Here is a 107378-nt window from a genome sequence, read left to right on the forward strand (position 1 = left end):
GATGTATAAGGCTTGGGTTTCGAGTATTGGACGATTGGGTGGAGTTTGGGAGCGAGATTTGACTCTCGGCTTCGAGCGGATCGTGGTTGCAGAGGGAGTGTCGATCGACACCAGTGAAGCAAGTATCGATCGACACTGTGGGGTAGTGTCGGTCAACACCAAGAGCCAGTGTCGATCGACACTTGGCTGGTGTCGGTCGACACCTCCCTTCCAGCGAGTTGATGTTCGTTTTCCTGGTTTGTGTGCTTTGTTTTGTTGATTTTTTGGAACTTGGAATCACTGTTGCTTGTGTGTATAGCCCAGCAGATGGGAAGATTGCCTCACTGAGTGTTTATCAAATACTCATGCATCTCAATATGTGTTTGTGGTGCAGGTAAAGGCAAAGTGTGATCGTGGAATCAAGGCAATGAAGAGGAGGATGTTTTAGGGACTCGGTTTGATGTTGTCTGGTATTGCTAGGTTGCTAGAGTTGGGTCATTAGAACATTACTAGGTTGCTGGTTCTATGTTTCCTGTTATTTGATTATTGGATATTGTTAATGTTATATTTATTGGTTATATTATTGGATATTTATTGGATATTGAGATTGGTTATTCCGCTGATGATTGTGATTGTGGTTAGGTGGCTAGTGGATATAGGACCACTAATTTTAGTTTATTTACTATATTATATTTATTATTTATTATTTAAAAAAAAAGTCGGTCCTTTCAGTTGATAACAAACTCTTAAAAATTAACCTATGATAGATATTCCTCTTTTTGACGTGTGTTTTCTAAAAAGAACTTTTAATACATCATTATCTATTTCATTTGATTGAAGTATGTTATTATATCTAAGAAACATATTTTTTATAGCAAAATATCTTAAGCTAGAAATAGATGTAAGATAGAAAGCATTCTAATATTTATTTTGTCTTATTATCACATATGCCATATATTCCCAAAATGTATTTCAGTATTTTAATAAACATAATTCACATGAAATTATTATTATATATTATCTTATGATATTACTCTAATTAAAGTAGATTCTTCTATTATCTTGTGCTTTGAATTAGTGTTTCCTTTGAATATTTATTTAACCAGATTTATTTCTCTTTTTTTTTTCTTTCTTTTCTTTTAAATACAAAATTAACATCAAATATGATATGCATATAAAAATCTAGATTATAAATTATGAGCTAGAGCTTGCTTTCAATCCCTGAATCGAGGCCACATAATGGTACAAATCTTCCATAATGTACATCCCAACTGTATCATTTCAATTCTCATTTACTTATTTGTCTTTTTCCAGCCAACTAGTCCGCCAAAAAATTTCGACCAATGTGGAGCTCAGTAATTAAGAGAGACATCCAACTTCTGTTGAAAATATGGTTCCAAGAGACTTGGATATAGTGGAGATAGACATATTTTTTCTTGATTTCTCGGGTTGGAATCTCTTTTGAGGCACAAATTTACGTCAGTTTGGTGAAGCCTTAGCCAATTCACTTGGCATGGAAGTGGTTAGCCTAATTATGTTTCTAATTTTGATTAATGCAGATGTGTTACATTTATCTATGCTTTTAGCTATGTAATACGTTGATGACCAAAAAATGAAGTATATATTATGCGTAACCAGTACATGATTATTTGAATATGATGTGTCATTGAATTCGATTTTGACGAATTGCAAAAGATGTTGTAAAATGATGTATCGCCAAAATTTCTATATGTTTATCATGGAAGGTAAATCAATCCTCAGTTTTTACTTTGTAATAATTTAAACACGACAAGTTAGTCTAAGAAAGCATCTATATAAGCTTTTATTTTGAAGATAACATTGCTTTAAATTAAAGAAAAGGTTTATTTTAATGTTTAAATGACTTTTTAATTAATTTATAGTAGTTTTATCATATTTTTAGTTATTTTCAAGAACAAATTACTCTGAACGTAGAAGATAAAGAAAACAAATTTAACAAAGAATGTTTGTTATTCAAGATATATATATATATATATATATTCTCCAACAATGACATAGCAATTATTAAAGTGGAAGTCCAAAATACAACTGCTTTTTGATAATATTATGATGATCTTTAACAGGGTTTGGAGCATAAACAACGACGGAAGGCTCCGTCGAATTCGCAGTGACCGTCTTCAAATTCCTCAAATAGTTGGCAGATGATGGCACAATTGTAATTGCTCAAGCACACATCTGAGAAATGGTCGCTCTGTGTCTTGCATATTTTATCCGCCAAACTCATCTCTATAATTATAAAAACACATTTTAGCATATGTTTGTTGGTACTATAAATAAAAACACATTTTAAAATTCTTTTCATTTAAATACAAAATTAACATTAAATATGATGTACATATAAAAATTTAGATTATAAATTCTGAGCTAGGGCATGATTGCAACCCCTTACTGGAGGTCATGTAATGGTATAAATCTTCCATAATATATATTCCAACTATAATATTTTGATCTCCATTGAGGTCGTCATTTAATTATCTGTCTTTTTGCAGCCAACTAGCCTGGCAAAAAATTTCGACCAATGTGGAGCTCAATATTTAAGAGAGACATCTAACTTCTGTTCAGAGTATGGTTCCTAGAGACTCGGGATATATTAGAGATAGACACATTTTGCTTGATTTCTTGGGTTGTAATCTCTTCTGAGGCACTAATTTGCGTCAGGTAGGTGAAGTCTGATCCAGTTTTGCGAGAGAGGACAAAACATTGGGAAAGTTCATGTGGTGATTTGTAGGGACGGAAAACAAGTCTTTAAAGCTTTCCCAACGTAGCAAACCGACCATCAGATATGGATGGACTCACGGGCCTAGTAAGAAGACGTGGGACCAACTAAGCGAGGTGGGCCCATGGGTTGGTGGAGATGGTCAGGGTGTTACAAGCACCAGGGAAAGTAATTCAACCAATTAAATTCCCTAAACCGCTTTAAACTATCCATTAACCCGTTCTAAAACCATAAGAGCTCTACTACCAACCTGAAACAATCCGACCTGTTTTTTAATAATAACTAAATATCTTATAATATTTAATTACAACCTAAACACTAAACCAACATCCAATTAACATAAACCAACCATTAATATGCACAGCGGAAACATATAAACCTAACATAACCATCAACCTAGCATGCTACTAACCAGGTTCCAACAATAATAACATAACCACAATACAACAACCAAGACCCTGTATTATCCTCCTCCTCATCGCCATGATTCGACGCTACACATTACCTGCACCACAAACATAATTGGATTCGTGAGTATTACCCGAAATATCCAGTGAGGTGATCCTTCTATCTATTAGTTATACACACACAAACAAATCAAGAGTACAACCAATGATAGAAAATAACAAACCAGACATTAAATATAACACCCAATAACACATTCACAACAACTACACATCATCACACAAAACAAGTCATACAACCTTAACAAGGTCATGGTCACACACACACCTTAACAAGGTCATTCAAACATTAAAACAAAACCATGAGAGACTCAATTCGTGTCTGAAACATCCCAGAAACACCCTACAACACGCCACATGACCAAAACGAGTTCAAAGCAAAACTGACAGAAACCTTCATTCTCAAAGACAAAACCTTAAAACTAAACCCAACCGTTAACTTCCAAATCCCTCTAGTGGAAATCTACCCCTTGACGTCATAGAGCATTCCCCAAGATCTCGTCCCGATCAGATAAGAGACAAGACCGGAATTACAATCTTCGCTGGTCTAAGTTCGCGTCTGAGACGAATCACCTCACAAAACTGCAGATATCTCCTCGATTATTAACTCAAATCCAAATCCGGAAAATGAAGAATTTAGATAAAAGGCTTATGTACAACTCTACTAAAAATAATTACCTTTGGCTACAATTTGAGCAGTGGAATCATTCAAAAACCTTAAAACCTGCTTCTTTTGCCTTCACTCTAAGGCCAATCTAACTCTCCTTCTTCCTCTCTTCCACCCTCAACGACCAAGAGCTCTCCCTTTCTCACATACCAAAAATGAAAATAACAAAGGTGAAGGAGGCGTCATCCTCATAAAGAAAAATAGGGTTATTGGTTTAATTTTATTAAACCAGGTATCTAAACCTAAACTAATTAAACCATCTTTTGGTTTAATTAACAACTCGACTAGCTTAGTAAACCAATCAGAAATTAGACCGACTTCACTCTATTTCCTGATATAAACTCCAATATTTCATATTTTTCGGGACATGGGGATTACAATTTTCTCCTTCTAACAATAGATTCATCCTAGAATCTAAAACCACCACAGCCTATCGGCTAAACGCCTCCACCACCGTCCCAATGGAACACACCACAAATTGACCCCACTTGTCAGCCCATCTTTGGCCCCCAACCATCACAATCCAAACCCTCCCGGTCAAGACCAAAGGGGAAATCAAAGATTGAACCCCCATCAATCTCCAAACCTGCATCTGATTATTATGATTATCCAAACGTCCTTGACACTTTTGTTCCCAACTCATCTACTCTTAGGTCGCAAACTTTGAGCCATAACAATCTCACTCTCAGAACTCTTGTCTTCGAGCCATACTGATCTCACTCTTACACCCCCGTCTTCGAGCCATACCGTCTTATCCTCGGGTCATCACCATCGAGATCTTGGTACAAAGAGAACCCCCATCTCTGTAACATCCGCAAACCGAAATCCCGGTTTAGGGTTTGCATTGGTCGATGCAAGTTTGGGTTGATGCAAGGTTGGTTTTCTGCGGACGAGTTTAAGTTAAATGCTGCGTTTTGGGTTAGGAAAACCCTTGACTCAAGTTTTTGTCTCATTAGGCGAGTTTAGCCGTTTTTGAGAGAAAGGAAGAGAGAAAAAAAGAGTTCTAAGTGTTCTTGGTGAGATTTTGGGAGTTTGAGGCTGTTTCTGTGGAGATCTGTAGCTGGGATCATTGTAAGAGCTTCCTGGAAGTGTTTTCTTGCTTATTTGAGGTTCAGAATCGTCTTGGCAAAGGTAAGTGCATGAACATGACTTATCTAAGCTGGAGATCTCTCTGATTTGCTTGTTATGTGTTGTTAGGCTTGTTAGATTTTTATTTGGGACGTTAGGAAACTTTCTTGTGGCTTGGGATCGAGTTTTGTGGTTGTAGGAACGAAGATCCAGCAAGAAGTTTCTAGGGAAAACGATGCTTGGCATGTGCATCGGTCGATGCAAGTGCGAGGACGGCGCGTAAAACCTAGGGTTTTCGTGCTATGTCGAGCATGTGTCGGTCGATGCAATGGGAGTATCGGTCGATGCAAGTGAACCTTGCATCGGTCGATGCAAATCATGTGTCGGTCGACGCAAACCCAACTGGTGTCGGTCGATGCATGCTTGGTGTCGGTCGATGCAGAGTCCTGGTTTGTTATTGTTGATTGTTGATTGTTGGTTGATGGTTAGAGATGTCTCTATTGCTTGTGTGTATAGCCCAGTACATGGGAGTATTGCCTTACTGAGTGTTTATAAAATACTCATGCATTGCAATTTGTGTTTGTGGTGCAGGTAAAGGCAAAGTGTGATCGTGGAATCAAGGCAATGAAGAGGAGGAAGTTCTAGGGACTCGATTGGTTGTTGTCTGGCATTGATAGGTTGCTAGAGTTGGGTCATTAGAAACATTGCTAGGTTGTTGGTTCTATGATTCATGTTGGTTGAATTTTGGATATTGTTTATGTTATAATTATTGGATTATTATTGGATATTTATTGGATATTGGTATTGGTTATTTCCGCTGTTGATTGTGATTGTGGTTAGGTGGCTAGTGGGTATGGAACCACTAGTTGTAGTTTACTTATTATTATTATTATTATTATTATTATTATTATTATTATTATTATTATTATTTATTATTTTATTATTAAAAAACGGTTCGGGTCATTTCAATCTCTTCTGCCACTCTCGGGACCGCAACCCCTCAAGCTATTGGTATCTATGGAACCTCCCGTCCCCTCAGGAGAACCTCCATCTCCTCATGAGTTGTTCAGGAGTCCCCACCTTTACAGCAAACGGTCTGTAACAACCCGTCCCGTGGACCCCACTAGCCTCACTGCTAGCCCACTAGCCTCACTGCTAGCCGCCCAAACGGACCCCAAGCTGGCCCTGCAGGGCATCAATCCTAACCCATCACTGTGGATATCCAAATCCACCAGTAGGTTATTGGTGCGCCAGGCATTCCTCGAACCCTGGTCCTCACCCTTTAACAACCTTCCCACAGGACAAGTTGCCACCAATTGACCTGCAGATCAATTGGTGGCAACTTGTCCTGTGGGAAGGTTGTTGAAGGGTGAGGACCAGGGTTCGAGGAATGCCTGGCGCACCAATAACCTACTGGTGGATTTGGATATCCACAGTGATGGGTTAGGATTGATGCCCTGCAGCGCCAGCTTGGGGTCCGTTTGGGCGGCTTATTGGTGCACCAGGCATTCCTCGAACCCTGGTCCCCACCCTTTAACAACTTTCCCACAGGACAAGTTGTCACCAATTGACCTGCAGATCAAAATGAAAGGATCGACCCTTTTTTAAAAAAATAATAAATAATAAATATATATTAATATAATAATTAAACTACAACTAGTGGTCACATATCCACTACCCGTCTAACCACAATCAAAATCAACAGCGGAATAACAATACCAATATCCAATAAATATAAATAACCAATATTCAAGACATAGCCAATATCCAAATAACCAATCATCAGAAAAACATGGAACCAGCAACCTAGCAATGTTTCTAATGACTCAACTCTAGCAACCTAGCAAAGCTAGACAACATCCAATCGAGTCCCTAGAACATCCTCCTCTTCATTGCCTTGATTCCACGATCACACTTTGTCTTTACCTGCACCACAAACACATATTGCAATGCATGAATATTTTATAAACACTCAGTAAGGCAATCCGCTCATCTACTGGGCTATACACACAAGCAATAGAGTCATCTCTAACCATCAAACAATCGTCAACAAACAACAAATGACAAACCATGACTCTGCATCGACCGATGCCAACATGCATCAACCGACACCACATGGGGATGCATCGACCGACATAGAAGCTGAATCGACTGATGCAAGTTACACTTGCATCGACCGACACCCAATCTGCATCGACCGACGCATGCTCGACATAACATGAAAACCCTAGAGTTTTACGCGCCGTCCTCGCACTTGCATCGACCGACGCAAAATATGCATCGACCGATGCGATGCCAAGCATCATGTTTTCCCCGAAGCTTCTCACTGGATCTTCGTTCCTACAACCACAAAACTCGATCCCAAGCCACAAGAAAGCTTCCTAATGTCCATAGCAACGATCTAACAAGTCTAACATCACACAACAAGCAGATTAAAGAGTTCTCTAGCTTAGATAAGCTATGGTCCCACACTTACCTTTGCCAAGACGAATCTGAACCCAAACACAAGAAGAAAACGCTTCTAGGAAGCTCCTACAATGATCCCAGCTACAGATCTCTACAGGAACAGTCTCAAATCTTCATAAATCTCCAAGAACACCAAGAACACTTCTCTTTCTCTTTCGTTTCTCTCAAAAGCGGCTAAACACGCCTACTGAGACAAAACCGAGTTTAAGGGTTTCCCTTAACCCAAAACGCAGCGTTTGACTTAAGCCAAAACGCACGAAATTGAGTCAGCATCGACCGATGCTCCTGCTGCATCGATCGATGCACATCCCAAACCAGGATTTTGGTTCACGGATGTTACAATTCTCCCCCACCAATCTAGATTCGTCCTCGAATCTCGAACGACCATCAGCCAAGGACTCCCGTGCAGCCGTCTCCACGGTCCGCACTCCTCCGACCGATCTACAGAAGGTCACCTCTAGGCGATAGACTCACGCTCCAGGCGTTATTTGCAATCGAATTTTTGGACTTTCCTTTAATCATAGGCCTAAACCTTGAGTTTTCATTGGCTCCTCATCAGACCTAAGACTGCATGCCAATGTTGGCTCCTCATCGGGCCTAAACCCGCATGCCATAATATATATAAGGAAAAATCCAAAACTCGTCTCTCGGGTTGCCACCCTAAAGCGTGCCTCCGGATCTTCATCCGAAGTCGATATACCATCCATATTCCCAAGCCACAAAGTCTCTGAATATGGCAGTATTAGGAGAACCTAAGTCCTCCAAGAGCCGCGAGCAAACAATTCTGAACACGTCTGAGTCCTATCCCTATCCAAGTTTCCTTCCCGTGGCTCGCGTAAAACATCTCAATGTCCTACCAACCACATATCCCCTCACTGGAATACCTCATGACCACACAAGGATCATATACATGCCACAAGGGTCGCCACAAAGGCCAAACAAAATGTCCTAAAGAGGACCGCCACCAAGGCCAAACAAAATGTCCTAAAGAGGACCGCCACCAAGGCCAAACAAATGTCCTAAACAGGACCGCCACCAAGGCCAAACAAATCTAAACAGGACCGCCACCAAAGCCAAACAAATGTCCTAAACAGGACCGCCACCAAGGCCACTCATCCCGAAGGACCATCACAAAGACCATCTGTCCCGAAGGACCGCCTAAACAGGCACTCTGGCTAAACAGCCCACCACAAAGGCCACGCAATTGGCCAAACAGCCTGCCACAAAGGCCACACAATGGCTAAACAGCCCGCCACAAAGGCCACACACGGCTAAACAGCCCGCCACAAAGGCCACACAATGTCTAAAAGACTGCCACACACGGGCACACTGACTCGAAAGTCCGCCACTAAGGCCACACAAACCCCTCCAAGGCTCTCTACCCCTAAAACAAACAAATTCTAACTCCCGTAAAACTTTCTATAATTAGCACTTTCCATTTTTGGAAACTTTCCACTTTTGGACACTTCTATTTCAGGAAACTTTCCTCCAAAACCCCGCCTCACAGAAACTTTGTACCCCGAGCACCACCTCATCTTGTTACTGAGTCGCACAACCAACAACCCCAAGCGACCGAGTAAACAAGAGAAATGGGCTGGAATACTCCATTCCCGCTCCAGCCACGGATTATAAATAGGACCAGGCTAAACAAGCTCAAGTCACGGCTTTCCTCTCATACCACTTCTTGAACCTTGCCTTCATCTTTGCCTCAGGCTCCCAAGTCTGATCCTCAACACCATCACAGTCCCAAAGGACTCTCATCAAAGGAATCTTCTTCTTCCGAAGTTCCTTGATTCTCCTCCCGAGAACCCTCACTGGTCTCACCTCCAAAGTCATGTTAGGCTGAAGATCCTCCGGAATCTTAGCCAACACCTGGTCACCCTCACGAAGACACTTCCGCAACATAGACACATGGAAAACCTTATGGAATGCACGCATAACCTCAAGTAACTCCAGTCTATATGCCACTGGTCCAACCCGCTCTATCACACTGAACGGACCCATATACCTCGGACTCAACTTAGTCTCTGACAATGACCTGTTCGGACCCCGCAACATGGCCATCTTGAGGTACACTCTGTCTCCTACCTGAAACTCAAGATTTCTCCTCCTCCTATCAGCATAACTCCTCTGCCTATCCTGAGCATCCTTCATGTTCATCTTGAGAACCCGAATCTTCTCCGAGGTCTCCTGAACAAAACTAGCACCAAACATGCTCCTCTCCCCCACCTGAATCCAGAATAACAGTGTACGACATGGTCTCCCATACAAAGCCTCATAAGCCATTTTAATACTCGCCTCATAACTATTGTTGTAAGCAAACTCTACCAGGTTCAGGTGATCTGCCCAATGGCCACACCAATCCAACACACACATCCTCAGCAAATCTTCCAGCGTCTGGATCGTCCTCTCAGACTGTCCATCTGTCTGGGGATGACAAGCTGTACTCATATGCACGTTAGTGCCCATCCCTACCTGAAATGCCTTCCAGAACACCGAAGTGAACTTAGAATCCCTGTCATACACAATGCTCCCTGGCACTCCATGCAATCTGACTATCTCTCTCACATACTTCTTAGCCAAGACCGCTGCTCCATCGGTCTTCCTAATGGCCAGAAAATGTGCTGACTTAGTCAACCGGTCCACAATGACCCAAATAGCATCAAACATCCTGGACACTGGCAAACCCACCACGAAATCCATAGTAATCATATCCCACTTCCACTCAGAAATGGGTAAACTCTTCAGCAAACCGCCAGGTGAACCTGATGCTCAGCCTTCACTAGCTGACACACTTCACACCTCGAGACCCAACTAGCTACATCCTTCTTCATCCCGACCCAGTGATAGTACCTCTTGAGATTACGGTACATCTTAGTCGCTCCTGGATGAATAGAAAACCTGCTCGCATGAGCCTCTCTCAGGATCTCCTGTCTCAACTCCTCATCCTTGGGACACAAACCCGACCGTGCACCAAGATAGTACCATTATCTGCGACCTGATACTCTGAATCCACATCATTTGAGGCATTCACCAGCCCCAAATCCTTCTCCTGAGCTAACCGCACCCTACTCAGAAGATCTGCTCTATCTACTGCTTCCAAACCCAACAGTTCCTATGAAAAAGCACACAAGCTCAAAGCACTGATCTCTCCTACCAGAGACTCCATCTCCTGCTCCTGAGCCGAAGCTACCCTCTCCCGACTCAGAGCATCTACAACCGTGTTAGCCTTACCAGGGTGATAGGCTATCTCCAAATCATAATCCGCCACAAGCTCCATCCACCGCCTCTGTCTCAAGTTCAGCTTAGGCTGAGTGAATATATACTTCAGGTTGTTATGATCTGTAAACACCTGTACCTTTGCACCACAAAGATATGATCTCCAAATCTTTAGGGCAAAAACTACAGCAGCCATCTCCAAATCATGAGTAGGATAGTTGCCCTCATGCTTCCGCAACTGCCGCGAAGCATAGGCAATCACCTTCCCATGCTGCATCACCACATACCCCAAACCAACTCTAGATGCATCAGCATAAACCACTGCTCGGGCAAAGCCAACACTGGCGTAGTAGTCAACATCTTCTTAAGGCATTCAAAGCCCTCCTCACACTCCTGTGACCAAATAAAAGGAACATCCTTCCCTGTCAACTTAGTCATAGGGCGTGCTCTACTTGCAAAACCCTGCACAAACCTCCTGTAGTAATCTGCCAACCCAAGGAAACTCCTGATCTCTGTGGTATTCTGCGGTCTAGGCCAATCCCTGATAGCCTGAATCTTCTCCGGATCCACAGAAACCCCCTCTGCAGAAACAATATGACCCAGAAAACCCATCTCACGCTGCCAAAAACTACACTTGCTCAACTTGGCAAACAACGTCTGCTCCCACAGCTTCTCCAGAACTGCCCTCAAATGAACTGTATGCTCCTCAGGACTCTTAGAATAAACCAGGATATTGTCGATGAAAATGATGACAGACACGTCCAGAAACTCCTGAAACACGCTGTTTATCAATCTCATAAACGCTGCTGGCGCGTTAGTCAACCTGAAAGGCATCACCACAAACTCATAATGCCTATACCTCGTCCTGAAAGCAGTCTTCCTCACAACTGCCTCATCTATTGGTATCTGATGATAACCCGACGCCAGATCTACCTTAGAGAACCAAGTAGCACCCCTCAACTGATCTAACAACTCATCAATCATGGGAAGAGGGTACTTGTTCTTCATAATAACCCGTTTCAAACCACGATAATCAATGCACAACCTGAAACTCCCATCCTTCTTCTTGACAAACAACACTGGCGCTCCCCACGGTTATACACTAGGACGGATAAATCCCTTACTCAACAAATCCTCTACATGCTTCTTCAGCTCTGCCATCTCTGCTGGAGCCATTCTGTAAGGAGCCTTGGATAACGGTGTTGTCCCCGGTTCCAGTTCAATGGTAAAAGGATCTGACCGAGATGGTGGTAATCCCTGCAAAGACTGAAACACATCCTTAAACTCTTCCACTACTGGAATACCGCTAACCGTAGACTTCCCCACTGACTCTAGCATAGATATAGTAACCAAATAAGCCTCACGGCCATTCTCGATCATCTTCCCAGCCTGAATGGCTGAGATCACGAGACTCCCGAAGTCGGTCTAATACCCTGAAAAACCAACTTCCCTCCTTGACGCTCAAACTCCACTCTACCTCGTTGGCAATCCAAATGCACCATATGCCGATGCAACCAATCCATCCCAAGAATAACATCATACAATTCCACTGGATTGATAAGCAAATCCGCTGGCCACGACTCCCCCGCGATCTGAATATCAACTCCTCTAGCTCGTCCAATAACTCTCAAGAACTTTCCTCCCGCAACTCTGACAACTCTAGTATGCTCCCCGGGGTCCCCTCTGATTCCCGCGCTCTCTGCACACTCCAGAGTAATGAAGCTATGAGAAGCTCCAGAATCAAACATAACATGGGACTTAAACCCGCCCACCAACAAGGTCCCTACACAAACCTTATGTGTTGAGAACCTAACAGTTTATCACATGAAAAACATAAAATCTAAACCTACCAAAATTCACGAAGCTTAAATACCAGAAATTATACATGTGATCACCCCAGCACTGGTTCCACCAGTCTCTACAGTCGTGTAAACCCGTGGCGCCTGCTCAATCCGTGCCACCTGCTGACCTCCAGGCTGCACCTGCTGCAATGCTGCCACTGCTGCCAGCTGCAACTTAGGACAAAAGGGCCTGATGTGCCCTGTCTCCCTACAATGATAATATACCCGAGGTCCTGCCATCGGAGCACTCCTCTTGGGACAACTAGCAACCTTGTAATCCTTGCTCCCATAACTGAAGCAACTCACACCACTTGGCTTCTGCGTAGCCTCCCACCTCCTCTTGGTTCCCTGCGCAGGCCTGCCGCCCCTGCTCGAACCACCCTGCTGCTGAGCCTTACTAGGCTGAACTGCTGGACCTACCGCCACTGACTGTGCCCAGATATCCTCCTCTATCTCTACTACAGTCTCAACCAGCTCTGTACGCGTAGCATAACTCCGCCCTCTACAGTGAACTCTCAAATCATCACGTAGAGCCCTCAAAAACCTCCTAATCTGAGCCTCCTCAGACTCCATAGCCCGACCCCCAAAACACAGAAGTCGACTGAACTCCAAGTCCAGCTCCCGCACTAACCGCGTCCCCTGAGATAACTGAAGGAACTGCACCTCCAACCGGTCCAATGCCTCTCTAGGAAAATACTTGCGGTTGAACTCCAAGACGAAGTCAGCCCAAGTCATCTCCTGCTGCACTCTCCTAGCAGCCACTGATCTCCACCACAACTCAGCATCACCACTCAAATGGTAGACCCCTATGTCCACCCAAAACTCCTCAGGACATCTCATAGTATGGAAGTTACGTTCCACACTCTTCCTCCATGCATCCGCAACAGTAGGATCTGTACCACCCGAAAATTTCTCTGTGAAAAGACCCCTCATCTCCTTGAGCATAGACAAATAACGTCCATGAACTCCCACATCTGCAGCCACTGGCTGCCGCTTCTCCGCCACCACTGGTGGCACTACCTGAGCCTGAGCCGGTACCAGTGGTGGTAACCGCTCCAAAACCTGTGCTAGCATAGCCGCAACGTCAACACCAAGGACTCCACCCGCTGGGACTCCCACACCCGAGACCCTAGCATCACCGGCAACTAGAGCATCAACACCGCCCCTCCGGCCACACTCACTGAATCCCCCGGAACACCCTGCGACTTGCCAACACCCTCAGCTGTCACACTCTGGTCCTTGGTCTCACTAACCTCTGGGACTATGCCCCTACCACGACCACGTCCGCGTCCATGATCACGTCCGCGTCCACGACCACAACCAGCAACCAGCAACAGCACCATCTCTAGCCATCTGCACTACCATGAACAGAAGACTAAGCAAACAATTTCTATTATAACACAGAAACATAAACTCACCGTGGAATCACACAGTCGGCTCGAAGAGGATGTTCTAGGACTCCATGCCACACACAATTGACTAACTCACATAATCAATCAAGACATGCAATCCCAAACATCACAACAGAAACCTAGTGAACCCAAACCTAGAACCGTAAGGGCTCTGATACCAAAATGAAAGGACCGACCCCTTTTTTTTTAATAAATATAATATACTAAATAAACTACAACTAGTGGTCCCATATCCACTAGCCACCTAATCACAATCACAACCAACAGCGGAATAACAATACCAATAAATATCCAATAATAACCAATATCATAACATAAACCATATCCAATAACCAATCATCAGAAAACATGAAACCAGCAACCTAGTCCTGCCCGAGGGTCTGCTCGATTAGGTGCACGAGGATGAGGTCAGGTTACTCCTCGGGTAGGTCTTCGGGTTATTCTTCCTTCTCTTGGATCCTCCTCGATCAGGTTGGGGTTCGGACTGTTCTTCCTGCTCAATAGCTCCTTCGGGTACATGCTCGGATTTGATCTTGTTTCTCCCCATTTTAGGCTCTAAAGCACCTATTTTCATCCAAAATATGCAAATGCAAAAATGCAACACCCTAAATAGCCTAAATGTGAATTCCTACAGTTAATGACCTAAAAATGCTAAGGTTAGGGTATAAACAATGCAAAATATGGACAAAAAATGATGCTTAAAACATGTAAATTAGATAGTTATCAGTTTGAAAGTGGGGACTCATAACCTCACAGTATCAAGCAAGAAATTCAAGTTATAGTCCTTAAAGATAGTTTAACGGTGCTAAGATCGATTAACATACTAACAAATATTTCTCTATGCTTATCACAATGAATCGATATAGTTCATCCTCCAACTAACATTAAAGACTTGCAATTCCAAACAACATCTCTTTCACATTCATTTAAGTGTTTAGCGAATTCTTGCTAATGGAAAGTGAATCAAGCTCAATCGGTTTTAAGGATAAGGCTTTTGGAGATAGGTTTCAAAAATTATTTTCAGGTGGCTTACTCTCAAACAAGAAGGAATTCTAGACAATTGTGAAAACTATCTAAGAGTGAGAAAAATTGGGGCATACAAAGCTTAGCTCTTGATGATCTACCTTCCTAGAAGCTTTTCAATCTGATTCTACTCTTTTCCCATTCCTTTTTTTATTGAACACATAAAAACATAAACCGTTTACACACTTGATCTTAACCTTTTTTTTTGCAATCCGTAAGATATTAACTTTGAACAGCTAGCTCTCTTTACAACTTTTTTCTTCTTTGCTATACTCCTATTCTTTTTGTTTTCTCTTTTCTTTATATCTTTTTTTCTTTCTAAGAGACTAAAGCGAAAGTTTTCTCATTTTTAGTATTTTGTCGTTTTTGGAAGTTGAGAGAATCTTTGTAAAATCATTTTATGAGTCTTTTGTGCCTGTTTCTGGAGGGATCTGTCCGTGGGAAGGGAAATCTGAACGTGGAGTGACGTTTGGAGGCTTCTAGAAGGCTTGGATCTTGGTGTTCTTCGTTCTTTTCTTTCTAAATCAAGATGAGTGTGATGGCTTATCTAAGCGATTAGATGTGTGTTTTGGGGTGTTGATTGCTTATGTGGTTGTTTGTGAGGGTTTGCCTTGAGTTTTGTGGCCTTTGGAGCATGTATTCGGTATCACGGAGCTAAGAGAAGCCAGTGGAGATTGTGTTCGACTGCATCGATCGATGTAAGGTGTGCATTGGTCGATGCCGCTAGGGATTTGATGGAGACGATGGATGTTGCATCGGTCGATGCAAGGAGTGCATCGCTCGATGCAGCTAGGGATTTAGAGGTTGCATCGATCAACGCAAGGAGTGCATTGGTCGATAAAAGCACTTGCGTTGGCCGACGCAAGGTCGCAAAAGCACGGATGTGTTCAGAATTGTTTAATTTGCTTGTTCTGTGTATTGATTGTGTTTGTCTTTTCGTTTGTGTGTTTAGCCCAGTAGATGAGAGGATCGACTCACTGAGTATTTGTAATAATACTTTAACATCTCAATTGTTGTTTGTGGTGTGCAGGTATGTGACGTAGAATTATGGTGATGATGAGAAGGATGATCTAGGGTCTCGGTTATTGTGTTTTGGTTATGTTTATATGTTGTTGGAATTTTGTATAGAAGTATGCTAGGTTGTTGGATAGAATGGTTAGGAATGGTATCGTGTTGATGTTGTATTGGAGTTGGTTATGAGTTATGTTTTCGTTGTGCATGTTATTAGATGTTGGTTTATTAATGGTATTGTGGTTTGTTTAATTAAATAGTATGGGATGCTTAGTTAATTATATTTATGTAAAAAAAAAAAATTGGTCGGGTTGTTTCACATGCTAACCACCTATCTTTCAAAACCGAATATATTAGCTAGTTCAAATGGTTCTAAACTTAGCTATAACAAGAGCCAGTTCTCTATTGTTCTCAGTACTCTCAAGGTTTCACAACCTATAGCATTGAAAAGGCCCCACTCAACAAATCACAACAAGGCTTGAAAGAAAAGGTCGGGGTTCAAGGGTAGGGAAAACAATTTGGGTTAAATGAAAAGATTGGCAAAAATTGAGTGTTAACCCGAGTTTAGAGTTACCATGAGCAAGCATTCAAGTTCTATAAGAAAGATAATTGAAGTTCAGGTTAAGTTCAATAATATAGAGATGCTACAATGTTCAAGCAAATTTCACACAAGTGGAAGAAGCTTTCAAAAGAAAAAAAAAGTTTAAACAGATATTCTTCATTTTTTCTAGAGATTGATCAAACAATAGTAAACTATGATTAATGGCTATAACTTCAATCCTATAATTAAACTTGAACAAGATAGTTTCAATCATTGCCCCATAAAATGCATATACAACAACCCTATATGAAACAATCTAGACTCAATCCTATAATGCAAATGCAACTACATAAACATTCTAGGATCAATGCTAGAAGAGTTAAAGCCATTAAGCTTGATTGTGCACACTTCTCATGGTTTGGAAGGGTCATAGAAAGGTGATGAAGTCCTCTCTATTCCCAAAGATTTCATGTTTCCTCTTTTCCGGGATCAATGCTAGAAGAGTTGTTCCTTCTCTTTATACTCAGCCCTTGCTTTGCTTTCTTTGAATAAGAACCAATGATTTTCCCTTGGAGTTTCTAGAGTTGTCCACTCATCTTCTTCACTGTAGCTGTCAACTGCCTAACAGAATACTTGAGAATGTTAATAGTTTGAAGTGATGACAACCCATCAGATGCTGGATTTCTTGACTCTAGCTGTTGGGGAAGTTTGTAGATTGAATCTGGGCATTCTGGAGAGTTGGAGTATGAGCCGACCAAGGACCCGAACATGAACCCGACCATGGGTTCGTGTTATGGGGACGTGCTCCCATTGGAGCTTCGTCACATGCTGTGAAAATCTCTGCTTTTGGCCCATTTACACCGACAAAGACTGCTGGCTCAGTTAGCTGATTTTTTCTTTGAATCACAAAGGTCTGCCCATCAATAGTTGGCTTCTCATAGTGTCTTTGATGTCAAACTTCATTTGAAGCTTGTACCCAGATTGAGCTCAATAATCCCCTTCCTGACATCAATGATTGCTCCAACAGTTGCTAAGAAAGGTCTTCCTATGATTAATGGATCTTTAGGCTCTTCATCCATCTCCAAGACCATAAAATCAGTAGGAACCTCTACTTTTTCAATCTTTATTGGGAGATCCTCCAACAAGCCATGTGGAAATATGACAGTTCTATCTACCAAGATGAGATATAGGTTTCATGATTTGTAACTTGTGAAGCCCAACCTCTTAGCCACAGAGAGAGGCATGAGGCTAACTGATGCTCCTAAGTCAAAAATACACTTGTTGAAAGCCAATGGACCTAGAGAACAAGGCAAAGTGAAAGATCCAGAGTCCTCTAGCTTTTTTGGGAAAATCTTCTTCTGTATAACAACATTGTATTCATGACTTAGAACTATTGCTCTCTCATCTTCGTTAGCCTTATCTTGAGCTGCATTAGATGCATTTTATTGTTTTTCAACAGTTTTTGGTGTAACACTGGTAGGCACATGAATGAGGGATCATATAGGGGATCGGGTGGGTAGTCGGTGAATGTTTCCTGCGTAATTTCTACAGCTGAAACTCATTTTCACATAAATCCTCTCCATCTTGAACTGCACTATCCCTAGTGATTGTAATGTGTTCTTTATAGGCAGGTAAGTCGCTTAAGGTGATTGCATGGGCAGTAGAAAACTCCCTTAGATTGAGGATTGATCTCCTTGGGAGTTTTCCTGAACAAGTAGAAGCAGCCATGCTTTCAAGGTGATGAATTCTGGAGGCCTAAGCTTCAATATTGAGATTCATGGCATTGTTAATGTAGTCCATTTTCTTGTTCATCTCTGTAAACTGTCTAGCTGTTTCCATAGCTTCATTAGCTTGACCTTGTAGAATATGTTGAAGCATGTTCTTTCAGTTCTTGATCTTGAGCAGGAAGCTGTTGAGAAGCAAAGCAATGTGGTGGACCCATTGCTTATTGTTGATACCCTCCTTGTGGCGTATAGCTGTAGAATTCATTGTTGTAGTCTCCCTGAATCTGGATGTAGCCTCCAATGTGTCTGGCCAACCTTTGAGGTCCATTCTGACCTTGTGGGTTTTCTTTTCTCACTTCTTCTTCTTCTACTCTGATATTGTCCTTTGGATGTCTCAGTTTTCTTGACAAACGGTTGGTGTATACAAGTACCCGATCAAATATCTGAATGGTCACACGAGCATTAGCTAATTTAGGCATTTCATCGAGCACCTCTTGGTGTGGAAATGTCTAAAATCTAATCTCGACCTCTCGGTTCAAAACTAGCATTAAGATCACTAATCCATAAGGTAAATTTCATAAAACACTCAATCTAAAACATCATAATCGATTAAGAACACCTACTAGACTATCCCATCCTTAGAAAATTTAGTTCACTACTCAAATCTCATTGCAATCAACTTAAACACATAAACGAATAGGAACTGTATAACAAAGATGTTGAAAAATGAAAGTAACCGATGTATCGAAAAGAGGCAAAATGTAATACAGAATCAAAAAGTAAAAGAAATGCAAAACAGAAATTAAGAAATGCTAACAAAGCTTTTTGAAATGTAAAATCAGCTTTCTAATCGTGTATGGTGTCTCTCGCTCACTCTCCAGATGCTCTCTCGAAAATGGGTTAAGGGAGGGTTTATATATGGAAACCACTTGACTTAGCCGCACCAGCTGTTATCTGAGGCATCTACACGAGGCTAGGGTCAAGATCCTCTTTGGGTTGGGCTTTGGGTGATTCTTCTTGTGCTCAGCTTCACTAGTAAGGGCTCAAGCCTCAGGCTGTTCTTCTGCACGATCACACCTTAGGTTAAGGCTCGAGTTACTCCTCTTCTGCTCCTTTCCTCTTTCTTGGCAATAGCTGAAACTTGTCCATCCTCATTCTTGCTCTTTTTAAGCTCCAAAGCACCTGTTTTGATCCAAAATGCAATAATTCAGTAATGCAATACCTTAGACAACCTAAATGCAAATATCTAAGGTTAAGGACCTAAAAATGCTAATGACAGACCCTAAATAATGTAAAACATGACTAAAAAGATGCCTAAGAAAGTGTAAAATAGAGAGACATCAGTTAGTCTAAGAAAGCATCTATATAAGCTTTTATTTTGAATATAAAATTGATTAAAATAAAAGGAAAAGTTTATTTTAAGGTTTAAATGACTATTTTTTAAAAAAAAATTTAGGTTTGGGTTCTCTATATTATATTTAGGGTATAGTTTTTAGGAGGTAGTGTTTAGTATTTAGGGTTTAGAATTTAGTCATTTTATATATTTAAAAGGTGTATTTTTGAAAATGTACAACATGAAAAGGTATTTTTGAAAAGTAATATAGAAAAAGAGATATTTTTGAAAATCCCCTCTATTTAAATTAATATATTGTAATTTTATATTATTTTAGTTATTTTCAAGAACAGAGAAATCCGAAAATAAAAGATAAGGAACACAAATTTAACAAAGAGTGTTTGTGATTCAAGATATATACGTATATGCTCCAACAACCACATAACAAATTTTTTTTTCAAGATACCACATAGCAATTATTAGATTGATAGATTAATTGGTTACAAAATTAATAGACGGTTCAACCGAAATTTATTTTTGGAAGCACATTGTTTCCAAAAATCTTATAGAGAATCAAGCAAATTTATTTTTTCGAAATCACATTGTTTCCAAAATCTTAATGAGAATATTTCAAATTTATTTTCGACATATTTTTTGCTAGACCATATTTTTAACCAACTTATTAGAGATAATAAAAATATGTTATGAAGAATAAAAAATGAATAAAATCTTCAATTAAAAATTATCTTTCAAACTTTCAATATAAATCATCCAATTTTCCTTTCACCATTATCGACATTGCTCATATCCATACTGAAAACACTCCAAAATAGAAATGACAATCGTTTCTTAGTTTACCATGCTAAACCGTCTGAAACATAATATTTTATCCAAAAAAATATTAAAAACAATCATATAAATTATATTAAAAATAAATATATAAAAAGAATTTTAATCCGTGCTCTAGCACGGGTCCTAATCTAGTTATTATTATATTATCGTAAGATATTCTTCTAATTAAAGTAGATTCTATTACCTTGTGCTTTTAAAATGGGAAAATGTCATTAAAATCCCCAAGTCTACATTTTTGTTGATTTAAAGCTCGAACTCTGCTTTTGGAGGGAAAAAACACCAATTATTTGTTGACTTCCAAATAAATCGCAAACTCTCGTTGACCTAGCCTTTTGAGGCATAACATTAAGTGGTCAAACGGAGAAATTAAACGGGATTAATTATCCGTTAACGAGATCCATTAATAGCAAAACGATGTTGTTTATAACACCTTAAAACCCCTAAATTAAGAAATCGATTCTCTATTTCCCCAATTTACAAACCCTAATCGATCTCAATTTATCTTTTCTTCTTCAGTTTCTCTTTTCTTCTTTGATTTCTCTCTTCTTCTTTGAGTTGACGAGATGAGTTCTAGCTCAAAGACATCGGTGGTAGTTTCGTTCGACCATGTAGTGCCATTGAAGTGTGTTTGTGGAGCCGGTGTAACGATCTTTACATCGAGAACTGAAGAGAATCCTGGTCGACCGTTCTTTCGGTGTTTAACAAAAAGAGATCTGGAATCTTCTGGTCATCGAAGATATCATGTTCGATTAGGGTTAGATTGATTAGGGTTTGTGAATTGGGGAAATTGAGAATCGATTTCTCAATTTGGGGGTTTTAGGGTGTTATAAATAGCGTCGTTTTGCTATTAACGAATCTCGTTAACGGGTAATTAACTCCGTTTAATTTCTCCGTTTGACCACTTAACGTTGTGTCTCAAAAGGCCAAGTCAACGAGAGTTTGCGATTTGTTTGGAAGTCAATAAATAATTGGTGTTTTTTTCCTCTAAAAGCAGAGTTCGAGCTTTAAATCAACGAAAATGTAGACTTGGGGATTTTAATGACATTTTTCCCCTTTTAAAATAGTGTTCCTTTACATATTTAACTAGATTTTTTTCTCTCTTTTTTTTTTTTTTTTCAATATTTCTCCATTATGGGCCACAACTGGCCGGCCCATTAGCCAAATTCCTACATGCGTAAGAGCCGAGACTCGATCCCGGGTGTGATGGTGCCGGGTGTGATCCCGGCCCATTAAGGATTTTTTTCTCTCTTTTTTTTTGGCTTGGTTTTCATTTATATAGAAAAGTAAGATCAAATAAATTTATGATAAACCTTATATTATATTTAATTTAAAGAACTATCTTAAATCCAAATACACAATTAATATTTTCATCGAATTATATTAATATATAAAAATATATCCGAGAAATATGTTTTTCTTTGTTTTTATTTATTAATTAAAACACAACATATCAAACTACTTTATGTTAAATAATTTCAAGATATAAAACATTCTAACAAGATATATATATATATATATATATATATATATATATATATATGTACTATATTTTAGGTCCTTACGTACACTTTTAAAATAGTATTCATTTACATATTAAACTTGTTTCTTTTTATTAAATGATATATAAGCGATCGATCTATGATAGTTTTTGTTTTCTATTTATTTTTCAATAATTATTTTTTTTTTTGTAGAGAATTATTTTATTTAGTAGGATACGTTTTTAGAATGATGTTTTGTAGGATAAGTTAATTATTTGTAGTATACGTAATTAAGTAGGAGTATTATATATGTAATTAATGAAACGTGTATTTACATGGCGGATGATCTATAATATATATAAGCAAATTTAAAGACAATACATAAACACTTAAATTCTTAACACACAAAAAAAAACAACATTATTATATATATACAAAAAAAACACATAACTGATAAATAGTGCCTTTCAAGATTATTATATTTCTGTCGAAACTAGAAAACGATGAAAGAGAGTATAAATTTAAATGTTCATTTTTCGATAAATGATTAATTGATGAATTAGCAAGCTTTGGAGCAGTAGCAACGGAGACTATTGCATCGACCGCCTGTAAAACCTTCGCTGGGGCAAGCTTTGGCACAGGTCTGTGAGTTGAGACAAACTCCTTGGAATTTGCTACTCTGTGACTCGCACGTTCTTGCTTCCACAGGACCCATTCCTAAATCACATGACCCACCATAATTAAGAACCATGCACATCTTTTATTTTACTATAATCGAAACTTAAAATTAGAGAAACATGCATGGGTTGATATATATGTGGATCATTTTTCATGCTCATATTGGCATATGCATAAAACTATTAGTCCCAGAGACGGCCATAAGATATGTTAGGCCAGGCCACATAGTTACATAGAATTGATATTTTTTTTGTTGCATGCATATTTCCCACAAGTATATATCAAATGACATAATGTTTATAATTATGAACCTGTGGCAAAGAGGAGCATGAACGAGAGGAGAAGGGCTGAGACCAAACGCAGAGAGAGCTTCATTTTAAAAGAGATAAAGATACAAATGTTTAGAGAAAGCTAATAAGATTTGATAGGATCAAGAAGAAGAAGACGATGGCACTATATAAAGGGAATGAATTCTTTTGTTGGTAAAAGGTTTCGTAGTTTATGGTCATACCAAAAATAGAAACAAAACGTGAACCAGTTAAACTTTTACCCAAAGGTGCAATCGTAATTAAGGGTTGACCAGTCAATTTAATAATCAAATTATTTATAAGTATAAAGTTTATAACACTAGAGAAATATGATTATAAACGTAGAAGAATGCATAATTGCTATCAAAGCCCAATATCGGTAATGATCATAAAACGTTCCTATTAACTAAAAGCTACATAATGAGATATTGATTTATGAATAAACCAACCCTCCAAACTTTTTTATATAGAAAATGCAGGATGTATTACTTAATTTATATTACGAAAACATTTTAACTATTACTTTGCTGCTAGCTTGGTTATTAAATTGTTTTCGATTTATGACGTCACTTGGTTGTTAATTTGTTGTTATGCTAATCCGATGCCACTATATAATTGTTGTTCACACTATCAAATTATTGAAATATGTAGTTTTGCATGTAGACTCTTGAAGATTCTGCAGCCAAGTTGGTTTTCCCCTCTAAGTGTGATACCCCAAACCCGAGTTTGATTCCCTAATACCACATTAAAAAGTTATTTTTTTTCTTTTTCAACTGTTTAAAAAAAATTATTGACCTACCTAAAAAAAATTTCTGAGTCCGCCACTGGATACATGAGCCAAAGTTAAAGTAACGTAAATAATGTTTACTTCACTGGATACATGAGCCAAAGTTAAAGTAACATAAAACATGTTACTTATAATGTACGTGAACCAGAATCTCCGTTTTGAGATCGATCGATGCAAGACTGCATCAGTCGATGCAAGGTACTTTTCTACAGGACAATTTAAATTATGCACGTATTATTGCATTTTGAGTTTTGGAAACTCTAGTGGGTCGAGTATAAAAAATTATTTTGACGCTTTTGGCCGAGTTTGGTTACTTTTTCCTTCAACAAAAGAGAGAAAACTTCGAGAGATTTCATGTGAACGTTTTTGAGGAGCTTGAAGCCATTTCTTGTGAGATCTAACTGTGGGAATAGAGATCTGAGGCTAAGAACATGAGAGAAGCTTGCTAAGACGCTATTGTCGTGGGTTTTGGAATCAGATTTGTCTTTCTCAAAGGTGAGTGCATGACCATGGCTGATCTAAGCGATTAGATGTGTGTTTTTGTGTGATTTTGGATATTGATTGCTAGTGTGCTTGTTTGTGAGTGTTTTTCATAGTGTTTGTAGCTTTTAGAGAGCGGTTTTGGCATCACGAAACCGAGAGGAGTCGGAGAAGATCGTGTTTGGCTATGCTTGGCGCGACTGCATCGGTCGATGCAGCTAGGGATTTGATAATAACGAGAGACGCTGCATCGATCGATGAAATGAGTGCATCTGTCAATGAAAGGAGTGTATCGGTCGATGCAAGGAGTGCATCGGTTGATGTAGAAGGCGTTGCATCGGTCAACGCAAGGTCGTTGCATCGGTCGGCGCAAGAAGTATGTTGGTCAACGTAAGGCTGCATTGACGGTGCATGTGTTCAGAGTTGTCTAGTTTGCTTGTTTTTGTGTATTGCCTTTGTTTGTTTTTTCGCTTGTGTGTATAGCCCAGTAGATGGGAGGATCACCTCACTGAGTGTTTATGATAATACTCACGCATCTCAACTGTTGTTTGTGGTGCAGGTAAAGGCAAAGTGTAATTGTGGAATCAAGGCGATGAAGAGGAGGATGTTCTAAAGGCTCGGTTGTTTGTTCTATGTTGTTGTTAGGTTGCTAGAATGGAACAATGTGATCTAGAACGGTTGTTTAGGTTGATGGTTCATTGTTCTGTGACTTTGTTTATGTTATTGGCGTTAATGGATAGATGTTATCGTGTTATTCATTTATTCATTATTAGTTAATGTTATTGATTTATGGTATCCACTGTTTTTTTATTCGGCTAGGTGTATAGTGAGTATGAGATCACTAGTTAACTATTATAATAAAAAGAAAAAAAATAGTAGGTCAGGTCGTTTTAGTTTGGTATCAGAGCCCTTACGGTTCTAGGTATGTGTTCATTGCGTTTTTTGTTGTTTGATGTTTCAATTTGCATGATTTTATTGATTATGTGAGTTGGTCAACTGTGTGCTGCATGGGATCCTAGAACATCCTCTTCGACTCTTAGAGCCTTCAATGGGATTCCACGGTATGTTCTGTATTTTTGTGTGCAGTTTAGTTTGCTTTGTTAGCCTATGTTCTTGGAAGTACAGTGGTTAGAAGTTTTTGAGTTGTTAGTCGTGGGCGTGGTTGTAGCTAGGGTCGAGCAGGTTCCCGAGGCCAGCGAGTGTGTAGCCAGACGTCCACAAGGAGGCACGACAGAGGGTCGCAAGCATATCAAAAGGGATCAGAGGGTTTAGCCGGTGAGAGTGCTGGGAGTGTTGGGAACCCAGGTGTGGGGTTGCTGTAGGTGGAGCCCAAGGTAAAGATGATAGCTTGGCGTATCTTTCGGCGTGCTATGGGATCTGTTACTGAGAGTGGTACTAGTTCAGGCTCCAGTTTTTCCGCTTGTGGTGGGGGTGTAGTCGGGGACTGCGGTTGCTGAGGAGCTTCCATCCTATCTTAGGAAGATGGAGCAGTTGTAAATTATCAGTACGAGATGGTTCTCGAGAGGTACCATGCTAAAGATGCGGATGGTTGGATGGATACAGTTGGAGTATTTTTCTTCGTTCGGTTGAGTGTTCCAGTCGGATGCTGGAATGTCTTGTAGTCCACTGTCTAGAGGTTGATGGACATCCCTGGTGGATGGGTGTTGCAGCTAAGGGAGTGTAGGCAGCTTACGCCTTGACGGGTTTTAAGAAGGAGTAAATTGATTCTGTGTGTGCACAAATTAAGTCGTGGAGGGCAAGCGTGCTCAGGTGCACAGGCTTATGAGAAGCCTTCAGGCATGTTATATCGATCATTGTGGTGATGGTGGTTGGACTTTATTGCAGATGAACTGGGGTTTTAAGTCCCATGTCATGTTTGATTTAGGAACAACTCATTGCTTCATTACCTTGGAGTGCGCTGAGAGCTCCAACATCACAGGAGATCCCAGAGAGCGATCGGGTGTTATTATAGTTGCGGGAGGCGATTTTTTGAGCTTCTCTGGATGGATAAGAGGTGTTGATATTTAGATTGAAGGGAATAGAGGCCAGAAGATTTGATTATCAGTCTCGTGAAGTTGTATGATGTTATTCTGAAATGGATTGGTTTCATCGTCACAGGGTACATCTGGACTGTCATCGGGGTAGAGTGGTGTTCGAGCATCAAGAAGGGATGCTTATATATGAGGTAGTACGAGTGAATTTGTGGAGTCTTGTGATCTCGGCCATGCAAGCAGGGAAGATGATCGAAAAGAAACGTGAGGCCTACCTAGTTACAATCTCGATGATGGATTCAGTGGGGCAGTCTACGGTTGGTGGTATATGGGTTGTTGAGGAGTTTGAGGATATGTTCCAGTCATTGCAGTGGTTACCACCATCTCGGTCTGATCCTTTCAGGTTTGAGCTGGAGCCGGGGATTACGCTGTTATCCAAGGCGCCTTACAGGATGGCTCTAGCAGATATTGCAGAGCTGAAGAAGCAGCTGTAGGATCAGACCGAGATTGTAACCAGGTAGGCCTCACGTTTCTGTTTAAGTCCCACGTCATTGCTTCATTACCTTGGAGTGCGATGAGATCTCCAACATTAGAGGAGATCCCAGAGAGCGATCGGGTGTTGTTATAGTCACGGGAGGCGGGTTTTTGAGCGTCTCTGGACGGGTAAGACGTGTTGATATTTAGATTGCGGGAGAATAGAAGCCAGCGGATTTGATTATCAGTCTCGTGAAGTTGTATGATGTTATCCTGGGTATGGATTGGTTTCATCGTTACAGGGTACATCTGGACTGTCATCGGGGTAGAGTGGTGTTCGAGCATCAAGAAGGGATACTTATATATGAGGTAGTAAGAGTGATTTCACGGAGTCTTGTGATCTCGGCCATGCAAGCAGGGAAGATGATCGAGAAGAAACGTGAGGCCTACCTGGTTACAATCTCAATGACGGATTCAGTGCGGCAGTCTACGGTTGGTGGTATATGGGTTGTTGAGGAGTTTGAGGATGTGTTCCAGTTGTTGCAGGGGTTACCACCATCTCAGTCTGATCCTTTCAGGATTTAGCTAGAGCCGGGGATTGAGCTGTTATCCAAGGCGCCTTACAAGATGGCTCTAGCAGAGATTGCAGAGCTGAAGAAGCAGCTGGAGGATCTTTTGAGCAAGGGATTCATTCGTCCTAGTGTTTAACTGTGGGGAGCGCCGGTGTTGTTCGTCAAGAAGAAGGACGGAAGTTTTTGCTTGTGCATCGCTTATCGGGGTCTGAACCGGGTCACTGCAAAGAACAAGTACCCTCTTCCCAGGATTGATGAATTGTTGGATCAGTTGAGAGGTGTTACTTGGTTTTTTAAGATTGGTCTGGCATTGGATTACCATCAGATTCCGATAGATGATGCAGATGTGAGGAAGACGGCTTTTAGAACGACGTATGGGCATTATAAGTTCGTGTTGACACCATTCGGGTTGACCAACGCATCAGCAGTGTTCATGAGGTTAATGAACAATGTGTTCAGGGAGATTTTAGATGTTTCTGTTATCATCTTCATCGACGATATTATGGTATACTCTAAGAGTCCTGAGGAGCATGTGGTACATTTGAGAGCAGTTTGTTCAAGGCTGCATCGGTCGACGCAAGGTACTCCTCTACGGGACAACTTAAGTGAAACGCATGTTTTGTTGCGTTTTGGGTTTTGGAATAAGACGATCCGACCCATTTTTTTTTGGTTTTTAATACAATTTTAATTAGTGATCTCATACTCATTAATATCATAACCCTAATCAATACAACAGCGGAAATAACAACCCATATCAACCAGCAATTATCCAACAAATATCTCAATAAAGTAAATAATCAATAACAAAGATGTCTACAAATCCTTGATGTATTGTGTTTTTGATGTCTTTTATCCTTCATTTAATATTCGTCTTGAGTCTTTTGTCGCATCTTTGTCCGTCTTTTGTGTCTTTTTGGTCTTTTCTTGAGTTGTGATTAGGTGCGAAGACAATGTGCTAGATTTGGAGTCTTTTGGTTGAATTCGAGCTTAACTGGAATAAAGAAGCAGGAAGTGACTTTTTGTACATCTCCAAGTTGAATTAAATCATGAAGTCTGGACAAGTCTGAAGAAGTCTAGTGAAGTCTGGAGAAGTCTAGAGAGGTCTGGTGAAGTTTGTAGACAAATCTTGAGAAGTCTGGTGAAGTCTGTAGAAAAGTATGGTGAAGTCTGTAGACAAGCCTGGTGAAGTCTGTAGACAAGTCTGGTGAAGTCTGGTGAAATTTATGCACAAGTCTACTGAAGTCTGGACAAGTGTGGTGAAGTCTGTTTTGACTACAACCAGACACTTATTTCCTTTTTCTATTCTCATTTTTTATTTTATATCTTTTATTTTAATAAGGGTATAAATACCCCCAAAACCTAATGAGCAACACAGGCTATGATATATGCTATTTTCTAAGTTTTTCTGTACCTGGAGACTTTATTAAGCTATTTCTGGAGATTAGAGATTCATCCTCTTTGACAATTTGGAGAAGATTTCTAAACTCTTTCCTCATTTTATTTAATCATTTTAATTATGTCTTCTTCCTCTCTTTGTGTTGTTGCTTTCAATATGTGTGAGTAGTCACCTAATTGGGTTTTAGGGTTCTAAGTAGGGGATCAAATGATTTAATGGTTTAATTGTTGCTTGATAATTCTATTTTCTTTGTGGTTCTTTGATTTATATGCTCTTAATGCTAGAATGAGACTGATCACCTTGTTCTAGATTTTAGGTCTTTCTATGCATCACAAGTGTTCGATAGAATGCTTGAACCAATATGAATTGAGCAATATTTCTCTAACCTGCAAAAGTTGATGGAGGGGATATTGTGAACTTAGTGAACTTGTTTGATAATGCAAATTTGATTAGGAGATTACAAATGAAAGTTTAGTAATTGAGTAGTCAACTTTAGTGATACCTTGAAAGAGGGTTAGTCAAATCTTGTGTTCATGTTCTAGACGGTTCTTAACTATTGAATTCCTTGTTTCTTTTCCCCATTGGTCATTGATCTCTGAAATGCCCTATAGCCCACTGTTTTAATCTCATAAGTTAAATCGTTTTATTTATTGCATTTTTATTTACAATTTCTGAAACCAAACAAACAAACTTTCGTTCGCTTTAGCTATTTACAAGTCTCGCAAATCTTTAGTGTACCATTGGTCCTTGTGGATTTGACCCGCATATACTGCCTTGCGGTTAAGTGTATCTGGTAAATACTCGAGCAATCAAGTTGGCGCCGTTGCCGGGGACCAATTGCGTTACCTAGAGATTTAGGATTAGTTTATAGTCTAGAGTATTTTTATTTACAGCTGCTGGTAACCAAAGCTTTTTCTCACTTTTTGGTGTTTTCAGGTGTATGACCCGCAGTGCAGGCTCTTCACACCTAGAACAATATCACGAAGACTTGGGAAAGGTTGAGAGAGAGAATAGGAGAAAGAAAAGACTTGCTGAAACGGCTGATGGTTTAGCTGGTCAAAATGTTGGCAATGTGGATGATGAACATCATGGAGAGTTTGAGGATCCCCCTCCTGCTGGAAACGTTAATCCTCCTGCTGGTGGAGCACTACAAGAAAACAGGCCATTTGCCACTCCTACTATAGTCGCTCTTTAGTCGCAAATAAGGGTTTTGCGACTACTTCGTGACTCTTATTGATGGTCGCAAAAAAACGGTCGCAAAATATGTTGGTTGCAACATGGTCGTTTATTTGCGACAGATTACGGACTCTTTTATATAGTCGTATATTTATGACGATACTGTGACTAGAATTGGTAGTTGTACATTTCCGACTAAACTGCAACAAAGTCTACTTAGGGACAGTTTTGTTACTACGTATAACACTCGTATGTTTACGACCGTTTTGGGATTAACGGTAGAGTCTGGGTTTAGCGATGGATTAAGGACGACGTATTAGTCCCAAAAGGGTTGCAAAGTGTGTTTTAGTTTAGTAGCAGTTGAGTCGCAAATTAGTCGTTTATATTTACGACTATGTTAAGACTGTTTTTGTAGTCGCTAAGGAGTTCGTGTTTAGTAACTATTGTGCCACTATTTTGTGAATTGGTTTAGTCACAAAATAGTCACATTTTTTGAATTGGGTTAGTCACAAAATAGTCACATTATTTGAATTGGTATAGTCACAAAAGAGTCACATTTTTTAATTGGTTTAGTCACAAATCAGAAACATTTTAGCAATCCTAATTGTGATTAATTTGGGAATTTCAAATGCTAATAATCAAAAGGAATGATGATTGAAACTACCACACAAGCAAACTTATCATCCAAAACAAAAAGATCATCCTAAACATCCAAGAAACAATATTCAAAAGCAAGTTCATACATAAAGAAAAGGGGAATTAGAAGTTTAGTTGGAAGAAGTATTAGAGGTAGGGGTATTGGCATCTGGTGTTGTGCCTCCATCGGTGGGTTGTGCAGATGGACTGGAGGGTGGTGTGGTGCCTCCATCGATGGGTTGTGCAGTGGTTGTAAGCCCGATAGCTGGTTGGGTGGCTGCAGGAGGAGGAACCGTAAAAGCTGAGTATTCAGGAATTTTTTTCAGAGATGAAGAGGACAAGCTTGTTGATCACAGCTTGAGACTCTTGGTGTTCCTGATCATGTCGTGCATTCTCAGACTCATGTTCAGATATCTTGCGCCGAAGTTGATCTTGAAGCTCCGCAAGAGTTTCTGCAGAAGAGCTCGCATAACTCTCTTTCCTTTTTCCTTTCCTTAGTGTCTCAACAAGTGATCCAAGGCCAAATGGGTTACCTCTATTATCTGTTTGAGTACACTAAACTAAAAGATAAACATTCGCTAATCAGCACAAACAAGAAAACCAAATGCAGAATCAACATCAAATATTCTAGGTTCCTAAGCATAGCTCATTAAAAAAATTTAAGAAAACTAGGAGACTGTTAATCTAAGAATAAACATCAATCATCATTCACATTAAGAAACCAAAATTAACAAAGAAAAATAACACACAAAAGACAAACGAATTACCGCAAGGAAGATTTCATTTCTTTCTTCAAGGGAAAGAGTTCGATGTGTTGAACTCTCTGAACCATTTGGACCATCATTGTCCGTGTCAGTTTATCTGTCTTCTATGGTCTTCTCATCGGTCTCAGCAACTTGTTTGCTTTTTGATCCACAAATGATCCATCTGGCCGAGTGTGTGTTTTAAGAAACACTTCGACCAGTGATACAGGACGCCCCAGCTCTTCCTCCTACAATGATAGTGAAACACATTAAATTATGAAAATTTTAGAAAAACTTTAAGGTGAAGTGGATGGAAAGAGAAGTGTTACCATTTCTTGATGAATTTGTACATATGATTTCTGACCAGCTAAGTGTTTGTGCACTCCAAGGCCTCCACGGTCCGAGTTTCTGCAATGAGAAGCATTCTCACTCTTCTCAATGGCATCAGGGGTGTTCCAATATTCGCACATAATAGGCCATACTTTATCACCAATCCATGGTGGTTGTACACCACTCCTCCTAACTTGACTGACAATGCCTTTCATCCTGTTCTTTGCTATCTTCAAGAAACCTTCTTTAACTAGCTCAGTAATCCCGATATCCCAATTATACTTCCGCTACAATAACATAAAACATTTAAGTTAGCAAACTGACCAATTCATATATATAGAGTTAAGTGTTTAAAGCATTGTTAAAACTATAATTTGACTTACCGCAAATGTCCTGAAGTATCGCTCTTGCATGCGTTGTGGAGTAACCTTCCAACTGTAGTAAGGCCCATCAAACTTTCGCCTTAAGATTCCAGCAATGACTTGAGAAAGCTTTCCTTTGTGCCAGTTAAACCTGTTACATTAACTGAGTAAGTCTACTTGAAAATATGAACCAATAACCTATTGAAACTATTGAATATCTAATAACAACCGATTACTGAACATGATCAAACTATTGAACATCAAACAACAACCGATTAGTGAACCTATTACCGCAAGAGGAGAGAGTGTTACCGAGTATACTTAAAGATCAAACTATTGAACATATTCATGCTTTAAGATTCTATGTGACATACCGAGTATACTTAAAGAAAAATTACAAGAGGAGAGAGTGTTTATACCATAGAGTTTCGACTCCAGGGATAGGATGCTGAGACAGGAGTGGTAGATGTTCTCGGCCTGGAAGAGCTAGCAAACCATCTAACAGATCTTGGTAGTGATCGACATTTTGATTAGGGTTTTGTTCCTCCTCGTTTTCTTCTTCGCCGTTATCTCCCTCTTGAACAAGCTCCGGTTGCGGTTGAGGGTGAGGAACAAGAAGAGGCGCTTGTTGAGGATGACTACTCGACGGTTGATTTGTCCTCGACGGTGGATGACTACTAGACGGTTGATTTGTCCTCGATGGTGGATGACTACTCGACGGTTGGTTTTTCCTCGATGGTGGATGACTACTCGACGGTTGGTATGTCCTCGACGGTTGATTTGTGAACGATGGTGGATCTGTAGTCGGCAATGGACTACTTATTGGCGCTGGATTTATCGGGGGAAATTGTGAAGGACGGCTTTGATGTGAATGGGTTGCAGACTGTGTCGTAGAGTGTGTGCGTTCAGAAGGGTTCGACGAATGAGAAGAGGTTCTGCTACCATTGAAGATTCGGACACCGGTGGCAGTTCTGCCACCGCGACCTCTGGAAGCACCCTTGGTCTTAGGAGGCATCGGATCGACGATTGAGAGAGAGAGAGAGAGAAGAAGAAAAAGATTTAAAGAGAAAGCGATAGAGGATTGAGAGATTGAGAGAGAAGGAGAGATTGATGTGTTTGAGAGAGAAGGAGAGTGAAGAGGTTTGAGAGAAAAAACCCTAGATCGATTGAAAAAGAAAATAAGAAGTGTTAAAACGTTTAAGTGTTTTGCCTAGTTATTAACGAAACAACGTCGCAATGTAGTCGCAAAAGAGTCGCAGTATTAAATTTTTGGGGGAAAAAAAACGCGTAAATAATTAGACAAATTTCCCAAAATTATTGGTGGGAACATAAACCGCCAAAACAAGGTGGCAAAACAGTCGCAAAAACAGTAGCAATGGTTGCAAAGCAGTCTCAAGACAGTTGCAAAGTGGTGGCAAAGTGTTACTCTTTTGTGAGTGTATTTTACTAGACAATTTAAAAGTCTGATTTTCACACATTAAGAGCTTATTTGCATCCATACATCACTCATACTAGTAGTAAAGAGTATATAAAATAGAAAGAGCATGTAAAACATTGCTTTTAAAACATATGAATTACATTTTCCTAAAGTCCTACACATTCTTCCATGGTGACATGTTTTTACAAAGATGGCTTTGGAACATATGCATGTATTCATTGTTAACATTGAAATTTATGACCTTAAAAAAGTTTTAGTTACTAAATTCAGTCAAATACAAGTATAAATGTATATCTAAGGATGTACATACATCTCAAAAATGAAATTTAATTCCCAAAAATAACAAGAGTGGGAAAAGAGTCGCACAAACGTTGCTAATTCAGGTGTTAGTCGCTTATTTGTCGCAATACGGTTGCAAAGCAGTCTCAAGACAGTTGCAAAGTGGTGGCAAAGTGTTACTCTTTTGTGACTGTATTTTACTAGTCAATTTAAAAGTTTGATTTTCACACATTAGGAGCTTATTTGCATCCATACATCACTCATACTAGTTGTAAAGAGTATATAAAATAGGAAGAGCATGTAAAACATTGCTTTTAAAACATAAGAATTACATTTTCCTAAAGTCCTACACATTCTTCCATGGTGACATGTTTTTACAAAGATGGCTTTGGAACATATGCATGTATTCATTGTTAACATTGAAATTTATGACCTTAAAAAAGTTTTAGTTACTAAATTGAGTCAAATACAAGTATAAATGTATATCTAAGGATGTACATACATCTCAAAAATGAAATTTAATTCCCAAAAATAACAAGAGTGGGAAAAGAGTCGCACAAACGTTGCTAATTCAGGTGTTAGTCGCTTATTTGTCGCAATACGGTTGCAAAGCAGTCTCAAGACAGTTGCAAAGTGGTGGCAAAGTGTTACTCTTTTGTGACTGTATTTTACTAGTCAATTTAAAAGTTTGATTTTCACACATTAGGAGCTTGTTTGCATCCATACATCACTCATACTAGTTGTAAAGAGTATATAAAATAGGAAGAGCATGTAAAACATTGCTTTTAAAACATAAGAATTACATTTTCCTAAAGTCCTACACATTCTTCCATGGTGACATGTTTTTACAAAGATGGCTTTGGAACATATGCATGTATTCATTGTTAACATTGAAATTTATGACCTTAAAAAAGTTTTAGTTACTAAATTCAGACAAATACAAGTATAAATGTATATCTAAGGATGTACATATATCTCAAAAATGAAATTTAATTCCCAAAAATAACAAGAGTGGGAAAAGAGTCGCACAAACGTTGCTAATTCAGGTGTTAGTCGCTTATTTGTCGCAATACGGTTGCAAAGCAGTCTCAAGACAGTTGCAAAGTGGTGGCAAAGTGTTACTCTTTTGTGACTGTATTTTACTAGTCAATTTAAAAGTTTGATTTTCACACATTAGGAGCTTATTTGCATCCATACATCACTCATACTAGTTGTAAAGAGTATATAAAATAGGAAGAGCATGTAAAACATTGCTTTTAAAACATAAGAATTACATTTTCCTAAAGTCCTACACATTCTTCCATGGTGACATGTTTTTACAAAGATGGCTTTGGAACATATGCATGTATTCATTGTTAACATTGAAATTTATGACCTTAAAGTTTTAGTTACTAAATTCAGTCAAATACAAGTATAAATGTATATCTAAGGATGTACATATATCTCAAAAATGAAATTTAATTCCCAAAAATAACAAGAGTGGGAAAAGAGTCGCACAAACGTTGCTAATTCAGGTGTTAGTCGCTTATTTGTCGCAATACGGTTGCAAAGCAGTCTCAAGACAGTTGCAAAGTGGTGGCAAAGTGTTACTCTTTTGTGACTGTATTTTACTAGTCAATTTAAAATTTTGATTTTCACACATTAGGAGCTTATTTGCATCCATACATCACTCATACTAGTAGTAAAGAGTATATAAAATAGAAAGAGCATGTAAAACATTGCTTTTAAAACATAAGAATTACATTATTCTAAAGTCCTACACATTCTTCCATGGTGACATGTTTTTACAAAGATGGCTTTGGAACATATGCATGTATTCATTGTTAACATTGAAATTTATGACCTTAAAAAAGTTTTAGTTACTAAATTGAGTCAAATACAAGTATAAATGTATATCTAAGGATGTACATACATCTCAAAAATGAAATTTAATTCCCAAAAATAACAAGAGTGGGAAAAGAGTCGCACAAACGTTGCTAATTCAGGTGTTAGTCGCTTATTCGCCGCAATACGGTTGCAAAGCAAATGTTGCTAATTCAGGTGTTAGTTACTAAACGGTCGCTAATGTGCGACTCTTTTGTGACTATATTTTATTTTAAGATACTAATTTTACTTGCAAATTGCCAGATTAATCAAGCTCTTAAGTTTTACTATAATTGAAATAAGTTTATTTGATTTTAACATAGAGACAATATTTTACAAATCAAATGCACATTTAGTCTTCATATGCAAGTTCTTCATCTTCACCTTCATCTTCGGATGTTGACAAGTTACATTGAAATTCGTCTTCTCCTTCACCATCTTCTATCTCAAAATCGATTGGTTCATCTTGATGACTCTCGTCGACTAAACTCTCAATGATGATTTCTTCAACCAAAGTCGGAGTTACCTCAATAACAGTTTGTTGCAATATAACCAAATCATCATCGTTAAACTTCTCTTGAACAACATTCCTCGGATTAACTTTGCACACTGTAAGCCACGATTTGCGAGGTCGTTTAGTGTATGGATATGACAGATAACACACTTGATCAGCTTGAGAACCTATATAAAGAAACAGAACATATTAAATTAATATTTATTTAATAATATATATACGTATGTAGGTAAATTAATTAAAATATTTAGTGAAAAGAAACTTAACCTAAAATAAGCGGTTCGTAATTTTGGTATTTTCTTGATGGAAGCACGTCTACGATGCCTCCATTTGTCATGCGGATACCTTTGCCAACCGTTGGGTCAAACCAGTCACAGTAGAAAAGTGTTATCTTTAGGTTAATAATGCCAGGATACTCGAGCTCGATTATGTTTTCAACGGTCCCAAAAAAATCATCCTCCATAGATGCTTCAGAATAATTTTGCCCTCGAACACATACCCCATAATTCATTGTCTTTTTCGTCTGCCCGTGTTCACGCGTGTGAAACATGTAACCTCTAGTAAAATACATGGGCCACGACTTGACTTTGTTTTCTGGACTTTCAAGCAATTCATGGATCCATGGAGGAAAATTTTGGATATGTTTCATTGTAGACACCTACATAAGAAATAAATATAAATTGTCGGAAGTAAACCCATTCAATAAAATATTTTTTTTATTAAATTATTTACATATACTTACATATTGGCAAACCCAATCGCTAAAATCTTCATCTCTTTTCGATGTGACTTCATCATCAGTGAGTTCTGGATATTCATACCGAATTTGATCGTCCAACACACTGTTTTTCCCAACATATAGAAGACAATTAATCCATAAATATATTGAAGAGAAATTGCTAGAAAAATAATCTGAAACATATACCTCTCTAGGGGACGAAAGTAATCCAAATTCCGCAATACATATGCATGTGCGCATTTTTGATCTTTATCAGACAGCCAAAACTTGGTAACTTGGCCACTAGGACAACCGACTTGAGTGAATATATCTGGTACGGGTACTAGATATACAGGAACCTCACCCGCATCATATCGCAATGACCTGAAAAATATTTAAAACTTTAATTAGCCTTACATGTTAATTTAAAAGACCATTATATATTATAATGTAAGTATGAAATACCTCCTTCTACTAGCTGTAGAAATGGTTGAAGCAAAGTAGTGTTCTGAGAAGTATGATATCTCATCATTAATATATGATTGATTGATCCCGCTGGATATCTTTTGTTCTTCGCCTTCCCTTTACAGCGTTTGAAAAACCTTTCGAAGGGATACATCCACCTATACTGGACTGGACCACCAAGTTCGGCTTCGTATGGTAGGTGTATAGGAAGGTGCTCCATGACATCAAAGAACGAAGGTGGTAATATTTTCTCCAAATTGCACAAAATCATCACAATATTCGCTTTCAGGATTTGGACATGACTTAGCTCCAATGATCGACTGCATAAGTCACGGAAAAATGATCCAATCCCTACAATATATAAATAAAATCATTAATTAATTTGACATATATATAAAATTAAATTGCTATATATATATATATATATATATATATATATCAAATTTTTACCTGATATTGCAAGATGGACGTCACGTAGTAACAACTCTGCAAACACAAATGGAAGCAATCGTTCCATAAACACATGGCAATCGTGGCTTTTCATTCCTGAAAACTTTCCATCCTTGATGTCTGCACAACTAGCTAAATCAGCTACATACCCATCTGGAAATTTAACATCTTTTTTGACCCATTGAAGTAGGCTTTTTTTCCCTTTCGCACTCAATCTCCAAATAGGAAAAGGAGCTCTCCCACCAGCATCAACATGCAATTGACTTCGATCACAAAATCTTGCAACATCCAAGCGGGACCTCACATTGTCTTTTGATCTGTCTTTCACATTCATAACAGTGTACATGAGATTATCGAGAATATTTTTCTCAATATGCATCACATCAAGATTGTGTCGTAAGTTAAGATCAGTCCAATACGGGAGCTTCCACAAGATGCTTTCTTTGTGTCAATTATGCCAACTTCCATAACCATCCACTTTATTTTCATGCCCATTTCCTCCGCATTCAGAAGTCTTTGGCGGCTCGGCATTTCTTATACGCTCATGTAAGACCTGTTCACCCGTCAAATATTGCGGTGGATAGTCGTTCACTGCGTGTTTGCCTTTGAGAAAGTGTTTTTTATCCTTTCGCATTGGATGATTAGCAGGAAGAAATCTCTTGTGGCAATCAAACCAACATGTCTTCCTACCAGCTGGCAATTGAAATGCATTTGTATCGTCCATACAAATTGGGCAAGCTAATCTTCCGTGTGTTGTCCATCCTGACAACATGCCATATGCTGGGAAATCGCTGATAGTCCACAAAAGGACAGCTTTAAGGTTGAAATTTTGATCTAAGGACACATCATATGCCTCCACTCCATTATAACATAACTCTGTTAACTCATCAACCAATGGTTGGAGAAAAACGTCAAGACTAGCTTGTGGATGGTTCGGTCCTGAATTCAAAATCGTCAGAAACAAATACTTTGTGTTCATGCACATCCCAGGAGGCAAGTTGTATGGAGTCAATATCACTGGCCATAACGAATGGTGTTTCGACATCCCAAAAGGATTGAAACCATCTGTACATAATCCAAGATAAACATTGCACGGTTCTGCTGCAAATGAGGGATGCAATTGCTGAAAATTCTTCTACTCAGCCGCATCTGAAGGATGACACATAAATCCCTCCTCAGAGCTGTGCTCAGCGTGCCATCTCATAAAAGCTGCAGTCTTCTCAGATTGGTACTTTCTCTTCAGCCTTTCCGCAATCAGTAAATACCACATCTTACTGAACGGTATTCTTGTTCTTCCTTCACTAGTCTTATACCTTGGTTTGCCGTAGAACTTGCAATGCTCCAACTTCTCATCATCTTTCCAAAAGAGCATACAGTTATCTATACATACATCATATGTATGACATGGTAATCCTAGCTTTTGCATCAAAGTCTCCGTCTCATAGTATGAACCGGTTGCCTGATTACCCTCTAGTAAATACTCCGTAAACAGTCCTATCCATGAATCCATACAATTTTCAGACAAATTGTAGTCGACCTTATTGTTCATGAACCGAGCTGCCAACAATAACTGAGATTGCCCTTCCCGACATCCATCATACAGTGGCGTGTTTGCAGCAGCTAGCATATCATAAAACCGTTTTGCTTCTTGGGTGGGTTGTTCATGAACATGATCATTTCCACTTTCATGTTCATGATACTCGTTATATGGTACAGAACCATGAAATGCATCATTCACCATCCCAGCATATATATTCTCCCCATCAAATCCTATTGGTTCACTAGCACTAGCATAATCTGTATTATTAGCATAATGACTACTAGTTCCCTCCCCAACAACATCATAATCTTCACCATGTTCATACCATACATAATAGTTAGGCATAAACCCCCTACTTAGCAAATGATTCGAAACAGAGGCAGCTTTCAAAGACTTCGAATTGTGACATACTACACAAGGGCAGTAAAACCTACCTCTGCTATTTTGTGCATGGCTACAGGCAAAATCGATGAACTCTTCCACACCCGCCGAATAATCCGATGAGATATGATTAGTGAACGGATCGATCCGATTGTACATCCATGCTCTTGAAGGATTGTTCCACATTATTATTTTTTATTTTTTTCTCTTTTTTTTTTTTCTTCCTCTCGATTTTTTTTTTCTTTCTCACAAATTTTTTTTTTTCTTTCTCCCGTTTTTTTCTCTTTAGAGTTGATGTAAATGAAAGAAGAAGTGGTGGCATATATATAAGAGAAATTTTGCCACTGTTTTGCGACTATTATAGAAAGAGTCACAAAATTTCAGTTCACCTAACACACTTTAAGCACGTTTTTTGCCGACATGGTACGACTCTTTTGCGACCGTTTTCAATGTAGTTGCAAAAGTTGAGTACAATATCTTCCACATTCTCAACATTTTTTGCCGACATACAGCGACGACTTTGCTACTAAATGATACTCGAAAAAGTCATTGCAAATAAGTCTCTATTTTGCGACTTATTTGCGACGACTCTCACGTACCAAAATTGCAGTTGCAAAGTAGTCACAAAATGCATCTTGTTTTGCGACGAAATAATATCAGTTACAAAAGAGTATGTATTCGGTCGCAAAGGTGAGACGTTTTTGTGACTGTGTCGTTTCGTCGTAAATTTGCGATGGTTTTATTTCCGTATTTTGTATGGTCGTTAATAGGTATTAAAATAGTCGCAAAACCGTCGCAAATGTTTGCGACTAAAAAATCAGTCACAAAAGGTAGTCGCAAATGGCCTGTTTTCTTGTAGTGGAGAGGCTGCCCGTGTAGCTGCACAAAGAGAAGCTGTGCACCGCAAAGCTGCCCGTTTAGCTGCTTTTAATCAAAGACCGGCAAATGTTCGACAGACTTTGAGGGAACATGATGCTCCCAACGCTGAGATGTACCGCAGAGGTGTCCAACATCCTCCAATCGCTAGAAATGATTTTGAGATCAAACCGGCATTGTTGGGTCTAGTGAAGCAAAATCAGTTTCATGGTCTACCGTCATAGAACCCAGTTTATCATTTGGAGTACTTTGAGAATATATGTGGCACAACGCGAATGAATAGGGTACCTGATGATGCTGTCAAATGCAGGTTATTCTCATTTTCTCTGAGTGATAAAGCTCATCGCTGGTTTAAGTCATTGAAGGGAGATACCATTCGAACATGGGATGAGTATAAAGCTGCGTTCTTGGGACAGTATTTTACTCAAGCAAGGACTACTCTTCTTAGGAATAAGATTTCAGGCTTCCAGGAGCATGCTATTGAGTCATTCCATGAGGCTTGGGAAAGGTTTAAATACTATAAGAGAGAATGTCCTCACCATGGATTCACACCAGAATCACTCATCAACACGTTCTACAGAGGGGTTGATGAGAGGTATAAGATGGCCTTGGATACAGCTAGTAATGGGGACTTCATGACCAAAACAGAAGGAGAAGCTGAGATTTTGATTGAGAACCTAGCTGCTAGCAACAGTAACCATTGTGTTGACTATGATAGGACAGTGAGAAGTAGTGGAGGAGGAGAATCAAAACAGATTGTTGAGTTGAATGCAAAAGTGGAGCAGCTTTTGAGAAGAGATCAGAGGAATTTGAATTTCTGTGATGATTCTGGTGATGGTAAGGTTTATCAGGAAGGTGCTAGGGATGGTTCTGAGGAACTACAAGCTGAGATGAATTACGTGAACCAAGGATATCAGAACAATGGTTTCAACCAAGGCTACAGGAATCACCCCAACCTCTCTTACCGGAGCACTAATGTTGAGAACCCACAGGATCAGGTACATCCACCACAACAGTTTCAACAAAAGCAGTTTATACCAGGGCAAGGAAACTACAATAAGCCATTGTGCCTCAGGGACAAGGACAGGGAAATGGATATGGTCAAGAAGGTTTTCAGCAAAAACCTCAGTTTAACAACTTCTAGGGAAGTTACCAAGCACCAGTTCAAGCCCTTATGAGCAACACTTCTACGTCTTCTTCAGGGGATAATGAAATGAAGTTGATGATACAGCAGATTCTTGAAGGTCAAGTGAAGAATGCTGCTGAAATCAATGTTAAGGTGGACAGCATGTATCGTGATCTTAATGGGAAGTTCACAATACTATCTTTACATGTTAAAATTCTTGAGAACCAAGTAGCTCAGATTTCTTCCACCTCTACACAACCATCAGGTGTTTTACCAGGGAAAAGTGAACCCAAAAATAAAGAGCATTGTTATGCTGTTATGATTCAAGAAGAACCTGGAGAAGTTGCTGAGAGAAGTCTTCAAGAAGCTGTAAATGAGAGTATTATTTCTGAGATGGAAGTTCTTGTTGTTGATGTTGCTGTAGATAATGAGATTGAAGGAGATGATGAGCCACCATACGATGCACCACCACCATATGTTCCTAAGCTCCCATTTCCAGGTCATCTAGTGGAAGCTAAAATCAGGTTGAAAAGGCGAAAGCTCGCTTTGATGAAGTTATGAAAGAGTTTCACATCAAACTCCCATTCCTAGAGTCAATAAAGAACACAAAAACATACAAGAAATGTTTGAAGGATGTCTTGTCTTACAAGAAGAACATTGAAGAAAGGGTCATGATGATTTCAACTGGGAAGGCATATGTGCATTTTGAGAAGCAGGAAAAACATCAAAGGAACAAGGATAAAATGCTTGCAATGGCACACTTGAAAGAAGAGGTAGAGATGGTTAGTTCTGAGTGCAATGCCATCATCCCGATTGAGATTCCTGAGAAGCTTGGAGATCCAGGGAGTTTTGTACTACCTTGCCAAATTGGGAGATTCATGTTTGAGAGATGTTTATGTGACTTGGGAGCTAGTGTTAATTTGATGCCGCTTTCTGTGTCAGAGCGTTTGGGAATCACAAATTTCAAACCGTCAAGGATCTCCTTAGTGCTTGCTGATCGTTCTGTGCGATCTCCAGTTGGGTTGGTGGAGGATGTGCATGTTAGAGTTGGGAACTTCTACATCCCAACTGACTTCACAGTTTTGGAGCTTGATAAAGAACCACATGATCCTCTCATTCTTGGTCGCCCATTCTTACATAACGTTGGGGCTATGATTGATGTAAAAAAGCAGCAAATTCACTTGCAGATTGGTGACCATACTCAGGAGTTTGACATGAAAAGGTTGCTGAAAAAAACCTACTATTGGAGGATAAGCTTTTTCAATTGAAACCATTGATGATCCTAGGGATAAGTATGTGAAGACATGCATAGGTTGGAGTGAGGTCAAGGAATTCCTGGATGAGACCTTCAAATTCCAATAAAAAATGTTAGTGCTACATGCAAGGTTAAGCCCAAATGGATAAAGGAAAATCCTCATGTAACCTTGACACCTATGAAGTGTGTTGGAGATACCATAGAGTATAAGGTGCAGTGTAAGGGAACCTCAAGACCCTTTTCAAAAGCTAGGAGTATTCTAACTTCAGAATTGAAAGAAAAAGGTCGAAAAGCTGTGAAAGGGGTTATGAGTAGAGTTCTGAAGCTAAAGATGAATGATTGGGGACCTTTTTTTGGAGCAAGTCCTTGTGCTCATACTCATTAGTTCACAAGAATCTGGTCAAGCTAGTGACATGAAACAAGCGCTTTGTGGAAGGCAAACCATCAGGTATTTCTCTCTTTTACTATTTATTTTTCTTTTAAATTTCTTTTGAGTCTGTTTGACCTCTTTTCTTGGATTTGTTTTCACACCGAGACGGTGTGAAGCGAGTCTGGAGGAGGGTGTCATATGTCTACTGATCTTGTTTGCTTTGGTTGTTTTCTTTTGTTGCTTTCTTTTGAGTCAGTTAGTTTGTTTCTTAGGGAATTTCACCATGCTTGATTCATTGCCTTGGGACCATTTAGCATTGTTTAAGGATGACTTGGAAGTTTAGAAAAAAAAAAACATGACTTGATCACTTCAATAATTCCTGTCGCTTTAAAATTTGGATGATTTGAGCTTGGCCTTGCTTATTTGGACTTAATATGGACTTATTATATCTCACCTAGGGGGTTGAGAATCGTGTAATGGATCATACATTCAGAGTTTAGTTTACACCATTTTTACCACTCTTTGTAAACTCTGAATGGTTAGACTCATTTTTAGTCTAGTACCACACCTTTACCCCTATCCTTGCCTCAGACCACTCGCATTCTTTGGTCATCATCATCATGTGCATTCATGTGCAAAAACTACGGAGTATACAGACCGACATAGCTTTCCTCTAGTTAGGATTGTCATTGTAGTTTGTTTGGGTGATTGATATTGATTTTTTTTTTGTGGTTGTGTGGTTATGTTCATAAGCATGTGTTGAGTTTCCATGATTTAGTGCTTTTGATGTAATTTTGTGAGACGAGAACCGGTTCCACTCCCCCATATAAAAAAAGAAAAACAAAAACAAAAAGAAAAAAAGAACTGAGAAAAAAAAAATGAATAAAATGGGAAAAGAGTAAAAAATGGAACCGGAAAAGTCAGAGTACTCTTATTTATTTATCAAAAGCATCTAGAACAATGATGATTTGTTTGGGGTTTTACGTTGGTTGGTTTGATCCGAGTAGAGGGAAGCTGTGTACCTCCCAATTGGTCTGTGTCTCACTGTGATTTTGCATAATGACATGCATCCGTTCTCGTTGTTGGATACCTTTAAACACTTGAGCCACCCATAAATTGCCTCATAACCTAGACCAGAGCGTGTTCGATATCCCCTTTGTGAGAGTGCACGCATTTACTAATGAATGTTAAAAGGTCAAGTTATCTGACTCTAAACTCTTTGTGTACTTGGGATTTAATGAAGTTGCTATGGTCATGGCGATGTAGGCAATTGTTTGAGAGCATGATCCCAGAAGTGGTTTGCAGGCAATTGTTTGAGAGCATGATCCCAGAAGAATATGTGAGTTCTCGCGTTTTTAAACCTCTTTCCTTGACAAAGGTATTTGCTTTGCTTGAGGACAAGCAAAGATCTAAGCCGGGGGGAGTTGATGTATTTTGTTTTTGATGTCTTTTGTCCTTCATTTAATATTCGTTTTGAGTCATTTGTCGCATCTTTATCCGTCTTTTGTGTCTTTTTGGTCTTTTCTTGAGTTGTGATTAGGTGTGAAGACAATGTGCTAGATTTGGAGTCTTCTGGTTGGATTCGAGTTTAACTTGAATAAAGAAGCAGGAAGTGACTTTTTGTACATCTCCAAGTTGAATTGAATCATGAAGTCTGGACAAGTCTGAAGAAGTCTAGTGAAGTCTGTAGACAAGTCTGGATAAGTCTGTAGAGGTCTGGTGAAGTCTGTAGACAAATCTTGAGAAGTCTGGTGAAGTCTGTAGACAAGCCTGGTGAAGTCTGTAGACAAGTCTGGTGAAGTCTGTAGACAAATCTGGTGAAGTCTGGTGAAATTTATGCACAAGTCTACTGAAGTCTGGACAAGTGTGGTGAAGTCTATTTTGACTACAACCAGACACTTATTTCCTTTTTCTATTCTCATTTTTTATTTTATATATTTTATTTTAATAAGGGTATAAATATCCCCAAAACCTAATGAGCAACACATGCTATGATATATGCTATTTTCTAAGTTTTTCTGCACCTGGAGACTTTTGTAAGCTATTTCTGGAGATTAGAGATTCATCCTCTTTGACAATTTGGAGAAGATTTCTAAACTCTTTCCTCATTTTATTTAATCATTTTAATTATGTCTTCTTCCTCTCTTTGTGTTGTTGCTTTCAATATGTGTGAGTACTCACCTAATATGGTTTTAGGGTTCTAAGTAGGGGATCAAATGATTTAATGGTTTAATTGTTGCTTGGGATCTTTATTTTATTTGTGGTTCTTTGATTCATATGCTCTTAATGCTAGAATAGGACTGATCACCTTGTTCTAGATTCTAGGTCTTTCCATGCATCACAAGTGTACGATAGAATGCCTGAACCAATATGAATTGAGCAATATTTCTCTAACCTGTGAAAGTTGATGTTAGGGGATATTGTGAACTTAGTGAACTTGTTTGATAATGCAAATTTGATTAGGAGATTACAAATGAAAGTTTAGTAATTGAGTAGTCAACTTTAGTGATTAATACCTTGAAAGAGGGTTAGTCAAATCTTGTGTTCATGTTCTAGAACGATTCTTAACTATTGAATTCCTTGTTTCTTTTCCCCATTGGTCATTGATCTCTGAAATGCCTTATAGCCCAATGTTTTAATCCCATAAGTTAAATCGTTTTATTTATTGCATTTTTATTTACAATTTCTGAAACCAAACAAACAAACTTTCGTTCGCTTTAGCTATTTACAAGTCTCACAAATCTTTAGTGTACCATTGGTCCTTGTGGATTTGACCCCGCATATACTGCCTTGCGGTTAAGTGTATCGGGTAAATACTCGAGCAATCAATCTTAAACCAATAATTCTGAAACAAACAGCATGAATCAAATAACCAACAACCTAGGCAACATTCTAATGACTCATCTCTAGCAACCTAACAGAAGCAAACAACAACCAAACGGGCCACTAGAACATCCTCCTCTTCATTGCGTTGATTCCACGATCACATCTTGCCTTTACCTGCATCACAAACAACAACTGAAACGCATATTATCACAAATACTCAATGAGGCAATCCTCCCATCTATTGGGGTATACACACAAGCAATTGAGATCTCCAATCAAACACATAGCAAATAATACAATCAAACCAGGAAAAACAAGTATCAGTCACTGCTGAAGGTTGGTGTCGATCGTCACTGACACTTGGCGAAGGTTAGAGTCAACCAACACACTCGCTATGTCGATCGACGCAACCACCTGGTGTCACCCGATGCCTACTCGACATTTCCCAAAAAACCCTAGTTTGTGTCGACCGACACCTCCACATGGTGTTGATTGACGCTCATTAGGTTTCTTGCGCCATCCTCGCATTAGTTTCGATCAACACACTCCTTCTTTCCCAAATGCACCAAGCACAATCCAGGATCCCATAGGAGTCTCACAAAGTCTCAGGAACCACGAAAACACCCAAACAAACAAAGGAATCAACAACATAACATATAAACACAAAAATCAGAAAATCTCAAGCTTAGATAAGCCATGGTCATGCACTCACCTTTCCAACAAAATATTCTGACCAAACAATGATGAAAATCACACCACAACATGCAAGGAGTGCATCAGTCGATGCAAAAAGTGCATCGGTCGATGCAAAGAGTGAATCCGTCTACGCAAGGGCATTGACGACGCATGTGTTCAGAGTTGCCTGGTTTGCTTGTTTTTGTGTATTGCTTGTGTTTGTTTTTTTGTTTCTGTGTATAGTCTAGTAGATGGAAGGATCGTCTCATTGAGTGTTTATGATAATATTCACTTATCTCAATTGTTGTTTGTGGTACAGGTACAAAGTGTGATCGTGGAATCAAGGCAATGAAAAGGAGGATGTTCTAGAGGCTCGGTTGTTTGTTCTATGCTGTTGTTAAGTTGCTAAAATGGAACAATATGGTCTACAATGGTTATTTAGGTTGTTGGTTCATTGTTCTATGACTTTGTTTATGTTATTGGTATTATTGTATAGATGTTATCGTGTTATTTATTTATTCGTTATTGGATTAATGGTGTAGATTTTTGTTATCCGTTGTTGTTTAATTAGTGTTGGGTTGTTAATGAGTATAAGATCACTAGTTAACTATTATAATTAAAATAAAATAAAAAGGTTTGGGTTGTTTCATTACTACAAACCCCTGTTTTAGAAATCGCTAGGCGCTAGTCGGGCGGACGGGGTGGGCCTAGCACCTAGCAAGAAAATCGGAGATTAAACGGGGATTAATCGGGGACTAGGTTTTAGGGTTATTCTATTAAATTAATAATAAAATAAGATATATAGTACTAAATATATGTATAATTTTGTTTATGTGAAAAGGAAAATATCAAATAAAATATAAAACTATATTATTGTCTTTAAAATGATGGTAAACACATAAAAACGTAATTTAAAAAAAAATATATATGATTTTAGTTAATAGTTTGTACATTAGTTATTGTAAAACATCATAAATTCGTAATTTCAATGTCTAAATAACAAAAAAAATATATATTTGATTTATATATGGCTACAAAAATAATTGGTATATACAAAATTAAGCGGGAAGTAATCGGATTGGATGGTATAATCGAATAATCGATGCTAAGCGGGGATTAGTTATTAATCGAGGCGGAGAGGGTGGACCTAGCGATTTTGCGGAGCGTAATTGGTACTAGGCGAGGATTTTTAAAACAGGGCTACAAACCAATATTATTAACACCCAAGATATTTTAGTGCACACAAACGAAGTGTGTCAGCATCACACACACGTATACGCAGATAATAAGGTCGAAGAAAATAAGTAAAACATAAATTCAAAGTTTTGTTGAATATATATACGGGAAAATGTGACAAAAATCATGAACTTACCAAAAATATTGAAAGAAAAACATAAGTTTTGCTCGTAATAGATTAAATACTTAAGTTTAGTTGACTTTCCAATTAAATAGTTAATTTTCATTGACATTACCCAAAAAAAACACCACATCTTTAATTCAACTGACAGGTATGAGAGAAAACAACAAGTTACTTAACCACTGGACTAGATTACTTAATTGATGTTGTCACACAAACAAATATACTTGTTACAAAGCAAACAACGAATTACCAAAACGTCATTTCTCCAAACGCATCAGATCCATCTGCGGCAACTTATCTAAGAACTTCTCCATGTTTTATTTTTTTAATAACATATACCATTTTCTATAAAGCCAGATGAAATACACAGTGCCTTCTGAAAAGAGTAACAACTGCAGGAACTGTAAAATAATAGAGCACATGATAAGCACATAACAGGCACGTGTGAGGAGCTAAAGAAATAGATAGTAGTATAAATAGCGAGTAGAGTCTATTGTAAAGACTCATCCTGCGTGATCACTGAAGTGAGAGTTTGTTAGAGAGCCTGCATGCTCTGTTCATGGTGATAGGAGAGGAGCATTGTAACTCCTATCTTGTCAGTTAGAGTTCATCGTTTGTACTTGGGATTGAGAAGAGATAAGAGAGAAGAGATCATCACCTTCATTCTTATCAAATGGTGCGGTGAAACTGTGATCGAAGGGTCAACGCGAGAGAAGGATTAGGGTTCGACGAATTGGGGATTATACAATTTGGGGATTTTGATCGCAATGTGTCTTGAGGGATTTCCCATCTTCGATGGTGTGGCTGGTGAATTGCGACCATGGCTTTCATGGTTAGAGGAGTTCTTTATCCAAGAGGATTTCACGGCAGATGAGAAGCTGAATCTTGCGCAAAGTCTTCTCGAAGGTGAAGCTCTCTTGTGGTTTCAATGGCGAACAAGAGGATGTGGATATTTTGACAGTTGGGGAATGATGGAGTTAGCTTTGTTGTTGCGATTTGGTGACACCGCTGAAAGAATCAGACTCATTCAGGAGCATAGAGAAGAAAAATCGATTGAAGTCTCGGAGAAGAAGAAAGAAAAGCATCGCGACGGGGATTTGTTTTTTGAAAGGCAATCGTTGGACGTGGAACACATTGCAACTGCAAACAAGATTCTTTCATCAACGTAGGTAAATATTTATGGTTCAGGGCTCAACATATCAATGGAACATCAGAAAGATAATTCACTTTTGAGCAAGAACGAATCAACGTTAATGATGGGATATGGAGATGGTTTGGTCAAGCCAGTCGAAATACCTATTTTCAATGGAGTTTATCCGTGTATTTGGATTTCGAAAGTTGAAAGATTCTTTCGTTTTTCTCAAAATAATGATGTGGAGAAGCTAAGTTTGGTGTTGTCGCACTTGGAAAGAGATGCTTTGAGTTGGTTCAGGCATATGTATCCTTCACAAATTGGAAGGATTTCAAGTCACGATTGTATGTTTGGTTTGGAAACGTCAAGCCGTCAAGCCCATCAATACAAACTTCTGATAATGAAGTGATTTTAGTAAAAGATTCAATGCAAGAATCAAATTCAGCTGAGGAGGAGCATGAGTTGATTGAGAAAGATTTTGGTCAGCAAAAAAGCTTTGATTTTTAAAGATGAATCAAAGAACGTTCTTGAGGATTTAACATTGGAAGTTCTAGAGTACAATCGACTCTTGTCACCTACTGAGGCCAGTGTTGCTTGGATGGTTCAGAAAGAGGAACAGTTACATGGTGAAGAAATTGATGTGAGGCCATCCTTAATGGGATAACTTTCCCCATGTTCTAAGCCCAATAAATAATAAAAATAAGTAACAGTGGGCTTAGATCAATATTTTTGATCTTGGTTCAGAACTGATCCAAAGGGTGTTCTAATATTTTTCCTCTCCTCTGATTGGTCGAAAAAAGTAGCATTCACCTTCTTCTTCGATATCGCGACTTCGTTTCCTTCATCCTCGCCGTATTAACACAAAAATCTTCCGATTAAAACACCCAAATCGATTCCACGCGAAGCCACGGGTCGAGGAGTATCGGCTCGAGACCGGACGATTGGTCGGATTCCCGCCGTGGTTTTCCCGCAGTCGGATTCCCGCTTCAGATCCGAGCTGGTCAGGGCTCTTCGTCGCTTGTTGAATCGGGTCGAGTACTTCCCCTCAGGGTATTATTCTTAAGATTTCAGTTTCAATCGTTGGATTTAGTAAAATGCGGATATTGTGAATGAGTTTTGAGTTTAGTGATGGGTTTTGGTGTTTCTTGTTAGATTCATAGAGAGGAAGAAACTGGAAAGATACTTAATTTGGTATTCGTGTGGGCTGATGATGGGGAGAAGTTGAAGGTTGATGTTCTTTTTTCGAATGATGTAAAATTTTGCATTGTCTTTGTTTTTGCTTGCTAGTGTTCATGAGTAAGTTGGTGATTCGAAGAAGTTCAATATTGCTGTTTGAAACGGTGTCTGATTTTGTTTAGATTTCGTGAGTAAAGGAATTGACTTTTTGTGAATGGTTAGCTTAGTTCTTGTTCTATTTATTTCACAATGAAGGGTCCTTTTTCAAGTAACTTGTTCCACAGAAATGTGAGATCACTCGCAACAGACCTTTATCTTATGTTCCATTCGTATGTTTCTGAAACCATTGGACTATGTCTAAACGCAGGAATTTTAAAGAGCAAGTGTGCTTGTGATTCAAACCCCGTGTGCCATAGTGTAGAGAGCCCATCCCACTCATTTAGAAGCTACTCTGTTTCTAGCTCAGACAACAAAGGTAGATGCTCTGTGATTGTCAGCTGCCTCACAAGGAAGGTAACCCTCAAAGGTAAACACTCTCCCTGCATCATCCTCAAAGGTAAACACTCTCCCTGCATCATCCTCAAAGGTAACCCCACAACCCAATTTCCAAGCAGGTGAAGGAGCCTCACCACGCTTAGTACGAAGCCGTGCTGTGAGAAGAGACCTTGTCAGAGACTGGAACTTCAACGAAAACGAGACAGAGCTTTAAATTCAGACCTGACTCTTCTTTTATTAGGATTAGTTGTATTAGTTTGTTCATCAACTAAGCTTTTTTGTTTTTGTATTAAATCTTAAACATGTTCTTAAACAGTATATTTTTATTCTAAGAACACCAAAATTAGTTCCCCCATTTTTTTTACCTATGATCTTAACAACTGATTTTACATTATTTTCACTATATATTTAATCTAAGAACACAAAAAAATGTTCTCCCATTAAGGATGCCCTGAGGCAATTGATGCAGAAAGAAGAATCTGTTTGTGTGAAGAAATTGTGTCATCAACAAGCTTCAGACTTGGTAATAGCTACCAACGGATTTCAGGATAACATCAAGATGGTTTCGATAAAAGGTGATGGTGAGATGTTTCAGAATTTGAGTAGTACCACAACATTTGTTCTCTATACCAAATGTCCAGGCCATTGTCTCCACAGAAAGAAAGTTTGAAAACAAAGAAGAGAAGGAGACATTTGAAATAATGGATGTTCAAATACAAGCCAAAGAAGGTACGACTTAAGAGACGACACAAACATGATTACTCACACACTTGGAGCAGAACAGTGAGTTGGAAGAGATACAATAATCTGCAACAATTGCATCCTATGAGATTACTTTATTTGCGATTTCAAGACAGTTTGGTGGACTCTCATCAAACGATGAATGAACATGACAAAGGGAATTGGCCTGTATGTGTTAACAAGAGTGGCATCGAGTATATGATTGTTGGGTTTCTGGTTGAGTTTCATTGTAGTGATGTTACACATGGCTCCTGGTCTACTGCAACTGTAGACAAGATCGGCTACTTTTCAGTATGGCATTGCTGGAGAAAGAAGAAACTGCAGAAGACATTCTCAGAACCTGCAACTACACTATGGTGTGGAGAATTAATGTGTGTGCAGCAGCTCTACCATGAAAACATCGATTGTCTTTTTTGGTTTCCATCTTCACTACTTTGGCTACATCACAGCTTGAGGACAAGCTGTTTTGAAAGGGGGGAGTATTGATAAGCACATAAGAGGCACGTGTGAGGAGCTAAAGAAATAGATAGTAGTATAAATAGCGAGTAGAGTCTATTGTAAAGACTCATCCTTCGTGATCACTTAAGTGAGAGTTTGTTAGAGAGCCTGCGTGCTCTGTTCATGGTGATAGGAGAGGAGCATTGTAACTCCTATCTTGTCAGTTAGAGTTCATCGTTTGTACTTGGGATTGAGAAGAGATAAGAGAGAAGAGATCACACCTTCAAACTTATCAGCACATTACAAGGCAAGGAAGAAATGAGGAAATGAATAAACTATGGATGGAAGACCTCAAACCACAACGCAAGGACATTAGTATTCAAATTCTGAGAAGAAATCCTTTGTTCCCGAGCTATAGGATCCAAGCAATGCTCTTCCAAGTCCAGCTACCATAGTTAACATCAGTAGCTGGATGTTAACTCTTACATGTTTCCTTCTTCTTCTTCCTTGTTGTGCTCTCTCGCTTCACTTTCAATTTCTTTTTCTTCTTCATCTTTTTCTTTCTTTCGTCTTTAGATCCCGGTGAAGTGGGAACAGAGACCATCACGATTCTTTCTTCAAGATTCACTGGAAGAGCTGAATCCCAATCTCCCAGAATCTTTGAACTCTCTGTAATTTAATACAAACAAATCAGAAATCAATTTAACCTTCTTCACTCGCCTTAGCATCCCCTTTGGAACTGGGAGACTGGATTCTCCGATTGGAGAAAGTTTTTTTGTCGCTGATCATATTATCAAGTAATCGTTATCTCAAAATTTTGTGCAATATCATTTAATTAAGGGACAATTTGAAAACTATACTATATTTGAAAAGAAATTTGAAAATTACACATTTTGGAATGAAAATGGATAAAAATAACCTTATTATTAAATAATTTTAACAATTAAATAAAAACAATAAAAACTTAACTTATATTTAAAAATAAATTAACTTTAAAAATAAATTACTTTTTAAAATTCTTAAATTCAGAATTAATTATTTAATAATTTAAAATTATAAGGAAAATTATTTATTGTATTTTAAATAATGATTACATGAATAAATTTTTGATCTTAAAATTTTGGTTAAAGAAAAGGAATTTAAATATTTTTGTTGATATTATTTAGATTTAATTTTCTTTAAAAATAAATAATTCAAGATTATACAATTTATAATATATATATATATATATATATATATCAATGTTTTAGACTTATTTTAATTAAGGTTGATTTATTTATAATGTCGATTTTTTGAATAATCGTTTTGTTTTTTTACTTCTGTTGACTTAATTATCTGTGTCATTGACTTATATTAGAACAGTTGACTTATGTTATGGCTAGTGGATTTATAACATAATCGATTTTTTTAACTGTTGACTTATTTTTTTTGTTCATCGATTTATATTTGTTTCTCTTGATTTGTTTATCTATTGTTGACTTATTATATTCTACATTGATTTATTAATAAGGGCGATATTTTGAATGGTTGACTTAAGTTTAATTTTTGTCGACTTATTTATTTTTCCATCGATTTATTATAAAATTGTCGATTTTTTTTGTTTGATTGTTTTTTTACAAAGTCGACTTTTGATGATGTTGACTTATTTGTTTTGTTTGTTGATTTATAATTTTTTCCCGTTGATTTGTTTGGTATTAGTAGGCTTATTTTATTTTAAGTTGACTTATTAATATGATTGACTTTTTTAACTGTCGACTTATATTTTATTCCTGCTGATTTATGTTTTTTTCTTTGTTGACTTATATTAAAAAGTCGATTTATTTTTTTATTAATTGATTTGTTACATAGTCGATTTTTTTGAACTGTTGATTTATTTTCTAAAATATCACAATTTATTATTATTTTATTAAAGTTAACAATTTTCAAAATAAATTAAAATATATTATTATTTTTCAAAACTTTTTTATTAAATGAAAAATAATATTATCTATTGATTAATTTTCTTTAATTTTTTTTATTGATTAATTTTTTCCATAATAAACTACTTTTCTTATGAATATAGAGTTTAGGGATAAAGCTCTTGTGTATTCTTATTAATTAATCCCGAGGTTACACACATATATATAGTAGAGTACAAAGGCCTAAGCTTAAACCGATATAAGTAAGGAGTTGCCGAGAAGGCTTCGGCTCATGGGCCGAAGGTGTGCGGACCGAGTATGGCCGAGAGGCTGAGTCTCCATGGATAGTATATGGGCCGGTCTATTGAGTCCACTAAGTGTTTCACAACACTCCCCCTTGGACGAGATGACCGTGCCTATGCTGGAATGGGATCTATGCAATGTGCTTGGGGGTGCTGCCTCATTAAAACCTTACCAGGAAAACCCATTGGGCAAAACCTTGGTGAAGGAAAAAGAGTACAGCACACATTGCTCCCCCTGTTCCAAACATCACTCCAAGTCCTTAAGTCTCCGCATTCCAATCTGATGCGTGAGCTTCTTGAATGTTGTTGTCGGTAGCGATTTGGTGAAGAGATTGGCTGAGTTGTCGCATGACTGCACTTGCAACACTTGAACTTCTCTGGCCTTTTGTAGTTCATGTGTGAAGAAGAATTTGGGCAGTATGTGCTTCGTCCGATCTCCCTTGATGTAACCTTCTTTGAGCTGTGCGATGCAGACTGTATTGTCCTCATAAATTATGGTTGCTTCTTTGATGTCTTCCAATCCACTGTCTGTCTGAATATGCTGAATCACGGACCGCAACCAGACACACTCACGGCTGGCTTCATGTATTGCTAGTATCTCTGCGTGATTTGATGATGTGGCTACAAGGGTTTGTTTCATAGAACGCCAAGAGATTGCTGTACCACCGTGTGTAAACACATAACCTGTTTGTGACTTGTCATTGTGTGGATCGGATAGATAACCTGCATCAGCAAAACCAACTAAACCATCTTTGTTATAGTTAGTGTAATGTAGACCAAAATCTGTCGTTCCCTGTAGGTAACGCAGAACATGTTTAATACCATTCCAGTGCCTTATGGTTGGACAAGAACTATATCTTGCTAGGAGGTTCACGGCAAAGCATATGTCTGGTCCAGTGTGGCTAGCCAAGAACATTAACGCTCCTATAGCAATGAGGTAAGGCATTTCTGGTCCGAGAACTTCTTCATCGGCCTTCTTAGGAGCAAATGGATCTTTATCTACATATGTACTTCTCACAACCATGGGGCTAGTCAATGGGTGAGCTTGCTCCATATTAAACCTCTTGAGTACCTTTTCTGTATATGCCCTTTGATGCACAAGGATACCATTGTTTTTGTACTCAAGCTGCAATTCCAAACAGAATTTTGTCTTGCCTAGGTCTTTCATCTCAAATTCTTTCTTGAGGTATTCTACAGTTTGGGCGATCACAGAGGTTCCAAGGATGTTCAAATCATCCACATAGACTGCTATTATCACAAATCCTTTGTTTGCAAACTTCTTTATAAATATACATGGACTGATCGGGTCATTCTTATAGCCTTTCTTTGCCAAATATTCGCTTAGTCTGTTATACCACATTCGACCACTCTGTTTCAGTCCATAAAGCGATTTGTCTAGCCTTATGCAGTACTGTTCTCGAGAACCACTCTTATCTTTGAGTTCTATTCCCTCTGGTAATCTCATATAGATTTCATTATCCAGTGGACCATATAAGTATGCAGTTACAACATCCATTAACCGCAAATCCAGTTTTTCTCTTACAGCCAGACTTATTAGATATCTAAAAGTCGTTGCATCCATCACAGGGGAGTATGTCTCCTCATAGTCTATTCCTGGTCTTTGAGAGAATCCTTGTGCTACAAGCCGTACTTTATATCTCACAATTTCATTGTTCTCATTTCTCTTCCTTACAAAGACCCACTTATGTCCAACTGGTTTAATTTCAGGTGTTGTCCTTAAGATCAGACCAAACACACTTCTCTTCTTCAAAGAGTTTAACTCCACATCAATAGCTTCTTTCCATCTAAGTCAATCTTTGCTTTGAGTGCACTCTAATATAGATGTGGGTTCTAGATCCTTATTTATCTCAAGTGCTACCTTGTATGCAAATATATCATCAATGTCGACATCTTTTCTGTTCCATTTAATTCCAGACATGATATAGTTTATTGAAATCTCATTATTATCAATATTTTCAGGACCTAGAGGTTCAGCGTCCTGAACCCCATCCGGCTCCTTATCATTTGCCGCGGCCATGTCTGTACTTTCTGTAATTCCCTGAACCTCGGTCTGTTTTGCACCTTTCGACTTTCGAGGATTTTTATCTTTGGAACCTAATGGTCTACCTCGTTTCAAACGGGTTTTAGACTCTGTAGCAACTTGAATATTGTGTTCCTTCTGAACATCAATTCGTACTGGTGCATTGCAAGCTGGTATGTACGATTTTGTTACTCTCTTTGGGTCAGCAAAGGAATCTGGCAATTGATTAGCTAGCTGCTGTAAATGTATAATCTTTTGAACCTCTGCATCACATGCCAGAGTTCGAGGATCTTGCCAATTTAAGGATGTTTGATTCCATGTTAATTCCTTGACCAGCTTGCTAGTCTCACCACCTAACATAGGGAATTCGGACTCAATGAATTGACAGTCCGCGTATCTGGCCTTGAATAAATCTCCTGTTAATGGCTCAAGATACTTTATAATGGTGGGAGACTCATATCCAACATATATTCCCGTCCTCCTCTGAGGTCCCATCTTAGTTCTCTGTGGTGGAGCAATAGGTACATAAACAGCACAACCGAATGTTTTGAGATGGGAAATGTCTGGCTCTTGACCCGTTAATAGTTGGGATGGTGAATATTTGTGTTCACTAGATGGCCTGACGCGTATGAGTTCTGCTGCATGTAATATTGCGTGTCCCCAAGCCGACACAGGGAGCTTCGATCTCATTAACAATGGTCGAGCTATCATTTGTATTTGTTTAATGAAGGACTCAGCTAGTCCATTTTGTGTATGGACATGTGCCACAGGATGTTCCACACTCACCCCCATGGACATACAGTAATCATTAAACGCTTGGGATGTGAATTCACCAGCATTATCTAGACGTATAGTCTTAAGTGGGAAATCTAGAAAGTGTGCTCTTAGCCTTATAATTTGAGCCAACATCTTAGCAAATGCTAGATTTCTTGTAGATAACAAGCAAACATGTGACCATCTGGTTGATGCATCTATCATCACCATAAAATATCTAAATGTCCCACAAGATGGGTTTATTGGTCCACATATATCACCTTGTATCCTTTCCAGAAAATGTAAAGTCTCTTTTGTGACTTTTACTGGTGATGGCCTTATAATAAGTTTCCTTTGTGCACATGCTACACAAGTGAGATGTTTAGGGATAACTTTTCTTACATTAAGGCTGTGCCCATTCGAACTTTTAATCAGTTTACGCATCATGTTCGAACCCGGATGGCCTAGCCGGTCATGCCATAGAGTGAATTGTTCATTGAACATTCTGTGCTTAGCCAAGTTAGCTTCTATCATATTAATCTTAGCATGGTATAAACCAGTGGCTAGTGCAGGTATAGTCTCTAGGACCTTCTTTTGTCCTTTTACAATTTCTGTAATGTAGAGGAACTCTTTAGTTCCTTCACCCTTGGTTTCAACATGATAACCATTTAATCTTATATCTTTAAAGCTCAATAAGTTTCTCTTAGAGCTGGGTGAGTATAAGGCATCAATTAATTCAATGTGTGTGCCATTAGGCAAAAATATGTGAGCCTGTCCGTAGCCCTCTATCAAGTTTGCTATACCCGCAATTGTACTAACATTGGCATTTTTCATGGTGAGGTTTATAAAATATCTTTTATCTCTTAGTATAGTGTGGCTGGATCCACTGTCCACCACTAGTTCACTCATATCCTCAACCATTTCAATATAAAACAACATTTTATGTTTTAATTTAATAAGGCAAATAATTTATAAAATAAATCCTTGAATTTAAACCAAATCAATTATCCAATACATAGAATAAATTAAATCATAAAAGCATAGAATTAAACCAAAATAAAAACCAAAAATTCATTCATCATCTTTGAGGCAATCGGAAGTCTCTAGGGAGTCATCATTCTCATGATCAAAGTATCCTTCATCATCGAGATGCACAAGGTTGACTTCTGGGTTTTTCTTCAAGATTTCTTGCTCGTACAAACAAGAGAAAAGACTTGCAAATGTTTGAAAGTTTCTTTCACGAATTCGCTGCTGGAGCAGTTTGTCATTGGTGTGAAAGGTTGAGAGTGTCTGATATATCATGGTTTTTACGGTTTTTAACCATGATATAAGTGTGCTTTTTGAGTCTTTTGGTTTGTTTCTAGGTTATTTGTGAGTCTTTACAGGTTATTTAGGAGTTTGATACGGATGGAACAATTTGGATCATTTTGGAGCAATTTACCGAAGGAAATCAAGTTGGAGTCGGATCATAGACCGAGCGTCGATCGACACCACACAAAGGAGCATCGATCGACACCCTTGCTGCCAACGAGAAAAGAGCCAAATTAGGAAGTTTTACAAATCTGCCCCAAAGTTTTCCATAATTGCAAAACAAGTCCCTGACGTGTTTTAGGACATATAAATAGTGTTTTTAGGTTTTCCAAACCCTCAAGTTTCATTCTATCAAGTTTTATTTTTCTGCAACCCTGTGAGATCTTGAGAGCTTTTGGGAGAGAGATCTGAACTGCTTTGAGAGAAGAATTCTTGAACTCCCTCTTTACTCTTTTAATTTCAATTGCTTATTATTCAGAAAGATGTTTTGTTCTTCATTGAATATGTCTGAGTAGTTTGCTTGTTAGGTTTAGGGTTTTTCACAGGGATTTTATGAATTATTAGATCTGATTATTTAGGATTCATTATCTATCTATATCTTCATCTTAAGTTGTTCTTCATATTAATCCTTGATTGGCCATCTAGAATTAATACTCTAGGAAAATAAATTGATATGAGAATATAATTGATTTTCCTGATAAAACCTTTTGATGAGCAAAATTATTTCTTGCAAAGAGATTTGATTTAATAATTTTGTGAACAATCTAAACCTGATTTTATTGCTGATTTTTAACCTAGAATTTTACAAAGAGATTTGGATTTTCTGGTTTTAAATTTAGATATTATTTGCAGTGAGAACTGATTTAATTTACAAAAGTGTTTAGAGTTCTAGATCTGTTCTTAATTGCTTGAATCCTAATTTATTGATTGATTTAATATTTCATATTTTCCTGAGAAATTCTCTAGACCTAGCTTTTTGATCTTCTGAATTTACAACAGCTTTATTTAATATTTTGCATTGCTTTTCTTTATTCAATTTAATTTGTTTAGCTTAATTATAAAACTCTATAATCCATTGTGTGTGATCTTGAGTCTCTGTAGAATCCGACCCCTAAGTACTACAGTGATCTCTTAATTTGAGAGAGTAGCTCTAGGGATTAATTTGAGCATATCAAATTTTGGCGCCGTTGCCGGGGACTCTTTTGATCTACCATTAGATTTGAGTTTTAGATTTTGTCTAAATTTTTCTTTTTATTTTCTACTTACACGTTTTTGTTTTTCTTCTCTTTGGTGTTTCAGGTGCATGCCTCCTAGACCTCATACAAGGAGCAACAAGTCTGGTCCTACTGTGAATTTGTCAAACCAAGAGTTAGGAAAACTTGAGCGTGAGAACAGAAAGGCAGCCAAATCTCTAAAGATGGTTAATACTATCATTCTGATGCGAGATGAGGATGGTGCTTTGAGGGATCAAGAGGGCCACTTGCGCAATGAGCAGGGCCAAAAGATTGATGTTGAGGGCAATGTGATTGCTGAAATTGATGTTGTCGACGAACCAGCTGATGGTGTCGACGGTGTCGATCGACACCAATCTTTAAGTTTTAGTTTTAGTTTTAGTTTTAAACATCATGCAATCCGATTTTAAGTTTTAGTTTCTAGAGATCTCAAGCTATGTTGGTTGTGTACTTGTTTGTTTTAGGATTTAATAGATTTAAAGTCCAAATTCGATTTTCGGGTTCTAAGGAGGTTTCGAGTTTCTTTACCTTAACACCAATACGGTCTGACCGGATATGATCTGGGAGCTAAAGACCTCAGATATCTCACGAACTTCAAACCTCGAACAGCTTCCCGTGAACCGCGAACAGCTTCCTTGCGAACCGCGAACAGCTCCTTGCGCGCGAACTCACCCCCGAAACCGCGAACTACGAACCTCGATAGGGTTTTGAGAAGAACTTGATCACGAGCTAAGGATGCTCGTGGATCAGCAAGAGAACTCGAGACAAAGAGATAAGTCTCGAAGGGGATGAAGAACAAGAGGCGGTTTAGGGTTTTAGGGAAGAAGAGAGAATCGGCGGCTGCCTTAGGGTTTTAGGGTAAGAGGCTATCGTGCTGATAACGTGTAATGAATATAGAGTTTAGGGATAAAGCTCTTGTGTATTCTTATTAATTAATCCCGAGGTTACACACATATATATAGTAGAGTACAAAGCCCTAAGCTTAAACCGACATAAGTAAGGAGTTGCCGAGAAGGCTTCGGCTCATGGGCCAAAGGTGTGTGCGGACCGAGTATGGCCGAGAGGCCGAGTCTCCATGGATAGTATATGGGCCAGTCTATTGAGTCCACTAAGTGTTTCACAACAACTTCATCATTATCAAAAAAAATTTAATTTATTTTTTAAACTACTTCATCATCATTATCAAAAAAAAATTTTAATATCTAAAATATTTTCCATAATTTTAATTTTAAAAATTTTAATTTATTTTCCATAATAAACTACTTCATCATCATTATCAAAAAAAACTTCTTAAATTTTTTTATTGATTAATATTTTCCATAATAAACTACTTCATCATTATCAAAAAAAATTCAATATCTAAAATATAAACAGTTATTTTTAAAAATAATTGTCTAACAATGATGAGTTTAATTATTTTGTGTTTATTTTTTTAATGTTTAATTAATTATTAATTAAGGGTATATGTTATTTATTTTATCTTAATTTAATTTTTTAGTTATTGATTAATATTATATATAATAAATTAATTCATAATTTTTAAAAACTAATCCAGAAAATTCTGAATATCTAGTTTACACATTATTTTTAAAAATAAAATTTTCAAATAAATTAATTTAATTATATTGTATTTAGTTTAATTTAATTTGTAATCAAGGACAAAATAGTCATTTAGTTCAGCCCATAAGGGTACATTTCAAAGACTTAAAAGATTTAGTATAGAGTTAAAATTACCTATTAAGATTGAGATATGTATTCTAATTTTTTCTTTAATTAATCATTATAGCTCAGTTGATTAAATAACTTATGTTTTCTTTCAAAGGTAACAGGTTTAAACCTCATGTTTTTCCTTTTTTATTCTATTTAGCAAAACAACGCCGTTTTGCAATTTAACTGAATTTGTTAACATTGACTTAATCCATTGTAGTTGACTTGACAACGTCTTTTACTCCCTCTGTTTCACAAAGAGTGTATTTTGACACATTTTCTTTGTTACAAAAAGAGTGTCATTTTATGTTTTCAACGCAGTTTTAAAAATTAAATTCTCTTTTTATCCCTATAATTTGAGCTAATTAATTAGAAAAAGAAAAATTTTAGTGCATTTATAAAAGGTAAAACAGAAATTTAGATAATTTTCTTAATTTGTGTGGATTATGTCAAAATGACACTTTTTGTGAAACAGATGGAGTATTTTGGTAATTTATCCTAAAAGTAATCAACAAAAATTTGTAATTTGTCCTGAAAGTAAAATTAAGTATTTATTTCACCATATGCAAAGTTCATGCTTTTTCAACACTTTTGGTAAGTTCAGGATTTTTATGACATTTTTACTATATATATATATATTAGATTTAATTTGATGTGTAATGAGAATATCATGAACAAGGTGTGTGGCAGTAACAATGCCGGAGGAGTCCATCACAACTACCATCGGGGAAACCTTCGGTGCGGCAAACGTTAGCGCAGTTGTCTGCTCAACTAGGGTGGACTGAGATTATAGGACTCATTTTCATTGTAAAATAGTAGAATAGGGGACCAAAAATAATATTGGATCCATATAATAGGGTCCAATTTCGTTTTTATTTGTTTTAAAATGTGAAAAGGCCTATTTATGTACAAAAATGTCTTTAGAAACATGTTTAATGGGTCCAAATATTTTGAATTTCTTAGTATAAATTAGATAAAAGGCCAAAAAGAAAAATTTTGCCCAAGGGCATTCCAATATATTGAGCCGGGGCTGCACTCAAGCACGGTCCATCGAAATTTTGGCTCCTCGACCCACACATCCTTGCCTCCACCATGACCGGACTCATCCCTGAAAATCATATAAACCATAATCAATTCTCTTAGTTATAACCAAATGTCGAATAAGAAAAAAAGCAAGACACTGTATATATTGCTTCACAAGAATTATCATAGAATAATCTGAGTATCGGCATAAAATCTACTCTAGCTATATATCAAAAAAAAAGAAACAGAATATAACCAAATGAAGAGTTACAACACGTAGACGCATATTTGTTGTGTAGATAAGTACATATTTGACATGAGAATGAATAATGAGCCTGTAGAAGTAAGGAGCATGAATGATAGTAGAACGGCTGAGATTAAACGCAAAGAAAACTTCATTTTGAAAGAGAAATATTCAAATGTTTGGTTATATTTTGAAATTCTACAAAATATTAGTACTGGATTAAAAAGTAATCGTTTCAAAATATATAGAACTAGTTTTTCAAAGTTAATCCGTTTTTCTTAGTCCGGACTCTAAAAGGACTCGTTCACCTATGTACTAGTCAAACGTATTGTTCCGACCTGATTTTAAAAACTTTGCAAAAAGGAATTATCATCTTGAGAAAAAGCATGTCAAGAATTTCATACAGAAAATGAGAACGAATATGTTAATAATATAAAGGCAACATGCATAAGTCTATTTACTCACTAAAAATTATGTGGCTTTAACAAAACAAAAGATAAAACAACTTACTCGAATTCAGACATTCATAATGACTGATACTAGCTAGTATCAATCAAATTCTAGCTAGTATATATGTTAATGGAAAAACTCTTATGGGTAATCGACATCAAAATAAATATCACATCGAAAATTTCAACTTGGGAAATAGCTTACTACTACTTTAATCAATACAATAAAAGAAGAATGCGTTGCATTCCTGGTGTGACACATCAGCCTCAACATTGAAGCTGGTGTTGACACCTATAACCAATCAAATTATAACATTAATACACATCAGCTGGTTTTAGTCTTATGTGGACAAAGCAAAAAAGTAAAACGATACGTTTATTCAATCGATGCTTGATTTCTTCTTCTTCGTCGCCGTTTAGATGAAATTGAGAGATGCAGCCTAATCTCTTCCCATTCAGTTTTGGGTAATCCATTTCTCTTATCTAAACGAACTTGGTTATGGTGCTGAATTCGACAGCTCTAGGGTTTTCTTCTTTCTCCCTTTCTTATTATCTCAGGGTAGTGATGGGATGGATTTGTCTAAGGTTGGTGAAAAATTCCTCGGCTCTGTTAAATCTGTTACGTCGCTTGGTCTCTTACCTTCTGCTTCTTTCTCTGATCATCCTGAGGTAATTTCTAATTCATAACATCAATGGAGTTTGTTTTTAGGAGAACTGAAATTATTTTAAGTGTGGAGATTAAAAAATCCATCTTTTAGTAAATTCTTGCATGTGTTGCAGTCTTGCCACTATGTAAGCATTAATTTTTAAATCTCCATTTAGCTTTCTCGACAAAGCAACGAAATTGTCATCTCTACTACCATTTCTCCGACTTGAGAATTGAGAGATGGATGATAAACTCCGATTTGTTAACTTTTTTTTTTTTATAGTTCTCAGTCACTCTCGTCGTCCTCAATACTTGTGTTAAACTTCAATCATCCTCTATCTATTCATTCTCATTTCCTAGATTTTTAGTACAATAGCTTGATCCAGAATATTAGATATGATGTGATTTGTTTAAACATTGTTATGGTATGTTACAATTGAGGTTCTTTAAGGGTTTATGATTAGGGTAAATTCAAAAACTGGGTTTACAAGAAGAGAAAACTGGGTTCCAAGTAGCCTCATTGGTATTGCTTTGGGTCTTTATCTATTATGTTTTAAGATAAACCAAAAACTGGGCTTATCTGTTGACATTAAAGAGTAACTAACATTTCGAATGCTGGTCCATTGTCATTTTTCTCAATTGTTAATTGCATATGTGTGTTTAGCACTTGACTTGTTTTACATGTTGGTCCTATTTCTCTGGCTATTTTCCCTCCAAAAAATCATGATTTCTTACTTATGCTTATATTTTGTCCTTATACAGCATTACCGTGAGAACATGATGATGTGGGTATTTGGCTATGGCTCTCTTGTGTGGAACTAATGATTTCACTATGATGAGAAAGTGTTAGGGTTCATCAAGAGATATAAACGTGTCTATGACTTTGGTAACTCTATAGTCTTTGGTTAACGCTTTCACTATGAAGCCGCAATACAAGTCACAAACCAAACCATAAGTGTTTAATTAACCAAACCGTAAGTGTTTAATCTGAGTTTAGTCTAGAGCATAGTATTTAATGTCTGGTAGATATCTCCTTTGGTTTAATGGTATTGAGAAGCAGTAACATGCTTTGCCTTATTACCCAGGTGGGGTTCAAGATGTTCTTAGGGGTCACTGCATCAGTGACAAGCTGGGACGCATATGAGGCTTGCTGCAGTATAATCTTGGAGGACTTCCCAATACTTGCCAAGGTCTTTACTACTGCAATGTCTTAAGTGGAGTCATTAGAGGAGCTTTGGAAATGGTCAGTCTCCTTTTTATTCCCATTTTTTTGTTACATAAAAAGGCGTTTTTCAAACTTCTCATCAAAACAGTCTCCCTAGAAACTTAAAAGAAACTTCTCTTACTCCTTAATTACCAAGTGTAGAAGAATATTTTTGGGCTGAGTGCTTATGTTCTTATATCCATCTCCACAATGAACAGGTTTCGATGACATGGACGTGTGATGTTCTTCGAGGGGATGATGCTTATGAGTTGCAGGAGAAGCTACTGAAACAAGTCGCAGAGGAGTACAACGATGATGAACAATTTGTTCAAAATTACAAATTTGTGTGAGGGAACAAACTGAATGTAACTACAATAGACTACAATAAAACCCAATACGAGCCAACTTTTTTCTAAAGACCAAATAACCATTTAGCTTGTGATATGAGCGTTTAGTGGAGCAGCCGAGCAGCCGGTTGCTTCTATACCATATACACGATATACTTGTGAGTTGGTATGTATCTTTTCAAATAATGTTGGCCGAGCAAACAAGTTAAAGATAGAAACTTCGATTAGTGTGGTTTGAAAAATTTGTGTGTACTCAATATGGTTTTAAAAATGTAAATATGTGTCTAAGCAAAAACAAAATTAAACATAGTGCATATAGTTAATCAAACGATATATGTATATTTATATGAAGCATTCATTGCATACGTCATTGAATTCTCTTTAACAAATATGTCCCAACTTAAATTTCACTTGAGAGCATACCATAAACTCGATATTATCTCACGCTCAAAAGTATTCATCATTTTCATTAATTCTTCCAATTCTACAGTTCAAGATATGCAAACATTAACAAACAACAGTTAAAGAGAAATCAAAACATCTTCAGGCAATAATATAAATTTGCTAATGTATCTAAAAGATTTAAACAATTTTAATTTAATTATGATTGCACAGATAAAACAAATATAAAATGAAAAAATCATCCAAAAACAACCCGCGGCGTAGCGCGGGTATCAACCTAGTTGTATTAAAAGTAGTAGTTAAAAGTATGAAACAGTTATATATTGTGCATGTAGACTTAGACTTTTTCATGCATGGGTAAAATGGAACACTTCTGAAAACTAGAGTCCACCTATTAAATTAAGCTATTTGAATGAGAGTCTCATTGATGAATCATCAAAAGCTCTGCCTCGGTTGTGTTTTCTTACTGAAAACAAACGTTCACCAAGTTTTTGTATGGTTTTGTGTAAGTTACGAAGTTTTCCCTAATTACATTAATGTTTATATTATTACCAAAGCTCCCCTTTGGGTTTTACGAAACCATTGGTGAACCAAGAACCTAATTAAATGAACCCATCTGTCCAACCAGAACAGGTGGAGAATTTATTACTCGGACTTGTAACTTTGTTGTGACTGCATATCAGCATATGCATTGATTGAGTGGCGGAACCAAAACTTTTTTTAACCTGTGTCGAATCTTAATTAATTTGTTTTTCATAAATACGGTATATTAAACCAAAGACCGAAAGACGTTAGTAAAGACGCAAACGCAAGTTCTTTTTTTTTGTCGTACTGTGCGAGTCAAATTTGACGTTTCTTCGAAAAAAAATTAAAATTAGTTGGCCTTATGTTATTACATAAAAGTATGTTATGAGTCTTAGTTATTACTTATTAGTAAAATGGACTCTTTTAAGTAAATTTTATTTCATGGACCTTTTAGTACTTCTTACAGTTGAACAAAAACATTGGGCTATAATTAATGGGATGTCAAAAATGAAAATGTAGTAGTGGGTTCAATAATAGCATGCAAATCCATAAACTCTTTAAGGAAAAATCCAAATTAATGGTGGGTCAATTGAACCCCATCCTTCTACATAGGTCCGCCAGTAAATAATGATTCTTAACGAACGGTCATTACTACTCAAGCCTGTGATTTCTCTCATGCACTAATCCAAAATCCAGGTCGGTCTCAGCACAGTAGGCATTTTGCCCTTATAGCGAGGTATCAAACACTTAACTTTTTCTTTCCTTTTTTTCGGCAGACTTAAAATCATTTATCATATAAAACGAACGATTAGTAAACTTCGCAAAGACAAACCAAATTGATTCCCTTTTTTATTAAAAAAAAAAATATTGTCATGAACGCACTTTATTATTTGTTTTAGTTTTTTCTACAGCTACGTTTATGTTTTATTTAACAATACGATTACTACAAGCAGTACATGTGTATAGTTCTAGTACAAGTTGTACAACACCAAAGACACGTGTGGTAAGTAGCTAACGCTCCATTTTATTACTTTTTTTTTTGTATGAATCCATTTTGTTACTTTGCACTAAAGAAAAAAGATTAGATTAGTCGTCGTCGTTCCATATGATATTCACTTGATTTGTTATTTAACGAGATACTTTTTTGATTAACCAATCTAAGTTGATAGTACTAATGTTCCGGAATATTCATCAGCGCAGATAATTCTATTTAATTGGTTCTCTAATTTCTATTAGTCGATAGTACCCTATCTGTTTTTATTCGTCGCATTAATGTGATTTACATTGTCGAACAAAATAGATTCAAATCCTTAATAAATAAAAAGCCATTAGTCGATTTAACATTACATTAAGATCGGAAACACAAACCAAAGACTTATTTTAGAACACACCACACGCTCACACGTACGGTACGACATGGTACAGTACGAAAGATTAGATAAGAAGAAGACAACGGTTGGATCGAAGATTGACTTATGAGAATCGATGGATCAGCAATGTCTGGTGCAGAAACAACGACGACGGAATCCACGGCATTTACCTCCGGAGAAGCCTTCGTTGTGGCACACGTTTCCGCAGTTGTGTCTGCTCACACATGGACCCCTGAACCTATGGCTCTTTGACTCACATGTGCGTGCCTCTACCGTGACTGGACCCATCCCTAGAGAATATTAACATACACAAGAATTATAATATGTGAGTTTTGCTTTAGAATAAGTAAGAGAAAGTTACGACCAACCATAAAGATGACCAAATGACGAAATATGAAGATACAATTACGTAAATAGTCGCATGAATATGGGAAAAGTTAGATATTATGTTTGAGTAATGAACCTGTGGCGACGAATATCATGAACATGAGGAGAACAGCTGAGATCAAACGCATAGAGAGTTTCATTTTGAGACAGAGAGAGAAGAGATATGGAAAGAAGAGGTAAGTGTAGGTTTGCTAATGAGGAAGGTGGCACTATATAAAGGGACTAAAAAGGTATAAGAACGCTCGAGATAATTAAAATTTAATATATTACATATATAAAATGAACTTTTAAGAAAAGAAAACGAATATCTTTTAATTCCATTATATTCACTTTTTATTTTTTGCCACTGAGGTGTGACGACGACTTGTCGTTTCTTTTTTTCTTTTTAGTTTCATGCTTTTCATATATTGGAGTTTTTTTTCTTTGGAACTTTGCCGATAGATTTCCTTTACCGACACTCTTGTAAATGTAATCTTTGGTCTTTGGTCTTAAATAACGATGACAAGACACGCAGAGAGTTCGAAGCAAATAAGTAAATAATTGAGTTAGTGAGATAGTCAGATACCGAAGAGCCCACACTGACCGTCGCCAATGCAAAAAGTAAAACTAAGTGAACAATTTTACAGGGTGAATAAAGTGAAATTTTTGTATGTTGTTCGGTCTGTCCTAAGCCTCCGCTACTATACTTGCATCCTTGATAGATGATGCAAGTTCTGGCATAAACTGTATCTCTTCAAACAAAACATTATGGACATAATTCCATGATTAACTTGCATGGTTTATTTGCAAAAATGTGATTAACATGCATGTACTGGTTATCAGAACAGATTTGAATCCTTTATTTTTTTAAAAAGAAGCCATTATAGTTTACTCAACGTTACATTAAAACTGGAAACACACAAAACCAAAGACTTATTCAAGAACACAATGAACACACACATGCACAGTACAACATGGTACTATACGAGAGACTAGACAGAAAGAAGAGTAAGTAAAGACGATACTGGATCGAGGATTGAGTTACGAGACTAGATCGTTCAGCAATGTCTGGTACAGAAGCAACGACGACGGAATCCACGACAATTGCCTCCTGAAAAGCCTTCATTGTGGCACACGTTTCTGCAGTTTGTTTCGCTGAAGCATTTACCCTTGAACCTATGGCTCTTTGACTCACACGTGCGTGCCTCCACCGTGACTGGACCCATCCCTAGATAACAAAAAAATAACTTAATTAGTAGTTTAGTACTGCTATAGCCTAGTTTCATGTCCTCATGCATGTCGCATATTACTTAATCTTTAAAGCAATTTATACAAGAATTTGAATATAATAGCTAGTTAAGATGTCAACAGTATTTAATAAATAAAAAAGACCACTTAAAATATTAGCATCTTCACCAGAACAGTCGGTATTAACCACATATATTGAATTTTTTCATAAAGGGAAACCATAAATATATATGATGTGTTATCATAACCAAATGACAAATAAAGAAGAAATGGGTAGCAAAGTTAGATATTAGGCAATGAGTAACGACGAACCTGTGGCCACAAATATCATGAACAAGACAAGAACGGCTGAGATCAAACGTATAGAGAGCTTCATTTTTAGAGAAAAGAAGAGTTGAGTAAGAGAGAGACAGCTTTGGAAAGAAGTGAGTCTGTGAGTGTGTAGTTTGCTAATGAGGAAGATGGCACTATATATAGGGACTAAAGAGATAATTGATTAGAATATTAGATAGTTGCGTTTTAAAGTATTTTTTAGATATTTTTGGGTAAATATCGTCTTTATCTTCATTTGAATTTTTAAAACAGTCCTGACATTTGTAAATATCGTCTTTTTTATTGCTTTTCACATTTTCTTTGCTTTGTAATTTTGTCGATTTGTATTTTGCTTTACAGCTGCTGCCATAAACGTTAATTTGGTCCTTAACGCAAGTGACACGATGCACCGAGAACTCCTACCGTTTCGACAAGTCATCGTTGAACCAATAAAACCAAATTCTATTTCAGAAAAAACGTATATAAAAAGAAAATTAAAAATAGAGTTAGTCAAAATATTGTGGAATCCACAATAGTAGTGGCCACATCAGAAGTAACGACAAGAGGAATAGTCAAGCATAAGTCAAGTAGTTTTGATACCAATATGAAAACATTACTAGCTAGTTGTATAAACTTAACATTTGGTATTTTCGAGAGGATTATTGGTTCTATGATTTTAATGGATTTGGAAATCCAAACAAAAATCATGTGTTATTCAATCATTGATTTTAAAATACTTATCAAAATGATGTGTTATTGGTTCTATGATTTACAAATACTTTGTTAAAATCTCATGTTATTCATTTAATGATTTGTTTTTGGATTTCAAAATTCGTAATATGTTTTAAATGGATTTGTATGGATTTGAAAGTGTAAAATAGAAGGATTCAAATCCAAGGATAAAACATGTTATTTCAAAATCCATGTATTTTGATTTCTAGAATTTACAATTTCATATGGATTTAGAAATCCATGTATATCCACTGTAACAAAGTACTAAGATTTGTGTTATCAGACAAAAAATAACTAAAATTTGTTAGAAAGTTACACTTTGTTACTCCTTGCTATCTCCACCAATTAACATCCACGAGTATAATTTTGTATCGCATACACACTCCACGCTTCATTCTCTAGAGATGGTTCGAATTGTTGTGGCATCCCAAGATATATGTTCAAGTTTTTATCTTTTTTATTCGATCAGAATTCTCTTCAATGTGAAATATGAAACTGATGCGTCAAATAATTCTCAAACGGAATGTATAGCATACTTGTAGTTGTAACAATGGGCTTAACTTGTAGATAAAGGTTATTAGAACATAGATTCGAATACTTTAATTACTAGAACAAAAAACCTATTGGTTTTTTAACATTACATTAAAATCGGAAACAGACGAACCAAAGACTTATTCGAGAACACACACACATGTACGGTACGGCCATGGTACCGTACGGAAGATAAGATGAGAAAGAAGTAACACACACGACGATGGATCGAAGATTTAAGTTATGAGAATCAGCATTGTCTGGTGCAGAAGCAACGACGACGGAGTCCACGGCAATTACCTCCGTCAAAGCCTTCGTTGTGGCACACGTTTGCGCAGTTTGTTTCGCTGAGGCATGTACCCTTGAACCTATGGCTCTGTGACTCACAAGTGCGTGCCTCCACAGTGACTGGACCCATTCCTAGACAACATTAGCACTTGGTTTAGACCATAGCTAGCTTAACTTTCGAAGTGACTACAGTGAACTATTATAAAAGTTGCTTTGCTAGATAAACCACAAGAACTATCGATAGAAACCATAAATAAGACGTAGGCTATCTGTGTGCATATGATAGATTAGATTTTTTTTTGTCGAAAATGATATATTAGATTATAAGAAACAAACCTGTGGCGACAAAAATCATGAACATGATGAGAACAGCTGAGATCAAACGCATAGAGAGCTTCATTTTCAGAGAGATAGAGAGACTAAATATTTTTAGAGTTTGCTCAAAAAAAAAAAAAAAAATTTAGACTTCAAGTGTGTTGGTAATGAGAAAAATCAATGGCACAACTATATAGAGAGTAAAGAGGTGTAATCAATGATTTTCTTTTCACATATGGAATAATAATTTATTTTTATTTTTGGAGGTATTCACTTTTGATTTTAACAAGAGTGTTGTGAATTTGACCATTTATTTGCTTTACCGACACTTTCATGAATGTAAAATTCTGGTCCATCATGTAAGGTGTGACAAGACACGCCATAGGCATTCTACCGTTTCGACAAGTCATTCTCCAAATTGATCAATAAAACCAAAATTTGTTTCAGAAAGAAACAAAAAAACGTATATAAAAGAAAAAAAGTAAATAATTAACTCAGTCAGATTTTGTGGAATTCACAATGATAGTGGCCACGCAAAAAAGGTAACAACAAGTGGAATAGTCACGGATAGAGGCTTTATCGTACCTAAATGAAAAAAAAATAACATTACTGGTTGCATAAAATAAAAATTGGGTGTTGTCAAAATAAAATTATAATTTTTCTTTTTTACAAACAAAATAAAATCATAATATGTGGCTATAATAATACTGCTAAATGCAATAGTTTTTTTTAAAAGGAGAAATGTTTTTTTTTTTCAAATTATTATGGCAGACAAAAGCTGGTTGCTTTCTCTTTATCATGTGACTTTAATAGTTGTACACGACGATTTTGTTTTCTTACTATACATATTGCAACAAGGTTCCGGTTGGCCCTAGTTCCCTGGTTCAAATTCAAGTTTTGAATGTACATGTCTACATGAACACCTTCAAAACGTGCCTTGCCAGTTGCTAAAGATAATAAAAACTACTCTAGTATGGTCTTATTGATTTTTACTTGAGTTACTTTGCATACCATTACCAGATTGAATGATTCAATCGTATAATATAGTGATCATTAAGTAATAACTATGTGACTGGCCTTTTTTTTTCAGACATTCTTTGAACCAAGTCCCAATTAGAGCTAGTTCTTTGTTAGGATTCAGAAAAAAGACAATGAGAAAACAATCTACTGAGATTTGTGTATTAAACTCTTAATATGAATTACGGCTCGAGAGCTTTAATCATGACGAGAGGTATCCACTTTTGACACCAACACTTAAAAGCTAGGTCACGTACTCCTTTATGCAATCTTTGATGAGCAAAGAGACCCACCTATCCTGATGGTTCACTTCATCGGATCACTGTGACACGCCACCAATCAAATCCACATTTATCGTCCATTTGTCTTTACTCTGAATTGGTTTTTCAAGTAGAATACTGTAGATGCAAACACAAAACATTGTTTGAAACAATTGAGACCTTTAGGTCTGAAGAAGGAAGTTTTGGGTTCTTGATTTACATGCGGGAGTAGAAGAAATATAACTATTGTGATCTAATGATAACCTCTCAAGTCTAATAGCTAGTGTTACACTTTGTTTCCAATAACACATTAACTTTGTTTCTTGGCTAATTTTACCTCAAAACAAACATAACAAAAAGGTAATAAATAATGTTATCCCATGAGAAGAGAAGCAAGAATCTCTCCCATGGTTTTCTCAGGCGTGTCTCCATCGTCATCTACGTGAACTCCGGATTCTAAAACCGCCGCATCAAGAACAAGTTTCCGCTTCGCAATCTCGTAGATGTTCTCATCAACCGTCGATTTAGTCACCAGTCTGTACCAGCATTGCCAGTGTTATTACAGATAATGGTGAGTATAGACTAGTGACATAAATCAAACCCAATCAAATATATTAACTCAAAACCAAACTATAAAATTAAAGAATGAGGAGGATATGGTTTTAAAGCTCAAACCTGAAGATAGTGACTGGTTTTGTTTGACCGATACGATGGCATCGATCTTCAGCTTGTCGGTCAATCTGTGGATTAAAATCCATATCGTGAATTATTACTGTATCTGCCCCGGTTAAATTCAGACCTTGTCCACCTGCTCGAGTTGACAACAGGCAAGCGAAGATCGATGTATCGTTGTTGAATGTGTCGACTATGGTTTGTCTATCTGTGACTTGAGTACTGTATGAAACAAAAAAAATAAAAAATGACTTTAAGCTTCTTCCTTTTTGCAGAATCATAAAAAAAAATGACAATTTACTACTCTTCTTTCTATTTACCTGCCGTCAAGTCTTCGATATGTAACGCCAATTACATCTAGCGTCCATTCTAAGATATCAAGCATCGATGTCCATTGACTAAAAATTAGAACCCGATGGCCGGATTTCTTCATTGTAGGGAGAAGCTCAGCTAATGTCTGATAAATAAAAGGGACAGTTAGATCGCTAACGAGGTTAATTATACTTATTCGGTTTTCTACAAAGAAGACTTTTAAGAATGAAGAAGAATATACTTACCCGACATTTTGCTGAGAGCATCACATGTTTGTCTGAGAGAGTTCCTTTGGTATCGTTAACTCCAAATTGGAACAAAAGCTATGGAAAGAAACAAGTTAGCTTGTTAAACTGCATAAGATGTTTGTTTATGGATTTTGAATAGCTTTTGGACAGGAGAAAATTTACCTGGTGGATACGGAAATCGTTGTAACCCTTAACTTCTTCGATGACTCTTTCCAAGGAACATTCAAATCCAAATGCACCAATTGGGTGCAATTTCCTGGAGATGCGAATGACGTCCTCGTCGCTGTATATTCGCCTAATTAACAATGGATGATTTGCAATCTGGACCATCAAAATTTAGTAAGACATTAAGAATAGACTCATTTGGCACAAAGGGGACTGTATTAGTAGTAGCTGAAAATGACTACCTTCCGGAATTGAGTAAAATAGTTTGAAATTTGACGCTTTGGAAGTGCCTTGGCTAAAGAAGTCAAGGATTTTGATGAAAGCTTCACAAGCCTTGCTTGAGAAGCAGCACGATATTCCTCTATGGCTTCTTTATATGTATCTTCCTGCTTTTTCTCCATTAATACATACTCAACCTGCATTGGATTGATGAGAAATTGATTGAGATTTGCAGCTTATAGATTAATAATATATTGTACTCAATTGGGCGTAGACTCATACCCGTTGTATCTTCGGAACAAGTTGCTGCATGACATCGGATTTTAAACGCCTCAAGATGAAAGGACCTAGAATAGATTTCATTCGAGTAATCAGCTCAGTATCTTCTGCATTCAACAACTTCTTCAAGTCAACATTCTCTGTAGTAAATATATCAGGCAACATGAATTCCAGAAGCGACCATAGTTCCTGCATAGACACATGCAAGGATAATTATTCTATATCCTCAATACTAGTTAATTAGATCTTGAACATATGAAAGAAACCAAACCATACATGCAAATCATTTTGCAGAGGCGTTCCTGTAAGCATAAGACGCTGGTTTGCGTTTCTGGCCACAGACATCAAATTTTTCCACCTGTAACTATTCTTATCCTTTAAAGCATGCGCCTCATCCATCAAAACACAGCTCCAACGCCATCGTTTTAGTACTTTTCGGTCATCTTTCTGTTGTTCACTGTAAAATTCCAACATCTGTGAGTAACAGGAAAAGCCAAAAAGCAAGTACGGAATCAAGAGAGTAGTGCCAAGTTTCACCTATGCCGTTCAAACAGAGAGTAACAGACAAGAAGCACATTGAATGGTGGTGGCTTCCCAGCTTTTGACAAAGAATTCAATTCTCTTGAATAGGCAGCTCTCGCAGCCCCATGGTATTGAAGTACAGTAAATGATGGACACCATTTTCTAAGTTCTCTCTCCCAGTTTTCCAAGACAGAGGCAGGGCATACAATCAAATGAGGACCAGGGTCATTGTGTAAGTGGTTTAAGAGGGTTAAATAAGTGATTCCCTGAAAATGAGAGCGACATTAGTATTGATAAGATAAAGAAACTAAGACAACTCATCCAGTAATAACAGAGTACAATGCACCTGAATGGTCTTTCCAAGACCCATCTCATCAGCTAGAATGGCTACAATAAACAGAAATGTCAGTTGCAAAGTGACATTTACGCTAAAGAGTTTAACAGGTCGAAACAAGTAAATATTTACCTCCTTCAATTCCTTTCTTATACAACAGAAGAAGAAAGTTAACACCAACCAACTGGTACGGCTTGAGTATAGGCTGGAAATCAGAATCCTCTGCTTTACAGGCTTCATCAATATCATTCTGTGATCATCACATAATCAACACCAAAAGTATATGAGTTAAGTTAACAAGACGGTAAACCCTAAACCAACCAATCAAAGAATGCCACAACATACTAATCAAACTCTAATTTCCAAATGGCTAAGGAACACATTCTAAGTCATATCTCAAAGCAAACTACTTTCTAACTGAGTCATGCAGACAATAAAAAATCCAGCAAAGTTAGTTGTATGCATGAATAGAACAGCAAAAAAATCTTCAAAACCCAGTTAACAGAAGCTTCAACTTCACCCAAATTCGAGCAAACACTTAAAAATATAGAAACTTAAGTACCTGAGTGACAATCCTAACAGTGGAAGTTTCAACTTCAGAGTATCTATCACAAGTAGTACCCCCAGAAGATGTACCATAAAGCTCCTTCCTAAGATCCGCTGAGATTTTAGCACACTTTTGTAGTGCCTTCCCAACAACATCTTCATCTTCACCTCTCCTCCCGCCTCCTCCTCCTCCTCTTCCAAATTCTTCCTCACTAGCACTACTCTCAGCTTCATCACCAAACCCATCATCACTAGCTTCTTCATCTTCAATGACAAATCTCCTACCAACTCTAGCAGCTCGCATCACAACCTTAGTCTCTTCCACTTCCTCTTCCTCCTCATCCTCCAACAACAAATCCTCACCATTCACAATCTTAACCTCCGAATCCGAATCACCTAAATCCTCAATCTCAACACAATCACCATCGCTGCTGTTGCTCTCATTCGTCGCCGTCGCTGAAGGTCTCCTGAACGCAAAAGACTCAATCGAAGGCGAAGGGTTTGACGGAGGACGAGTCCTCTTCGGAGTCCTTGGTCGTTTAAGAACTCGCGAAGCGTTAAAAGAGTGCTGCGACCACTCTTCCTCGGAGATTTCGTCGAAATCGCGCTTCATCCTCGGAGAATTGCGAATATCTTACTGGATCGAAAAAAAATTGAAAGAGAAAAAAACAAATTCACATGAAGAAAAAATCGAAAACCCTAGATTGATTGAAGTGACTATTGCATCGAATTGGAGAAGAAGAAGAAGAAGAGAGATATTTATTTAATTACGCCATTTGTGTTGTTATTACTTCGAGTTTCGCGGAGAAAGGGGAAAGGTCAGAGAGAGAGAGAGAGAAGGAGACTCGATAACCAAACGAACGTAGGTGTTGCTCTCTCTTTACAAAAGAGCGGCATCCTCTAATAGCTAAGCGCGCGGACGCATTGTTTTTATGGGCTGAACGGATTCCTTTACTAGGCCCAATGGAACGAATGGGCTTTTAACAATTCATAAAAACAATCGGTTTATTCGGGTTTTCTGGCTCTTGGTTTTTTTAGTTTTCCGGAATTTTTTAGTTGTGGACAAAATGTCACCGAATGAATTCATGAAAAGTTATAAAATATGTTTAGCTTGTTCAATTGCATAACATGTTTGTTTATAGAAATTGTTAGATGCATACATTTATAGAATATTTCTAACAATTTCTCAAGTTTTTATATACACATTTTACATATTTTATTTTTATAAATTAATTATTTTTATTTTTTCCTTCTCTTTTAAGATCCATTTCAGTAATAATAATTTGTATTTTTATCATCATCATTAATGATGGTATAAAATAATTTACAAACTATATATTCATAATCATTATAGCAGTCTGATATTATTGTGGTTTTTTTTTTAATTCCAAAACAAACTAAAACCTATTCTATATGTTTTTTCCTGCACACTTTTTATATATTAATCTTTTTATATATATATTTGTTTCCACTATAAACGAGAAACGTTTCATACTTGTTTCCTACAGTCACACAATTTATATTTCTATGAGTGCAAACATCTCTGCAACTGCAAATCAAGCTTGGATTTTGCCGTAAATTTTAGTCAACACCATTCATTTATTGTTTAAGAAACTCTGGCCATGGAGAAAACGATAAAGACTCATATCTAGATCGAAACCAAAGTTCAGGTTAGTCTTCCATGTTTTTTATGTTCATAAAATTGTAGTTATAGTATCTCTGTTTATTTTGGGATCAACATACACCTTGCTTTTGTTTTTCTTCGATGGATTTAACAATTAATGTGTGGCTTCTTCGATGGAGTACGACAGTTATTTAGAAATTAATTTTTTTTTTAACAACTTTGAAATTTCTTTCATGTTTTTATAAATAATAACCCTCAAAATAACATTTGTTTAGTGGTAAAGATATAATTTATTTTAAATATTATGTTAATATAATTAAATTGTCTTAAACTATACTTAGGGGAGAATTACTTATTTCTTTAAATTGTCGTATTGCTCCAAATAATATGCAAACATGAAAATAAGAAATAGGAAAAGTGTCATTAAAACCATAAACTTTCAAATTTTGGCCATTTAAACCATGAACTTTGTTGTAGACTATTTAAAACATTAACTTTTGTTGACTAGCTTTTTTAAATATGAAATTTCGTTGACCAAGCCAAAAAAGACATGATGTTAAATTCGATAATTGACCTACTAACAAACGTGATGGAGTTGCAGAACCGGTTACGAGGAGGAAGTCTAACCGAAGGCAGATTCCAAACCGGAAGTATTTGAATTAACAACGGTTTGTGTTTTGAATAAGTCTTTTTGCTTCAGTTCAAGTCAATAACGAGAAAGGTGTGGTTTCCCTGAGATTGAGGAACCAGCTTTCCACTCTCCCATTTCCTAGTTTGTAGGAGTCGTAACTCCATCTCTTTGTTTCATCGTTCTATTTAAGATAATGAAAAAGCCAAAAAGAGGCAATCTTAATTGCCCAAACACTTGTGTTCTGCTTTACGTTCTTGTTCTGTTTCTGAGACCTATCATTTTGGTATCAGAGCGGGGCTCTTTCCTGTGTTTTCATCAAACACCCATCACTCATACGTCATCATTTCACCCGTTACCACCAGAAACTCCAGTAAGAAGCCTGTGACGAAGGTTTCGACGGAGGACTCAATGTCTAACAAAGAGAGGCTTGACGCTCTGGAGTCCAGCCTCGGTCTGGTGCAGGATGACCTGCAGAAGGCCACCAGCGGCATGATCGATAAATTCAAGGGCATGGAAGTTGCCTTTGATGAGAAGCTGATGAGTATAGAGACCTCTTTCCAACGTTCCCTACAAGACTCCGTGGAACAAATGAAAGATCTGGTCAATCAACTTTGTGCTGGGGGAGGAGGGACAGCGATGAGTACCCATCGGGGCGGTGGGATTCAACGTTACGAGCAGCCCAATCAAGCTCAACATCGTCATGTCAAGCTGGACCTTCCTCGTTTTAATGGGGGAGATCCCACAGAATGGATAAGCAAGGCTAAGCAGTACTTTGCTTATCAAGAGATTCCTGAAGAGCAGAAGGTTAGTTTTGCATCTTACCACCTCACTGAAGAAGCTAATGAGTGGTGGCAGGCTACCGCTAAGAAACTCGGCCTCAACCCTCTCCACACTAACTGGGAGGTATTTGAAGAGGAGATGCGGATTCGATTCAGACCCACCGAAGGAGAGAATTTTCATGCTGCGTTGTCGAAGATACGGCAGACCGGGACACTGCGTGATTACCAGAGGGAGTTCGAGAGGTTACAAAATAAGGTGAGCAATTGGTCGGAGGAGGCTCTTGTGGGAACCTTCTTGGGAGGACTGAACGATGCCATTGCCAATCATGTTCAAATGTTCTCACCAACGACACTGAAAGACGTCATTAGACTTGCAAGGCTCAGTGACGAATTGCAGCGGCAAAAGAAGGTGTTCCAGCCAAGATCATACACCGCTACTGTTTCGTCTAGCCCTAGAACGACTCTATTGAATTCATCCCCATCAAATCTGAGCCCCTCAAGAAATTCACCAATGGCAACACCGAAGAAGCTAAGTTGGGAGGAGCTCAAACGAAAAAGAAGTATGGGTCTGTGTTTCAGCTGCGATGAGCGCTACACCCCTGGGCACAAGTGCAAGAAATCTCAGTTATTACTCATGGAAGGAGAAGATGATGTTGATGAGGACGAGGAATTCATGGACACCCACGAGACAGTGGAACCGGAGATATCATTACAATCTCTCACTGGTTGGGGTTCGCTGAAGACATTAAGGGTTGGCATCGAGATTAATCAGCGGAAACTGGTAGCCCTAATAGATAGTGGAGCGACACATAACTTCATCGGAGAAAGAGAAGCTAATCGATTGGGGTTGAAATTGACACCAACAACCCCGTTCAACGTCCGGGTAGCTGATGGTCACCCATTGCGGTGTAGGGGCGCCTACCGGCAGATAACCATGGAGCTAGCCGGTGAAGCTTTTGTCGTCGATTTCTATGGACTTCCTCTCTCAGGGCTCGACGTCGTTCTGGGGGTCAGCTGGTTGGAGACATTGGGGCCGATAATCTGTGATTGGAAAGCCCAATCTATGAAATTCAAATGGGCTGCCAAGGAGATTGAAGTTAATGGACTGCGAAAAAAGCCCATTGGAAAAGCCCCATCCGAAGAAGTGGAGAGAGAAGCGAGAGAGGGCCAGTCGATTTTTGCTCTTACGATTCAGACGATGGAGGGAGAAGCCGATTCACAGCAGCGAATATCAGACGACCTGCGGCGAATATTGGGACAGTTTGAAGCGGTGTTTCAACCTCCAACAACCCTGCCGCCTAGTCGAGATATTGAGCATCACATTACACTCAAAGAGGGGTCGGATCCTGTCAATGTTCGGCCATATCATTATGCCCACTTTCAGAAGGAGGAGATCGAAAAGCAAGTGCAGGCGATGCTGGATGCTGGACTGGTGCGACCAAGCTCTAGCCCCTTTTCGTCGCCGGTGCTACTCGTTAAGAAAAAAGATGGATTGTGGCGATTCTGTACCGACTACAGAGCCCTTAATGCGGCTACAGTCAAGGATCGTTTTCCCATTCCTACGGTGGAGGATATACTGGATGAGTTACACGGTGCGGTGATATTCACGAAACTAGACCTTACTGCGGGGTATCATCAGGTACGTGTTCATGAGCCAGACATTCCAAAGACAACATTTCGGACACACAACGGACATTACGAGTATCTGGTCATGCCTTTTGGGCTTTGCAATGCACCATCGACCTTCCAAGCTTTGATGAATTCCATATTCCGGCGCTTCTTACGCAAGTTTGTGTTGGTGTTCTTCGACGATATACTCGTCTACAGTCGTACAGAGGCGGAACATGTCGAACATGTTCGCATTGTCATGCAGATCCTCCAAGATAATGGTTTGTTCGTTAAAAGGAAGAAGTGCGAGTTTGGGAGGAGCGAATTGGAATACTTGGGACACATTATTTCGGGAGACGGTGTTAAGGTGGACCAAGCCAAGATTCAAGCCATGACTGACTGGCCAGCCCCGACTACAATTACTGAGTTGCGGGGGTTTTTGGGTCTCACGGGATATTACCGCAAGTTTGTCAAAGACTATGGAGTATTGGCAAGACCGCTCACCAACTTGCTAAAAAAAGGGAAATTTGTTTGGGGGCGTGAAGCGGAGACTGCGTTTGCCGGACTCAAAACGGCATTGACAACAACACCGACGTTGGCTCTGCCTGATTTCTCAATCCCGTTTATCATTCAGACCGATGCGTCAGGTGATGGAATCGGAGCGGTGCTTACTCAAAACGGGCGTCCAATAGCTTTCATGAGTCGCTCTCTCGGAGTGGCAAAACAGAATTGGTCAACATACGCGCGAGAGATGCTTGCAATTGTCGTTGCTGTTCGGATTTGGCGACCTTACCTGTTGGCACGACGTTTTACTATCCAAACAGATCAGAAGAGTTTGCGTTATCTCTTGGAACAGCGCATTCTTACTCCGGAGCAACAGAAGTGGATGGGCAAGTTGGTTGGGTATGATTACGAGATTACTTATAAGCCTGGACCAACAAACACAGCTGCTGATGCTCTCTCTCGTCGTGCCCAGAGTCCATGTCTCCATACTGTAGGCAGTCAGCAGGCGACCTTATGGGAAGAGTTGCGACAACTGCAAAAGACTGATGCGTATTTGCTCAGGGTGGGAAAGCTAGCGGACTCCACTCCGGGTCAACCCTATGCGCGTCGCAATGGACTGGTATGTTTTAAAAACAGAGTTGTAGTTCTGCCTTCTTCTACTATTGTGAAATCCTTGCTTCAAGAGTATCACGACTCTCCCATGGGTGGTCATTCGGGAGTTCTACGAACGTTCAAACGCTTGGCTCAACTTTTCTATTGGCCAGCGATGCATCGTTTTGTTCAGGACTATGTCTCTGCTTGCGAGGTGTGCCAACGGGCTAAATCAGCTAGTCTCGTTCCTGCTGGTCTTCTTCAGCCACTACCGATTCCTAACAAGGTATGGGAGGATCTGTCGATGGACTTCATTGACGGGTTGCCTTCGTCTGATAAACATACTTCGATTATGGTGGTGGTAGATCGACTGTCCAAGGCAGCCCATCTCATACCTTTGTCTCATCCGTACACGTCGAAGCTGGTGGCTGCTAAGTTTATTGAGAATGTGGTGAAGCTTCATGGGATGCCAAAGACTATTTTCAGTGACCGTGATCCAGTGTTTACAAGTGGGTTTTGGCGTGATCTTTGGAAACTGTCTGGTACGAAACTGTGTATGTCGTCTGCCTATCATCCTCAATCAGATGGGCAAACGGAGGTGATCAATCGTTGTGTGGAGCAGTTCTTGCGTTGTTTTGTTCATGAGCGACCCAAGCAATGGAGTTTTATGTTGCCATGGATAGAGTATTGGTACAACACCACCTATCATTCTTCCATTGGAATGTCACCTTTCAAGGCCGTGTATGGTCGAGACCCACCACCACTGGTCGGTTATGAGTTGGGGTCTTCAGAGATTCAGGAGTTGGATGAACAGTTAGCAGCCCGAGATGAGCTGCTAGAGGATCTTAAGCGTCATTTGCATTCAGCTGCGAATCGCATGAAACAGTTAGCGGACAAGAAGCGACGTGATGTCTCATTTGCTGTTGGAGACTGGGTTTTCCTGCGCCTACAACCATATCGACAACAGTCCATCTTCCGGCGGACATCTCAGAAGCTGTCAACAAGGTTCTACGGTCCGTTTCAGATTCTTGAGAAGGTGGGACCTGTCGCTTACCGCTTACAGTTACCTGAAGGCACTCGGGTCCACTCTGTTTTTCATGTTTCCCTGTTAAAGCAGCGAGTGGGAGATCATACGCCTACGTCTGATACATTGCCACCCTTACGTGCAAGTGGAGCTTTGCGTCTACAGCCCGACATTCTTTTGGACTCACGCACTGTGGCTGTTGATGGTCACCAACGACAGGAAGTGTTAGTTTTGTGGAAAGGGCTGCCGCAGGAGGATGCTACTTGGGAGGACTGTGATCAGTTGCAGCGGAGTTTACCTGATGTGAATCTTGAGGACAAGTTTCATTTTGGGGAAGGGAGTAATGATGGAGTTGCAGAACCGGTTACGAGGAGGAAGTCTAACCGAAGGTAGATTCCAAACCGGAAGTATTTGAATTAACAACGGTTTGTGTTTTGAATAAGTCTTTTTGCTTCAGTTCAAGTCAATAATGAGAAAGGTGTGGTTTCCCTGAGATTGAAGAACCAGCTTTACACTCTCCCATTTCCTAGTTTGTAGGAGTCGTAACTCCATCTCTTTGTTTCATCGTTCTATTTAAGATAATGAAAAAGCCAAAAAGAGGCAATCTTAATTGCCCAAACACTTGTGTTCTGCTTTACGTTCTTGTTCTGTTTCTGAGACCTATCAAAACGTTACTATGTCGTTAATCACTCCGTTATTGACAAAACGATATCGTTTTAATGAAAGTTTTAATTTGAAAAATGTCATTTAAACTATGAACTTTTTAATATTGCCCATTTAAACCATGAACTTATCAAGAAAAGAAGAAAAAAAATATGTCGAGGAAAGAAAAGGGATTTGTGGGTCCGTTTAGTTAGGCCCAATTCTTAAGGATTCTTAAGGTTATGTTTTGTCGGTTTTTATATTCCCGAATTCCTCGAAACTGATTTTGACCAGTTCCTGCTGAAATTGTGAAATCGAATTTGTGAACACCAAGTAATCGGGCAGTCATTAAGGTAGAAAATGTGACCACTTGTGCTCTTGCCATCATCTTCATCTATATTGTGACTACTATCACAATAACCAACTAAACCGGAGCTGCTTCCTCTTTTAAACGTGAGACCGTAACCTGAAGTCCCTTGTAAGTATCTCAACACATGTTTCAAGACCACACCATGACATTGTTTTGGATTATGCATATAGCGACTCAAGATTCCAACAGCAAAAGAGAGATCAGGTCGGGTATGAAGCAAGTATCGGAGACAACCAATATTTCTTCTATATTCACTTTCGTCAATGGACTGATCACCCACACCTTTGGAGAGTTTCAAGCCTGAATCCATTGGAACCTGCACAGCATTGCACTCACTCATACCAGTCTCTTCGAGAATTCTTTCTGCATATCTGCTCTGTTTCAACGTGATTCCACTGTCCTCTTGTAAGACTTCAATACCAAGATAGTATGTCAATCTCCCAAGGTCGCTCATTTCAAATTTGGACGACATTCCCTGTTTGAACTCATGAGCCAGATTCAAGCTGCTACCGGTGACGAGAAGATCATCTACATAAACCGCAACAATCAACACATGCTCCTTTTCTTGTCTTCGATAGAGAGCAGGTTCCTTGGCGTATCTCACAAAGTTTAATTCCTTTAGAATCTGATTAAGCTTGTGATTCCAAGCCCGTGGAGCTTGACGCAGTCCATAAAGTGCTTTATGGAGCTTATACACCATTCCTTCACTTCCTTCCTTCGTGAAACCTTCCGGCTGAGAAACGAAAACTTCTTCTCTAAGTTCCCCATGTAAGAAAGCCGTTTTTACATCTAGATGGTGCACTTCCCATCCTCTAGAAGCAGCCAAGGCAATGATGAAACGAATTGTCTCGATACGTGCTACCGGAGCAAAGACTTCGTCGAAATCGATTCCATGTTTCTGCACATATCCTTTTGCAACTAACCTTGCTTTATACTTATTAATGCTGCCATCTGAATTGCGTTTGATCTTAAACACCCATTTCAGCCCAATTGGCTTGGCACCGTTTGGTAACTCCACCAAATTCCATGTTTTGTTCCTTTCAATCGAGCTTAGTTCCTCAATACAAGCTTCTCTCCATACTGCAAGTTCTTTTGCTTCTTCATAGAACCTTGGTTCATCATTCAAAGATAACAGAAGACGTTCTCCTTCTTCTGCTAAGAGCACATAGTCATTAAGATAGCTTGGCTTTACACTTGGTCTTGTTGATCTTCTTAACACAAGTTGATCTTGTTCCGACTCTTGCTCTTGAGGAATCTCTTTCAAAGTCTCATCTTCGAATCGTGATCTTGTTCGACTGCAGAATCATGATCATGATCTTGTTCGCATTCTGGTACGACTTCCTTCAGACCATTATTCCCAAAATCTCCAAAACTTACAACAAATGATCCTCGAATCTCTGTTTCATCACGTGAATCACTCCAGCTCCATTTTTTCACTTCGTCAAAGATTACATCTCTGCTTACTGTTATTCTCCGTGTTGATGGGTTCAACAATCGATAAGCTTTACTTCCAGGTTCTGTTCCAAGATGCACCAATGCTCGAGACCTATAATCCAACTTCTTGAGATGCTGCGATTCCACCCTAGCATAGCCGATACATCCAAAGACCCTCAAATGTTCCAAGTTTGGTTTCTTGCCCTTAAACATCTCGTATGGTGTCTTATCATTCAAAGATCTTATAGCAACCCTGTTAATCAAATAAGTAGAGTGTCTCACTGCCTCTCCCCAAAGATAATTAGGAACATCCATGTGTTTTAAGATGCTTCTCGTCATCTCAAGCAGGGTTTTGTTTCTTCTTTCCACTACACCGTTCTGTTGTGGCGAGTAAGGAGCAGTCAAGTGATGTTGAATCCCAGACTCTTCACAAAACTGCATAAACTCAGAGGACACAAACTCACCCCCCTATCTGTTCGAAACACCTTAATTCTCGTTCCAATCTCTTGTTCAGCGAGAGCTTTGAATCTTTTAAAAGCATTGTACGCATCACTTTTATCCTTTAGAAGCATAGACCACATGTATCGAGAGTGATCATCGATAAGCACAAATATATACTTATTTTGTGCAGCTGTTGCAGGTGTGATAGGGCCACAGAGATCTCCATGGATCAAATCAAGTGGTTTGTCAGCTCTAAAAGTGGTTTCCTTTGGGAATATCTTTCTCGTTTGCTTCCCAAGTAAGCATGATGCACATGTCTCCTTAACAACACTCATGTTTGGCACTCCAACAACTAACTCCTTTTTCACCATTGATTCCAAAGTTTTAAGATTGATATGGCCCAGTCTTTCATGCCACCTAGTAGAAATATCAGCTTCTCTGACTTGCAAGCACTTGCTATCCGCTTCCATACGAACCTTGTAGAGTCTGTTCTGCGATCTGTTTGCTTTTACTAAGAGCCTTCCATCACGATCATGCAGCGTGAGATAATCCTCCTTCATTCGAACTTCACATCCTGTCTCCGTAGCTTGTCCAAGACTGAGGATATTACTCTTAAGATCCGGTATCCAGTAGACTTGAGCCAGAATCTTTTTATCACCAGACTTGGTGATAAAGAGAATAGAACCTCTCCCTTTGATGTCGACTCGTGAGTCGTCACCGAATCTTACCTTCCCTGTGACTGTTTCATCAAGTTTGGTGAAGTAGTTTCGGTTTCCAGTCATATGGTTACTGGCTCCGTTGTCGAGATACCAAACATTATCTCCCTCCGATTTTGTTTCATAAATGTGTGGCTGGACCTTCTTCTCATTGAGAAACCCCACCTCATGCATTAACAACTCCTCCGCATCTTGAGTATCAGATTCAGCTCCGTCGTGAATCTCTTGAAGCTTAAGTAGCCTGTCCGGACAGTTAGAAGCATAGTGACCATTCTTGTCACACCGGTAGCAAACAATTGAGGATTTGTCTCTGTTCTGATATTTATTACGACCTCGTCCTGAGAATCGTCCCCCTCTGGTACCTCTTCCACGTCTTTGGTCATAACCCTCTTGGTAGTTAGCATACATAAGCTTTGTTTGATCATCCTCTTGTTCCTCCTCATCACGAATCCTCTCTTCGTATGTCTTTAGTCGACCAATGATGTCCATAAAACTTGTCTTGTTAAGATCGAGAACTTGCTCCAAGGCTGTAATAATATGAATATATTTCTTCCTCGGCAAGCTGTTCAAGAATTTTTTGACTAGCTTCGGTTCTTCTATGGTCACACCCAAAGCACCAGATTTTGACGCAAGTTCTGATAACTTTCCCACAAAGTCATCAATTGTATCTGTAGATTTCATCTTCAATCTCTCAAAGTCCGACATCAGAGTTTGCAGTCTTGCCTCCTTAACTCTCTCAGCTCCGATGTAGCGTGACTTGATTGCATTCCAAAGTTCCTTAGGAGTAGCGAGATTACCAACTTGTAAGGTCAGCGTCTCCGGAATAGATTGAAACAACAGAGCTTTGGCCAAATCAATCTTATCATCTTCGGCTTCCCCTGTTTCGATCGTCTCCCATACTCTGTTCACCTTGAGCATGACCGTCATCTTCATGGCCCACACCGTGTAGTTAGTGGTGGTGAGCATCGGACATTGGAGGGGCGAGGTACCAGTCTCCTTAGGCACGGACGTCATAGCAACAATGTCTCCCATCTTTCTTGACCCGATTTTGTTGCTTTGTCACAAACGGAAGAGAAAGAATACGAGTTGTGTAGAGATTCAATAAAGCTCTGATACCAAATATTGAATCAAACACAAAGATTAACGAATAACTCTCGTTTATTGCTTTAGAAAACTTCTTAAAACTAAAGCTCTCAATCTCATAAGTTGTGCTACACCTTAGCACCTCCTTATATATAAACTATATTTCCAAAACACTTTAGGAAAATTAACTTTAGATGACTCCTAAAGAAAAGTAAAACTAACATTTGATATGTATATTTAGATCCTCCTAAATATACTCAGCTTGATCTCCAAGCTACTGCAAGCTTACAACAACAGAGGAGACGTGGAGATCGGTCGACTGGGTGTTTCAATGGCCGGAATGAGACAGAGGAGACGACAGTGATGGGAACACAAATCTCTCGCCGTTTCGCCCTGTCACCAGTTGCGAGAGAAGAAGAAAAAGAAATGTCGAAGTAAAAAAAAATTGAAACCGAGCTTTCCGTGTGACACTTCACCTTTAGATCAAGACAAGAACTGATCTAAGATCAGTTGGGCCGATCTTATGGCCACTGTTCAATTAATTTGATTTTAATATGGGCTTAGATCACCCCATGTGATCTACCGATAAATATGGCCTAAGGTTTAGAATTTAGTCATTTTGTATATTGAAAATGATAGTAATGTAAATAGACAACAAGAGAGGGTATTTTTTGCAAAAGAAATATAGTAAATAAAATTTCTTTCCAATTGTCCATATAAAATTGTGTAGAGCTTTCAAATATATTTTTTATGTTGACAAAAGAAATAAAGAAGAGAAGAAAAAAGTGGCTTTCAAAGTTTTTATGTAAAATAAAAGCAAAACTAGGTACCAACCCGCACATAGTGCGGGATAAATCGATTCAAATAAATATTATGAATAATATAGAAATTTAAAGATTTGTTTGTGTAAAACAAAATCTGTAAGTAAAGTTTATTTTTTGTTTATTCCAGTTTGCGTTTATTTTTTTTAAATATGTTTCACCTGTGAACTATTTAAACGTGAAATGTTCACCATGGTGGAGAAAGTTTTGATGTCTTTATATTTCTAAAATCAAATTCAAATCTTTTATGTTTCACATTGTTATCTACATCATTATGCCACTAAATAGATAAAGCAATATTTTTTAGACTAATCAATCTAATTTAAACTAATTTTAAGTGTAAACATGCAATGAGAAAATGTATTAAAAGTGGTAATTAATCAAAAGTGTAGTTCTGGTGAAAACTTATAGGAAAATTGATTGTATAGGGTTTTTAAAAATTCAATAACTTGGCTACCATATTAAGATTGCTGGGTCACATATATTTAAATAGTCATTAGAATTTTTAAATAGGACACAAATTTTTTGTTTTTCAAAAATTTAAATTGGCGAGCAGATTTTTTTTTTTGTGAAATGTTATTTATTTTTAAGATTATATTGTGATAATTAACTTTTAATATCTGAATAGTTATCAGATTTTTTTTAAAACCGGAGAATAAGTTTTGCGTTTCAAAAAGTTAAATAGGTGAATAATTTTAAATTGTTTGTAGTATGTGATTTACTTTTTTTCATTATTGTGATAATTTATTCAATTATTTTTTTTTTAAATATAGTTGAATAGTTATCAGATTTTTTAAAAATAGGAAAATAACTTTAGCATTTCAAAAAATTAAATAAATGGTTTCTAAATTTTTGTGAAATGTATTACTTTTAATAATTAACTAGGTTATGTAGGTGATAACTAAATACATTTTCAAATTTTAATAGTTAATTAAATCTTTTATTTTTTAAAAAATAATAGAAAACCATTAACTCATAGAACATTTAAATCTTTTATGTAAATAATAATGAGATATAAAACATTTATTAAAATGGTACAGAAGCTCTGTAAGCGCGATACCTCAGTTTTTTTATGAGAATGTTTCTCTATTAATGTATAGGGAATATGTGATTGGCAAATAAATGAGTGTCAATGCTTTTATTATTTATAACAAAAAAATTATATATCTTTTATTTCTAACAAAAAATTATATATCTTTTAATGGAAAAAAAATAATAGGTAGTTTGTTGATAGACAAATTTAAAATATTGTTCTTTATTAAGTTTGTCCACTATAAATATTTAATTATTGTGCTGTCAGAAAAATTAGAGATTTTTAAAAAGAAACTGTAAGATAAACTAAAGAATAGAGAGAGAAAAAAAATTTGAAAAGGGAAGATATACAAATATTGAAATCGAGAGAGGAGAGAGGAGAGAGGAGAGAGAAGAGAAAATGGGTAAAGGAGCTTAAAAGAAAAAGAAAAACCGTAGTAGTAAACTCTTGTTTTGTTCATATAAAAAGGGAGAGACACTTGAGAGAGAGGAAGAGTCGCCGCCGTTCGCTCCGCCTCTCCGGTTGCCCTTCCGGGGCAGGAGAGGGTTCCGTCTGAGTTTTCTATTTGTAGTTTCTTTCATGTTTTCCCGTTCCTTGCTATCCTCTCGCCGTTGGTTGGGTGTTTCTCGATGTGGTGGTTCCGGCGATATCTCGGTGTGTGAAGCGAAGCTCCGTCGGGAGGTGGTTGCTGGTGAAGGCTTTGGTGCAGACGTTGAAGGTCAGCGTCGAATCTTTGGTCAGATCCGGTGGATCTGGGTTGGCGATTTCGCTTGCCATTTTGTCTCTGGCGGTTTGTTGGCTTCGGTGAGCAATGCGGGATAAAGCTTCTCTATGAGAGCTTCAGCGGTCGGGCTTGAGGTTTTCTTCAGACCTTAACCCTCATTCCAACCACGGCGGTGTCTTGAAGCAAGGAGCAGTGTCAGTCCACGACGGTGTCGTTTGGTTTTCAGTCCAACCAAGGTGTGCCTCGAAACTCAGCGGATGTGATGTAGCTCTTAAAATTTGCACTGTTAGGTGATGATATGCTAATTTGTGCCTCAAGTTTTAATCTTTGGATGATTAGCATTCTGGTTATTATATGGTTAGTTCGGAGAATCATCTATCTTGCCGGTTTTGTTTCACGTCTCTTGGTCAGTTTCAGTCGGATATATTGTCCGTTTTAGGTTTAGGACCGGAACAGTGAAAGCCAGAGAGACCAAGCTCTTATGTTGATGCGCTTTTGGGTGTTGAAGCTTTGGGACAAGTTCTTCATGTCGATCAAGAGGCTCTCATAGCTGGGATTTGACCTTTTCAGTATTAGTTTTGGCCTTCTCTGTGTTAGTATTTGTTTTCGTGTCATTAGGTTAATTTAGGTGGTTTAAGAGATGATTTCATTCCGAGTTGTGGAGTGTTATCTATCTCACTGTGGTTAAAAAATGCAATGGTTCTTGATTGGATAGTGTTGGATCTGCCTAGTGTTCCAGGGTTGTACTTGATCAACCATTGCATTTGTTTGGGGTCCAAGTCTATAGAGGTGAATGTAATGTGTCTTTGATTTGGTTGTAACTCTTTGGTTAATGATAAGTTGATGTTGAGAACAAAAAAAAAAAAAAAAAATAGAAAACAAGAAATGAATTTTCATATTGTTTGGGTTTGGATTCATGATATGCTCAAATTTACCCTAGAGCTACTCTCTCAAATTAAGAGGTCAATTGTATTACTTAGGGATCGAATCCACAGAGACTCTAGTTCACACAATAGATTTAATAATCTTTTAATTATGCTAAACCAAAAATATTAATTTAAAAGAAATGCAGAACAAAAAATAAAAAGTTGTAAAATTCAGAAAGATTAAACGCTAGGCCTAGGGAAATTATCAGGAAATCATGGAAAATCAGATTAATTAATTAAACAAGCATGATTAAATAATTAAGCACCGTTCTTGAACTCTAAACACAATTATAAAATAAATCAGTTCTCACTGCAAACATTATCTAAGTTTAAAACTAGAAAATTCAAATTTCTTTGCAAAATTCAAGTTAAAAACCAGCAATAAAATCAGGTTTAGATAAGTTCACAAAATCACTAATTCAAATCTCTTTGCAAAAAGTAATTTTGCTCACCAAAGGTTTTATCAGGAAAATCAATTATATTCTCATATCAATCAATAATCCTAAGATCTAAATCCAGATGACTAATCAAAGATCTAGGATTACAAACAACCTATGGTAAAGAACAAGAAAGATAATGAATCCTAAATAATAACAGATTTAATAATCTATGAAATCCCTAATGAGAAACCCTACACCTAACAAGCAAATCTACTCAGACATAATTGTAAGAACACAAATCATGAATGAAATAGATATCATAAAGAGATTAAAGGGAGAAGAAAAGGAGTTCTGAATCTTCTCTGAAGGAGTCTTGATTCTTCTCTCCAAAAGCTCTCTAAAAATCTCTCACAGGATTTTGCTCTCAAAAGTTGCAGGAAAAAATAAAGCTTAGGTCTAAACAATGACCATAAAAATCCTATTTATATTCCTAAACACGTCCAGGGACTAATGATGCAAATATGAAAAACTTTGAGGCAGATTTGTAAATCTTCAAAACTTGTGGGAAAACTTCTGATTTCTTCTTGTGGCCTAGCATCGATCGATGCACATGCTGTGTCGATCGACACCTTCTCTAAATTTGTCTCCCAACTTTGCAACTTCAGCCTCAATGCTTGATTAACTCCAAATCCTCCTATTTAGCTCCATTAGGCTCTCATCCATGCTTAATCCTATAAAGACTCAAAAAGACATCTAAAAACACCAAAAGACTCTATAAATAAGATTTATATCATGGCTTAAAACACCTAAAAACCATGATATATCAACTCCCCCAGACTTAGCCTTTGCTTACCCTCAAGCAAAACATAAACTTAGTCATGTGAAAGAGGTTTGAAAACGCAGGAACTCATTTTCTTTTTAAAGTAATGCCATGATCATCCAAACCATAATCCATATGCTTAGCTGATAAATCCAAATCGAACCACCATGTACTTCTCCGTTGACTTTCATAGTATCCCAAATTCAAACCAAATTCCACTACTTCCTCCATTAAGCTTTCATCGGTGAGTCTCAACAATTTGATCAATATCAAGAACCTTTTAGACTTATTTCCGTACAATACCATAACAAGCAAGACATATCTTTTACCACATGTGGTATTCTTTCTCTCCCCCGGACTTATTCTATTTATTCTTCCTTTGAGCTTTGCCTTTTTTATTATCTTTTTTTTTTTTCTCTTCAAAGGTGTAAGCGAATAGCGGGGTCATTGGTAATTTACCTACCCCTCGCTTCCAAGCTTTGTGTGATCATTTGACTCAAGAGTAGAATAATGGGATCACATGTAATTTACCTAACCCTCTAAACTGATCAAAATCATTTCATCTCTTATTCTCCGTTTTTTTTTTACAAAGCTCTCAGGAAAAATATTTTAAATAAGGGAGAAGAGTACCATTTTCTTTCTGAAGTCTTACTTGTCAGGTATGAACAAGGAGTCAAGCTCTATGAACATCAATCTCTTGATGAGGTAAAAAGAAAAGTACAGAAATTACCTCAAGCTTTTATGGATTCTGTTGGAAATTTAGATTTTTCTGGTTCACTGGTCAGCCATTGGATTTTTCATTAGTCGGATTTGTGGATTCAATCTGCAGTATTAATCAACCAAGACAGTACACTAAAAAGAAAAATCATACTTCCCAACAAAATTTTGACTCAATAAAACAATTTTTTTTTTCTCAAAAACAAAAACGTAGTTAGTAACTACCTCCCCCAGACTTAAACAACACTGTCTCCAGTGCTATCAAGTAAGAGATTGGCGAATAAAATAAAATTTAATAAAAATTAAAAGAAAAATGAAAAAGAAAAACCTACCAGTGGGCTGTCTCGCACTAAGCGCTTGTTTTCAGTCATTAGCTTGACTGTGTCGGATCTCAGGCATCCGGTGGATCGGAACATGTCAATGAATGCTTCTGAGAGGATGTCCTCTTCATCCAAGGTGGTGTGTAGGCAGCAGATGAATGAGGTCTACATGGGACATGAGGAACAGGACCAGGGCGAGACTGAGATATGGGTGGCTTTCTTTTAAGTCCTGCAAAATCATCAACAGAAAAAAACAAGCGCTCTACGATAATCTCGTGGCTTGGTTAACTGCACAACAGTTTTTGTACCTTTGAAATTCTTATTGATGAATGGAGAAGGTTTGGGAGAAGGAGATGCATACCTTAGCCTTACCTGTGGGTTCTTGGCTGTGGAATGATGAGATTTCAGCTTTACAACTGGTCTAGGACTTGCAGCTAAGGAATCAACTCGAGAATCTTCAGTTCTGGACAAGTCCGAGCCGATTCTGGAAGGTGTGTTGATCAATGCAACAGTTGCATCGATCGATGATTGGCCTGCAACTCTTGTTTCTTCAACGTTTCTGCAGCTTTCCTCAGCAATCCGTGTTTCCATTATAAAAACATCAACCACCAGCGACTTGTCATGGATCAGAACCTCATCATGGTCTCTAGTACTGCTTAGATGATCTCCACTCCAATCTTTAAGCTTAACAGCTTGCTTACTCACTTTCTCAATAGTCTCCAACTCTTTGACATACCCAACAGTAATATCTTCATGAAGCTCAATGATCATATCATCATCAGAAGCAATCTCCATAGAAAATGTCTGACCATCAATAGTCGGAGCTCTTCTCAGCTTGTCCATCTCAAAGTTCATGACCAAATCATCCACATTCAAAGATATGTGTCCTTTCTTAACATGAATGATGGCACCAGCTGTAGCTAAGAATGAGCATCCTAAAATGAGAGGATCACTAGGCTTTTTGTCATATTCTAACATCACAAAGTCAGTGGGAATCATGCATTCTCCAATCTTAATCGGAATATCCTCTAAGACGCCTTCAGGAATTCTGCGGGATCGATCAGCTAAGATAAGAGAGATCTTAGTTGGCTTGAAATCTGTCATGCCAAGTCCCACAGCAACAGAATGTGGCATCAAGTTAATACTAAAGCCAATATCACAAAGTGAGTGAGGAAATCTTCCTTTGGAGATAGAGCAGTCTAACACAAAACTTCCAGGATCTGGTAACTTCTCTGCAATCTTACTCTGAATCATTGCATTTACTTCCTTAGATACAACCACCTCCTGCTTCTTATCCTTCTTCGTCTGTGGAGGCTGCTTCAACAGAATTGAGCTGGCATCCTTTGTAAGCAGTGCTCCTTCCTCAGGACTCAAACTATTGGTGACCATCCTCTTCACATATCTCTTAAGCCCAAGAGAAAACTTGACTGCATCAATTAAAGGCATCTCAATCATTACCTTGTCCATCATAGCTTTGCATCTAGCTTCCTAAAGCTCCTGCTTAGACCTCCTAGGCTTAGGAAAAGGAACCTTAGGCTTGTAAGCTTGTTGTGAATTGGATGGTGGAACTGGAACGGAAACCGTAGCTGTCTGTGGGGGGTGTCGATCGATGCTGATATTGCATCGATCGACGCTTGGTTGAGTTTGCATCGATCGATGCTCCTGTGTATCGGTCGATGCAACATCTGCTACCGGATGGTTGTCTTCTTCCTTCACCAAAATTGCATTACAAGCATGCTTGGGATTTTCAGTTCTTCTAGAAAGAAGTTCCTCTTGTCTTTTAACAGACCCAGCAGTCTGAATTACTTGATTCTCCAGCTTCTTGACATGAGTGTTTAATGCATCAAACTTCCCAGTTAGCTCAGTGTATACAGAATCAATCTTCCCATTGAAGTCTACTGTTAACTTCTGTTGACCTTCCAAAATCTGTCCAATCAATGATTCCATCTTGCTCTCTGAATTGGGTGGAGGGAGGGGTTGGTAAGAAGATGATCCATAGTTCCTTGTGAAATTGCTGTTTGGATTTCCTGTGAAGGAATTCTTCTGACCAAATCTCTGATTTTGATAGCCAGCTCCATACACATAGTTGACACCTTCTTCTGTAGTCTCTGGCTTTGGCTCAAAAATCTCAACATCTTCAGCAAAATGGACTGACTTCTTTCCAACAAGAAGGTTATGCACTGTATCCAACTTAGCATTCACTGCAGCAAACTGATTTGAATCATGGCCTTCATGTGCTCTCTTCCGCTCTAGGTCTGCATTCTTAGTACTGTTGCTTGATGCAAACCTTTCAATCAACTTTTCAGCGTCATCTGGGTACCATATCTTGAAGTTCCCATCACTAGCAGCATCCAAAGCCATCTGATACCTCCAGTCAATCCCGATAAAGAAGATATTGATCAACTGCACCTCTGAGAAACCATGATGTGGACAGTCTCTCTGGTATGCTTTGAATCTTACCCAAGCAGCTTTGTAAGATTCAGCAGGTCCTTGTCTAAAGGTGGAGAGCTTGATCCTCAGCTCATCAGACATGGCATCATCATAGAAGTAATTCAAGAATGCCACCTTGATGTCATGCCATGTTGTCAGAGATCCTGTTTCAGCTGCCTTAGCCAATGAGAAGCTTCCCCAGCAAGAGAGTAAGGGAAAAGCTTGCAGTAGAGGTAGTCCTCAGTGACTCCATTAGCCTTGATGCTTGTGACTATGTCCTCAAAGTGCTCAATGTGGTCTAGAGGCTTCTCATGTGGCAAGTTCTGGAATGGCCTTTGTCCAACAAGAGCGAAGTAGGCAGGCTTCAGCTCAAAGTCATTCCTTGGGAATGGAGGAGGAACAATTGTGGAGCGATTCTCATAGAACAAGTATGGTCTGTTGAAGTCCGCAAGAGTCTTGACAAGCTCTCCATTGTTGTCCCGTCTTGGCTGAAGGTTCTGCTGGTTGTTACCATCCAAATCGGCTCCGTTCGCACCAGCCCCGACATTGCGTTGATCAATGCCAACTATGCGTCGATCGATGCCTTCTTGGTTGCGTCGATCAATGCCGATGTTGCGTCGATCGACGCCATTTGCATTCTCATCAACGACAGCAGGTTTTTCCTGAATAACTTGCCCTTCAGCATCAAGTTTTTGGCCAAGTTCGTTGCGCACATGACCCTCTTGATCTCTCAAAACTCCAGCCGCATTTGGTCTCAATATGATTGGGTTGACCATCTTTGTTTATTTGGCTGCTTTGGTGTTCTCACGCTCTAGTTGTCTTAACTCTTGGTTTGTAAGCTTAACAACTGGACCAGTAGGATTTTTCCTGGTGCTAGGCTTAGGCATGTACTTGAAACACACAAGAGAAAAGAAACAAAAGCGTGTGAGTAAAACAGAAAAATAAAAATTTAGACAAAATCAAAGATTTTAATTTAATGGTGAATCAAAAGAGTCCCCGGCAACGGCGCCAAAATTTGATATGCTCAAATTTATCCTAGAGCTACTCTCTCAAATTAAGAGGTCAATTGTAATACTTAGGGATCAAATCCACAGAGACTCTAGTTCACACAATAGATTTAATAATCTTTTAATTATGCTAAACCAAAAATATTAATTTAAAAGCAATGCAAAACAGAAAATAAAAAGTTGTAAAATTCAGAAGGAGTAAACGCTAGGCCTAGGGAAATTATCAGGAAATCATGGAAAATCAGATCAATTAATTAAACAAGCATGATTCAATAATTAAGCACCGTTCTTGAACTCTAAACACAATAATAAAATAAATCAGTTCTCACTGCAAGTATTATCTAAGTTTAAAACTAGAAAATCCAAATCTCTTTGCAAAATTCAAGTTAAAAACCAGTAATAAAATCAGGTTTAGATAAGTTCACAAAATCACTAATTCAAATCTCTTTGCAAAAAGTAATTTTGCTCACCAAAGGTTTTATCAGGAAAATCAATCATATTCTCATATCAATCAATAATCCTAAGATCTAAATCCAGATGACTAATCAAAGATCTAGCATTAAAAACAACCTATGGTGAAGAACAAGAAAGATAATGAATCCTAAATAATAACAGATCTAATAATCCATGAAATCCCTAATGAGAAACCCTAAACCTAACAAGCAGATCTACTCAGACATAATTGTAAGAACACAAATCATGAATAAAATAGATATCATAAAGAGATTTAAGGGAGAAGAAAAGGAGTTCTGAATCTTCTCTGAAGGAATCTTGATTCTTCTCTCCAAAAGCTCTCTAAAAATCTCTCACAGGGTTTTGCTCTCAAAATTTGCAGGGAAAAATAAAGCTTAGGTCTAAACAATGACCATAAAAATCCTATTTATATTCCTAAACACGTCCAGGGACTAATGATGCAAATATGGAAAACTTTGGGGCAAATTTGTAAATCTTCAAAACTTGTGGGAAAACTTCCGATTTCTTCTTGTGGCCTAGCATCGATCGATGCACATGCTGTGTCGATCGACACCTTCTCTAAATTTGTCTCCCAACTTTGCAACTTCAGTCTCAATGCTTGACTAAGCTCTAAATCCTCCTATTTAGTTCCATTATACTCTCATCCATGCTTAATCCTATAAAGACTCAAAAGACATCTAAAAACACCAAAAGACTCTATAAATAAAATTTATATTATGGCTAAAAACACTTAAAAACCATGATATATCAATTCAACAGAGTTAAAGTCTTCCTTTTTTTATGATTGTGACACTCCGGAAAAGTGAATAAACAAAGTGGTACTGGACAAAAGATTTGTCACTGTATATGGCAATATTAGTAAATTTCTTTAGTTTGGGATAACTACCTTCCACGGATCACGGCTCCACCCGCCTTTTGAGTCTTGGGTCGGGTCGTGGGTACACATTAACGTCTTGAAAAATCGTACTATATTATAAACTTTTATTAAGATATATTATATGATTTGACGAAGACAGTGACGTCGATGGGTCTTTTCTTTTTTAGCTGAAGAATTGTTTTTCGTCATATCTTGACGAAAATTTGGTCGTTTTCTATCTCTACAGTCAACTCTTCACAATTTAATATGCCTCTCGTTTTGTTTGAGATTGAGATTACGAATTTGCTACGGAGTACGTACGGACTTGATGAGAAATTTAAGAAAAAAAAATATATATAAACAGGAAATAAGTCTAAAAATTAACGGCATCTTCAATCCATATCTCCATTTTTTTTTCAAAATGGAGTAACTCTATTTTAGAGTTAGGTTTTACTCCAACGCTACTCCATTTTGGAGAAAAAAATAGAAATCTCCAAATTGTAGTGTAAAGAAAAAAAAGAGGTCTCCAAATATAGAGAAAAAAATGGAGATCTCTATTTTGGAGATGAAAATGGAGATGGGTTGGAGCAAAATTGACTCCAAAGTTCATTATGGAGATGAAAATGGAGATGGGTTGGAGTTGGTCTAAGTACTTATATCCAAAACCAAATCATCCCAAAACAGTAAAGAAAAGTTTCCAAAAACTTTGAAAGAGTCTAAAAGAAAAAAGACAAATGTCAGTTGCTCATTCAAGGTCCACCCTCAACTTCCTCGCACCCTGAACAATAATAAATTTAAAACTTATTAGTAACGAATTAATATATTAAAATATAATAATAATAAATTCAGAAAATGTATTAACGAATTACACATCTCATGTTTTGGTTTTTTTTTTTTTTTTTTGTTTAACCGTGAGAGTCCTAAAAATTTTCTAGACCCAAGAACTAATCCCACGAAGCCCACAAAAAATCCACGTTTTTTTATTACTTAAGGCGTCTCCGGATGACCATGAGGATTTGAAACCAAGGCGGAAGCTCCAGCTGGAGCCTCTTTACCACTAGGCCAAAGGCACTTGGTTCATGTTTTGGTCTTTTCTTGGCTCGGGACGAATCCAAGAGGCATTATTTTGACTTCTTCGGCAGCCTTTATATAAAAGAGACGATTTTTAATGCTAAGAAAACATACTAGTATTAAACAGTAATTTAATATATTGAGAAGTTATTAAATACTACTACCTTTCTCTTCTTGTTTTGGGTAATAACTTTGGGCTGGGAAGCTTCAGCTTCGTTGGCAGTCAAATCCTGGTTGATTTTTTTTTTTTTTTAAATACAAGAATTTAAATTTAAATTAAGAAAATGAAATAATTAAATTCTTAAGATGTATTTTTTTGGAAATTAATAAAAGAAACGAAAACAAGATAAATAAACTAAAAATGTAAACTGTTTAATAAAAAACATACTTTTTTATTTTGAAATCTGATAATGGATTTGCCACCTAAAATTATAAACCAAAACAAATTTAAACATATAACAGAAACTCAATGGTTACAAAAAAAAGTTAATATTTTGAGAAATATCACCATTTTCTCATTGGTTAGGTAAACATGGCGTTGAAAACATGAGTTTTGAGGTCTCATCATGATTGAAGAGATGGTACACCACATAAACTGTGATCCTAGTTTTTCCACTAGATCACGTAGTTTCCTGTCTTCCTCGGGGCTCCAAAACTACAAATTAAAATATAAAAAAGATACCACCGATTAAATCAAATAAAAGAAAAGATAAAAGAATCTTTAACACAGTAACTCTTGATTCTTGAACCCTAGAAACTCAAAGTTAACCACAAAACAAAGGCGAAACATGCATGAAAAAAAAACCTATATTTTTTTTGTTAAAAGGTTTAAAAAAAAAAACCTATATAGTGTACGAAGTAACAATCAAACCCTAAAACTACATGCATCGATATCATCACCATCAAGAAACATAATCCTACTATACTATTCAAACAGAGGAAACCTAAACTACATGGACATCATCTCACTTCATCGATCCCCTACAAAAGTCCATTTAATTGAAACTAAAAAAAGTTTAAACACAATTATCTTTTTTGATTCTTGAACCCTAGAAACTCAAAACAAAGTCAACCAAAAAAGAAATCTATAGTGTACCAAATACTCCCAGCTTTTTAAAATATAGGATATTTTAGTTAAAATATGCATATTAAAAAATAATTACTTTTATAAAGTTTAACTGCATAATACAAATATAAAATTAATCTAAAAGTTGTATAGAAAGTTGGAAATATCCTAAATTATCAAACAAAAATAATTCTCTAAACATCATATATTATGACACGAAAGGAGTAACAAGCAAAACCTAAAACTACAAGCATCGATATCATCACCATCATTATCATCGAATCAAGCTTTAACAAAGAAACTCTTGATTCTTGAACCCTAGGAACTCAAAGCAAAGTCAACCAAAAAAGAAACCTATAGTTTACGAAGTAACGAGCAAAACCTAAACTGTTGTAGAAAAAATGGTTATGGATCCCATACTTTTTCTCTCTATCATTGATTTAAGAACGATAGAGAGAAAATGGTTATGGATCCCAAGGTTAACGTACTGTTGTAGTACTATGGTAGAACCTCTATAAATTAATACTTTTAAATTAATAATTTCTATAAATTAATAAATTTATCCGGTCCAAATTGGTATTAGTGTAATTTTAGATATTATTCGATAATATAATAAAATAATATTTTTTTTGAAACTCCTTTGTAAATATATGGTCCCATCAATAATATAAATTAATAATTATATAAAATTATCTAAATATATGTATATATTTACACATTAATTTTTCTTGGAGTTTATCTTTAATATTTTTACTATATAAAAATATTTGAGTGCTATCTTCAAAACATGATAACTGTTATCTTCATTGTAATTGATTTTATAAAAAATATTAGTTATAAAGATTAAACCTTATTTTTAATATTTTTTTACCAAATTAGAAAAGTCTCTCTATAAATTAATAATTATTAATTTATCGATAAATTAAAACTTAAATTTCATGGTCCCGACTTTATTAATTTATAGAGGTTTTACTGTAGTTTATATAGAGCATTAAAGGGGTAAAAATGTGTTTTTTTAACTATGGACTTTCACTAATCAGCATTCAATTTTTAATGGCAGAAGAAATAAAATCAATAACTTTTATCGAGTTAGGCCCATGATGTAGCCCATATAAAATTTAGTCCAAGCCCTTAGGAACTAGTATGAACCACACATTTTTTCGAAGATGAAGCGTTCTCTTAGGAACTAATTGCATCATGATATTTTCAGTATTATTTCGAAGGTACGTCGTAAGAGGTGAAGTCTTGTCTCAATTGAAAGTGAATCAGGATATATATAATTGTTTTGGCCATATTATTTGTCCTTGAATCCATGTTCTTTTGGTGATGATTATATGGATGCCTTGTGTGACAAATGGATGGTTCTCACCAGCAGAATCGATTTGGCATTCTTGGATATGTGTTTGTTGTATGTTTCATGAGTCATGACTTGTTGATACACACAAACAACAAGAGGAAAGAAGAAGGTTAAGAATGTTGAAAACCAAAAGCTTCATAGGAGGAAGAGAGAAGAGGAGAATATTTGATAATTGATCTTTATCAAATTTGTTGTGGTTTAAAGAGTGTTAAAAAGTCTATCTTCTTCTTGGGTTGTGTTTCGTTGGTGGTTCTTAAGAGAGGAAATCAAAGAATGTTGGAGAAGATGATTTTATGCATGCTTAAATAGATCCAAGTGGAAAGTTTGATTTAGATCAAGAGAGAAAACACAATGAACAACAACTTGTTTCAATCTTAGAGTGGAGGAAGCTTGTGGAAAATTCTATAGATTGACATTATTGTTGGTTACTGAGGAGAAATTTTTGTTTGGAGAAGCTCCTTACTCAGACGCATATGATCAAGAATAGAGTCACCATCATGAAATTTTGAATTTTTGTCTGCATTTGCTGTGACTTCATGTATAAGGAATGTTTGTATTATATTTCTCATGGGAGTAGCTACAATCGTTTATATACTAGAACAGAGGAGCCTAGGGTTAAGTATTTACAAAGAGATCCCTAAACTTATATACATCATTCTCTTGTACTCTAATACGCCCCCTCAAGATGGAGGAAGCTTGGTGACGCCAATCTTGATACATGCACATTGGAACTGCGTCCTTGACAAAGGTTTGGTAAGTGTATCAGCCAGCTGATCATGTGTAGAAACATGAGAGACACGAAGCTGGTTGGATTGAATCTGATACTGATCCCTAACAAAGTGGTAATCAATTGCGATATGCTTCATACGAGAATGAAACACAGGGTTCGCACATAGATATGTAGCTCCAATGTTATCACAGTAAATTACCGGAGAACTCAGTGAGGAGGGAGCATAGCCAGCGGACCTCAGCGGCAGTGTTGGCCACAGCCCGGTATTCAGCTTCGGTGGAAGAGCGAGCCACTCCTTTCTGCTTCTTTGAAGACCAAGAGATAGGATTGCGACCATTGTAGATAAGATACCCATTCGTGGAGACATAATCATCTGTATCTCCTGCCCAATCCGCATCAGAGTAACCATGAAGAAGGATAGGAGAGTTAGCATGAAGATAGATACCATGTGTTGGTGTTCCAGCAAGGTAACGTAGAACCCGTTTCACCGCTTGCCAGTGATCAGTAGTGGGGCGATGCATGAATTGAGAGAGTCGATTGACGACGTATGAAATATCTGGACGAGTGAAGGATAAATATTGAAAACTTCCAACAACAGATCGATATTGTGATGCATCATCAAGAGGAGTTCCCGTCGTGAGTGTGAGTTTCGGAGATGCTGGTAACGGTGTGGGAACTGGTTTCGATAGGTGCATATTATTCTGTGAAGGAGGTCCATTATGTACTTACGTTGCATGAGATGAAGACCTTGGGATGTCCTTGAAACTTCAATACCAAGAAAATAATGTAGATTCGTTGGGTCCTTGATAGAGAAGCGTTGAGAGAATGAAGAGAGGACAACCGCAACAACAGAAGAGTTATTACCAGTGATACTAAGATTTTTGTGTGTCTTATCCTAGTAGGTTCAATTAACCTTAAGTGTTGTAGTATTTAAGGTGTCAATCCGAATGGGATGTTGCTGGCAATCAAGATGCAATCAAGGAATCACAAGTCAAGCCAATTCAAAAAGAGTGTTTTTTCTAACAATCCTAGAATGACAAAAAATGCAAACAGAAATGCGTTCTGGAACTAGAAACGAGAATGCAAGACAAGAATTGAAAATTAATAAAAACAGAAACGAGTCTAAACATGAACTAAAAAAAAGGCAAGAAGCGAAACAATATCAGGAATGTAATATCAATCAAAAGGATAAAAGTCCTAAGGATGGGAGTAATTGATGTCGGTGGAGTATCCTAGTCTACAGAGTGTTTAACATGCCACAAGCTATCTATCCCTAAACAATGAACATCACAACTTAGCTAACCCAATCTCTTGGTAAAAGCTACTCAGACTCAACCACTTCCATACCTAGCTCTCGCTAGAGAAACGTGGTCGAGCGGGCATGACAAACAAGTTCATTCACGTGAACAAACATCCTACACAACTAATCTCTTAGGCTAGGAATGTAAGTCTCTGGCACTAGTTGGTCAGACATTTCATCGAACACCTTTTGGGTGTGGAAATGTCTCGAACTTAGTTCCAATTGATCAGAGAGAAACTAGTAATTCTAACTCTAGTCCAGAAGGGAATCATACAAATCAAGCTTAAACACCCTACATCCTAAGATCCTCCACCTAATCTATCCCATCCTCAAGAACTAACGCACTACTCAGATCCAGAAATCATCATCAACAATACAAACTCAGAAAAGATTGAAACAAACATTCTAAGATAGGTAAAAATGAGATAAACAAGTTTGTAGAAGAAATCAAATGCAAATACTCAATGTATCAAAAGATATCTGGATACAAAGTCTGAGAACGGTTTTTGGTGGCTAGCGAAACCTTACAAAATAAAAACGAGATAAAAACTTAGATGATGTCGTGGAGACTTAACAAAACGTATTTATAGTAAAGACGTAAAATCCCTAAAACTTAAAACGACAAGATGAAGAGTCGGTTTGGGAATCTCCTGAAGCGTGTAAGATGGAACGTCTTCCTGACATGTGCGAACAAGTAGTGGCTCGAGTGAGTGATGGCGCGACTCGAGCGGATGTGTGACGATGGAATGATGGCGCTACTCGAGCGGATGTGTGACGATGGAATGATGGCGCGACTCGAGCGGATGTGTGACGATGGAATGATGGCGCGACTCGAGCGGATGTGTGATGACGGAATGATGGCGCGACTCGAGCGGATATGTGACGATGGAATGATGGCGCGACTCGAGCGGATGTATGATGACAGAATGATGGCACGACCCGAGCGGATGTGTGATGACGGAGTGATGGCGCAACCCGATCGGATGTGTGATGACGGAGTGATGGTGCGACTCGAGACAGCCTGGCTCCAAAGTCTCCTAAATACCTGAAATACTCCAAAATGCACGATGTATGCGAAGATAATGCAAGAACTACCTAAATATGAAAAGTGTACAAAAGAGAGTAGAAATTCATGCAAAACAATTAGTTATCCTAACTAGATGCGTGATAAAAACATGCTTAGCAGAGACAAAATATAGACATATCAACTCCCCCAAACTTATTCTTTGCTTGCCCTCAAGCAAACGATCAAGAACAAGGTATGGAGAAGAGGTGTGAAGATGGGGTCTCAGAACCTAAAACATACTGAATATAGTAGTTAGAATCAAGGTCCTTGTTTTTAGTTCTATGATGCATGGTGAAGGAATTTCATTCGCTTGATCTACACATGCAATCCTATCAATCACCCCCTTTAACATTTATTAACAAAGAACCATGAATCAAGCTATGCAGTGTCATTGAACTCAATTGGCTAGGGTGAAAGGTTAGAGACAAATGTGGTCTCTTTCTCAAGTGGCTCCATCGATACATAACAAGGTTCTCTCATGAGAAGAGTTGAGCTTAAGAGAAGGCTAAAGGTTTAAACCAACTGATGCATACAAGAGCAGCGCCCTGTCTACCCAAAGAACATTCCAAACCGAAGTTAGACCTATCTCTACCCTTCATCAGAAACTTCATCTCAAACCCATTCTTTCATTCTTTAGATTTGGTCTTAGGAAGAGTTCACTTCTTATCACTCTAGCGGATTGGCAAAACTCTAATATCACTATGGTTCTTTCTCCTCTTCTGAAGACTCTAGACATCTTAAGCATTTTTACTTTCTTTTCTTTGTCTAATTTTTTTTTAAATTTCATGCCCAGAACCAATTATTCTTTGTCCTTTGCTCATCCCAAATCCTTTACTAGACGTGTAAACTTTGAAAACACATCCCCTTCCTTAAGACTTCCTACCCTTTACTTTTCTGCACAAATCCAAACCCAATACCCAATGTCAAGTTCTCACCTAGTCCTACTAGTCCGGATAACGCGAAATAGAGCTACACAGGATCCTACTCTTGTCGGTTAGAACCTAACACTTTCTAACAAGCTCAACTCGGAAAAGACCTGACACTCAAGAATACAATTGGCTTAAAAGAACGATTGGTTAAGGGTGCGGGAAACTGTTCCAAAGATGGGAATCAGCTACTTGGATTGACAAAGGTGGTAAAAATGTGAAAGACAATCCAAGTATGTATATGGTATCCATGAGTTCAACTTCAATGCATAACAAGATAATTGCAAGTCAGGATTAGGTTTAGATAGATAGGGAATGACGTCAATTCAGAACATGCTTCAATCTTACATTTTCAAATTCAATCAACATGCATCAAAGAACTAATAACAAGGGCCTTGATCCTATCCTATTGAATTCAGCATGCTACCAAGGTTACAATCATCATCAACCCCTATGCTAAATGCAACAACCCTATATGAATGACACTAGACTCAATCCTAATATGCAAGTGCAAGCTACATGAACACTCTGTTTTTGTGGAAATTTTCAAAAATTTTCAATTTTTTTGGTTTTTCTATGCAAATAAATGGATGCTATCTCAAACATGATATGATGCAAAAAATTGAAATAAGAATCACAGAACACAACATCAGATACATCATCTCAAACCCTCCCCCAAACTTAAATTACACAGTCTCCTGTGTAAGAAAAATTTGCAGGAGGATTTAAGAATCACAACATAAACAATGCAGAAATGAAATGGTATATACAATGGAAGGTAGGAGTACCTCAGTAGTAGAAGAAGGAGTCTGAGCTCGCCCAAGGAGTTCGTGCGTGGTAATGGCTCTGTCCTTCACCGTGTTCGAGATCCGCAGGAGTGGTCTCACCGGGTTGGTCGACTTGTTGCTCAACCGCTTGCGTGTTCTGATAAGTGCTCGGCTGCTCGTCGTACTGCATGTTGTTGACTCTGGATTCGCCATGGTACGAGACTAACACTACCACATCCGTAGGCTGATAATCACCTTGTTGTTCGATTTGTTGCTCACCCCGGGCATGCCCTGATGATCACCCTGAGCTTCGACTCGCTGCTCAACCTCAACCTCATCTCGTGTATAAGCTCAGTACTTTTTCTGTTTCTCTGAAACATGTAAACTCAAAGCGCAAAGATAAGTACGGATCACGTAGGTGAATCAAACAAGCTGGATCGAGTGGAACGAGCGGTGACAACGGAGCAAGAAAACCGATCGAGTGAGGTAGTGATGGCGCGACTCGAGGGAGAGTTTGACGGCGACTCGAGCGGATGTGAGTCGAGCTGTGATGGTGCGACTCGATCGAGACGGTCCGGTGAGGGTCCAGTCGACGGTGCGAGTGAGAAGGTGAGTTTGATAGCAGGCGGCGCGATCAGCGACTTTGAGGTAGAGGGTCGAGTCAACGGTGCGAGTGATGGCGTGACTCGATCGAGACGGTCCGGTGAGGGGCAAGTGGAATGAGCGGCAACGACGAGTGGAGGCAGAACTGAGCGGCTCAAGCGGACGCAGCTGGATCCGAGTGTGGAGTTTTGCCGGATGGGTAGAGCCGCACGGTGCCGACTCGAGTGGTGGTGAACGGTAGCGATGGAAGTGATGCTTGCGTTGAACTCGTACTCCCTTCTGTAGATTCCTGAACACAATAAAACTAAAAACGAAAATCAAAAACACAAGGATCCTAAAAAATATTTACAGTGATACCTTTGGGACTTCCTCCCAAGTGAGCTTGTTTAAAGTCCCTAGCTTGACTTTGCATACTCCTTATGCTTTGGGAGGGTTATAGAGAGGTGGTGAGCTCCCCTCTGGTATGTCTTGTCTAGCCAGATACTCTTTAGCATTCTGCCCAGGTTCAACAACAAATGAACTGCTCTTCTTCATTATCCCAAACCTCCACCTTAATTTCCTTGCAGGAGAACTTCTCATTGTACCTTGGAGCTTCTTGATTTGCCCACTCATCTCCTTCACCATAGTTGTTAACTCTCTCACTGAATCCCCTAGAATCTTGGTAGTTTGGAGTTCAGACAAACTGTCAAGCGCGGGAGGACTTGTCTCTTGCGGTTGGTGAAGTTTAGGAAGCAGGTCATGACGCTTAGGGAGAGAAACAACTGCACTCGAGTTGGAACACGGTCGAGTGCCCCTTCGAGTTTTTTCTTTGGTTCCCCAAACTCTTGTTTCTG

At 38.0% G+C, this 107378-nt stretch overlaps 6 protein-coding genes, 1 long non-coding RNA gene, 2 other non-coding genes and 2 pseudogenes across 15 annotated transcripts; 3 read left to right on the forward strand and 8 right to left on the reverse strand.

The window, feature by feature from the left end:
* Positions 1 to 22120: 22120 nt before the first annotated feature.
* LOC147937565 (defensin-like protein 10) lies at positions 22121 to 22952 on the reverse strand. The gene is made up of 2 exons (XM_087464137.1): positions 22823 to 22952; positions 22121 to 22550 (listed from the first exon to the last, which is right to left on the reverse strand). Exons 1-2 carry the CDS (start codon positions 22884 to 22886, stop codon positions 22393 to 22395), a joined length of 222 nt encoding a protein of 73 aa, XP_087320263.1. The 5' UTR covers positions 22887 to 22952; the 3' UTR covers positions 22121 to 22392.
* A 12746-nt stretch (positions 22953 to 35698) lies between these two features.
* LOC147937566 (uncharacterized) lies at positions 35699 to 36839 on the reverse strand. Its single transcript, XM_087464283.1, has 3 exons — positions 36603 to 36839; positions 36128 to 36518; positions 35699 to 36027 (listed from the first exon to the last, which is right to left on the reverse strand). Exons 1-3 carry the CDS (start codon positions 36837 to 36839, stop codon positions 35699 to 35701), a joined length of 957 nt encoding a protein of 318 aa, XP_087320409.1.
* Positions 36840 to 36921: 82 nt separating this feature from the next.
* LOC147937567 (uncharacterized) lies at positions 36922 to 38642 on the reverse strand (annotated as a pseudogene).
* A 2088-nt stretch (positions 38643 to 40730) lies between these two features.
* Positions 40731 to 40837, reverse strand: LOC147937568 (small nucleolar RNA R71). The gene has a single exon (XR_015567630.1). It is a non-coding gene; the product is annotated as a small nucleolar RNA R71 (small nucleolar RNA).
* Positions 40838 to 50514: 9677 nt separating this feature from the next.
* Positions 50515 to 50922, forward strand: LOC147937569 (uncharacterized; annotated as a pseudogene).
* A 12265-nt stretch (positions 50923 to 63187) lies between these two features.
* On the forward strand, positions 63188 to 65130 carry LOC104773112 (uncharacterized). Its single transcript, XR_015565852.1, has 5 exons — positions 63188 to 63309; positions 63408 to 63513; positions 64253 to 64464; positions 64576 to 64733; positions 64913 to 65130. It is a non-coding gene; the product is annotated as an uncharacterized LOC104773112 (long non-coding RNA).
* A 2148-nt stretch (positions 65131 to 67278) lies between these two features.
* On the reverse strand, positions 67279 to 67959 carry LOC147937570 (defensin-like protein 1). Its single transcript, XM_087464162.1, has 2 exons — positions 67802 to 67959; positions 67279 to 67628 (listed from the first exon to the last, which is right to left on the reverse strand). Exons 1-2 carry the CDS (start codon positions 67863 to 67865, stop codon positions 67459 to 67461), a joined length of 234 nt encoding a protein of 77 aa, XP_087320288.1. The 5' UTR covers positions 67866 to 67959; the 3' UTR covers positions 67279 to 67458.
* A 581-nt stretch (positions 67960 to 68540) lies between these two features.
* On the reverse strand, positions 68541 to 69437 carry LOC147937571 (defensin-like protein 2). Its single transcript, XM_087464163.1, has 2 exons — positions 69265 to 69437; positions 68541 to 68932 (listed from the first exon to the last, which is right to left on the reverse strand). Exons 1-2 carry the CDS (start codon positions 69326 to 69328, stop codon positions 68763 to 68765), a joined length of 234 nt encoding a protein of 77 aa, XP_087320289.1. The 5' UTR covers positions 69329 to 69437; the 3' UTR covers positions 68541 to 68762.
* A 1133-nt stretch (positions 69438 to 70570) lies between these two features.
* LOC104773115 (defensin-like protein 2) lies at positions 70571 to 71408 on the reverse strand. Of its 2 annotated transcripts, none has more exons than XM_087464165.1 (2): positions 71152 to 71408; positions 70571 to 70935 (listed from the first exon to the last, which is right to left on the reverse strand). In XM_087464165.1, exons 1-2 carry the CDS (start codon positions 71213 to 71215, stop codon positions 70778 to 70780), a joined length of 222 nt encoding a protein of 73 aa, XP_087320291.1. In that variant the 5' UTR covers positions 71216 to 71408; the 3' UTR covers positions 70571 to 70777. The 2 variants fall into 2 exon arrangements, with proteins under 2 accessions (XP_087320291.1, XP_087320290.1); XM_087464164.1 differs by having other exon boundaries at positions 70571 to 70947.
* Positions 71409 to 72567: 1159 nt separating this feature from the next.
* LOC147937572 (protein CHROMATIN REMODELING 19-like) lies at positions 72568 to 76606 on the reverse strand. Of its 6 annotated transcripts, none has more exons than XR_015565516.1 (13): positions 76476 to 76587; positions 75721 to 76341; positions 75291 to 75408; positions 75171 to 75211; positions 74840 to 75090; positions 74579 to 74759; positions 74306 to 74491; positions 74047 to 74220; positions 73802 to 73960; positions 73637 to 73714; positions 73400 to 73536; positions 73083 to 73287; positions 72568 to 72943 (listed from the first exon to the last, which is right to left on the reverse strand). XR_015565516.1 is itself a non-coding variant. In XM_087464168.1 (13 exons), the coding sequence occupies exons 2-13, from the start codon at positions 76315 to 76317 to the stop codon at positions 72781 to 72783; spliced, it is 2304 nt and encodes a 767-aa protein (XP_087320294.1). In that variant the 5' UTR covers positions 76318 to 76341; positions 76496 to 76606; the 3' UTR covers positions 72568 to 72780. The 6 variants fall into 6 exon arrangements, 3 of the variants coding, with proteins under 3 accessions (XP_087320294.1, XP_087320293.1, XP_087320292.1); XR_015565514.1 differs by having other exon boundaries at positions 73083 to 73293; XR_015565515.1 differs by having other exon boundaries at positions 73083 to 73293; positions 76496 to 76581.
* An 18702-nt stretch (positions 76607 to 95308) lies between these two features.
* On the forward strand, positions 95309 to 95415 carry LOC147937573 (small nucleolar RNA R71). The gene has a single exon (XR_015567667.1). It is a non-coding gene; the product is annotated as a small nucleolar RNA R71 (small nucleolar RNA).
* The last annotated feature ends 11963 nt before the right edge of the window (positions 95416 to 107378 follow it).

This window comes from Camelina sativa, chromosome 9 (genome assembly GCF_030686135.1).
Source record: "Camelina sativa cultivar CO46 ecotype springtype chromosome 9, ASM3068613v1".
Lineage (NCBI taxonomy): Eukaryota > Viridiplantae > Streptophyta > Magnoliopsida > Brassicales > Brassicaceae > Camelina > Camelina sativa.

Excerpts from the sequence above, each read along its gene's own strand:
- LOC147937565 (XM_087464137.1), bottom strand. The coding sequence starts at position 22,886 with ATGAAGCTCTCTCTGCGTTTGGTCTCAGCCCTTCTCCTCTCGTTCATG. Across the intron at positions 22,551-22,822 it reads CATGCTCCTCTTTGCCACAG|GAATGGGTCCTGTGGAAGCA; the intron begins GTTCATAATTAT and ends CATGTGATTTAG.
- LOC147937570 (XM_087464162.1), bottom strand. The coding sequence starts at position 67,865 with ATGAAACTCTCTATGCGTTTGATCTCAGCTGTTCTCCTCATGTTCATG. Across the intron at positions 67,629-67,801 it reads CATGATATTCGTCGCCACAG|GGATGGGTCCAGTCACGGTA; the intron begins GTTCATTACTCA and ends AATATTCTCTAG.
- LOC104773115 (XM_087464164.1), bottom strand. The coding sequence starts at position 71,215 with ATGAAGCTCTCTATGCGTTTGATCTCAGCTGTTCTCATCATGTTCATG. Across the intron at positions 70,948-71,151 it reads CATGATTTTTGTCGCCACAG|GAATGGGTCCAGTCACTGTG; the intron begins GTTTGTTTCTTA and ends AATGTTGTCTAG.
- LOC147937566 (XM_087464283.1), bottom strand. The coding sequence starts at position 36,839 with ATGCGCACATGCATATGTATTGCGGAATTTGGATTACTTTCGTCCCCT. Across the intron at positions 36,519-36,602 it reads GCGATTGGGTTTGCCAATAT|GTGTCTACAATGAAACATAT; the intron begins GTAAGTATATGT and ends TTTCTTATGTAG. Across the intron at positions 36,028-36,127 it reads TTACGAACCGCTTATTTTAG|GTTCTCAAGCTGATCAAGTG; the intron begins GTTAAGTTTCTT and ends TTCTTTATATAG.
- LOC147937572 (XM_087464168.1), bottom strand. The coding sequence starts at position 76,317 with ATGAAGCGCGATTTCGACGAAATCTCCGAGGAAGAGTGGTCGCAGCAC. Across the intron at positions 75,212-75,290 it reads TAAGAAAGGAATTGAAGGAG|CCATTCTAGCTGATGAGATG; the intron begins GTAAATATTTAC and ends TGTTTATTGTAG. Across the intron at positions 73,302-73,399 it reads TATCGAAGACTTGACGGCAG|TACTCAAGTCACAGATAGAC; the intron begins GTAAATAGAAAG and ends TGTTTCATACAG.
- LOC147937571 (XM_087464163.1), bottom strand. The coding sequence starts at position 69,328 with ATGAAGCTCTCTATACGTTTGATCTCAGCCGTTCTTGTCTTGTTCATG. Across the intron at positions 68,933-69,264 it reads CATGATATTTGTGGCCACAG|GGATGGGTCCAGTCACGGTG; the intron begins GTTCGTCGTTAC and ends TTTGTTATCTAG.